This window comes from Xiphophorus hellerii, chromosome 14 (assembly GCF_003331165.1).
Source record: "Xiphophorus hellerii strain 12219 chromosome 14, Xiphophorus_hellerii-4.1, whole genome shotgun sequence".
Classification (NCBI taxonomy): domain Eukaryota; kingdom Metazoa; phylum Chordata; class Actinopteri; order Cyprinodontiformes; family Poeciliidae; genus Xiphophorus; species Xiphophorus hellerii.
The window spans coordinates 6,315,882-6,437,375 of NC_045685.1; the positions used below are offsets into that span (position 1 = coordinate 6,315,882).

Below are 121,494 nucleotides of genomic sequence, written 5' to 3' on the forward strand. Positions count from 1 at the left end.
CGGACCGGTACAGCGCCCGCTTGACAGCAGACGCTGCGCCAATCCACCTGTCGATCTCCCGCTCCCTTCTTCCCTCATTCGTGAACAAGATCCCGAGATACTTGAACTCCTCCACCTGGGGCAGGACACCCCCCTTGGCCCGGAGAAGGCACTCTACCCTTTTCCGGCTCAAGACCATGGCCTCGGATTTGGAGGCACTGATCCCCATCCCGGCCGCTTCACACTCGGCTGCGAACCACTCCAGCGAGAGCTGCAGATCACGATCTGATGAAGCCAAAAGGACCACATCATCTGCAAAAAGCAGAGATGAGATCCTAAGGCCACCAAATTGGATCCCCTCAACACCTTGGCTGCGCCTACAAATTCTGTCCATGAAAGTAATGAACAGAATCGGTGACAAAGGGCAGCCCTGGCGGAGTCCAACTCTCACCGGAAACGAGCCCGACTTACTGCCGGCAATGCGGACCAGACTCTGACACCGGTCATACAGGGACCTGACAGCCCGTATCAAAGGGCCGGGTACCCCATACTCCCGGAGAACCCCCCACAGGGCTCCCCGAGGGACACGGTCGAACGCCTTCTCCAAGTCCACAAAACACATGTAGACTGGTTGGGCGAACTCCCATGCACCCTCCAGGACCCTGCCGAGGGTGTAGAGCTGGTCCAGTGTTCCACGACCAGGACGAAAACCACACTGCTCTTCCTGGATCCGAGGTTCGACTATCCGATGGACCCTCCTCTCCAGGACCCCTGAATAGACCTTGCCAGGGAGGCTTAAGAGTGTGACCCCTCTATAATTGGCGCACACCCTCCGGTCCCCCTTTTTGAACAGGGGGACCACCACCCCGGTCTGCCAGTCCAGGGGAACTGCCCCCGATGTCAATGCGATATTGCAGAGTCGCGTCAGCCGACACAACCCTACAACATCCAGAGCCTTAAGGAACTCCGGGCGGATCTCATCCACCCCCGGAGCCTTGCCACCGAGGAGCTTCTCAACCACCTCGGCGACCTCGTCCCCAGAGATTGGAGAGCCCAACCCAGAGTCCCCAGGCGCAGCTTCTTCAATAGAAGGCATGTTGGTGGGATTGAGGAGGTCTTCGAAGTACTCTGCCCACCGGCCCACAACGTCCCGAGTAGAAGTCAGCAGCACACCATCCCCACTATAAACAGTGTTGGTGCCGTACTGCTTCCCCCCCCTGAGACGCCGGATGGTGGACCAGAATCGCTTCGAAGCCGTACGGAAGTCTTTCTCCATGGCCTCTCCAAACTCCTCCCACGCCCGAGTTTTTGCCTCAGCAACCACCCGAGCCGCATGCCGCTTCACCTGCCGGTACCCATCAGCTGCTTCCGGAGTCCCACAGGCCAGAAAGGCCCGGTAGGACTCTTTCTTCAGCCTGACGGCATCCCTCACCGAAGGTGTCCACCAACGGGTACGAGGGTTGCCGCCGCGACAAGCACCGACAACCTTGCGGCCACAGCTCCGACCGGCCGCCTCGACAATGGAGGCACGGAACACAGTCCACTCAGACTCCATGTCCCCCACCTCCCCCGGGACGTGTTCAAAGTTTTGCCGGAGATGGGAGTTAAAGCTCCGTCTCACAGGGGATTCCGCCAGACGTTCCCAGCAGACCCTCACAACACGTTTGGGCCTGCCAGGTCTGACCGGCTTTCTCCCCCACCACCGGAGCCAACTCACCACCAGGTAGTGGTCAGTGGACAGCTCCGCACCTCTCTTCACCCGAGTGTCCAAGACATACGGCCGCAGATCCGATGAAACGATGACAAAGTCGATCATCGAACTGCGGCCTAGGGTGTCCTGGTGCCAAGTGCACATATGAACACCCTTATGCCTGAACATGGTGTTCGATATGGACAATCCATGACGAGCACAGAAGTCCAACAACAGAACACCATTCGAGTTCAGATCGGGGGGGCCGTTCCTCCCAACCACGCCCCTCCAGGTCTCACTGTCATTGCCCACGTGAGCGTTGAAGTCCCCCAGTAGAACAAGGGAGTCCCCCAGAGGAGCACTCTCCAGTACCCCCTCTAAGGACTCCAAAAAGGGTGGGTAATCTGAACTGTCGTTCGGCCCGTAAGCACAAACTACAGTCAGGACCCGTCCCCCCACCCGTAGGCGGAGGGAGGCTACCCTCTCGTTCACCGGAGTAAACCCCAACGTACAGGCGCTGAGATGGGGAGCAACAAGTATGCCCACTCCTGCCCGACGCCTCTCACCTTGGGCAACTCCAGAGTGGAAGTATGCCCAGCCCCTCTCAAGGAGGCTGGTTCCAGAACCAGAGCCGTGCGTCGAGGTGAGACCGACTATTTCTAGCCGGAACCTCTCCACCTCACACACTAGCTCCGGCTCCTTCCCCACCAGAGAGGTGACATTCCACGTCCCAAGAGCCAGCTTCTGCAACCGAGGATCGGATCGCCAGGGTCCCCTCCCTCTGCCGCCACCCATCCCACACTGCACCCGACCCCTTTGGCCCCTCTCACAGGTGGTGGGCCCATGGGAGGGGGGACCCATGTTTCCTCTTCGGGCTGAGCCCGGCCGGGCTCCATGGGTTAAAGTCCGGCCACCAGACGCTCGCCATCGTGCCCCCCCTCCAGGCCTGGCTCCAGAGTGGGGCCCCGGTGACCCGCGTCCGGGCGAGGGAACACCAAGTCCAATGTTTATATCCATCATTGGGGTCTTCGGGCTGCGCTTTGTCTGGTCCCTCACCTAGGACCTGTCTGCCTTGGGTGACCCTACCAGGGGCATGAAGCCCCAGACAGCATAGCTCCTAGGATCATTGGAGCACTCAAACCCCTCCACCACGATAAGGTGGCAGCCCAAGGAGAGGCCGCCGCGCTACTGAGACGTAATATTTCACAGATGTAGCGACATTTGCGCTCGACCAGATAATGTTCTTTCACATCGGACGTCTCATTAAGGCTGCAGCATGTAAGTATAAAAGAAAAAAGTTTTTACATATGTAGTAAAACATTCGCTATGTCCTATCATGAGATAGATAATCTGTGAAAGACAAATCAAGCTCCTTTGCCTCCTTGGTCCTTTTTTACTTGACATTATTTGATAAAGGCATCGTTGTGATATTTATTTGACTTTGTATAATTTACATTGTTGAGAGTTTTACTGCTTAATATTGTATTACTCATGGCAGGTTTTCCAGTTCTCTCTCTGATGTAATACTTGCTACGTTGTCCCTGCAAGGATCTTGCATGTTTTTTGTTTGTTTTGTCTAAATTAGGTGATTTTATTACCAGATCATTTTTCCATTTTGCCAGATCACATAGTAACGTTTATACCTGAAGTATAAAAACAAAATCTGATCGGAGCTTTGCTAGAAAATTCAATAGAAGTGAAAATGTCTAAAGAAAGTGCTGGGTTAAAAGTAGAATAAAAAGGCTGGACCAAGTGATTCTTTCAGGAAGATGTATTTATTTCAATTTGAATAATTAAGATGACAAAGTATTTTATTAAAAATATATATTAAAATATTCAATTTGTGCACATTTTTTAATCACCTCCAACATGTATTAACACATTTAACATCTTAATTGTTTTAACATGTCCATTCACATCAGCCATTAAAGACTTCATAATCAAGGAACTGCTAAAATAATTAACACCATTATTACAACAAAGATCAATGCAGTGTCAAAAGAAATAAGAACTGAAGATTTCAACATGCACCAGTAAAATAGACTTCTAAAGTATAACCAGACCTTGAAACACAAATGCTGTCAAGCATGATGACATATTTTTGACTCTTGAAAAAAATCAGTTTTTCCTTCATTTGTAGAAAAGTTTTACATCACAGAGCAGAATTCCAGAAGTCTTGTGGGTAAATAGTTTTATAGAACTAAAGAGGAAGCATTTGACATAATTTCTCTTTTGATTCAGAATCACAAAGGCTTGTAAACTTGTCACCAAGCAGTGGAGCAGAGGCTTGAAGAGTTGTTCTTAAAATAAAAAAAACTGAGTCAGCACAAAATGGATCCTCCCAAAGTAGGAAAATCTGTCCAAGACCTGCTCCATTTTTGATCTTAGTCGTCTGTGCTCATTGATAGAGACGTTACAGCCTTTTTCTAACATGGTGGAGATAAGTTGCTTCATACTGCTGTGAAAGCCAGCAGAGACACGGTGACCAGCAGAACTGTAGGGGAGAAGACAGAAAAGAAGTGAGAAATTTGGTGCTTTGGTAATTTTTAATATGAAGAACCATCAGATTTAGAGAACATCTGAAAAATGCTTGATTCATAAAAGCCTTGAGAACGGTCTTCATGTGAGACTTTGGCAAAAAGTAAAAGTAAAGATAAAAAGAGGAACAATGTTTTACTGACTAAACACAAATTTAATCACAATCAGTTAAGTTAGGTCACTGTATCCCCTGTTTTATAGTAGAAATAATTTCAGTGAAATGCTTCTTGGAGCCAGTCAATGATGCTGGTTTGAGAGAAGCTTGCCCCATTCTTCTCTATCAGCTCAGTGGTGAGTTTTCTTTTACCCGTTTTAAGTCCCCACCCTGAAACTCAGCCAGATTATGTTGGAGTTTAAGGTTCTATTTTAACAACGAATTAAATGGAAAATTTAAATTGTTAACTACTTGTATTCAGTCGAATAGTTTGTTTCTACCAGGAATGAGGTAGGCAGCTTTAAGAAACTAAAATAGGTGCAAAGGCTGTCCATTAAAAAAAGAGTAACTACTTTTTTTTTTTTTAAATGGCATTTAAACAGAATATGAATACGTTTCTTTATCTATATTGGCTCTACAACAATCAAGTCTCTCTTATGACAAAACATAAATTGTTGTCATATTTCCACTAGTCTTATGACTAACCCTAAACCCAAATCTTAGCAGCTGGAAGGCCTGTTTCACGTCACACTAATGTTTAGCTCCCATATTGTCTCCTCGGCTTTGGCGTCATTAGCTTACCTGGCAAAAATGACTGTGTGTGTGTGACCGGATAAGCAGAGGAGGTGCTGTTAGTGCTGTTGCTCAGCAAATTGGTGATGTTGGTGGTAGTGTCAGAGAGGTTCACAAGAGGTGTTAGGATTCTGAAGTTTGCGTTTCCCAGTTCCCCGGAAGCTGAGAAAAGATGCAAAAACATTTCAAACACTGATACCAATGACTTTGGTGAATACCATAAGTGACATTGAAATTGTGTGAATGGTTAAAGTGATTCCTTACTGGCATTGTAAGGTCCAGTTGTAACAGACACAGCATAATCTGCTGCTCGTGTCGTTGTGTCAGGTAGGTCAGCTGAAAATGTGCACTGGATTTTTCCTGAGTTGACTGATCCCTTCACATTGCTTGTTGTTACTGTCTGAAGAGAGAAAGAGTTTAATTAACTGAAAGTAAAACAATGATGTCCATGCAAACATTGTGTTGCATAAATTGAGAAATATATTCCTACTACTAATGCTGTATAATCTTTGCTTACCTGTGTGAGATTTAGAACCAGATTATTGATGAAGCCAGTGAAGAAACGGACAGCACCTTTGTGGTTAGCGCAGAAATAGGCTCTGTGACTGGCAGTCTGTTGAAAAACATGACATTATTTTATCTTTCATCGTTTCAAACTAGAATATTGCTCTGGTTTAGATTTCATGGTATTTTAATCTAGGTTCATAAAATATGGATTACCTGAAATGCAGCATTAGACACCCCAGCAGCAATGTAGCCGTCTGTCTGTCCTGAGAGCTCAAAGTTGTACGTTTGGCCACTTTGTTGCTTGGCAGAAACGAAATAGCAGGTTGTGGAAGAGGGATCGCACTTTGAGGGTTCAGCTGCACAGAGCTTTGAGGAGCCACATTCTTGTCGAGAAATACTGGCCTACAAAGGTGAAGGCATGAATTTTAAATATTGCACTGTAATAATCTTACAATAAACCTCATATATGATCAATTTCTTTTTTTCAAGGAGGTTATTTCTATTTCTTACCACTGCCGGGAGTGTGTTTGATGCTACTGTGGTTGCATTATTAGCTGGTGCCACGGTGGTTGCGTTGTTAGCTGGTGCTACTGTAGTTGCGTTGCTAGCTGGTGCTACTGTAGTTGCGTTGCTAGCTGGTGCTACTGTAGTTGCATTGCTAGCTGGTGCTACTGTAGTTGCATTGCTGGATGGTGCTCCTGTAGTTGCGTTGTTAGCTGGTGATACTGTAGTTGCGTTGCTAGCTGGTGCTACTGTAGTTGCGTTGCTAGCTGTTGCTATTGTAGTTGCATTGCTAGCTGGTGCTACTGTAGTTGCGTTGCTAGCGTGTGCTACTGTAGTTGCGTTGCTAGCTGGTGCTACTGCGGTTGCGTTGCTGGCTGGTGCTACTGCGGTTGCGTTGCTGGCTGGTGCTACTGCGGTTGTATTGCTCTGAGCATAGGTGGCCATAAATTCCAAGGACAGTGTCACCAACAAAAAACTGAGGAGCAGTCGTTTATCCATGCCTTCAGGAAAGGGAAAATAATTTAATTAAGCAATACAAATACAAAATTAGCTTCAGTTAGATGTGAAATTAGATTTTCTTTCAAGGTAATAGTGTTTTAAATGTTTAAAAAAAAAAAAATAAAGTATCTTACTGACAATGTTAATTAAAAAAAGTCTAATTACTTTGAATGTCATTCTTAAAATGCGTTTCTAAAGGTAATACAACACTAGTTTTAATCTAATGAACTTTAGTATCTTATAATCTCATACAATACATTCAATATGTATGTATATATTATATCACACAAGGATTTTCATTTTACTTATGGTTGATGTTGAATGAAACCATATAGTGTCTAACTGTGGGTACTATTTGTAAATCATGGTGACAACAGAAACGACCCAAATGAACATGATCATCATCAAACTCTGATCTAGCGTTCATGATATGCTAGACAGCAACGGTCAGGAAAAGGTTTCAGAATTTAAAGAAAAACCCAGAAAAACTTTAGTTGAAATTCAGGCCTCTTTTAAAAAAACAGAGTAACTTTTTTCTTTTTTTAAAGTTACTCTTTTTAATTAGTAACTATGTAGTGGTAATGGTACCTCATTACCACTGCATAGTAACTGGGTTCTTGACGAAGAACAAGCTGCATTGTTGAAGGTTGGCATTAATAAGCAAAAGCCACCAAGCACCAATACGCCAAACAGGAATTTTTGGCCACATTCATCAACATTACCTTTAGAGAGGCATCAACAAGGCCTGTGACGAAAGGCACATCATTGCTACTGCGAATCACAGAGGAGCATCTCTGATATTTTGAGGGTGTGTGAGCTCCAGAGACACAGCAAACTTGGTCAAAATGAATTTCAGGATGAATGCAGCATGTTATCAGAAAATACTGGAGGAAGTTTTTCACTCATCAGCCTGGAAGCTGAACATGAGTTGTACCTGAACAATCCAACACGACAACGATCCAAAGCACAAGGCCAAGTGGAGCTGTCATTGGCTGCAGCAGAACAAAATGAAGGTTCTGGAGTGGCCATCTCTGTTTAATGACTTCACTGTCACTGAGCCACTCTGGGGAAAGCTCAAACATTCAGCTCATGCCAGACAGTCCAGGAATTTACTGGAGCTGGAGGCTTTTTGCAAAGAAGAACGAGCAATTTTAACATCAGAGTAATGGTTTTGTAGAATTTACCACAACAGATTCCAAGCAGTCATTGATGTTAAAGGAGGGAAAGCATGGTGTTAGGAATTGAGTTAGGTTAACTTTTCATCAAGGTCAATTGGGTTGTTTCTGTTGAGTTTAGGATTTAATATAGTAAACACAGCTATTTGACAGTAAACCTCACACCCATCCACTAACAACGAGTGAAAAGAAAGTTTTTGTGCCATATGTGAAAAATCTATTCCATAAAATCTACCTGTCTGATAGCATTTATATATATATATATATCTATATATATACAAGATTAGTGCAACTCAGAAAACAATGTATGAAAAAAGAAAATATGTTAATAAATAATGAATTCTTACTCTTTCATATGCCTGAAGAATTTCAAGTGACCGGTTGAGTAAACTTCTTTATACATTTAAAAGTGTTTAACAGTTCTACCTCTTTATATGGTTGAAACAGTCTTTTTGTAAAATAATAATTGAGTAATATGAAAACTCTTTCAAAACAGACAGTGGTTGCTCTTCTACCTACCTGTAGACTTTATTCTCCTTAATTCAAAAGATAAGTCCTTGAACAGATGTAGTTTTATTCCCAGGTATGATTGGCAGGTGGCCTGTGTCCAATATCCTCTGATTTCCAGGTGAGTATGTGATTCCTCTTTACTCTGGACCACTATTTAAGTCTTGCATAGAGGGAGGAGACACTACAATAAACCTTGAGGGGAGTGAAAGTAACAGTTATAGGTGTGGTAAGTTGCATGGTGAGTTTACTTGTTTAAAGGTCTTAAAGATGGGTTTATGTCAGACCTTTGACTAAGAAAACATGTAGTCTTTCTTTGTTTGTATATGATTACGCAGGCATGAGGATGTCTCATACTTCTAAAGCACACCCTGTCTTTGTAGAATTCTAACCTCCTTAAAAAATCTATATTTCTTTCTTATATTGTCTAAGCGTCATTTAAAGTATGCAGAGTGACACACCGGATTAGATCATGGAAATATTTGTTCAGCATAGATAAAGTGAACATTTGGGGACTCCCTCAAAACCATAGAGCTGCACAAAAGTATGTAACATCTTGGAATGTAAAGAGGACGTCACCCAAAATATATGTGTATATGAAGCCCATTCACATCAGAAATAATGGTGGAAACATCGCCAGAGAAACTAGATTATATTAGTTTGTTTCACCAAAGCAAGATTACAGCTGGAACAGCCTTTATTTTCCCACTTTCTCCACATGTAATGTCATTTATATTTAGCTTGAATGAAATCTGTTCCACCTCAGCCTAGTAACTCTTTAATTCTTGAGAACACAGTATTTTCTCTTTACTCTGCTCATAATTCATCTCCTTCACGAAGTCTGACAACAAAAGCCGTTCCGAAGATGTATCTGTTGTCCACCTTGCACTTGTGACTCATGTGCTGCAGATTTTCTTTTTTTTTTGTTGCCTGTAAACTTGAACCAGTGGTTTAGGTGCTGAAGAACTAAACCACTGCCGTGGTGTTAGCCCAACGCTCAGGAGGAGCGCAGCAAATATCCAGTGGTGGGAAGTAACGAAGTACAAGTACTTCGTTACTGTACTTAAGTACAATTTTCATGTATCTGTACTTTACTTAAGTAGATTTAATAATGGGTACTTTCTACTTTTACTCCACTACATTTTACAGTAAGTATCTGTACTTTCTACTTCTCTACATTTCTACAAAAGTGTCGCGTTACTCGTTACATCCAAGTCGCACTGCTCTCTTTTTGTCCGTTAAAATATGAAGTTCAGGGACTTTAAGGTGGCGCCGTAAAATCCAAGCAATAACGTGACTTAGTGTCTGTTGTCACCCATCGCCTCCCCCTTTACTAGCACGCGGAGCTCCAGACATGCGCAGTGGTTTCCTCTGAGCTGGAGAAGATGTCTAACTAATCGATAATAGCTGCATAAATCATAAGATATGACGACATGTAAAACCAGCAGCGCTTCGCTTTCACAGACGGTGGGACTTTGTCCAACTTTTAGCGTCACTTGTGTTAAAAAAGAGGATAATTTAATGTTAACTTTGGACAAAACGTTTGGCTCTTTCCTCCTTAAACTTCCCGGATCCTCAGCGAGTGGCGGCGGCGTGCACTAAAGTGAAACAACAACAAAGCGTGTTGACGTCACAGATCACAGAGTTTAATCTCATACAAAGCAATCAACAACAAAACTGCAGAGGAACAGAGATATGCATTTTTCTCATGAAAATAAAGACAGACAAGGGGAAAACAGACAAACACAAAACAAAGACGAACAAAAAGGCAAAGACGCGTCTTTGGAGAGAGCCGATGCAAAAAGGCAAAATGTTGGCCGCTCTCTGTATTTTTTCTCCTGACACATAATCTTATACTAAAGAGGCGTTTCTCTATTTAATTTATGCACTCAAGGCGTTCCTCCTGTTGACCAACTGGAAACTCCCTTAAGCACTCAGAGAAACTTGTAACTCCCCCTGATCTACGCAAAGATCAAAAGGCCATCTGCCTTCTAGCGAGACAAAGAAGCAAATCGCTGCGCTCTGACCCCCCGTGGCTCCCACGGTCATTCTGAGTACAGAACAACCTGAGATACAATCTCACAGATACCTGTGAAATCTAAAGTCTCTGTCTCCCAAGGAAAATGCTAATTTTATGGCTGCGTGGTTTGGCCTCACAGCAGGGAGACCCCATTGAGTGATCTGCATTTTGGCCCCTGTTTGTCTGAATGCCTGCTCATCTGCTCAATCCCAAATGCTCGACACAAAACTGTTCCAAATAAGAGTGCTGAATATACCTTTTACACATGTCGTAAGATTAACTGTGTTAAGCACTAAAAATAATCATTTTTCCTTAACACTTGGAAGGAAAGCTTAAAGAAAGGTAAGATCTGTGGACGTGATGCTAGCAAAGCTAGCTGTACTGAGACACATGTTGCATCTGCGATGAAAAAAAGTTGTCACTCATGCGCTGAATTATTGTGTGGATTCAGGAACGATCCGATTCTTCTGGACGGATCTTTACTAAGGTTGATGGGACTGAAGCCTCACTGAGAGCCGTTCTTTGTTCTTGTATACACTGCAATAGCTATATATAGCTATATATATATATATATATATATATATATATATATATATATATATATATATATATATATATATATATATGTATGTATATATATATATATATATATATACACACACACACACATTTATTTAATTGCCGAATAAGTAAAAGTTGAACGTATGAACACAGAGCATGCTCATTGATTGATTTTGTCTCCTGTCATGGTGGCAAACATGCAGTGGGAGGGAGGATGAGAACAGTCATGGTGCTCCTTCTGCTTGTTGCGCCGTTGGACAGTGTTCATAGTGTTGTTGTAATGTTACAATTACAACTGTAATTGTAACATAGCAATTACAGTTAATTGCTATGTTTCATGGTTTAATGGTGCAGACAGTTGTGGTTTCTGACATGGGCAATATGGGCAACCGCCCAGGGCGTTATTTTTATAGGGATAGCAGGCGACCTCTGCGGATTGTAGCACAGCGATGAAAGCAAAACAGAATGAAATGAGTTGTAATTGATACTGGTTAAATATATTTCAGCTCTAAGTATTTATATCTAGGTGTTTTTATGGAAATGTGGATCTTTCAGATCAATCTGAGAACCAATTTTGATAGGTGCACTTCATTTTATTGTGTCATGTAGCGCAGGGCGCTGGTCTTGGTCTCGTGTTCAGTGGTCTTGACTACAACTCTGCTACGTGGCTCCTCGATTGCATGTCTTCCCCCCCCACACCTTCGTTCCATCCCCTTTCAGTTGGATTTCTTTCTAAATAAATGTCACTAATGAAGTTCATGCTACGTTAGGACAGGAAATAAGATGTTTCCATCCCTGAAATTATGATGCATAGAATCACATATCTAAGTCTAAACTCTTACAGAGAATAAACACAATAAGAACATGTTTAATCTGTGACATTGTTTATTAAAATGGCACATTTATGATGTATTCAAATTAAATACTATCGGCACACTTAATGATATTAGCGATTAGGTTATGTATTCAGCAAGTACTTTTACTTTTAATACTTAAGTATTTTTAAAAGCCAGTACTTTTTTACTTTTACTTAAGTAAAATGTTAATGTGGTACTTTGACTTTTACTTGAGTACATTTTTGCCTGTGTATTTGTACTTTTACTTAAGTACATTTTTTGAGTACTTTCTCCACCACTGCAAATATCACAGTTGGAAAAGTGAGGCGGGGTTGTCCCGTCAGACTGTTGGTTTCTGAAACCACACACAAAAAGCCATGTAAAAGCGCACACGGGGTATGTGCAACTCGGCCGGGCCGCGCAGAGTTAAAGGTCGTGTCTGAAGAGAGATAGAGTTTAATTAACTGAGAGTAAAACAATGATGTCCGGGCAAACATTGTGTCGCATAAATTGAGAAATATATCTCTACTACTAATGCTGTATAATCTTTACTCACCTGTGTGAGATTTAGAACCAGATTATTGATGAAGCCAGTGAAGAAACGGACAGCACCTTTGTGGTTAGCGCAGAAATAGGCTCTGTGACTGGCAGTCTGTACATACAACATTAACATTATTCAATTTCCATCTTTTCTGGCTAGAGTAATGCTCTGGTTTAGATTTCATGGTATTTTAATCTAGGTTCATAAAATATGCATTACCTCAGATGCAGCATTAGACACCCCAGCAGCAATGTAGCCGTCTGTCTGTCCTGAGAGCTCAAAGTTGTACGTTTGGCCACTTTGTTGCTTGGCAGAAACGAAATAGCAGGTTGTGGAAGAGGGATCGCACTTTGAGGGTTCAGCTGCACAGAGCTTTGAGGAGCCACATTCTTGTCGAGAAATACTGGCCTACAAAGGTGAAGGCATGAATTTTAAATATCCCACTGTAGAAACCTATTAATAAACCTCATAGGTGATAATTTTCTTGTTTTCTTTCCAGCAATCTATTATTATTTTTTATTTTGTATGACTTACCACTGCAGGTATGATGGTTGTTGCTGCTGCAGTCACATTGGTAACTGGTGCCACGGTGGTCGTAGTATCTGTTGCTGCACTGATCATAGTAGCTGCAAGGATCTTGCATGTTTTTTTTTTTTGTTGTTGTCTAAATTAGGTGATTTTATTACCAGATCATTTTTCCATTTTGCCAGATCACATAGTAACGTTTATACCTGAAGTGAAAAATTAATCCAGGAGATCGGTTTAGGAATCGGTAACAAAAAAACAAAATCTGATCGGAGCTTTGCTAGAAAATTCAATAGAAGTGGAAAATGTCTAAAGAAAGTGCTGGGTTAAAAGTAGAATAAAAAGGCTGGACCAAGTGATTCCTTCAGGAAGATGTATTTATTTAAGTTTGAATAAATAAGTTGACAAAGTATTTTATTAAAAATATATATTAAAATATTCAATTTGTGCACATTTTTTAATCACCTTCAACATGTATTAACACATTTAACATCTTAATTGTTTTAACATGTCCATTCACATCAGCCATTAAAGACTTCATAATCAAGGAACTGCTAAAATAATTAACACCATTATTACAACAAAGATCAATGCAGTGTCAAAAGAAATAAGAACTGAAGATTTCAACATGCACCAGTAAAATAGACTTCTAAAGTATAACCAGACCTTGAAACACAAATGCTGTCAAGCATGATGACATATTTTTGACAATTGAAAAAAATCAGTTTTTCCTTCATTTGTAGAAAAGTTTTACATCACAGAGCAGAATTCCAGAAGTCTTGTGGGTAAATAGTTTTATAGAACTAAAGAGGAAGCATTTGACATAATTTCTCTTTTGATTCAGAATCACAAAGGCTTGTAAACTTGACAAGAAGCAGCGGAGCAGAGGCTTGAAGAGTTGTTCTTAAAATAACAAAACTGAGTCAGCACAAAATGGATCCTCCCAAAGTAGGAAAATCTGTCCAAGACCTGCTCCATTTTTGATCTTAGTCGTCTGTGCTCATTGATAGAGACGTTACAGCCTTTTTCTAACATGGTGGAGATAAGTTGCTTCATACTGCTGTGAAAGCCAGCAGAGACACGGTGACCAGCAGAACTGTAGGGGAGAAGACAGAAAAGAAGTGAGAAATTTGGTGCTTTGGTAATTTTTAATATGAAGAACCATCAGATTTAGAGAACATCTAAAAAATGCTTGATGCATAAAAGCCTTGAGAACGGTCTTCATGTGAGACTTTGGCAAAAAGTGAAAGTAAAGATAAAAAGAGGAACAATGTTTTACTGACTAAACACAAATTTAATCACAATCAGTTAAGTTAGGTCACTGTATCCCCTGTTTTATAGTAGAAATAATTTCAGTGAAATGCTTCTTGGAGCCAGTCAATGATGCTGGTTTGAGAGAAGCTTGCCCCATTCTTCTCTATCAGCTCAGTGATGAGTTTTCTTTTACCCGTTTTAAGTCACCACCCTGAATCTCAGCCAGATTATGTTGGAGTTTAAGGTTCTATTTTAACAACGAATTAAATGGAAAATTTAAATGGTTAAGATAAGATAAGATTTATTTCATTGTCATCAACAGATTACAACGAGATTGAGATTTGCTCGACTCGAGTTAAAATGCAGGTTATGTGTATATACATAATATACAATACACATATACATACATACATAAAAAGATAAAGAAATAAATAGTTCAAATTGAGAACTACTTGTATCCAGTCAAATAGTTTGTTTCTACCAGGAATGAGGTAGGCAGCTTTTAGAAACTAAAATAGGTGCAAAGGCTGTCCATTAAAAAAAGAATAACTACTTTTTTTTTTTTTTAAATGGCATTTAAACAGAATATGAATACGTTTCTTTATCTATATTGGCTCTACAAGAATCAAGTCTCTCTTATGACAAATCATAAATTGTTGTCATATTTCCACTAGTCTTATGACTAACCCTAAACCCAAATCTTAGCAGCTGGAAGGCCTGTTTCACGTCACACTAATGTTTAGCTCCCATATTGTCTCCCCAGCTTTGGCGTCATTAGCTTACCTGGCAAAAATGACTGTGTGTGTGTGACCGGATAAGCAGAGGAGGTGCTGTTAGTGCTGTTGCTCAGCAAATTGGTGACGTTGGTGGTAGTGTCAGTGAGGTTCACAAGAGGTGTTAGGATTCTGAAGTTTGCGTTTCCCAGTTCCCCGGAAGCTGAGAAAAGATGCAAAAACACAAAAACATTTGAAACAGTGATACCAATGAGTTTGGTGAATACCATAAGTGACATTGAAATTGTGTGAATGGTTAAAGTGATTCCTCACTGGCATTGTAAGGTCCAGTTGTAACAGACAAAGCATAATCTGCTGCTCGTGTCGTCGTGTCAGGTAGGTCAGCTGAAAATGTGCACTGGATTTTTCCTGAGTTGACTGATCCCTTCACATTGGTTGTTGTTAGTGTCTGAAGAGAGAAAGAGTTTAATTAACTGAAAGTAAAACAATGATGTCCATGCAAACATTGTGTTGCATAAATTGAAAAATATATTCCTACTACTAATGCTGTATCAGCTTTGCTTACCTGTGTGAGATTTAGAACCAGATTATTGATGAAGCCAGTGAAGAAACGGACAGCACCTTTGTGGTTAGCGCAGAAATAGGCTCTGTGACTGGCAGTCTGTTGAAAAACATGATATTATTTTATTTTCAATCGTTTCAAACTAGAATATTGCTCTGGTTTAGATTTCATGGTATTTTATTCTAGGTTCATAAAATATGGATTACCTGAGATGCAGCATTAGACACCCCAGCAGCAATGTAGCCGTCTGTCTGTCCTGAGAGCTCAAAGTTGTACGTTTGGCCACTTTGTTGCTTGGCAGAAACGAAATAGCAGGTTGTGGAAGAGGGATCGCACTTTGAGGGTTCAGCTGCACAGAGCTTTGAGGAGCCACATTCTTGTCGAGAAATACTGGCCTACAAAGGTGAAGGCATGAATTTTAAATATTGCACTGTAATAATCTTACAATAAATCTCATATATAATCACTTTCTTTTTTTCAAGGTTATTTCTATTTCTTACCACTGCCGGGAGTGTGTTTGATGCTACTGTGGTTGCATTATTAGCTGGTGCCACGGTGGTTGCATTGCTGGCTGGTGCTACTGTGGTTGCGTTGCTAGCTGGTGCTACTGTGGTTGCGTTGCTAGCTGGTGCTACTGTGGTTGCGTTGCTAGCTGGTGTTACTGTGGTTGCGTTGCTAGCTGGTGCTACTGTGGTTGCGTTGTTAGCTGGTGCTACTGTAGTTGCGTTGCTAGCTGGCGCTACTTTAGTTGCGTTGCTAGCTGGCGCTACTGTGGTTGCGTTGCTAGCTGGCGCTACTGTAGGTGCGTTGCTAGCTGGGGCTACTGTAGGTGCGTTGCTAGCTGGTGCTACTGTAGTTGCGTTGCTAGCTGGCGCTACTGTAGGTGCGTTGCTAGCTGGTGCTACTGTAGGTGCGTTGCTAGCTGGTGCTACTGTAGGTGCGTTGCTAGCTGGTGCTACTGTAGGTGCGTTGCTGGCTGGTGCTACTGTAGGTGCGTTGCTAGCTGGTGCTACTGTAGGTGCGTTGCTAGCTGGTGCTACTGTAGGTGCGTTGCTAGCTGGTGCTACTGTAGGTGCGTTGCTGGCTGGTGCTACTGTAGGTGCGTTGCTAGCTGGTGCTACTGTAGGTGCGTTGCTAGCTGGTGCTACTGTAGGTGCGTTGCTGGCTGGTGCTACTGTAGGTGCGTTGCTAGCTGGTGCTACTGTAGGTGCGTTGCTAGCTGGTGCTACTGTAGGTGCGTTGCTAGCTGGTGCTACTGTAGGTGCGTTGCTGGCTGGCGCTACTGTAGGTGCGTTGCTAGCTGGCGCTACTGTAGGTGCGTTGCTGGCTGGTGCTACTGTAGGTGCGATGCTAGCTGGCGCTACTGTAGGTGCGTTGCTAGCTGGTGCTACTGTAGGTGCGTTGCTGGCTGGTGCTACTGTAGGTGCGTTGCTGGCTGGTGCTACTGTAGGTGCGTTGCTGGCTGGTGCTATTGTAGGTGCGTTGCTAGCTGGTGCTACTGTAGGTGCGTTGCTAGCTGGTGCTACTGTAGGTGCGTTGCTCGCTGGTGCTATTGTAGGTGCGTTGCTAGCTGGTGCTACTGTAGGTGCGTTGCTGGCTGGTGCTATTGTAGTTGCGTTGCTGGCTGGTGCTATTGTGGTTGTATTGCTCTGAGCATAGGTGGCCATAAATTCCAAGGACAGTGTCACCAACAAAATACTGAGGAGCAGTTGTTTTTCCATGCCTTCAGGAAAGGGAAAATAATTTAATTAAGCAATACAAATACAAAATTAGCTTCAGTTAGATGTGAAATGAGATTTTCTTTCAAGGTAAAAGTGTTTTAAATGTTTTTTTTTAATGAAGTATCTTAGTGACAATGTTAATTAAAAAATGTCTGTAATTACTTTGAATGTCTTTCTTAAAATGCATTTCTAAAGGTAATACAACACTAGTTTTAATCTAATGAACTTTAGTATCTTATAATCTCATACAATACATTCAATATGTATGTATATATTATATCACACAAGGATTTTCTTTTTACTCATTGTTGATGTTGAATGAAACCATATAGTGTCTAACTGTGCGTACTATTTGTAAATCATGGTGACAACAGAAACGACCCAAATGAACATGATCATCATCAAACTCTGATCTAGCGTTCATGATATGCTAGACAGCAACGGTCAGGAAAATGTTTCAGAATTTAAAGAAAAACCCAGAAAAACTTTAGTTGAAATTCAGGCCTCTTAAAAAAAAAAAAGAGAAACTTTTTTCTTTTTTTTAAAGTTACTCTTTTTAATTAGTAGGTATGCAGTGGTAATGGTACCTCATTACCACTGCATAGTAACTGGGTTATTGACGAAGAACGAGCTGCATTGTTCAATGTTGGCATTAATAAGCAAAAGCCACCAACCACCAATACGCCAAACAGGAAGTTTTTGCCACATTCATAAACATTACCTTTAGAGAGGCATCAACAAGGCCTGTGACGAAAGGCACATCATTCCTACTGCGAATCACAGAGGAGCATCTCTGATATTTTGAGGGTGTGTTAGCTCCAGAGGCACAGCAAACTTGGTCAAAATGAATTTCAGGATGAATGCAGCATGTTATCAGAAAATACTGGAGGAAATTTTTCACTCATCAGCCTGGAAGCTGAACATGAGTTGTACCTGAACAATCCAACACGACAACAATCCAAAGCACAAGGCCAAGTGGAGCTGTCATTGGCTGCAGCAGAACAAAATGAAGGTTCTGGAGTGGCCATCTCTGTTTAATGACTTCACTGTCATTGAGCCACTCTGGGGAAAGCTCAAACATTCAGCTCATGCCAGACAGTCCAGGAATTTACTGGAGCTGGAGGCTATTTGCAAAGAAGAACAAGCAATTTTAACATCAGAGTAATGGTTTTGTAGAATCTACCACAACAGATTCCAAGCAGTCATTGATGTTAAAGGAGGGAAAGCATGGTGTTAGGAATTGAGTTATGTTAACTTTTCATCAAGGTCATTTGGGTTGTTTCTGTTGAGTTTAGGATTTAATATAGTAAACACAGCTATTTGACAGTAAACCTCACACCCATCCACTAACAACGAGTGAAAAGAAAGTTTTTGTGCCATGTATGAAAAATCTATTCCACACAATCTACCTGTCTTTATATACTATATATACAGTGAACCCTCGTTTTTTGCGGGGGTTGCGTTCTGAAAAGAACCTGTGATAAGCGAAATCCGTGAAGTAGTTACCTTTATTTTTTACAATTATTATACAGCATAATTAAATACTCTACATCGAAACCAAAGAACAAAACCTGTATTCAGGCCCAAGCAGGTTTTTTTTTAACAAATATACCACTTTCTTCCTAATAACTACAGTGAAATAATCATTTAATGATCAATATGAAGTACAGTAGGACAAATTGTTACTTGCGTATTTCACTGTTCCTCTGACTGAGACGCTGCGGCCTGACTCCCTTTTCTAGTGGCTTTCTCTTCTGAAGCCGGTGGTGCAGGTGTGTTTTTTCGAGAGAAGAACATAGTTATCGGTAGTTGGTGTCGCTCTTTATTTCTTCTGGGCAAAAACATTTACCAAAATTTGTCAAGCTGTTTTACGTATATTTTAATACCATAACGTTATTGGCACACAGGTAGTGAAGAAGCGCGGAGACGGTTTAGAAAATAAGGACGCAGAACACAATGCACTGTGATAAACAACTGCACAAAAAAATCCGCGAAGCACCGAGGCCGTGAAAGGCCTTGATATAGCGATGGTTCACTGTATTTATATGTATAGACACACAAGATTAGTGCAACTCAGAAAACTGAGTTTCTGAGTTAATTTAAGTTAGTTTAAAGAAAATAAATAAGTTAATAAATAATGAATTCTTACTCTTTCATATGCCTTAAGAATTTCAAGTGACCGGTTGAGTAAACTTCTTTATACATTTAAAAGTGTTTAACAGTTCTACCTCTTTATATGGTTGAAAAAGTCTTTTTGTAAAATAATAATTGAGTAATATGAAAACTCTTTCAAAACAGACATTGGTTGCTCTTCTACCTACCTGTAGACTTTATTCTCCTTAATTCAAAAGATAAGTCCTTGAACAGATGTAGTTTTATTCCCAGGTATGATTGGCAGGTGGCCTGTGTCCAATATCCTCTGATTTCCAGGTGAGTATGTGATTCCTCTTTACTCTGGACCACTATTTAAGTCTTGCATAGAGGGAGGAGACACTACAATAAACCTTGAGGGGAGTGAAAGGAACTGTTACAGGTGCGGTATGTTGCATGGTGAGTTTACTTGTTTAAAGGTCTTAAAGATGGATTTATGTCAGAGATTTGACTAAGAAAACATGTAGTCTTTCTTTGTTCGTATATGATTACGCAGGCATGAGGATGTCTCATACTTCTAAAGCACACCCTGTCTTTGTAGAATTCTAACCTCCTTAAAAAATCTATATTTCTTTCTTATATTGTCTAAGCGTCATTCAAAGTATGCAGAGCAACACACCAGATTAGATCATGGAAATGACAGTAAAGTCATTTGTTCAGCATAGATTAAGTGAACATTTAGGAACTCCCTCAAAACCATAGAGCTGCACAAAAGTATGTAACATCTTGGAATGTAAAGAGGACGTCACCTAAAAGATATGTGTGTATCAAATTAGGACTTGACGGAATATGGCTATATCAAGACTAGGGCTGAAACGATTCCTCAAATGATTTGAGTACCTCGATTATTAAAATTCCACGAGGGAAATTTACCTGCCTCGAAGCTTCGTTAATTTATGTTTGATTATTTAGCGCACCGTGTTCCGGCCTGAACATTATTTGTGTTGCGCGTACCTCTGACTTCCGCCTCTGAGTTGTTGACGAATGTTAAGTGTTAGCGGCATAACGTCCAATTTTCAAGTTTGGCCCGTGGGGATTTTATTGTTTGATGATAATGCCCGGGTTTTCGTCATTTTGGGGGGACCCATGGACATCCTTAAAATGACTGGCGCGATGCCTGAAGTACGGCAGCCTTTCTCCTCCGGAAGCTGCTGGTTCAACGCGAATGGCGGGAAGAGCGAGTGCTGCGGGAGGATTAATACAGGTGAGCGGATAGACTGAACACGGCGGGTAGCTGAGTAGCTGATGCTTATAGTGTAAGTGTAGCTTTACGGACGAACCGCACAATAAACTTCATATCATCTCAACAAACGGGAGGCGGAAATTATCGTAGTGGTACATGGCTGGTAGATGAGTTTCTGAGTGTGACAAACAAAGGTTCCGTAAATATCCCGTGTTGCTCCCCCCGTTCTTACGTTTGTCCCCTGGTCTACCAGTCGTCTTTCCCCCACTGACTTACGTTCGTCTGTTCCCTGGTCTATCTCCTCCCCTCCACCCCCATCTTACGTACATTCGCTCGCCTGCCCCCCACAACCACAAGCCACCCCACTCCAGTCGACATTTCTCTTATTCTCAAAGCGTGACAGGTATGGGGCAAGGTGAGAGTTCATCTACTAAACTCACTGAAGATGAATACATAAACCAAAAGTTGGAGTACAGACACTTTTTATAAGCATATTTGTGAGCCTGTCTCTTTATTATTAAATTGAATAGAATTTCAGATCTTTGTATAACTTTTCTTTAGGTTAACTTAGAAAGTGAGCAATTATTGTTACAGGTTAGTTTTCTAAACTACAACAAAGAAACTGTTAGGGAAGCTCAAAAACAAAAAATTGGACTGATATTGATATCCGATAGTAACACTGGTGTTATGCCAGATTAGTTGGTGTTATCACAATTAGTTGTGATGAGTTCCTGGATTTCTTTATTGATAAGGTCAAAGTAATAAAGGACAGCTTGCCTCCTTGCCATGGTTCCCAGCATTTGGAACCTCCCACTCAGAGCTGGGCCTCATTTGAGCCTGTCACTGTGGAAGACATCTCAACCATCATGAGAAAAATGAAACCGTCCTCTGGTACTTTAGATGTTCTTCCTTTTAAACTGTTTGTGAGGGTTTTTGACTCCATTGGGCCCTATATTGCTAAAATGTTTAAAATGTCTTTGCTTAGTGGTGTGTTTCCTTGTCTTTTCAAACATGCCAATGTGGAGCCACAGTTAAAGAAAACGGGACTGGACTCTTCCGAACTCAAGAATTTCCGGCCAATATCCAAGACCCCTTTCTTGGCCAAAGTCCTGGAAAAGGTAGTCTGCACCCAACTTAGATCATTTTTGCAGGTAAATGACATTTATGACACTTTTCAATCTGGGTATCGTGAGTTTCACTCCACTGAAACAGTCCTGTTGAAGGTGTTTAGTGATATTATGATGGCAGCTGACACCGGTAAATGTTCTGTGCTGGTTTTGTTGGATCTGTCATCGGCATTTGATACAGTGGACCATGGCATCCTGATAAACAGGCTCCAACATTTGGTTGGAATGTCGGGTTGCGTTTTGAAATGGTTCACCTCTTACCTGGTTGGCAGAACTTTTAGTGTGTCAGTGGGAAATGCAGTGTCTGATTCTGCAGAGCTTTTGTGGGGTGTGCCGCAGGGATCGGTCTTGGGACCTGTTCTGTTCCTGCTGTACCTACTTCCTCTGAGCAGGGTCATCCAGAAGTTCAGTGATGTGTCCTATCATCTGTACGCCGATGATCTGCAACTGTACTGCTCTTTCAAGCCAAGTGAGCCACATAAACTTTGCACTCTCACTAGTTGCTTGGCCGAAGTGACAAAATGGCTCACTGAAAACAGCCTATTATTGAACTCCAACAAGACCGAGACCTTGATTGTTGCTCCTGACAGTGCTGTGCCTGGAATTAAGCAGCACCTCGGAAACTTGAGCTGCACAGTTAAAAGCAACCTGCGCAACCTGGGTGTTTTCATGGATCTAGCGATGTCTATGGAGCGGCACATAAATCAGCTTGTTAGGAACTGCTTTTTCCAAATTCGGAACATTTCTAAACTTTGTAAGATGGTGACTTATGGTGAGCTTGAGATGATTGTTCATGCTTTTGTCTCATCGAGATTGGATTATTGTAACAGTCTGTTCACATGTCTTAACAAGAGGGAGTTTGTACCCTTTGTACAAAACTCTGCTGCACGCCTGCTCACTCGCACCCACAGGAGGGAACATATTACACCCATCCTCAAAAGTTTGCACTGGCTGCCTGTATCTTACAGGATGCACTACAAAATCCTGGTACTGACTTTTAGAGCTCTTCATGGACAGGCGCCAGACTATATTAAGAACCTCATCCAGCCTTATGTTTCGACTAGGAGCCTCAGGTCGTCCAATCTGAACTTGCTGATGGTTCCTCGGACCCTTTTTAAGACTCGAGGAGACAGATCTTTTAAAGCTGTGGCGCCTCGCCTCTGGAATGAGCTACCTTGTACCATTCGATCTCTGGATTGTATAGACACTTTTAGGAAACAACTTAAGACCCACTTTTTTAAACTTGCTTTTTAGCTTAATACTGTGTTTTATTGTTTTGTATGTTGCTTTTAATTTATTTTATTTTTTACACTTTGTGCAGCACTTTGTGACCCTGGTCTGTGAAAAGCGCTATAGAAATAAAGTTTACTTACTTACTTACTTACCAATATTTTATTTAAAAATTTTTTTTTTTCTGATTACTCGATTAATGGTAAGAATAATTGATAGATTACTCGATTACTAAAATATTCGTTTACAACAGCCCTAATCAAGGCTCACTGCAGGAAAAAGACATCCAGAGCAGTCAGACAGCAGGTGAAGCAACGCACAATTCCTAACACTCATCTGGATGAGCATCACTGTCAGAAAGCTAAGCAAAATAACCCGAAAAATAATTCAATTCATCGGGCTAGACGACCAGCGGTGTAAGACGCTGGGTTCTACCGGTGGACCGCCACGCTACTGAGACGTAATATTTCACAGATGTAGCGACATTTGCGCTCGACCAGATAATGTTCTTTCACATCGGACGTCTCATTAAGGCTGCAGCATGTAAGTTTAAAAGAAAAAAGTTTTTACATATGTAGTAAAACATTCGCTATGTCCTATCATGAGATAGATAATCTGTGAAAGACAAATCAAGCTCCTTTGCCTCCTCGGTCCTTTTTTACTTGACATTATTTGATAAAGGCATCGTTGTGAGATTTATTTGACTTTGTATAATTTACATTGTTGAGAGTCTTACTGCTTAATATTGTTTTACTCATGGCAGGTTTTCCAGTTGTCTCTCTGACGTAATACTTGCTATGTTGTCCCTGCAAGGATCTTGCATGTTTTTTGTTTTTTTTTGTCTAAATTAGGTGATTTTATTACCAGATCATTTTTCCATTTTGCCAGATCACATAGTAACGTTTATACCTGAAGTGAAAAATTAATCCAGGAGATCGGTTTCGGAATCGGTAGCAAAAAAAAAAAAAAATCTGATCGGAGTTTTGCTAGAAAATTCAATAGAAGTGGAAAATGTCTAAAGAAAGTGCTGGGTTAAAAGTAGAATAAAAAGGCTGGACCAAGTTATTCCTTCAGGAAGATGAATTTATTTCAGTTTGAATAAATAAGTTGACAAAGTATTTTATTAAAAATATATATTAAAATATTCAATTTGTGCACATTTTTTAATCACCTTCGACATGTATTACCACATTTAACATCTTAATTGTTTTAACATCCATTCACATCAGCCATTAAAGACTTCATAATCAAGGAACTGCTAAAATAATTAACACCACTATTACAACAAAGAACAATGCAGTGTCAAAAGAAATAAGAATTGAAGATTTCAACATGCACCAGTAAAATAGACTTCTAAAGTATAACCAGACCTTGAAACACAAATGCTGTCAAGCATGATGACATATTTTTGACTCTTGAAAAAAATCAGTTTTTCCTTCATTTGTAGAAAAGTTTTACATCACAGAGCAGAATTCCAGAAGTCTTGTGGGTAAATAGTTTTATAGAACTAAAGAGGAAGCATTTGACATAATTTCTCTTTTGATTCAGAATCACAAAGGCTTGTAAACTTGACAACAAGCAGTGGAGCAGAGGCTTGAAGAGTTGTTCTTAAAATAAAAAAACTGAGTCAGCACAAAATGGATCCTCTCAAAGTAGGAAAATCTGTCCAAGACCTGCTCCATTTTTGATCTTAGTCGTCTGTGTTCATTGATAGAGACGTTGCGGCCTTTTTCTAACATGGTGGAGATAAGTTGCTTCATACTGCTGTGAAAGCCAGCAGAGACACGGTGACCAGCAGAACTGTAGGGGAGAAGACAGAAAAGAAGTGAGAAATTTGGTGCTTTGGTAATTTTTAATATGAAGAACCATCAGATTTAGAGAACATCTAAAAAATGCTTGATGCATAAAAGCCTTGAGAACGGTCTTCATGTGAGACTTTGGCAAAAAATAAAAGTAAAGATAAAAAGAAGAACAATGTTTTACTGACTAAACACAAATTTAATCACAATCAGTTAAGTTAGGTCACTGTATCCCCTGTTTTAAAGTAGAAATAATTTCAGTGAAATGCTTCTTGGAGCCAGTCAATGATGCTGGTTTGAGAGAAGCTTGCCCCACCACCCTGAAACTCAGCCAGATTATGTTGGAGTTTAAGGTTCTATTTTAACAACGAATTAAATGGAAAATTTAAATTGTTAACTACTTGTATTCAGTCAAATAGTTTGTTTCTACCAGGAATGAGGTAGGCAGCTTTTAGAAACTAAAATAGGTGCAAAGGCTGTCCATTAAAAAAAGAGTAACTACTTTTTTAAAAAATGGCATTTAATCAGAATATGAATACGTTTCTTTATCTATATTGGCTCTACAAGAATCAAGTCTCTCTTATGACAAATCATAAATTGTTGGCATATTTCCACTTATGACTAACCCTAAACCCAAATCTTAGCGACTGGAAGGCCTGTTTCACGTCACACTAAGGTTTAGCTCCCATATTGTCTCCCCGGCTTTGGCGTCATTAGCTTACCTGGCAAAAATGACTGTGTGTGTGTGACCGGATAAGCAGAGGAGGTGCTGTTAGTGCTGTTGCTCAGCAAATTGGTGACATTGGTGGTAGTGTCAGTGAGGTTCACAAGGGGTGTTAGGATTCTGAAGTTTGCGTTTCCCAGTTCCCCGGAAGCTGAGAAAAGATGCAAAAACACAAAAACATTTCAAACAGTGATACCAATGACTTTGGTGAATACCATAAGTGACATTGAAATTGTGTGAATGATTAAAGTGATTCCTTACTGGCATTGTAAGGTCCAGTTGTAACAGACAAAGCATAATCTGCTGCTCGTGTCGTTGTGTCAGGTAGGTCAGCTGAAAATGTGCACTGGATTTTTCCTGAGTTGACTGATCCCTTCACATTGCTTGTTGTTAGTGTCTGAAGAGAGAAAGAGTTTAATTAACTGAAAGTAAAACAATGATGTCCATGCAAACATTGTGTTGCACAAATTGAGAAATATATCCCTACTACTAATGCTGTATAAGCTTTGCTCACCTGTGTGAGATTTAGAACCAGATTATTGATGAAGCCAGTGAAGAAACGGACAGCACCTTTGTGGTTAGCGCAGAAATAGGCTCTGTGACTGGCAGTCTGTTGAAAAACATGACATTATTTTATCTTCCATCTTTTCAAACTAGAATATTGCTCTGGTTTAGATTTCATGGTATTTTAATCTAGGTTCATAAAATATGCATTACCTGAGATGCAGCATTTGACACACCAGCAGCAATGTAGCCGTCTGTCTGTCCTGAGAGCTCAAAGTTGTACGTTTGGCCACTTTGTTGCTTGGCAGAAAGGAAATAGCAGGTTGCGGAAGAGGGATCGCACTTTGAGGGTTCAGCTGCACAGAGCTTTGAGGAGCCACATTCTTGTCGAGAAATACTGGCCTACAAAAGAGAAGGCATGAATTTTAAATATTGCACTGTAATAATCTTACAATAAATCTCATATGTGATGAATTTCTTTTTTTCAAGGAGGTAATTTCTATTTCTTACCACTGCCGGGAGTGTGTTTGATGCTACTGTGGTTGCATTATTAGCTGGTGCCACGGTGGTTGCATTGTTAGCTGGTGCTACTGTAGTTGCGTTGCTAGCTGGCGCTACTGTAGGTGCATTGCTAGCTGGTGCTACTGTAGGTGCGTTGCTAGCTGGTGCTACTGTAGTTGCGTTGCTAGCTGGTGCTACTGTAGGTGCGTTGCTAGCTGGTGCTACTGTAGTTGCGTTGCTAGCTGGCGCTACTGTAGGTGCGTTGCTAGCTGGTGCTACTGTAGGTGCGTTGCTAGCTGGCGCTACTGTAGTTGCGTTGCTAGCTGGCGCTACTGTAGGTGCGTTGCTAGCTGGTGCTACTGTAGTTGCGTTGCTAGCTGGTGCTACTGTAGGTGCGTTGCTAGCTGGCGCTACTGTAGGTGCGTTGCTAGCTGGTGCTACTGTAGGTGCGTTGCTAGCTGGCGCTACTGTAGGTGCGTTGCTAGCTGGCGCTACTGTAGGTGCGTTGCTAGCTGGCGCTACTGTAGTTGCGTTGCTAGCTGGCGCTACTGTAGGTGCGTTGCTAGCTGGTGCTACTGTAGGTGCGTTGCTAGCTGGCGCTACTGTAGGTGCGTTGCTAGCTGGCGCTACTGTAGGTGCGTTGCTAGCTGGCGCTACTGTAGGTGCGTTGCTAGAGGGTGCTACTGTAGGTGCGTTGCTGGCTGCTGCCACGGTGGTTGCGTTGTTGGTTGGTGCTATTGTGGTTGTATTGCTCTGAGCATAGGTGGCCATAAATTCCAAGGACAGTGTCACCAACAAAATACTGAGGAGCAGTCGTTTATCCATGCCTTCAGGAAAGGGAAAATAATTTAATTAAGCAATGCAAATACAAAATTAGCTTCAGTTAGATGTGAAATGAGATTTTCTTTCAAGGTGAAAGTGTTTTAAATGTTTTTTTTTAAATGAAATATCTTACTGACAATGTTAATTAAAAAAAGTCTGTAATTACTGTGAATGTCTTTCTTAAAATGCATTTCTAAAGGTAATACAACACTAGTTTTAATCTAATGAACTTTAGTATCTTATAATCTCATACAATACATTCAATATGTATGTATATATTATATCACACAAGGATTTTCTTTTTACTTATGGTTGATGTTGAATGAAACCATATAGTGTCTAACTGTGGGTACTATTTGTAAATCATGGTGACAACAGAAACGACCCAAATGAACATGATCATCATCAAACTCTGATCTAGCGTTCATGATATGCTAGACAGCAACGGTCAGGAAAATGTTTCAGAATTTAAAGAAAAACCCAGAAAAACTTTAGTTGAAATTCAGGCCTCTTTAAAAAAAAAAGAGAAACGTTTTTCTTTTTTTTAAAGTTACTCTTTTTAATGAGTAACTATGCAGTGGTACCTCATTACCACTGCATAGTAACTGGGTTCTTGACGAAGAACGAGCTGCATTGTTGAAGGTTGGCATTAATAAGCAAAAGCCACCAAGCACCAATACGCCAAGCAGGAATTTTTGGCCACATTCATAAACATTACCTTTAGAGAGGCATCAACAAGGCCTGTGACGAAAGGCACATCATTCCTACTGCGAATCACAGAGGAGCATCTCTGATATTTTGAGGGTGTGTGAGCTCCAGAGGCACAGCAAACTTGGTCAAAATGAATTTCAGGATGAATGCAGCATGTTATCAGAAAATACTGGAGGAAGTTTTTCACTCATCAGCCTGGAAGCTGAACATGAGTTGTACCTGAACAATCCAACACGACAACAATCCAAAGCACAAGGCCAAGTGGAGCTGTCATTGGCTGCAGCAGAACAAAATGAAGGTTCTGGAGTGGCCATCTCTGTTTAATGACTTCACTGTCATTGAGCCACTCTGGGGAAAGCTCAAACATTCAGCTCATGCCAGACAGTCCAGGAATTTACTGGAGCTGGAGGCTTTTTGCAAAGAAGAACGAGCAATTTTAACATCAGTGTAATGGTTTTGTAGAATTTACCACAACAGATTCCAAGCAGTCATTGATGTTAAAGGAGGGAAAGCATGGTGTTAGGAATTGAGTTATGTTAACTTTTCATCAAGGTCATTTGGGTTGTTTCTGTTGAGTTTAGGATTTAATATAGTAAACACAGCTATTTGACAGTAAACCTCACACCCATCCACTAACAACGAGTGAAAAGAAAGTTTTTGTGCCATATATGAAAAATCTATTCCATAAAATCTACCTGTCTGATAGCATTTATATATATATATATCTATATATATATACAAGATTAGTGCCACTCAGAAAATAATGTATGAAAAAGAAAATAAATAAGTTAATAAATAATGAATTCTTACTCTTTCATATGCCTTAAGAATTTCAAGTGACCGGTTGAGTAAACTTCTTTATACATTTAAAAGTGTTTAACAGTTCTACCTCTTTATATGGTTGAAAAAGTCTTTTTGTAAAATAATAATTGAGTAATATGAAAACTCTTTCAAAACAGACAGTGGTTGCTCTTCTACCTACCTGTAGACTTTATTCTCCTTAATTCAAAAGGTAAGTCCTTGAACAGATGTAGTTTTATTCCCAGGTATGATTGGCAGGTGGCCTGTGTCCAATATCCTCTGATTTCCAGGTGAGTATGTGATTCCTCTTTACTCTGGACCACTATTTAAGTCTTGCATAGAGGGAGGAGACACTACAATAAACCTTGAGGGGAGTGAAAGGAACTGTTACAGGTGTGGTAAGTTGCATGGTGAGTTTACTTGTTTAAAGGTCTTAAAGATGAGATTGTGTCAGACATTTGACTAAGAAAACATGTAGTCTTTCTTTGTTCATGTATGATTACGCAGGCATGAGGATGTCTCATACTTCTAAAGCACACCCTGTCTTCGTAGAATTTCAACCTACGTAAAAATAATCCAGATTTATTTTCTTATATTGTCTAAGCGTCATTTAAAGTATGCAGAGTGACACACCAGATTAGATCATGGAAATATTTGTTCAGCATAGATAAAGTGAACATTTGGGGACTCCCTCAAAACCATAGAGCTGCACAAAAGTATGTAACATCTTGGAATGTAAAGAGGACATCACCTAAAAGATATGTGTATATGAAGCCTATTCACATCAGAAATAATGGTGGAAACATCACCTGAAAAACTAGATTATATTAGTTTGTTTCACCAAAGCAAGATTACAGCTGGAACAGCCTTTATTTTCCCACTTTCTCCACATGTAATGTCATTTATATTTAGCTTGAATGAAATCTGTTCCACCCCAGCCTAGTAACTCTTTAATTCCTGAGAACACAGTATTTTCTCTATTTTCTCTTTACTCTGCTTATAATTCATCTCCTTCACGAAGTCTGACAACAAAAGCCGTTCCGAAGATGTATCTGTTGTCCACCTTGCACTTGCGACTCATGTGCTGTAGATTTTTTTTTTTTTGTTGCCTGTAAACTTGAACCAGTGGTTTAGGTGCTGAAGAACTAAACCACTGCCGTGGTGTTAGCCCAACGCTCAGGAGGAGCGCAGCAAATATCGCAGTTGGAAAAGTGAGGCGGGGTTGTCCCGTCAGACTGTTGGTTTCTGAAACCACACACAAAAAGCCATGTAAAAGCGCACACGGGGTATGTGCAACTCGGCCGGGTCGCGCAGAGTTAAAGGTGGTGTCTGAAGTGTCTCTTAGTGTCTGAAGAGAGATAGAGTTTAATTAACTGAGAGTAAAACAATGATGTCCAGGCAAACATTGTGTCGCACAAATTGAGAAATATATCCCTACTACTAATGCTGTATAATCTTTGCTCACCTGTGTGAGATTTAGAGCCAGATTATTGATGAAGCCAGTGAAGAAACGGACAGCACCTTTGTGGTTAGCGCAGAAATAGGCTCTGTGACTGGCAGTCTGTACATACAACATTAACATTATTCAATTTCCATCTTTTCTGGCTAGAGTAATGCTCTGGTTTATACACTGCCTGGCCAAAAAAAAAGTCGCCACCTGGATTTAACTAAGCAAATAGGTACAAGCCTCCTATTGGATAAGTACTGCATAGGCGATTATCTTTCAGCTGGCAACAAGTTATTTAACCCCAGCTGATGCAATGAGTAACTTATTTCTTAAACAACCATGGCAAAAGACACATCCTGTGGTCGTGGAAAAGACGTTAGTCTGTTTAAGAAGGGTCAAATCATTGGCATGCATCAAGCAGAGAAAACATCTAAGGAGATTGCAGAAACTACTAGAATTGGGTTAAGAACTGTCCAACGCATCATTAAAAACTGGAAGGATGGTGGGGAACCATCGTCTTCCAGGAAGAAATGTGGTCGGAAAAAAATCCTGAATGATCGTGATCGGCGATTACTTAAACGTTTGGTCAAATCAAATCGAAGAAAAACAACAGCAGAACTCAGGAGTATGTTTAATTGTGAACGCAAAAGCATTTCCACAAGCACAATGCGAAGGGAACTCAAGGGGTTGGGATTGAACAGCTGTGTAGCCGTAAGAAAACCTCTAATCAGTAAGGCTAACCAGAAAAAAAGGCTTCAGTTTGCTAGGGAGCATAAAGATTGGACTCTGGAGGAATGGAAGAGGGTCATGTGGTCTGATGAGTCCAGATTTACCCTGTTCCAGAGTGATGGGCGCATCAGGGTAAGAAGAGAGGCAGGTGAAGTGATGCACCCATCATGCCTAGTGCCTACTGTACAAGCCTGTGGGGGCAGTGCTATGATCTGGGGTTGCTGTAGTTGGTCAGGTCTAGGTTCAGCAACATTGTGTGCCCAAAGAATGAGGTCAGCTGACTACCTGAATATACTGAATGACCAGGTTATTCCATCAATGGATTTTGTCTTCCCAAATGGAACAGGCATATTCCAAGATGACAATGCCAGGATTCATCGGGCTCACATTGTGAAAGAGTGGTTCAGGGAGCATGAGACATCTTCTTCACACATGGATTGGCCACCACAGAGTCCAGACCTTAACCCCATTGAGAATCTTTGGGATGTGCTGGAGAAGGCTTTGCGCAGTGGTCAAACTCTCCCATCATCAATACAAGATCTTGGTGAAAGATTAATGCAACACTGGATGGAAATAAATCTTGTGACACTGCAGAAGCTTATTGAAACAATGCCACAGCGAATGCGGGCTGTAATCAAAGCTAAAGGCGGTCCAAGAAAATATTAGAGAGTGTGACCATTTTTTGGTGGCGACTTTTTTTTTGGCCAGGCAGTGTATTTCATGGTATTTTAATCTAGGTTCATAAAATATGCATTACCTTAGATGCAGCATTTGACAGACCAGCAGCAATGTAGCCGTCTGTCTGTCCTGAGAGCTCAAAGTTGTACGTTTGGCCACTTTGTTGCTTGGCAGAAACGACATAGTAGCTGCTGCTGCAGTGGACGTAGTAGCTGCAAGGATCTTGCATGTTTGTTTGTTTTTTGTTTTGTCTAAATTAGGTGATTTTATTACCAGATCATTTTTCCATTTTGCCAGATCACATAGTAGCGTTTATACCTGAAGTGAAAAATTAATCCAGGAGATCGGTTTCGGAATCGGTAGCAAAAAAAAAAAAAAATCTGATCGGAGCTTCGCTAGAAAATTTAATAGAAGTGGAAAATGTCTAAAGAAAGTGCTGGGTTAAAAGTAGAATAAAAAGGCTGGACCAAGTGATTCCTTCAGGAAGATGTATTTATTTCAATTTGAATAAATAAGTTGACAAAGTATTTTATTAAAAATATATATTAAAATATTGAATTTGTGCACATTTTAAAATTACCTTCAACATGTATTACCACATTTAACATTCATTCACATCAGCCATTAAAGACTTCATAATCAAGGAACTGCTAAAATAATTAACACCACTATTAAAACAAAGAACAATGCAGTGTCAAAAGAAATAAGAATTGAAGATTTCAACATGCACCAGTAAAATAGACTTCTAAAGTATAACCAGACCTTGAAACACAAATGCTGTCAAGCATGATGACATATTTTTGACTCTTGAAAAAAATCTGTTTTTCCTTCATTTGTAGAAAAGTTTTACATCACAGAGCAGAATTCCAGAAGTCTTGTGGGTAAATAGTTTTATAGAACTAAAGAGGAAGCATTTGACATAATTTCTCTTTTGATTCAGAATCACAAAGGCTTGTAAACTTGTCACCAAGCAGTGGAGCAGAGGCTTGAAGAGTTGTTCTTAAAATAAAAAAACTGAGTCAGCACAAAATGGATCCTACCAAAGTAGGAAAATCTGTCCAAGACCTGCTCCATTTTTGATCTTAGTCGTCTGTGTTCATTGATAGAGACGTTGCGGCCTTTTTCTAACATGGTGGAGATAAGTTGCTTCATACTGCTGTGAAAGCCAGCAGAGACACGGTGACCAGCAGAACTGTAGGGGAGAAGACAGAAAAGAAGTGAGAAATTTGGTGCTTTGGTAATTTTTAATATGAAGAACCATCAGATTTAGAGAACATCTAAAAAATGCTTGATGCATAAAAGCTTTGAGAACGGTCTTCATGTAAGACTTTGGCAAAAAGTAAAAGTAAAGATAAAAAGAGGAACAATGTTTTACTGACTAAACACAAATTTAATCACAATCAGTTAAGTTAGGTCACTGTATCCCCTGTTTTATAGTAGAAATAATTTCAGTGAAATGCTTCTTGGAGCCAGTCAATGATGCTGGTTTGAGAGAAGCTTGCCCCATTCTTCTCTATCAGCTCAGTGATGAGTTTTCTTTTACCCGTTTTAAACCACCACCCTGAAACTCAGCCAGATTATGTTGGAGTTTAAGGTTCTATTTTAACAACGAATTAAATGGAAAATTTAAATGGTTAACTACTTGTATTCAGTCAAATAGTTTGTTTCTACCAGGAATGAGGTAGGCAGCTTTAAGAAACTAAAATAGGTGCAAAGGCTGTCCATTAAAAAAAGAATAACTACTTTTTTTTTTAAATGGCATTTAAACAGAATATGAATACGTTTCTTTATCTATATTGGCTCTACAACAATCAAGTCTCTCTTATGACAAATCATAAATTGTTGGCATATTTCCACTAGTCTTATGACTAACCCTAAACCCAAATCTTAGCGGCTGGAAGGCCTGTTTCACGTCACACTAAGGTTTAGCTCCCATATTGTCTCCCCGGCTTTGGCGTCATTAGCTTACCTGGCAAAAATGACTGTGTGTGTGTGACCGGATAAGCAGAGGAAGTGCTGTTGTTTCCTAGCAAATTGGTGACGTTGGTGGTAGTGTCAGTGAGGTTCACAAGAGGTGTTAGGATTCTGAAGTTTGCGTTTCCCAGTTCCCCAGAAGCTGAGAAAAGATGCAAAAACATTTCAAACAGTGATACCAATGACTTTGGTGAATACCATAAGTGACATTGAAATTGTGTGAATGGTTAAAGTGATTCCTTACTGGCATCGTAAGTTCCAGTTGTAACAGACACAGCATAATCTGCTGCTCGTGTCGTTGTGTCAGGTAGGTCAGCTGAAAATGTGCACTGGATTTTTCCTGAGTTGACTGATCCCTTCACATTGCTTGTTGTTAGTGTCTGAAGAGAGAAAGAGTTTAATTAACTGAAAGTAAAACAATGATGTCCATGCAAACATTGTGTTGCACAAATTGAGAAATTTATCCCTACTACTAATGCTGTATAATCTTTGCTCACCTGTGTGAGATTTAGAACCAGATTATTGATGAAGCCAGTGAAGAAACGGACAGCACCTCTGTGGTTAGCGCAGAAATAGGCTCTGTGACTGGCAGTCTGTTGAAAAACATGACATTATTTTATTTTCCATCTTTTCAAACTAGAATATTGCTCTGGTTTAGAATTCATGGTATTTTAATCTAGGTTCATAAAATATGCATTACCTGAGATGCAGCATTTGACACACCAGCAGCAATGTAGCCGTCTGTCTGTCCTGAGAGCTCAAAGTTGTACGTTTGGCCACTTTGTTGCTTGGCAGAAACGAAATAGCAGGTTGTGGAAGAGGGATCGCACTTTGAGGGTTCAGCTGCACAGAGCTTTGAGGAGCCACAATCTTGTCGAGAAATACTGGCCTACAAAGGTGAAAGCATGAATTTTAAATATTGCACTGTAGAAACCTATTAATAAACCTCATAGGTGATAATTTTCTTGTTTTCTTTCCAGCAATCTATTATTATTTTTTATTTTGTATGACTTACCACTGCAGGTATGCTGGTTGTTGCTGCTGCAGTCACATTGGTAACTGGTGCCACGGTGGTCATAGTATCTGTTGCTGCAGTGTTTGTAGTATCTGTTGCTGCAGTGTTTGTAGTATCTGTTGCTGCAGTGTTTGTAGAAGCTGTTGCTGCAGTGTTTGTAGAAGCTGTTGCTGCAGTGTTTGTAGAAGCTGTTGCTGCAGTGTTTGTAGTAGCTGTTGCTGAAGTGTTTGTAGAAGCTGTTGCTGCAGTGTTTGTTGTAGCTGTTGCTGCAGTGTTTGCAGAAGCTGTTGCTGCAGTGTTTGTAGAAGCTGTTGCTGCAGTGTTTGTTGTAGCTGTTGCTGCAGTGTTTGCAGAAGCTGTTGCTGCAGTGTTTGTAGAAGCTGTTGCTGCAGTGTTTGTAGTAGCTGTTGCTGCAGTGTTTGTAGAAGCTGTTGCTGAAGTGTTTGCAGAAGCTGTTGCTGCAGTGTGTGTAGAAGCTGTTGCTGAAGTGTTTGTAGAAGCTGTTGCTGCAGTGTGTGCAGAAGCTGTTGCTGCAGTGTTTGTAGAAGCTGTTGCTGAAGTGTTTGTAGAAGCTGTTGCTGCAGTGTGTGTAGAAGCTGTTGCTGAAGTGTTTGTAGAAGCTGTTGCTGCAGTGTTTGTAGAAGCTGTTGCTGCAGTGTTAGTAGACGCTGTTGCTGCAGTTGTCATAGAAGCTGTTGCTGCAGTGTTTGTAGAAGCTGTTGCTGCAGTGTTAGTAGACGCTGTTGCTGCAGTTGTCATAGAAGCTGTTGCTGCAGTGTTTGTAGAAGCTGTTGCTGCAGTGTTTGTAGAAGCTGTTGCTGCAGTGGTTGTAGAAGCTGTTGCTGCAGTGGTTGTAGTAGCTGTTGCTGCAGTTGTCATAGAAGCTGTTGCTGCAGTGTTTGTAGAAGCTGTTGCTGCAGTGTTTGCAGAAGCTGTTGCTGCAGTGTTTGCAGAAACTGTTGCTGCAGTGTTTGTAGAAGCTGTTGCTGCAGTGTTTGTAGAAGCTGTTGCTGCAGTGGTTGTGGTAGTTGGTGCTGCTGTGGTCGTAGTAGTTGGTGCTGCAGTGGTTGTAGTAGTTGGTGCTTCCGTGGTCGTAGTAGTTGTTGCTGCAGTGGTTGTAGTAGTTGGTGCTGCAGTGGTTGTGGTAGTTGGTGCTTCCGTGGCCGTAGTAGTTGGTGCTGCAGTGGTTGTAGTAGTTGGTGCTGCAGTGGTTGTAGTAGTTGGTGCTTCCGTGGTCGTGGTAGTCGGTGCTGCAGTGGTTGTAGTAGTTGTTGCTGTCGTGGTCGAAGTAGTTGTTGCTGCAGTGGTTGTAGTAGTTGGTGCTTCCGTGCCCGTAGTAGTTGTTGCTGCAGTGGTTGTAGTAGTTGGTGCTTCCGTGGTCGTAGTAGTTGGTCCTGCAGTGGTTGTGGTAGTTGGTGCTGCAGTGGTCGTAGTAGTTGGTCCTGCAGTGGTTGTGGTAGTTGGTGCTGCAGTGGTTGTAGTAGTTGGTGCTGCAGTGGTTGTAGTAGTTGGTGCTTCCGTGGTCATGGTAGTTGGTGCTGCAGTGGTTGTAGTAGTTTGTGCTGTCGTGGTTGTAGTAGTTGGTGCTGCAGTGGTTGTAGTAGTTGTTGCTTCCGTAGTTGTAGTAGTTGGTGCTGCAGTGGTTGTAGTAGTTGTTGCTTCCGTAGTTGTAGTAGTTGGTGCTGTCGTGGTTGTAGTAGTTGGTGCTGCAGTGGTTGTGGTAGTTGGTGCTTCCGTGGTCGTAGTAGTTGGTGCTGCAGTGGTTGTAGTAGTTGGTGCTGTCGTGGTCGTGGTAGTTGGTGCTGTCGTGGTCATAGTAGTTGTTGCTGCAGTGGTTGTGGTAGTTGGTGCTTCCGTAGTTGTAGTAGTTGGTGCTGCAGTGGTTGTAGTAGTTGGTGCTGTCATGGTTGTAGTAGTTGGTGCTGCAGTGGTTGTAGTAGTTGTTGCTTCCGTGGTCGTTGTAGTTGGTGCTGTCGTGGTTGTAGTAGTTGGTGCTTCCGTAGTTGTAGTAGTAGGTGCTGCAGTGGTTGTAGTAGTTGTTGCTGCCGTGGTCGTAGTAGTTGTTGCTGCCGTGGTTGTGGTAGTTGGTGCTTCCGTAGTTGTAGTAGTTGGTGCTGCAGTGGTTGTAGTAGTTGGTGCTGCAGTGGTTGTAGTAGTTGGTGCTGTCGTGGTTGTAGTAGTTGGTGCTGCAGTGGTTGTAGTAGTTGGTGCTGCAGTGGTTGTAGTAGTTGGTGCTGTCGTGGTTGTAGTAGTTGGTGCTGCCGTGGTTGTAGTACTTGGTGCTGCAGTGGTTGTAGTAGTTGTTGCTGCAGTGGTTGTAGTAGTTGTTGCTGCAGTGGTTGTGGTAGTTGGTGCTTCCGTAGTTGTAGTAGTTGGTGCTGCAGTGGTTGTAGTAGTTGGTGCTGTCGTGGTTGTAGTAGTTGGTGCTGCAGTGGTTGTAGTAGTTGGTGCTGCAGTGGTTGTAGTAGTTGTTGCTGCCGTGGTCATAGTAGTTGGTGCTGCAGTGGTTGTGGTAGTTGGTGCTGTCGTGGTTGTAGTAGTTGGTGCTGTCGTGGTTGTAGTAGTTGGTGCTGCAGTGGTTGTAGTAGTTGTTGCTTCCGTGGTCGTTGTAGTTGGTGCTGTCGTGGTTGTAGTAGTTGGTGCTGCCGTGGTTGTAGTAGTTGGTGCTGCAGTGGTTGTAGTAGTTGGTGCTGCAGTGGTTGTAGTAGTTGGTGCTTCCGTGGTCGTGGTAGTTGGTGCTGTCGTGGTTGTAGTAGTTGGTGCTGTTGTGGTTGTAGTACTTGGTGCTGCAGTGGTTGTAGTAGTTGTTGCTGCAGTGGTTGTAGTAGTTGTTGCTGCAGTGGTTGTGGTAGTTGGTGCTTCCGTAGTTGTAGTAGTTGGTGCTGCAGTGGTTGTAGTAGTTGGTGCTGTCATGGTTGTAGTAGTTGGTGCTGCAGTGGTTGTAGTAGTTGTTGCTGCAGTGGTTGTAGTAGTTGTTGCTGCCGTGGTCGTAGTAGTTGTTGCTGCAGTGGTTGTGGTAGTTGGTGCTGCAGTGGTTGTAGTAGTTGGTGCTGCCGTGGTTGTAGTAGTTGGTGCTGCAGTGGTTGTAGTAGTTGTTGCTTCCGTGGTCGTTGTAGTTGGTGCTGTCGTGGTTGTAGTAGTTGGTGCTGTTGTGGTTGTAGTAGTTGGTGCTGCAGTGGTTGTGGTAGTTGGTGCTTCCGTAGTTGTAGTAGTTGGTGCTGCAGTGGTTGTAGTAGTTGGTGCTGCAGTGGTTGTAGTAGTTGGTGCTTCCGTGGTCGTTGTAGTTGGTGCTGTCGTGGTTGTAGTAGTTGGTGCTGCAGTGGTTGTAGTAGTTGGTGCTGTCGTGGTTGTAGTAGTTGGTGCTGTCGTGGTTGTAGTAGTTGGTGCTGCCGTGGTTGTAGTAGTTGGTGCTGTCATGGTTGTAGTAGTTGTTGCTGCCGTGGTTGTAGTAGTTGGTGCTGTCGTGGTTGTAGTAGTTGGTGCTGTCGTGGTTGTAGTAGTTGTTGCTGCAGTGGTTGTGGTAGTTGGTGCTTCCGTAGTTGTAGTAGTTGGTGCTGCAGTGGTTGTAGTAGTTGGTGCTGTCGTGGTTGTAGTAGTTGGTGCTGCAGTGGTTGTAGTAGTTGTTGCTGCAGTGGTTGTAGTAGTTGTTGCTGCCGTGGTCGTAGTAGTTGTTGCTGCAGTGGTTGTGGTAGTTGGTGCTGCAGTGGTTGTAGTAGTTGGTGCTGCCGTGGTTGTAGTAGTTGGTGCTGCAGTGGTTGTAGTAGTTGTTGCTTCCGTGGTCGTTGTAGTTGGTGCTGTCGTGGTTGTAGTAGTTGGTGCTGTTGTGGTTGTAGTAGTTGGTGCTGCAGTGGTTGTGGTAGTTGGTGCTTCCGTAGTTGTAGTAGTTGGTGCTGCAGTGGTTGTAGTAGTTGGTGCTGCAGTGGTTGTAGTAGTTGGTGCTTCCGTGGTCGTTGTAGTTGGTGCTGTCGTGGTTGTAGTAGTTGGTGCTGCAGTGGTTGTAGTAGTTGGTGCTGCCGTGGTTGTAGTAGTTGGTGCTGCAGTGGTTGTAGTAGTTGTTGCTTCCGTGGTCGTTGTAGTTGGTGCTGTCGTGGTTGTAGTAGTTGGTGCTGTTGTGGTTGTAGTAGTTGGTGCTGCAGTGGTTGTGGTAGTTGGTGCTTCCGTAGTTGTAGTAGTTGGTGCTGTCGTGGTTGTAGTAGTTGGTGCTGTCGTGGTTGTAGTAGTTGTTGCTGCAGTGGTTGTGGTAGTTGGTGCTTCCGTAGTTGTAGTAGTTGGTGCTGCAGTGGTTGTAGTAGTTGGTGCTGTCGTGGTTGTAGTAGTTGGTGCTGCAGTGGTTGTAGTAGTTGTTGCTGCAGTGGTTGTAGTAGTTGTTGCTGCCGTGGTCGTAGTAGTTGTTGCTGCAGTGGTTGTGGTAGTTGGTGCTGCAGTGGTTGTAGTAGTTGGTGCTGCCGTGGTTGTAGTAGTTGGTGCTGCAGTGGTTGTAGTAGTTGTTGCTTCCGTGGTCGTTGTAGTTGGTGCTGTCGTGGTTGTAGTAGTTGGTGCTGTTGTGGTTGTAGTAGTTGGTGCTGCAGTGGTTGTGGTAGTTGGTGCTTCCGTAGTTGTAGTAGTTGGTGCTGCAGTGGTTGTAGTAGTTGGTGCTGCAGTGGTTGTAGTAGTTGGTGCTTCCGTGGTCGTTGTAGTTGGTGCTGTCGTGGTTGTAGTAGTTGGTGCTGCAGTGGTTGTAGTAGTTGGTGCTGTCGTGGTTGTAGTAGTTGGTGCTGTCGTGGTTGTAGTAGTTGGTGCTGCCGTGGTTGTAGTAGTTGGTGCTGTCATGGTTGTAGTAGTTGTTGCTGCCGTGGTTGTAGTAGTTGGTGCTGTCGTGGTTGTAGTAGTTGGTGCTGTCGTGGTTGTAGTAGTTGTTGCTTCCGTTGTTGTCTGAGCATTTGTGGCCATAAATGCCCAGGATAGCATCACCAACATAACGCTGAGGATCAGTAGTTTATCCATGCTGTCTGAAAAATGTACGATAGCATAAGGGCTTAGCTTCAGTTATACGAGTTCTTCAAAAAGAAAATCAACTTGCCAAATTTTCTAAAATTAAAAAATTCAAATAAATAAGTTTTGCTTTATATTCCTAATAAAACATTTTATACATATAATGAAATATTTTCATAAGCGTAACAAAATATTTTAAGAAATGTCTAAATAGGGAGTTATTTCATATCGCTAAAGAACTTCTAATTAGCAGTTATCTAATCTTATTTATATAATTACTACTTAACACTCCTCAGATGGTTAAAACAGTCATTTTTTGTATAATACAGTAGCAGCTGCCGCCGTAAAAGAATATAAAAAGAAAAAAAGAAAATTTTAATTGGTTGTTGTACCTACCCGTAAATTGTTTTTGTCCTTAGGGCAAAAGATAATTCCTTAGAATGTCTTGTATAGGTGATGTTCCCAGGTATGATTTGCAGGTGGATTGTTTCTGATGTCTTCTGACGCCCAGGTGAATCTGTGACACCTGTTTACTCCGTCTTGCTATTTATCTCCTAGAGGGAGGGAGGATACAGATCAATCAAACCTGAGGGAGATGAAAAAGAACGGTGATGGGTGTGGTATGTTCCTTTGAGGGCCACCCAAAACACAGATTTGATCGTGACAGAGATTAGATCAAAGAAGCAAGTAGTTTTTTCCTAATTTTATCTACTTACACAGGCATGAGGTAAGAACATTCTTTTGAAGTGACTTTGAAAATGTCTCAATGTACCTCATACATTTAACTTGGACATGTCAAAAGTCTAAGAACAGCATAAGAGCAGATCTTGGAAAATGGCAAAATTAAAGTGAACAGAGTTACAGTTGAATAGGTGGAAACGCATTTAAAACTTTTTTCAGGGCGTGCCGTGGTGGCGTAGGGGTTAGCGCGACCCACATTTGGAGGCCTCAAGTCCTCGACGCGGCTGTCGCGGGTTCGACTCCCGGACCCGGCGACATTTACCGCATGTCTTCCCCCCTCTCCCTCCCCCTTTCCTGTCAGCCTACTTCATGAAAAGGGACTCTAGAGCCCACAAAAAGACCCCCTGGAGGGGTTATAAAAAAAAAACAAAAAAAAAAACTTTTTTCATATATAAGGCGCACCGCATTATAAGGCGCATAGAATAGACGCTACAGTAAAGGCTGGGGTTACGTTATGAATCCATTAGATGGAACTGCGATAAAGGGAGTGTCAACAAAATAGTCAGATGGGTCAGTCAAACTTTATTAATAGATTACAAACCAGCGTTCTGAAAACTCAGTTCATTCCCAGGAACTTTTCCTCGATTCAATAAACACGTAAAAAACAGTGTGATACTGTTACGGTAAATCAAACATTAGTGCAATCACAATATATATCCACTTCCACACCATTGATTCGTTCATGTTGAATTCTTTCTCTGCTGCTCTATTCCCGTGTTCTACTGCGTGACTGATCGCCTTGAGCTCAAACTCTGTGTCATAAGCGTGTCTCTTAATAGGAGCCATTTTGGGGTCTTTACACAAAACCCAGCGTGCACCGCGGGCTTCTTCTTCTACGGGGGAAAATGAAGTCGGCGGCAGCTTACCATAGTTGCGAGACCTGCTGTGGCTCAATATTGGTCCATATATAAGGCGCACTGGATTATAAGGCACACTGTTGGCTTTTGAGAAAATTGAAGGTTTTTAGGAGCGCCTTAAACAGCAAATACAATAGCATTTTGTGTGGAGACAATGTTTGAGCTCTGGCATTTTTTTTCTACATTTTTACCTGTAGCTGAAATGACATTAAAACTTTATGAGATCAAACTATTTTTGGAATAAAATAAAAAGCAATTTGAAATTAATGGACTAGTTCAGATGTTTTTGAGACTTTCTTGCAGCAGCTGGCCATCCTTGACAACCTTCACTTTCCAATGAATCTAGCTGCTATGGACTCCACATTTCTGGTTCCCAAGCTCTATCGTCACTTCTATTCTGACCAAGTGAAAATTGAGACGGGTCTTACGCTCTTAGTCTTAGACTACTCTTGTTGTGATGCAAGAGGTTTTAAACTGAACTCTGGTATTATGCTACACCTTTTGGATGCCACTCTTTCAACCAAATAGAGAAGGTTTTTTCTGACAGGTCAAAACACTCTAAATGTCTTTTTTTGCCCCATGATGTGATAACAAAATAAAGCAATGTACAAGTGTATTAGTTGACATTCAAAACGAAACACAACAATGCAGAAAACTGGTTTGTCAGTGGCAGTGCAAGATACGTTTGTGTTCCTTGGTTTCTAATTAACACCTCCCTAAAACAGACAAGCCTAGACGTCTTTGGACCACACCTTATTGCAAAGGTGGAGTTTAATTGGTCATCGCAACGTTTGCATTGTTCTTCTTAGATTTTAGAACAGTTTGTATGTCTTCTTGCTGGGTTTAGTATTTCTGGTATTTCTGGTCGGCTTATTTTCGGCATGCTCTGTTTGGTTGTTTGGCTTATTTCTGTTTAGATCTTGTCACCATCACCTTCTCCATGTATTTGTCTGTACTTAGTCATTACTCCTAATCACCCTTCCTCAGTTGGCTCCGGACTCTGATTCCTGACAGGTGTTCAGCATCGGCTCAGTTCGACCCTAGTTTATATACTAGCCAACTTTGCTGAATTTTTTGTCATACCTTTCTGACCAGTTCCTGTTAGCTTCCAGTAATCCCTAATGACCATATTTTAATTCGATTAAGACATGATGATCTGCTGATCATCTTGTATTTGTATTCAGCAGTAGCCAGTAGACTGGTGACGTAGATGCTGAGACTTGAACTCAGAGACTTGAGAACAAGAGTCCCCAGTCTGCCATTCTCCACCTCTGCACCTGCTGCTATCGCAATCATTTTCACATAGCTGAATCATTAGACTTTCTAATACTTGGGTTACACCTTCACATCAAACCTGAATACCAGCATGTACAGCCTAGCCCACATTCCTATGCCCTGTCATCCGACCAACAGTCATGAGAATAACAATTCAGATGCTGCTAATCAGGCCGATAATATTCCCAGAGTTCCCAGAAAGGATTAAGGAAAATTAGGTTTCCATGTTCCTCTGTTTCCCAGGGTCTCTGAGAATTACAAGCCTCTCATAGATTCTCTGTCTTCAGAGTCCGATGATGTGCCTCTCCAACCTAAGACTGTAGGCTGAGGTTTTCTCAAACTGGTTCTAGACAATATTTGGGCACTTCTCCATTGTTCAGCCTCACTCTAACTGGTTAATATCTGGTTTGGTTCTACCCCAGTTTGGAGCATCTCCATTATGGCCTATTCCTTAATCTTGTGGCCGTGAATATAGCCAGGAACCTGGGTGAGGCGTGACTGTGCAAAAATACTCTCTAATAAGGTTTTCAGCAAGACTGAGCAATGCAGAACCTTGAGGTTGTGGTTTTGATGGACTCAAGTACATTTGCATCGTTCGGACTGGCACTTCTCTCTTTGCTAGTGTGGTAACACTGGTAGGCTTGCAGTAACTTTAGAAAGGGCTTAGAGTAGCGAAGGAAGATTTGACAGGTTTACTTTCTTCTTTTCTTGCTGTTGTTGTTCTTATGTTACAACAAAAGGAAAAAACTTTTCATTCCACAATGAGAAAAATAATCACATGTGGCTAAGCCATGAGAGGAAACTAGTCAAAAGGATCAGGTTTAACTGATCCACACACAGCATGCATGTTCATGACTAGAGCTTTCCGCTCGGCAGTATTGTTCTGCCAGCTTACGGTGCCGAAATGCACAAGGAAAACTTTTCTACTTAAGCCTTCATACATGGGTGCCTCAGGGCTTTAAAACTTAAGTCACATGCGGTTTTCCACAAAATACTATTTTATGATATTTCTTAGATTTTTTTTTTCCTCAAAAGCTGATTTTTTGCTGCGACTGTGTGATTGCTTTAAACATTCCTCCTTCTGCCAATGTTGCTTTATCTCTCAATCGTGATTAAAAGAATATTAAATAAAATGACAATTCCTTCTTGGCATTCACTTGCAGCCAAGCACTTAAACAACGAAACACATGTAAATATTTCCATTGACACTTATTCAGGCGGAAACAGAGCGGACTGACAGGATGTCTGACTCCACCACACCACACATACTTCAGCGATAAAAAGAAACAGCCTACAAATGCTCTGTATTTACCGTCTGCTCACCGGCAATGCCAGGGTGTCGTCGCTTCAGCTGCCCATCAAGGCTGGTGTGGCAGTAAAACCTGCCTTACTTTGTACCACTTTAGGCTTCGGAAATAAACAACTTTTATAACCCCGCTCAAAAGCAGGGGCTTGTTGCACATGTCAGTTGGAGAGGACAGTTGCAACTTTTGCAAAAGAGTTTAAGGAAATAACTTTATTTTCTAAAAAATATTTATGTTTGTTAATACAAATATTGGTGCTGACTGGTTATCATAGTCGACAGAACATCTGTGTTTCTCAGCCTTTCCACTCTTGCATAGACCAGACTCATACTCTGCCCTTTAAGTCTTTTCAGTTTTCCACAAACTGGTATCCAGTTATTTCAAATGATGCTATTTTTAGCTTTATACTTTTATTTCTTCATTTGATTTCTTCTTCTGTTTTCTCGTGATGAAAGTTTGCGAAAAACTTTGATCACGCTAACGCCAACATTTTCTACTCCAAATAAGCATTCTTTCTGCTAAGCTTTATTACCAGAAATGTTGTACATTTTTGGTAAAATTTGAGGCATTTAAGAGTATTGTCAATTAGTACAGTTTTGTCAATTCTGTAAGATTTCAGTTTATCCTATTTCCCACAGCTGATTTGAACTCATCCCCATGAGACCACACTCATGCTCGCACTGAAGAACGAGTTATGAGAAGTTCCATGTACACCTGTTTTTTTTTTTCAGCTGGATTGCTCGCACTCACTCTTAAACTCGATCTAGAATCATCAATTAACCTAACCTAACCTGCGTCCTGTGGAGGGAAACTGGAGTACGACACACATATGGTTTTCCCTGTCACCACATCATGAGCTGCATTAAAGTTCATATGCAGCCGATACTTGAGCGTAACAGTGGTGTGTTACAAATTTGCGAAGAGGAATCAGGCCTGTTAAAACTTTTACGAGAAACATTTAGAAAAAAAGGCAGACAGTCTGTTCTGGGGAAACTTTCTTTTCTTACGAGTGGCATGTTTTCTAATAGCAGTGTGAAACTGGTGTTTTCCGATGGTCCTTGAGGAAGACAGCGCTGCTTGTTTTACATGTTTTTCTGCTTCAAAATGCTTTGTGTATGTTGACAGATAGTTTCAATGCTTTTCCATAATCAGGTGGCATGCTTGTGAGTTCATTCATTAGGCATGTTAACCACAGAGGCACAACCCTGTGCCCTGAAGGCACGGGGTTGAGAAATGCTTGACCAGACAACTGCTTGTAAACGCTCTGTCCCCACCAACACTAAAAATAAGTTCAGATTTCACTGTTTCTAATGGAATTTAATGATTTAAAAAAACAATAAATCATTTTAAAAAATATAAATAAAGAACATTCAGAAGAAACATAACAAAGACTTAGGAGCAGCTTGCCAGGCAATAACCACATTTCGCTACTTCTTGCCAACTTCCAGCAATTTTACTCTGATTTTAAAAAAGCCTATATACTGTATGTATTTAAAACATGCCAGTATATCTTTCATCAGATAAATAATTATTAAAATTATTTATATTATTTTTTTAATGAAGTTTATAAAATTGCATAATATTTTCTCCGATTGTGGTTTTGATGTTCTGGATGTTCAATCAATCAATCAATCAATCAATCAATCAATCAATCAATCAATCAATCAATCAATCAATCAATCAATCAATCAATCAAATTTTATTTGCATAGCACATTTCAGCAGAAAGGCATTTCAAAGTGCTTTACATCATTACAAACACAGAATCACAAAGCAACATAGAATCAATCATTAAGTCAAGTTCCATCAATAAATTTGTAATTGATTACATTTCAAATACAATCCTAAACAGGTGGGTTTTTAGTCGAGATTTAAAAGAAGTCAGTGTTTCAGCTGTTTTACAGTTTTCTGGAAGTTTGTTCCAAATTTGTGGTGCATAGAAGCTGAAAGCTGCTTCTGAATGCTTAGAACAGATAAATGTGTGGATGTGCCAAAACTTTCTCCAGCTGAACAGAAACAAAACTGAAGTTATTATTTTGGACCTAAAGAGGAACAATCTAGAGTTATAGATCTAGAGTTATAAATCTAGAGTCAATGCACAGCTTCAGTTATTACAACTGAAAACCAGCGATCAGGCCCGAAACCTGGGAGTAGTGATGGACTCTGACCTGAACCTCCAGAGCCACATAAAGACAGTTACAAAGTCGGCCTTCTATCACCTGAAGAACATTTCCAGGATTAAAGGACTAATGTCTCAGCCAGATCTAGAGAAACTCATCCATGCGTTCGTCTTCAGTCGTATTGATTATTGCAACAGCGTCTTCACAGGTCTGTCCAACAAATCAATTCAACAGCTGATCCAGAATGCTGCTGCTGGCGTTCTCACTAAAACCAGGAAGATAGAGCACATAACACCAGTTTTAAAGTCCCTCCACTGGCTCCCTGTAGCTCAAAGAATAGACTTTAAAATACTGTTGTTAGTTTACAAATCACTGAACGGCTTAGCACCACAATACATTAAAGATCTGATGTTGTTGTATCAACCTTCCAGAACCTCTCAGGTCTTCTGGTTCTGGTTCTGCTCTGCATCCCCAGAACCAGAACCAAACGAGGAGAAGCAGCTTTCAGCATCTATGCACCACAAATTTGGAACAAACTTCCAGAAAACTGTAAAACAGCTGAAACACTGACTTCTTTTAAATCTCGACTAAAAACCCACCTGTTTAGAATTGTATTTGAAATGTAATCAATTACAAATTTATTGATGGAACTTGACTTAATGATTGATTCTATGTTGCTTTGTGTTTCTGTGTTTGTAATGATGTAAAGCACTTTGAAATGCCTTGCTGCTGAAATGTGCTATACAAATAAAATTTGATTGATTTGATTGATTAAATCAATGTTAGACAACATGGTAGTGATAGCACATGTGTTTTTTAGGTGCTGAAAACACGTGCATTTTAGCTAACTTTGTGGTTAGCTAAAATTTTAGCTAACCTTATGGTTAGCTAAAATGCAATAGTGGTTAGCTATTGGTTTATAATTTTATCTTATAAACCAATATTTACATACTAAAGGGAGAAAGTCACTGTTAATAAACATCTTGTAGTAACAGCTCCTTATTTTCACTCAGAAAGTCAGATACGAAAAGACAAAGAAATGAAAAATGTATAAAATGGCAAAAGTTCGAAAGGAGCAGCACCCAAGAACAATAAACAACAATACGACTCAAGACAGCAACAATAATGATAGTAATATTAATCATAAAATAAGTAGCCTACATCTTCTTTGATGGGAGACCTGAATGATGGACAGGACGGCGCTGGCCCAAAATAGATTGAGAAACACGGCTCTAGCCTCTATAAGGACAAAAATATTTTACTTTAAACATGACAGTTGTGTGCTTAAGTATTATTTTATCATTTAACTGAAAGCACTTTTTATCTGTATGCTGCCACATTACATCAATGGGAAAATGTGTTCAGCATTATTTAGTTTAAAGGAGAAAACTCATTGAACGCACAGACAGCTACCTATTAAAATCTGAACAGTTTGTTAATGTGTAGCTTCATCAATACATTCTGCCCTGACTGGCCTTTTGAGGATGTTTGTGATCTTGATGTGGCCCAAAACGAAAATGAGTTTGACACCCCTGCCTTAAAGCATTGCTAAGCTTCTTTTTTTTTTTTTTTTGCCCCAACCAAACATTGTAGTTCCACCTTTATCACTAACATGAAACATGAGATTATTTGCCCAAGGCTGGTCTGACTATCATCTTAAACAAATATGAAGTAGCAAACCTAAAACAACTTCTAGTTTCTCATAGTCAGTCTCCAACTTATTTATGTAATTTTGCTTCTTGCGGGTCATTCCATCAGACTGTTTGCAGATAAAGACTGTTTTGATTTCTCCACCCCATCCGTGCACACCACGTTGTCAAAGCAATAACAAAATACTGAGCGCATGAAACTAAGCAACATTATTGAAACTGGGCAGACCTGCCGAATAGCAACCAAGTGTCTCACCGACAGGTTGCCTTTATTTCAACATCGGTTTGTGGCATTCCTGAAATTCTTCAATGTGTTCACTTTGCATATGTCTCGGTCATGTGCTGTGAGAATGTTGACACCCTTGTCATACAGCACAGTTTGACTAAGATAGAAAAAGTACATGGATGACTTCGTGAGATCCGGGTTGTCTGTTTGGCTGCGTCATAACAGCAGAGGGGGGAAAAAAGGGATGTGGCAAATCAGTCAGCAGAAAACCTGCACACTTTTCCCTCGACTGGCAGGCAGTCGATAGGTCAGACACTTAAAAACTGGATTTTGTGTATTAATTAAACATGTATAACTGAAAACTCCCTCTTCAGTAAACTGAACCTAACAGTATGTTCTCTATCGTATCCTCTTGCTTTACATGAAATTGATGAGTTGATGTTTTTTGTTTTACCAGTTTCTTTTCAGCATTTTCTTTTTGTAAACATTTCAATAAAGAAATGTGTTGATTTCCTTTTGTTATCAGAAGATGCGCTAGTTTCTTTCGAAGGGTTATGTTCAGTTGGAAGCAGATATTTACGCACACCGAATAAAAAGACACATCCACCTCTGTTTCTCACTCTGCAGTTGAATCACAACAAACGTCTTTTGTTTTTGCTCAGTTATACTTACCAAAATTATTTCTATTTGATAAATGCCCGAAAAGTTAGAGAGAACTTTTTTTTTTTTTTACCTTTCCTTATATTCAGACATTTACATACGTAGGGTTAGTGTGAGGGGTAATTATCTTTAAAACAGTACGACTTCAGTCAAACCCAGCGGTGTATCAAGCTTTTCAAAAGTGTGACGGATGTCGTTTGTCTTTGAGGTTCTGATGATGATGCAGGTATGACTAGAAGGACTCGGGCAACTCTTTGAACAGCAACAATGTTCGCGCTAGTCTGAAAGCTGTGCTTTGCTCTAAATGCAAGCTGAACTCTGAGGATGTCTGGGCTGAATTCTGGGTACTGATCACTTGTTCCAGATGTCTTAACATTTCCATTCCTTTTTGCTTGAATCTCCCGAAACTACATGTAATGAGCATCCAAGACTTTGAAGAATTTAGTCCTGTCGTAGTGAGGAGAGGACACTTATATGTGTAAGGCGCAGTACCTGCGAGGTACAGACGGGATACAGATACAAGGAGAGGCAATAGGAGTGGTACTCAGCTTTGTTGCCTTTGAGTAAGGATCCTGAAAAGTCCCTGCGCTTCTTGTTTTGCAGCTGACAGGCAGCAGCTGAAAGCGCTCCATCGAAGGCATGGATGCTTCTCTGGAGGGACATTTTGAGAATCTCCAACTCCCCTTTTTTTTTCCAAAGCGCACAGAAGACTCAGGGCAACATTTCTGTGCTTTCCACCTCTTGATTGACAGAGATCATCGTCTGTAATTCAGATCTGGCTCAATAATTCCCTCACCACTTCTATGGTCCCTGAAAGGCAAACCCTGCCTGGAAAACATCTGCGTATGATTCAAAAGACATCTCCTTGCTGATTCCTACGCGCATTTCTGAACCCGTACTGACCGATCTTCATAAATGTGTTGTCATGACAGTCTTATGACTAGCAGGCCTCTCGCACACGGGAAATTGTTTGTGTACTTTATTCCAAAGAATGCTGCATCTGCATTCGTGGCTAGAGGTGATGTCTGATAATTAAAGGCTTTGGAGAAAAAAAAAACACACCACGCCCTCAACACCAAGACCGTCATGGAGCCATGGGAATTTCTGGTACCACAACCTTTGAAAGGCCAGAGCGTACTTGGTTCAAACACTGTTTGACAATGAATTTTGGATCTGGTTGACAGCTTACTGGTCCAGCTTGTGTCTGTTACCAATGACACATAACAGACGCATGCAACAGTAGCATTGTCTGCTTGTCTCTCATCTTTATCTTTATCTTCATTGTCTTTACCTTCCTCCTTCCTCTCTGTCCTCTTGTCTGTCCCTTCCTCAGTTCCTCCGTCATCCTCACTCCTGGTTGCCCCTTCATATCTTAAGGGTAATTTAAACTTCTGGATTCAACTGTAGCTTTTGTGGTTTTAACAAACCTTTGTTTAGGTTACCCCTGTTTAAGGGATGTAATTTTTCCCTATTTATTACATTGAAATAAGAATACTGCAATGTTATTTTTGCTAACTTTTTGTCACTCTCTGAGTTTATTCTTTTATTTCTAAAAAAAAACAGTTAAAACAAAGAAGCCTGACTTTGCACTTTCAAAACTTTAAAAAAAAAAGCCATTCTGGTATTAAAAACTGAAACGCAAAAGAAACCAGTTAAGATTTTTTTCCGGAACTTTTACATACGCATCAGATTTGACTCTATGCTTCCTTTTTTAAAAAGCAGTGTTTATTTCTTTAAATGGCCTATTGTGTAATACAGGCTAGTAATTATAAAGAACAACGTGTTGCCTTCATTTGATTACTTGCGATTGTACTCATCAGAATCACTCCACGGTTTTGTCGTCACAAAAGCCGGAGCAAACAATCCCGCTCAGTTTAGAGCTGAGGCACTGCTTTGTCGGTCGTACTCTGACGGAGCTGTGGACAAGAAACACAACCCTGTTTCTTTACCCAGGGTATTTGCCATTTGGCGAATGGAAAGTAACTATTCAATTCAGCACCCACAAAGAAAAAATCAGTCAAACTATGCGCATCAGTTAGTGGTCCAACCTGCTTTAGCAGACGTACCTCGTTCTTCGTCACGTCTCCTGTCTCACACGTCAACATGGAGCATTTCTTGGCCCGGTGCCTCTTCATGTTTACTTTCATCAGTTCTCATCTGTCTTAAGGGCGTCTGAGTGATGTTTATATTGTTTGGGTAATTCCGAAACTTTGACTTCATTCTTCACACATTTTTTTTAAAAAAAAGTATCTGTTGCAGTGACTGGGGTCGCTGTCCTGTTGTTGAGGCCCAGTTGTTGAGCTGTTGAGACAAATCAGCTCACATTAGTTCCCCCCCCCCCGAGATATTTTCGTAAACATGTTGACAAGGTGACTGAGGTATAGAGAAATCTTGCCCCTGTGCTTGTAACTGTGTAAAAAAGAGCCAAATGTTTCCGTTTGTTTGAAGCCATTTTAGAAATCTACAGTAAGCCGTTGCTGTTTTCATTTCAAATAGAAGAACTTTTAAAGATTTTAGGGCTTAATTGTTCAGAAACGTTTATGTTTTAGACTCCCAAGATCTTCTAGTGTTTATATTTTAAATTTCTTTCTGATCGGCCACAATTTACTCTCATCAGCTTACTGCAATCTGAGCAATTTTATTTTATTTCTTTAAAAAAAAAGCATATTTAGTTTTCACCGAGCACTGCTTAAATTGTACAATTTGACCAAGTGTTTTTGGTCTAGTTTATAGTGAAAATATCTTAGTACAGTTGTAATAAGACCAGACTTAACTTGCAATTAACTTTTCAGCAAGATAGAGGAGCTTGTTATTAGTCAATAATTAATTGATACTGATGAAAAAGAAGTAGTTTCACAGGCAGATTATTTTCACTTATAACATGGAAACAGAGAAATAATCTGCCAGTGGAACTAGTACTTCTTTAAAGACATATTAAGGACTTATTTAGTTTAAAAAAACAACTTACAAGTAACCTTTTAGCCAGTTATACAAGTTTGTTGCGTCTTATTTCAAGTGTACCAAGATATTTGTACTAGAAAGTAGACCAAAAATACGTTTTGTATTTTTGCCGTGATGACACTGCAGTTAAAATAAATGCTTTACTCTTTAGCGGCTGTATTCAGCTCATTTTAACACGTTTTCTTATGATGTTTCTAATAAAAAATATGAAATTAAAAGAGGACTTTTCAGTATTTTATGCAGCTCCTGCTGTAGTTACGACTGCCGGTGATGACACACGTTTAATGTAATTTAAATTGCAGGGCACTCGCCTTTGAAAGACAATGAAATTTGCAAAGGAGGTAAAATGCGCCTAAACACACAAGGTAGATTTGAATGAATTAAAACCAATTTAAAACTATATAAACAAGTTTGTTTAGAGGTTCATATTGCTTAGTTAAGACATCAAAGGCCATTTGTATAGAGAACTGTCCACTTTTCCATGTGAACACCTTGAACAGGTCAGTGCAGATTATTTCATTACTCACACCCACATGACCTTCAAAGTAGCAAATGAGTTTTTCTGGAACTGGAACTTCCTTTTTACTATAAATTAATTTATATATATAATTTATATAAATATATATAAATGTATCTTCTGTTAAACTGAAAGGCAGATTTTCAGTCCAGTCATTGCAAATTAGATCTTGATCTCTACGGGGTTTTAATCTGGTTAAATAAAGGAATATGGAAAAAACTATTTCCATAATACAGGACTAGATTTAGTTGTGATTTATTACATTTGGTTTAACCGCAACACCAACCACAAGGTTTCAGTCAGCCACCACTGAAGATTAGATTTTGTTTTTTTAAGGTCAATAGCAGGTATTACCAGTAAGCACCGAGATCGGAAAGGATGATTTGAGGTGTGAATACTTGAATGACATAAACACAGAGTTTTACTGTCCGACTCAGCCTGCTCCACCTACAGACAGGAATGAGAAAATGAATTCCCCAAAGTGGCTTTTAGAGGAAATACATGAATCCTGTTTGGTGAGAAGGAAGCTATCCAAAAAAACAACAAAAAAAACTTCCTGTATTTTGTTTATCGAGGCCGTGTTTTGTTTTTTTTTGTAGGTCAGCGTGCAATTATTTTTCATAAGTTTGAATTCTCACAGTGCAGAATCACCTCCATAGCTCAACAAAAGTACCAAACTCTTTCCCTCTTTCTGCCAGACTCAGTGGGACAAGATGTGTTGCCAAATTTTAAACTTTTCCATTTGAACTTGACAAAATTTAGCCTCCTTTTCCACCAACCAGAAAAGTCAGCTCTGTTACAGTGAAACGTTATTCAACCAGGTCAGTCAGCCACTCGGTGGAGTTGTTGGGTGTACAATTCCTCTTCCATCTGGACTTAAGTTAGGGTGAAGGTTTCCCTTTAAAAATATCAGTTTTATGACGTTTTGAGTGATAAGTGTCACCTGGATATTGGCGTGAGGGCATCAACTCTGTTTTGCAACATTTTTGCAGCTAAAAACATTCCTTTTCTTTGGCTGTGATACAAAACAACACCTCAGTGACTGTAATTATAGGCTACATTTTAACTTCCTTTGTTCCATTGTTTCCAGTTTACCGTTCATGTTGACATCTGTTAAGGTTTGGTTCCTGACAGAATTATTTTTTTCCCCCCGCAGCCATAAGGACGGCCCTTCCACATTTTTTCAGGCCTTCATGCCGGCATTGTGGCGCGAGCACGCGGCGTTCATGCAGCGTTTACCGGAATATTCTCTGATCCAAACCGGTCTCCGCGTGTCTCTGCTGCCTGGTTACGGCCTTCCACAAGTTATGTCATTAACCAAACATATAAAATACAAATAAACCACTTTTATTAAAAGAGGAAAAGGCACACATTTAGAGTAATTACAATAAAACATTTTAGTCAAGTATACTTAAAAGAATCTAGTGAAATATTTTAGAAAAAGTAACATTACTCTGTTCAGTAACGATTGGAAAAAAAACAACTACCAAAGCTATTGCCCCATTTGAGTTTGTTTGTCTTGTTAAAGCCGGGATGCTTCATTTTAAACACGCAGCCACCATCCCTCAATCTTCAAGTTCAATAAGCTTCTTCAGGTCAGACTTCAACATGTCCTCCTCCTCTTCAACCTCCACCTCTATCCCATCCATAGTTTTTTGCAGCTCCTCTTTGATTCGGTTCAGCTCCAGCAACCCGTGCTGCAGGTGCTTACACACCTCTCGGATCTTGGCGGCAAACTCCGTCTTGGCGCCCTTTCTCAGCTCCATGGAATCCTTCGCCAGGAAGAACACGTCCAGGGCCAGGAAGAGGCCCGACATGACCCCCGTGGTGACGCTCATCACCTGCGCAGCTTTAGCAGCGCCGCCGGCGACGCTCAGAACCTGGACGGTGCTGATCAGGTTCTCCGTGTTGATGACTAAAGCCTTCCCAGCCCGACCGCCTTCCTTCATTACGTGTTTGACGTTCTGGTTCAGGTGCTTCTTTGAGATGCTCTCGGCGTACTTCTCGAAGTTCCACTCCTCGAGCGTCGCCATGCCTTCCTGAAAAGATTTGCTTTTAGGACTCGGCGTCCGACACATTTTTAAACAGCTGACACTCAGAAATCATCACACAAAAAGGAAAAAGCAACGTACGCCGGCGTACTTGGGCAACTGTGAATCAAAATAAAGTACATTTCTGGCACAAAAAAAAAAAAACTTAAAACGTCGAGATCTCAAATTTTCTAGAAAAAAAAACAAAAACTCAGAACACAAGTTGAAAGTGATCAACTTTTTAAATTAAGAACATTTTTCAAAAGTTGAAAATTTTCAACTTTTAAAACTAAGAGGAAAAAATTTGTAAATTTCTGTCCAAAAAAAAAAAGAAATTCTAGAAAAGGCTTGGAAATGTCTGAGTTTCAAAAGTTGAAAATTTTTGACTTTTAAAAATTTTCTTAATTGAAAAAGTCAAACATTTTCAACTTTTAGAAATGTTCTGAGTTTTTTTCTAGAAAATTTGAGTTTTTTTTTTTTTTTGTGGAAATGTACTTTTTTTTTTAATCCACGATGGCCCCAATACGCCGTCAAACTAATGCACTTCAGCGTCTGGAATGTGTGCACGTTCTGACCTGTAAGAACTCCAAGCAGTCCTTGATGTCCTTAATTTCATCCTGGTAATCTTGGATCATCTTCTCCACCTTCTTGCGGTCGGTCTTTGAATGCAACGTGTCCGTGATGTTGGCCGAGGCGGACGTGACGCCGCCCGCCGTGGCGATGCCGATGCCCACCGCTGTGACGATGAGCGACGTACCCGCCGTGAAGGGCGCCAGAATGAGCCCGGTGATGGTGGTGATCGACCCGGCGACGCTGGCCACCCCGCCGCCCACGCTGGCCGTCACCGTCTTCTTGTGGAAGTCGTCCGCCAAGTCGGCCAAGGAGAGGAGCTCCAGGATGCGCTGCTGGAGGGAGGCGCCGCGCTGGTTGAAGAGGCGAACGAAAAGACGCGCGGCCATGAAGACTCGATCGGCGGCTTGTTCCACCACTCTAATTAACGGAACGAGAAATGGCAATTACAAATATGCATATTGTGACTACTGGTTAAGTTTTGTAAGGTTGAAATTAGGGATGTGCTCATTGAATGCCAACAATCAGCTTCGCCACAGCGTTCTGTGTAGAGAACCGTACACAAATAGTGTTTCGGTTGACAGGGAAAAAGTGGATTTGTTTAATCTAAATAATGTAATACTTCAAAGTTTTTAGTGGTTTTCCTTTTTTATAGTGACAATCAATCACTATAAAGTGTTTCTCACTGGTCAACATGATGTTTTTGTATCGTGTTTTCTTCTTGCCTTTGTAGAGGGTTAGGTTTTTTTCTTTTAAGTCTAATCTCATCTAGTATCAGCGTCTTACTCATTCTTGTATTTTCTTTCTTTTTTTTTTTTTTTACTTCCTGGTCATGGGACTATAAATAGCCTTTTTGGCTAACTGGCATTTCATAGCTCATGAATTGTTATGTGTTGGATTAAACTGTCCGCTTTCAAATAAATCAAATGAAATTAAGTTTCATTACGTTCCAAGCAAGGTTCTAAGTCCAGGTCTGACACACACACCCCCACACACCCAAACACACACACACACTTTGGATTGGGACTCTCCATATAACCAGATGCCTGTTTTGAAATGTATGATCATCAATGGAGATAATTAGAAAAATAAAGCAATAGAGACAGCTATAGAAGAAACCATAAAATGAGAGAATTTAAATCGCAGTTCAAACAACAAGTACCATCTAAAATGAGCAATTTCTCGCTCTTCATCTTAAACCCTAAACTCAAAACAACAAAACCCAACAAGCTTTGTTTTACATACTCTTCAGCGTCATCATTCTGGTTCGCTTCATTCCACTCATCCCATCCTTGGAGTCAGAGAAGGTTGGAGGGAGAGACAAAAAAAAAAAGTTATCTTTATGAAGTTTCAGCTGCACTGAACAAAAACGACTGAGAGCGAAGCTACCTTCAGCAGCTTTCCACCATGAAAGAAGGCCTTCCTCATCCTGCAAATGAATTTTTTTTATTAAATTGCTTTTCAGGATGCGACTGGCTACTCAAATATAATTCATGATTCGGAGCTCAAAAGAAACAGGCGTACGTCCAGAGGGTCCAGTTGTGTTCCTTCACCAGGTACTGGTACTTCGGCCAGCTGTAGTGTTTGAACTTCAACGTCCTCCTACAGCGAAGATAACGTATTTTAGAGTTAACTTTTAAAAAAAAAAAAAAAAAAGACCAAATGACAGACGGCATCGAAAAGATTCAAATGTTCAAATCAGAAGTTATACGTCCTGGTAAAATTGTCTCTTCAATGAACTCATGTTGTGTTTTCCATGTCGGCTCTCATCAGATGATTGCAGGGTTCACCCTGTTATTAATAGCAACCTAAATGTGAATGTATTGATCTGCCTTCCTGTCCTGATCTGATCTTGGTGAGTCTTTATTCAAGAACGATTTCTCCGTATTTATGCATTTAGAATGCAATTCAGTTCACTTCTGTTTGTTCATATAGCGCCAATTCACAACAATTGTCGTCTTGAAGCAATTTACAACAAAAAAAAAAATCATTTGAATTCAATTGCATATATTCCAATTGATCGTAGTTATCAAACGGTACAGTAAGCATTACAACTCAAAGTAGTTTAAAAAGTTTATATTTAAAGGGATCCCAGAATATTGCGCACTGCAAAAATAAAATCTTACCAAGTGTTTTTGGTCTAGTTTCTAGTGCAAATATCTTGGTTTTGTCTTTTTTTCCAACTCTACTAACTTCCAATGTAACTTTTCAGTAAGATATACTGTAACTGCTTGTTTTAAATAAATAATTTCTTAAAGAAAAACTACTAGTCCCACTGGATGATTTGTTTCCCCACTTTTAACATGGGAAATATGAAATAATTTGCCAGTGGAACTAGTACTTCTGTTTCAATACTAAGGAATGATTTACTTAAAAAAAAAAAAAAAAAAAACTCCCATCTGGATGAAAAGTTACTTGTATGTTAGTTTTGTCTCATTTCAAGTGTGCAAATTTAAAAACAAACAAAAAAAAAAACCCCAAAAAGGTTTAAGCTCAGCTCTCCTTGAGTGGAAAACAAAAACAACCTTTCACGTGACGACCATCATGCGTCAAAGTATGTGAGTGACATCCACTTGCCAACAGGAAATGCAGCGACACACCGGGAACACAATGATCTTAAAATCACCCTGACTTCAACAGTTTTTCTATTTTCCTATTCGGAATCATAAAATATTCTGAAACTGTGCTGCAATTGCCGCAGCTTATACAAAATAACTAACAATTTTAGTGAAGACAATAGTTTGTTGTTTTTCCACCGTGTTTAGGTAACTTGGCAAGTGGCAGGGCGAGTTATGTAATTGCAGCCAGTTGCCAGGAAGTAGCCCTTTAAGCTGGGTGTGAGTTGACAAGAAACTTATTAAAAAAATAAAATAAAACTCCCCAACTAATTCCCAAATCTACTCGAGAAAAGGCAATAATCTTACAAAGTGAAAGTAATGGCAAGTGCTGCTAAAATATTTGCTTTGGATTTGTTTGACATGGTGTTTGATTTTAGTCTATTGGATGAAATCGCTTTTAAAAAAGTAATTTAAAAAAAAATAAACTTGCGAAAACTATGCGACTAGTTCAAGGTGGTATGGTAGATCAACATCGGCAACATTTTTTACAACTTTCACATTCTAAACTACAAACCTGAGGCTGCGCCTGAGCAGCTGATGATGGATTTGCAGATTCCTGTAGAGAATGAAAACATGAATGTGTTGCAGGATAAAGATACTGGATAATCAGAAAAAAAAAGAAAAAAGAATAAACAGTCAAATTGACTGGTGCCTGGAAGTGGCTTATTTTATGTCTTAATTAGTTAATTAGTCCTAATTAGTGATTTAACTTTTTTCCATACCTATATATTAAGAGGTTACCATAACAACAGCACCACTGACAGAAGAAGACTCAAAAGCTTCTTTCCAAAAATAACTTAAAGGCAGGATTTAGATGCCTTTTTCACTTGGTCTATATTTTGTGGAGGGATCAAGGAGAGAAAAGGTTGCAGTCAGCCTGCTGTTACACTCAGTGTGTGATTGTTACAGGCCATTTGTGACGTGACGCACATCCTTTCTCGTCATTAAAGCGCATTGGCGGCGTCACGGTGAACATTTGTTTTGGAGTTTCTTCAGGAGAAGCTGTGCTTGAAAACAGAAATGTTTACTTGTGTAAGGTGAAGAATGTAATGACTGGGAGGAAAAGGTGAACAGCCGCTTCATTCATTTGGAGAAAAATCTTTCGCCTAGCCTAGCAATGCTTTAGCCATGCACAGGTTCTTCTGAATTTCAGCACAAGATCCACCTCTAATACATTGTGTTATGTCAACCCTAGCAAAAAAAATATTTTCAGTGTTGATTTTTGTTTGTTTTAAAGTTTCTGAAATGTTGCCAGGCGGCTAGATGTCTATTTTGACCCATCAGCAAAGTAATGCCAGAAATTTATGCACGTCAACTTTACCTTGGATCCTGACCCAAAAAATGATTTCGGAAGAATTCTTTTGATAATGAAAGTCTGAAAGACAAAGACACATTCAAATGTTACTTCACAACTATGTCCTGTTATGCTGTGGTGCATTCAGTGTGTAACAATGGCAGTGATGATTCAACTTGACAAAATCCAAAACAGTCCCCACTGTTGTTATTCTTGTAATAGCATGAAAAATATCCTATTCTTATTATTATTATTATTTTTCCCAGTGTTAAGATGTTTTTCCAGATAATCTAAAGAGAACCACATGGTAGGAAAAAACAAACACCACCACTACAAAAACTGGGGTTTTCATAAAGATTGGGTAATGTTTATGGTGACCAACCTTAGTCCTCTCTGTTGGCTGGTTTCCCACCTCAGGCGTGGCGTCTGTGTACCAAATGGTCTGCAGAGGGCAATGGATTAGTTTGTAACTAGGATGAATTTGTATGTTAGGATCATTTTGGCTGAGCCTGGCCGGGCTCCATGGGTAAAAGCCCGGCCACCAGGCGCTCGCCATCGTGTCCCCCCTCCAGGCCTGGCTCCAGAGTGGGGCCCCGGTGACCTGCGTCCAGGCGAGGGAACACAAAGTCCAAAGTTCTTGTCCATCATAAGGGGTCTTTGGGCTGCGCTTTGTCTGGTCCCTCACCTAGGACCTGTCTGCCTTGGGTGACCCTACCAGGGGCATAAAGCCCCAGACAGCATAGCTCCTGGGATCATTGGGACACTCAAACCCCTCCACCACGATAAGGTGGCAGCACAAGGAGAGGTAAAAACCCGCCCACCGGCGGGATAGTGGTGTAAAAAACAAACACCACTATCAAATAACATTGCTTCCAGTAAGTTAACAACAACACCATGTGATTTTTACCTAGTCACATGCTTGGCATTGTTGTAGTGAGACATCAGCCTTCTATTTTTACATCTGAATCTACAACGGATGACAAGTCACCCACCACAAGTGGCTCCTGTACATCATAACTTACATGTCTCTCTATAGCGCTGTCGTCCAGACTTTCAGAGCTGCTGGAGTTCTCACTGTGCGTAGCTCGCTCGACCTGATGGGTCACAGTGAAATACTGAGTCAACATCAGCTCTGTTAGTTAAACAGAACAAACTACACACAACATTGATGGACGGGATACTAATGTAGTAAATGCAAGGCATTTTTTGGTATACAGGTACAGCTCAAAAAGGACAGCTCTCTCCTTTCAGAAAGCAAAACTCATTACATCTGGATTCAATATATATTGAGTGAAATATTTAAAGCCTTTATTATGGCTTACAGGATGATGGAAATCCAAAATTTGGTGTCTCATAATAGCCAATTTCAAAGACAATTTTAAAACCACCAAAAAGTAAAGTCTTACCAAGAATTAATGATCTAGTTTCTAGTGCAAATATCTTAGTATACTCAAAATGAGACAAAATTAACTAGCAAATGACTTTTCAGTAGAATATAGTAGCTTTTTTTAAGTGAGCAATTCTTCGTGTTGATGAAAGAGTACTAGTTCCACTGGCAGATTATTTCAAATATAGTTAGTACTTTTACTATCAATACTAAGCAATCGCTGACATAAAACAAGTTCCTATATCTTGCTGAAAAGTTACTTGCAAGTTAATTTTGTCTTATTTCAAGTGTACTAAGATATTTGCACTAGAAACTAGACCAAAAACACCGTAAGATTTTGTGTTTGTGCAGTGAATGTGTCAATGTTATGGTCATATTATAGCGTACACAATAAACGGAAAGACTGCTCACTGGACAGATGTCCTGCAGACAGACATAGACACCTTCCACAAGGAAGGTAAGCCACAAAAAGACATTGCAAAAGAGGGGGGTATTCAATCTGCCAGATCCAAACATATTCACTGAGCGTTGAATGGAAGTGAGACATATGGTCAGAAATGTGAATGAGCATTAGTAATCCAGAATCTGGGGCAACTTCAGAAGGAGTGGGCTGAGGGCGGAGTCACCGCATCAGGTGTCTTACCTGGGCTGAGGAGAAAAGAACGGGATGTTGCTCAATCGTCCAAAGTTATCTATTCAGATGAACTTAAAGTTTCTATTTTGTTTGGTAACCATCATCACAAAGCTGTGAGGAAGAGTGGAGAGCTATGGACAATCCACTTTGCCTGAGGTCCAATGGGAAGTTTCCACAGTCAGTGATGGTTTGGGGTACCGTGGTATCTGCAGGTCTTGGTACACTGGGTTTTCCGAAGTTCACTGTTTACACAGCCGTCTACCAGGAAGTTTTAAAGCCCTTAGTGTTTCCTTGCGCTGAAAAACCTTAGCTGTCCAGCAGGAATTGGCACCCGTCCAGACTGCCAAAGGGGTCAAAAGCAGAACCAATAGCTGTTCTGAATTGGCCCTCAGAGAATTTACAAACTGTTATCAAGAGGAAGATGAGAAACACCAGACCGAAAATGCAGATGACCTGTCAAAGCCACTTTGGCCACTATTCCATCTCAGCATCGCCACAGGCTGATTGCCTTAATGCAACGCCACATTGATGACGTAATTTATGCAAACGGAGCCCTAACCACATATTAAGTGCACAAAAATCACCTTTTTAGAGGCTTGATATTTCTGTTTAAAACAAACTGAAATTTGATTATTAATTCCGGATTTTCATTAATTTCACACCACAGTCATCAAAATTATGTAAAAAAATAAAAGGCTTGAAATTGTCCACCATGTTTAATAATTCTATACACCAGTTTCACTTTCTAGCTAGTAAGCGACAGTAAAAATACTGAACTTTGACGACAGACAAATTCTTTGAGGTGTACCCGTACGTGGACTTGGAATACCTTTCCAACAGACAAATGAAACTTAAAGAGCTTTATGAGGTCATAACAAAACAGCTCACATACTAAGCTAAATGTCATTTGGTGCGTTCTCTACTTTATTTACCTCAGTCATATTAGAAGGAACAGATGAGTCAGTCTCACAAGCGTCATCTGTCACCTGGATCAACAGGTCAGTGAAAAGTTAAATAAGGTTAGAAACGTCACAGGTTTACAGCTAGTGAAAACGGGTTCTTTAGACGTGACGTTCTTTGCGTCTTTACCTGTGTGTGTGACTTGAAGGGGTTTACTTTCTGCATCATCCCTTTAAACATCCCAGGATTCTACAATTAAAAACATAAAAAGACACTGAATAAAAGAAATAGTACTCCTCCCAAGTTTTAAAATCACGCCCTTTGGCACCACCTAGTGGTTATGCCAAGAATGACACTGATAATGCAAAGTCAAAACCCATTTTATTAGTTTAGTCGCATAATGTTATGATGGAATATTCTGGATAACAAAATTCAAATAAATTAAACTTATATAGTGTCATTACACTTTAGGTTTTTATTCCTATATTTTTATGATTATGGCTTAAATCTAATCAAACAACAATTACAATATCTTAGGAAATTTGAATATTATATAAAAACAATTAAAAAATCCTTTCACTTGAAACACTGCAGCAAGGACACAAACTTTTGGTTTTAGGGCACCAATCAGGTTCAACCAATAATTAAATCATAATGATAACATATTTAACTAAAAAAAAGCGGGTTAATAGATATGAGAAATGCATAGCAAATTTCCAGGAGTGCAACAGTAGTAGCCAATGTTCTGGATACCTACGTGCAGTTAAACACTTTTTACTTCCACTCAACTTTTCATTAAAGAACCTTAATTATTTTTATTTTTTTTAAACAATCTTTTGTGGATTACCCCTGTAAGCCACAGTCTTATACACGACTGTGTAGGTTAAACAGAACATCTTCCTTTTATTATTTTAGCTTTCTTTTTTTTTATTAGTCTTCTGTAATATTGACATTTCCTGAAAATCTGAATTTTGGGTTTTCATTAACCGTAAGCCGTAATAATCAAGAATAACAGAAACAAACACTTAATGTCTAAATTATGAGGTCCACATTCAAAGTTGAATGACTGAAATTTTCAATTATATTACCTGTAAATACATCCAGCCACTTTCAAGAAACTGTACTTTGAAATCACTACATTGGGCGCCATCTTGTGGTAATGATAAGTATTACACTATTAGTGTAACGCTTTATGAAAATCCAGCCAGAGCAGAAGTTTTCTCCCAATGAGTTTTCCTCTTAGATAACAGTTGTGTGTCGGCCATTTTAGAGTTTTGTCCGAGCCTCTAGTTGAGCCACTTTGCGTCACTTTTATGTCAGTAAATTTGTGTATTCAAGGCAGGAATTTTGTGTTCAGGGACCAGGTTTTGTGTTTGAAAGAGTAAACTGTGTTCAGAGTGTCTCCCATTTAAAAACAACTGCAGTACTTAAAGGTGTTTCCCTGAGTTAGCAGATATTTGTCATTAGGAGCATGTGCAGATCTAAATAAATCGTAGTTCTTTGCACCAACCTGCTTCTCTGGTACATTGCTGTTGTCCGTTAGGCCTCCAGAGCCTAACGAGGAGGAGTCACTGTATAGAGACCGAGCATCCTGAAGATGAAAGCCAGAGAAAAGCAAAGAGAGCATGAGGAGAAGTTGTGTGTAAACAAGTCTCCAAATGTCCCTCAAGATCTCCTAAACAGCCAGACATTGCATATCAGGACTTTTTTTAAAAATACCTTTGGCTGGGAGGATTTGAATGGGTTGACTTTCTGAATCATGCTCGACATCACCCCCGGATTCTAATTGATGAAGCATTAGAACCAGATTAGAATCGAACCTCGGCACAAACAGGTTGTCTGGAAAAGGCGGGAGAGAATGCAGCTCACCCGTTTGTCTTGAAGGTCTTCGCCAGGCTGCTGTGTGTTTGCAGGGTCACCTTGAGCATCGGTTTTGGGCTGCTTTAAACACAAATGAGAGAAGAAATTAGGTACTTCAGTGCAAATGCCCCACAGAAATCCTGGTTTCAATCAACATGGGACATTTCTAGCTGTTATGCTTGCAAAAGTGTTTACACCATTAAACTTTGTCCACATTTGTGATGTGGAAAAGACGCCGTTCAACGGATTTTACTGGGTTTAGGCGATAGGTCAGCACAAAGCACTGCGTAGAAGTGAAATTGTAGGAATGGGATACATGGTTTCACAAAAAAATGACAAACATTAGTGTTCAGCCCCCTTTACTGTGCTTCCACTAAATACAATCCACTCTAACCAACTAGAGAGGTCTACAGCTCAGGTAGGAGTTGCGGACGCCATAAATCACAAAATAAGTGGCTAAAAATTCCTACTTTCAGTTCACCTCAAGAGAGATATCCCTAAATATATGATTTATATTCCATGGCTAAATCAATCATATGAGCCAGTTTAGATTTCACTTCATCTAAGAGGTTGCCAATGCACCTCACAGATTCAAACCAACATCCCCTACCTTAGTAGACTCTAGAGAACAGCCTGGTAGAATGAAACCGTTCTAATACAAGTCAAAACGTTAAGGCTAAAACCTAGAAACTTGGTTGTAAACAGGAGCACAGGACGTCAACAGGAACATTTCAAAATAAGACAAAGTGAACACAAAGGTACTATGCGTTTGCTACAAACATCCTGATTCTCAAGAGTTACCCATAAAGAAAATGAAGTAAATGGAACAGGGTCTTACAACACAGCCCTGAGGAGCACCTATATTAATGGGCTGTTGGTTTGTGAAAGAGGGGAAAACAAAACAGTTAGTGACAAAATGATAGGCGACTTAAATTTAGAAGTTAGCAGACGAGGTAAAAGTGTATCTAGAAAGAGTAGAAACATGAACATCTTTCCAGGATGTAAAGCTGAACTAGTCAATACCTGTGCTGAAGACTTCAAGGGATTTACTTTCTGTATGGCTCCTTTGAACACACCAGAACTCTGCAACACAAACACAGAGCAGCCAAAGTTAAACTAGTCAACATCTTCAAGTAATCTCATAATGAAGAAAGCAGCGTCTGTTGTAGATCTTTTATTAGCTCGACACAATCAGCACTTTGTGTAGGCAACATCGAAATCTCTCAGTCAGCTGCTTTGATTTTCCAATAATTAAGGCGGAGGCATGCAACCTTTGACAGAATTAGTCACCCAACAGCCTTTACATCTAATTTTATTTATCAGTTACCTCAAATGAATTCCAAGAAATTGAATAACTGGAAGTTGCAAATTTCAGTGAAACCACCAGTCAGGCAGCGTGATCATGGTAAGACTTATTCGCCAACTCCGAAGGCAATCACTTTCTATTTTGGCCTTTAACGATGACTTGTGGAACTGTTTATATCTCTTGAATCTTTCTACATTTTGCAACTTTACAAGCACAAAACACAAATTATCTATGGTTTTCTCAGTCACAGAGTGGAGGGATGGAAGATATCTGCTGTGGCTGTTTATGGTCGTCCTAGAAAGTGGACCTCGTCCCTAGTCGAGTTTTTTTTTTTAGATCTCTAAAAGGTTTTAATCCGACACTGAACAGCCTGCCTGTGTGTTTAACAAATGCATCTCCACAGCCGGATGCTTCCACTTCGTTTACAGGGTAAACAAGGTGAACACCGATTACCCTGCAAAACGGGGCGATGTGCATTACTAGTTTGGTTTTTCAACACAAACACACACACACACACACACACACCGTTTTGCATGTAGCCCAAGAAGATTAATGTTGACCTCCTTCGACAGCACCACCTTTGCGGTGCCAAACATGTAGGAGACACACAGTAAAAACTGTGTCTAAACGATCCCTTTTCTCAGAACAGCTTGAGGCTAGAGACTCTGTTCCTACACGACTGGAAGCCAGCGCACAGCGCCATGTTCACGAAGACATGGATGAGTGAGTCTGATGTGGAAGAACCTGACTGGCGCCTATACAGCCCAGACCTCAATCCTATAGAACATCTTTCCAGGTGAATAAGAGCTGATAATGCAAGGCAGTCTTTCTCATCCAGCAGCAGTGGATGACATATCTGATTCTGAAAGAAAGAGTCAGGACACTAATGAAACTCAACCGTAAACCTTCCCGGAAGAGTTGAAGCAGAGGGTGGACAGGCATTGTATTAGACCTCAGTGATTGAAAACTTGCTATAAAACAAAAGGCGTTTTTGTTTGGGCCATTTCAACTGTGACACTATGCAGATCATACAGAGGATTTCATGAGTTTTCCATGAGCATAATCCCCATATTAGACCCTGCTCCTCTTTATAACTCTGATCCATGCACAATTCCAATGACAAATTATCAGGAAATGTGTGAATTGTTCTCATTTCGGTTCAGAAGGTTTCTCATTGCCCCACATAAAATACCACCCATGAAGAAATCTACCTTAAAAACACTGATTAAAATCACAAATAATTGTACTTTGCACGGTGAACTCCACTCTGTAGACTCACATCTCCCAGTCAAATACAAAGAAGGTGGAAGTTGTTTGGTTCCAACAGTGAATGCTTTTATTTTTTCAAATAAAAGCACTACTTTTAACAAAACATTATTAAAAACTAACATTGACATTTGGTTTTATAAGAAGGGTGAACTATATGTTTTTTGAGTTGGACCTTCAGGCTTAGTTGGACCGGACTGTTTAAGGAAAAGTACGCTCCCAAACATCTCGCTGCTGAATATGCAGGAGGAACAAATGGGGCACAACATCTCATTTGAAAGAAAAAAAAAAGCTGTTCAAAAGGAACAAAAGAAGAGCTGCAGCTCCCAGCCAGAGTTAGAAATGGGTGCGGTTCTAAATAGGATATGGGAAAAGGAACGAAGACCTGAAACAAAGGACTCTGGGTTACGTTTCAGCAACTTCCCTACCTGAGACGAGTCTGGGCTCCTTTCTTGTCCCAGTGAGTCTGAGGACGGAGCTTTAGGCACCTGTGTGAGAGAGCAAGCTCAGTGGAAACTTTACTGACTGACACAGATCAGAACGACAGGACTGTCGTTACCTGGGAGGTGGAGGTGGACTTGAACGGGTTCACTTTCTGCACGACTCCTTTTAACATCCCAGGGTTCTGAAACAGAAGTGACACGGGCATTTCCCCATCCACCATGAAACTTCACACACAAAGCTGTTCTGATTGGCCCAACCAGGTCTGCTGTATAACACTTAACCTCTGGAGCACACATTTTTGTTCTCCACTAGAAAACTGAGGACAGGCGGAGCCTATTTAGAAAGGTCAAATACATTTTAAACTAGGAAACCTTAAAGTCTTAAAATTACGAAGCAAATCGCAATCTGACTTGCCATTGTTTTTTGATAAACATGTAATTTAAATACACATTTTTCAAAAACCAAGACCTTGCAGGATAGACTGTGTGTATCATTGTGTTTTACATGAAAATGGATTGTTTTGAAAAAAAAAACTGAAAGAGGTGAATGGGTCATCCACCAGGACTGTGCAACCAATCAAATCTTGGCATCAAGGAATAACCAAAGGCTGAGAGACGGGGATGATAGTTCATTTGCATTGCAAAGCAGTTATTGTTTGCAATGTTGTACATTATTATTACAATAAATCCCTCAAAATGTTGTTTATTATAGTTTAAGTTCATGTTGTCCATTCAGTTTCTTTAAGAAAATATGTAAAATGACACCCCAACTAGTCAAATGATATATCCATTTTGTTAAATGAAAATAAATGAATAACATAAATAAAGAGCCGACAGTTTGTTAAAGTACAAGTTCAATGTTTTCCAGAATCCACCCATCTACCAGGCTTTCCTATTTGTAAATTAAAAATGGCATCCATGCCATTTCACTAAATCACAAGTCAGTATTTTATTTTACAGGTTAGCATTTTGTCATCTATTTTGTGCTGCATCTTTATACCAGTCTTATGACAGTGTTATTCCTTCCCAAGGAACACTAAGTCGGAGTCAAGAGACATTCTTCCAAAAGTTACCTAGACATTTTAGCGCAATACTTATTTAATTTCTTATGTCACCGAGCTCTAAAAAGGTTCAGTCAGAAGAGTCTTACTGGTGACACAACGATAAGAACTCCAGTTTTCCGATACTGATTTGAGTTAAAAGCAACCTGATTGAGTTAGCAGCCCGCCTTCTGAACATAGATCCTCGTGCCTGTTCAGCGACACAAACAGAACCATCACCACTTACCTGTGTGGAGTCTGTTGCCTGTTCTAACGATTCAGAGGAAGACGTTTGGCTGACATTCGAAGACGAAGAGGTCGCCTAAGTAGAAGAAACACGTCAAAGTTATGCAAGCCAAGGAGCTATTGGTTACTCATTAAATGAAACCTTTGTTTTTCTACCTTTGACGGTGACTTGAAGGGATTGACCTTCTGCACAACCCCCATCACTCCCGTCTTCTGCTGCTCCCAACGCAAACACAACAAAACCTCCATGAATTAAAGCCAACAGAGCTGACCGACTCTCAGTCAGAGGCCAAGTGATATCTGACCTTTGCCTTTGGGTCAAGATCATTTGTGTTCAGAAGAAATAAGGACTGTAAGTTCACTGACATTGTCTTTACATTCAAGTTTGAACATTTACCTCTGGGGCTGCATTTGATTCAGGATCCTGCGTTTGGTGGCTGTGTCTGACGGGGTTGTCCAGCTCCTAGTAATGAATAAAAAGCCTGTTAAGCCTGGTCTGGAAGTTATTGTTACAAGTCATGTGGTGAGAAGTTAACCCTGGGTTTAATAGAAAGGTGTCAGAATACACAATGCTTTACAGTTTGTTGCAGAGACAAGTCAGGCTAAACCTTCGTCTCCTCTCTAACGGTGCCAACAATGGGCAGATGAAAGTAGCCTGATCTGATGACCCACGTTTTGCTTTAGGACACGTGGGTGGTGGGGTTCATGTGTGTTGCTAGGGAACGCAAAGTGCCAGGTTGCACTATGGGATGTAAGCAAGCCAATAGAAACAGTACGACGAGTTAAGGAAAGTTTGGCTAAGAAACCCAGATGCTGCCAAACAGTTACACCGTTTACGGAAAATAATCACAAATCTGAGAATAAATGTAGAATGGCACATGAATGATTTTAAAGAACACAACATAAAATTTAAAGTAAACAAAAAAAAAAATAGAAGGGATTTGTTGATCACGCAACATCAGCTTACAAAGCTTAAAGGGATCTGCTAGTTGAGGTCAGATACCACACCTTTCATGATCCTTCCTGGCAGCATTACGTAGTAGTCATAATGTTACGCCTGATTGATTCATGCACATAAGTTATCGTCCTGCATCTCCTCACCTCTTTAGTGGGTCTTGGCGGAACCACAGGAGTCTGGACAGGTGACCCCTTGTCTCTTCTGAACATGTTCATGGTGCTGGAAGCAGAGGTGAGTAGCAACCAGTTACATTTACTTGAACATTTTAGGGGGAATATTTTTGCTTTTAGGGGTAAATTTACTGCACTGAACATTTTACTCTTACTTGAGTATCGTTAGTAGCAATTGTTGCTCGTCTTATTTGAAGAAAGTAAACTTTCTGGCTAATTTCACCTGCTGCAAGTTACTTCACTGAATCAAGAGCAAGCAGGTTATGGAAAAACACAGCAGGTACAGACACCTAAAATGAAGATATGGGTATTGTATTTAAAAGAAATTGATTTAGAAGAGTGCTTCTTGTGCTTAAAATTAGTTATTTTTGCCATTCACTGACTGTTTTTTTCCCCATTATAGGGTTTAAAATATCAGAATTTGCATATTAAGCTTTACCTTTTGTCTGATAACATTTTTAAAATATTAAAGCAGAGGTTACTCAATACTTCAGTCGCATGTTTGCTAAAATTTTTCTGCCAACCTAAAGCTGTGAGCAAAGCACGATGAGCTCACAACCAATCAGCAAACCCAGGGTTTGTTCTTCCGCCGTCGTGCTCATGTGTTTAAATGCACTCAGACATGTTGCAGTTGAAACCAGAAACAGAAATCGCCCGTGAAAGTTTCGTGACGGGCGTGACGTGGAGGCGAACAGCCTCGCGGACTGATAATGTCACGTTGGAACTTTCTGCTCACGAAAACAAAAAGGAAACAGCTTTTTAAACTGTACACAACTTCAGCTTTTTTTAAATAAAACAATCCGCAACCTGCTTTCGTAGCGACCTTTACATCATATCCAACGGAATGCGGGGCCACACGGACACAAAACTGAGCGAAAAGAGCCAATCACAGCGGTGCAGTCAGACGAAAAGCCAATAAAAGTCGGTTTACAGCAAAACAACACGAACCAGTTGTTGAACTTGGCCTCTCAGCCCTTCACTTCCTTTTCCCTTGTCGTCGAGCAAATGAAGGAGACAAACCGGTTTGGCCCAAAAATAAAAAGATAAAAAAATGAGGTGAACCCAAACAGGAGTCACATTACAGACTGAAGAAAGTGCAACGTCAAGTTTTAGCTGCATGACGGTAAACAATGGGCTGACTGTGAGCGGGTCGCCACGCCCACTCAGCTGTGGAGAGCTGGCGGAATCAGCTGGAGGGGGCGTGGCTTATCGTCCACCGCGTGGGTTTCTCTTTTTTTTTTGTCGTTTGTCAGGATGTTGCACAACCGCGCGGCACATCGTCACGCGCTGTGTAGTTGTGAAGTGCAAAGGGTTTGGATTAAAAAGTCGAAAATATGAAAGGTGGTGTTTGTTTGGTTCCGTATCCGGCCAGTATTGCTGCAATACCTTTTACTCCAATCACAGCTGCAGCCTTTGCACGTCTAGAGACCGGAGGTTTTTGCTTATTGTTCTTTGTAAATAAGTTAAAAAATGTTCTAAAACCATCCCTCTTTTTTTTTTTTTTTACCCCTGGTGTTATGTTTAGGGTAATTTCCCGCTCGGCTCTAAATCTTTTGTAGCTTCAAACATGTTTTCTTGCAGGATTGTCCTGTTTTTTTTGTTTGTTTGTTTGTTTGTTTTTTCAGCCATCTTTCCATCAACTGTGACCAACTTTAATTTGCTGCTGGAAGAAATAGAGACAGCCCCCAGAGCATGATGCTGCCACTACCAACTCTCAACATGGGGACGATGTATCCATATGCCGTTATGCTTCCTTCACACCTGTCCACCAATCAGCTGAGAGATGAAGAAGAGTCAGTGAGTCGAATTCATGAATTCCATTTATTAATACCGAAATACAGCCGGTCTATTTCTCATGCTACCTTTAGGAGGTAACAAGCAACACTTGGTAACATCCTTTGTTAGCCTCTGTCTAAGCTACGCCCTAAAGAGGGCCTTTAACTCTAGCTTTGAGGGCGTTTCCTGTCATTTCCTTTAGTTTTAGCTTTGCAGCTAGCTAAAAGAGACAGAAGGAAAAACATAGAATTATTCTCAACATTGCATACAGATTGGAAGTAATTTCTACATGTTGCTCTGGGTTTTAAAGGAGTCTGAAGGCATGCACACATCTCAGGATTTCAAGTTTCAGAGTTTTGACCCTTTAATTGTTCGTTCATTTCAGAATTACACACCTGAATTTAATCCCAACCAACTAGAATGAAGTTTGTGGTTTTATCGTGAAACGTAAAAATGTTCAAGAAGACTACACATAGGCGTGACACTACAAGATTACTTACTTTTTTTTTTAGATAATCCACTCGAATCTTTTAAAAACATTTTTTCACACAAGCAATCATTCCACCAATTGAATTTCGAAGACGGTGTTAAAAACGGTGTTGAAACATTAAAACTGGAAGATGTACTGGCAGTAATCAGTCACACTATAAAGCCACAATGTTAGTGTGAGTTTTTGGAAATTATATCAAGTTTACACTTTTGTACCTGATGTTATACTGATACTTTGAACAAACTATAAGCTACATCTAATATTCAGTTGGAGATTAATATTTCTCAACTGAATACAAAATAAACACAACATAATTTGCCTCCAGGTGAAAATGTGTCAAATGGTCATTTTTACATTTTATTCTTGGGTTAACCAGGACATATTGAATATAGTAAAATAGAACAATGTAAAACCTATACAGTTACATTCATTTCATGTTAAAATGCAAATAAATGAACAAATGCCCCAGCATTGCTAAGTCAGTGACCTATCAAAGCTGGATAAGTCATAATGTTAAGAATGACTATAATTAAATGTGGCCAGAGGTAAAATAGCCGCTATATGATTCAATATGGTCGATAAAAATGACAATGCACCTTTAATCAAGCAGAAAAACTTCAGTTTGTCATACAACATGCTTTGCATTCATTCAAGACGGCTCTTTTAGGGAAAATAAAAAGCATTAAAATGTGTTCAAGCTTCTGCATAAACCAAACTAACTCCCTCGTTTAAAAACATAAGATATATTTCGAACAAACGAATATAAGTTATAAGAATAAATGTGTCTATAGACACCAGATTATGAAAGCAAGATTCTTTTTTTACAACGTAAAAGATTAAAAGTCTCATTTACAGTAGAAGGGTCTTTAACCTGCAGAACATTCTGCCAAAATCTGACAATCATCACTTCGGTTCACTAGATTAACTGTTAAACATATTTGAACCTTATTGCTTCATATTATGTCAATATAATGAAGAGGGTTATAGACTTTGTCAAAGTCTTTGATAAACTATTTCAAGGTATAGTAAATCAACTATTTCCAAACTGACTCCATTCTAACAAAGTAAACCTCCTGTCACATTTATATAGGAAGAAACTTTGATGCTGCTCAAGCTGAACAAAAGGGTGAATGGATAAAGAAACTGATCTGTGTTTTACTTTTCAAGTACAAAATTCATCTGGAGTTAAAAAAGCTGGAAAAAAGTCATTTCTCAGCCACAATGCCAAAAATATCTCCAGGAGTTTCACAGAGGTGGAATATTTTCCACGAATGATGCAATGTGGAAGAGCAGTTCTTGGTTTCAGCCAGGAGATGTCAGTGGTGAGCCGTGCTCAGCGTGATCATGAAGGTTGTTCACATCTGTCCAGTAGCATCCTGCAGATTCTCTCTGATGGCGTTCAGCTCCACGATGCAGTCATTCAGCACGTTTGCCACTTGTCTTATTACGGCCACAATCTCCTTCTTGCAGCCTTTCTTCAGCTCTCTGGTTTCGTTTACGAAGTACTTGTCCATTCCTTTGAAGAGTCCTCGCAGGGAGCCCACAACGTCGTCGGTTATCTCTGTCGCTCGCATCACAGGCGAATCCACAATGCTGATCATCTGGACCGCCCTGCGGACTTCCCAGTCCTGGGAATAGTGCTGCGTGCCGGACCTGAGGAAGGGGTGGCCGCGCAGCCTGCGCAAGCCCTGATTGACGAAGTGGAGGATGTTCGAGATCTCCAGCATTCGCTCTTCGTACTCCTGCAGCAGACCCTCGATCTATTTACGGACAGAGAACGTTAAATTAGTGATTTCACACAGAAGAGAAAGGAGCAGAGTGATCAAGACTCTGCGGCTGCCATCATGTCTCACTGCATCAAAAACCCGCATTACCTTTTTGCGGTCGTTCTTGTTGTTGACGTTATCGGAGATGGCCGCAGAGGCGGAGGTGATCCCCCCGGCCGTTGCCACCCCCACGCCCACGGCCGTGATTACGAGGGACGCTCCGAAGGTCACGGGAGCCAAGGCCAGGCCAGTGATGGCCGCCACAGTGCCCACCGCGGTGGTGGTGCCCCCGCTGATCCCAGCGATCTTGGCTTTGTGATGGAACTCGTTGATGTCGTCGGCGAGAGCGTGGAGCGAGATGATGGACTCCCACAGGACCTCGGCTTGCTCGGTGAACACCTTGTTGAAGAGACGCAGGCCGCGTTCGACCTTCTCTGCCAAGATGGTGAATGACCTGCAATCAAAGCAAGATTTTAGAAGAGCTAGTTCTTAGTAGTTTCTTCTTTCTTTGCTTCTGTGGTACTCAAACTTATAACCTCCTTGTAAATTGATCCTTTTACCCAATTACTCATCATCGAATTCGAATAATAAACTGAACTTGACTGCATTGATAACTAGAATCGTTTGAAGTGCATGTGACTTTTGTACTGGTGCTACACAAGTATAAAATCAAAACATATTGCATAGTATCCCATAGTAACCAGTGAGTTGACCAAGAATTACTGCTGGTAAAAACAAATGATCGCACTTTGACTCATCCTCTTTGACGGCTACATCCTCTTCATCCGATGGCACTTCGTCCCATTCTGAAATGCACAAACGGGGGAATACAAATCCAGCACCATCCATCATTGTTCACTTGATTTTAAAATCGGTTTGGATGTTGACTTACTTTCTACCGTGTACCACCACTCCAATAAACTGTCCGTGTCCTAAAGATGAAGATACAAAACGTAGTCAAATATACAGTATGTCTGACCTTTCTTCAGAGGAGCGTATACATTTCTTCTGTCTTGCATAATTAATCTAATATGGGAAATTTACAGGAAAATACTTAGAGGGGAGTATGCCGGGACACAGGGGTAAAATATGGTTGTTTCCCAGCCAAAACGGGAGACTTGACAGGTATGATCTGTTTCTGAATTATTTTATATAGAATATTGCATGTTGCTTTTGAAATTTAGGAACATTTCACAAAAAATGTGGCTACTACAGTTAATTTAGAATTTACCTTAGGGAGTGACTGGCTTATCACACAGATACAGGTCAGCTTGGATATAAGCATGAAATCAAATGCATGAAATCAAATGCTTATTATATTTACACAAGTTATCTTCATCTTCTAAAAACAGGAGAAACCTGTAGTGGGAAAATAGTTTGTCACACAACTAGGCCTGTCGCAATAAATCAATCACAAATTAAAATGAACTCATTTTCAATGATTTATCATTTTTCTCTTTTCTCTCCGTTTCTACCAAAAACTTTGTGATGAAGGTTTTCTGTCTGGTGTCAGATAACTCTGTTTCGGAAGGACAATTCGGTTTACCAAGACGTCATCCTTTATCTTATTTGTCGTTTCTGTGGTTTGGTTTCTATATTTTGGAGATTTAAAATGCGTTAGGGATCCAGCGTTAAATGTTCATTAGGATTTAAAGTTTATTGATCTATGAGAATGTGTTCTTGCATTATTGTGCCATTACTGACATCTCGAAAATTGCCTCAAAAACAACAATATCATTGTTTATCGTAACAAACCTCTGGGGCAATTTATCGTCCAGCAAAGTTTGTTATCAAGCCTACATATAACCTTACATTAAATAATTCTGTTCCTATAAAAACAGAGAGTCCGTAAATAAAAGCATCCAGAATTTTTGTAAGAACCAAAGAAACTGACCCCGTCTTCCTCCTCTTCCTCCTCTTCGCCGGCTGCAGCCTGTTCGTCCATCCGAGCAGCCTGCCATGCCGCCTGAGTGGGGGAAGAAGATGAGTTAATCAGCAAGTGTTTGCAGCATGCGTCACCATTTTAAGTAACTTAAGGCGGCGCTGTAGGCCTTTATACACAGCAGTAGGCGTGTCACAGTGAAGATAGTATGCTGCTGAACCAGTCCGCTAACATGCTACCAGGATGTGTCAAGGTCCAATTGAGAAAAGAAATCAAACAGACCAAAACAACAGCATGAGAGGATTTGAGACTATAGTTTGCTAACATGAGGGCTTAATCAATCAGATCTGCATTGTGGCTAAAAGCTTGCTCATGTGACCACTGTACTGCATTCATTCCCCCCCCCAGTTTCTGGTAACTTTCACTTTAAATGCATTTCAAATGAAATATAAAGGAAGTCTTCATATTGTTCTTCTGCCTGACTGACAAAAGTCAAGATTCCCACTCAAAGCAAATCGTTTATAGAGTTGGTAGAACGTTTTAAAATCTGATAGTTAGCAGGTGAAGATTATCCGAACTGTTGATGCACAACCATCACATGACGGTGAATGTTAAAGGAGTTCGTAGGTAAAGATAAGAGTACAGTGTTGCAAAAGCACTGGGATTTTTCCCCCCACAGGCATTTTTCACAATAAATGTCAATGTACTTCATGCTGTATAACATGAAGTACAGCATGTTATACATACAGTATACTCCTGTATAACAGGAGACTGAGCTGGAGCTTCAACAATAGCTTTTGAATTGGCTGAAGATAATGCAGAAGCAGCAACTTTTTAAAAAATGTTGATTTTCGACATGTTAATTTCTTGTTTTTAAGTGTAGATATTAAAAAAAATAGAGATTTTAGCCATTTTTTATTTACCTTGTTTAAATGTAGATATTAAAAATAGAGATTTTAGCTATATTTTTGCATGGAATAAATCCTGCATTAAATTTCAGACTTTAAAAACCCCAGAATGACAAGTATCAATGATATATACTTCTCATTATTTCACTGGAAACCAAGTTCTTTTTTTTCTGTTTACATAATTCTTTAGAAACATCAACATCCCATATAGAAGAAAATGTCCTGATCCTCTTTTAGTAAAGGATTTTATATTTGTCTTTGATTTAAACCCTAAAAAACAGAAATAAAATTGTGTTTAAAATAAATAAATAGACCACAAAATTCCTATAGTAGATATTAAACATTTTGTTTGTAGCTGTAAATGTCTTTAGTTGGAGTAATGGCAAAAAGATGCAAAGTGGTTGCAGACCCCCTTCTGTAGACCAACCCAAAGCAAAGCTCAATTGTGATGTGGAGGGGAAATGGTTCATGCTTTACTACATTTTATTTCAAATAAAATAAGATCTGAAAAGCATAGCATTTGCTTGAAACTGAACGCAACCAACTGGCTTTTAAAAACCAACCAATAAATAGAAAATAGAGGGAATATGGAACCATTTCAGACACAGAGACACGGCCGTATCTAACGGGATATGAGAAGCAGACAAAAAGTCCAACTGTGACTTTTGGAGGAACTGCAGAAAACCACAACTCAATCTGTTGACAGGAAACGGCTTGCTGTGCTCGCCACAAATCTGCTCTCTTTCTGGAGGAGCCAATGAAGATAGAAAGACAAGAACTAGAACTGTAACGATCCAAGTACAGGCCACAGCGAACGTAGGAAGCAGGTGTTTATTCCGAATGAAAGAAAAAATGGAGCTTCGTCAGAGGCTACAAAACATTTGAAATCCGTTGAAGTTGAGACATTGCATCCGACTGAGAATCTTAAACATACCCTACTAATAACTTGGCCCTCCAAGCCATTTCAAACTCCGTTCTGGCTCCAATGAGACAATTTGAATCGCTGTCACTGAGGAATCAGTATCAGATAGTTTTTCCCCATCAGCACTTTAACAGTTGAAAAGTTGCAGACTTACCTGGGCAGCCTCAGACAGGTGCTCATCAGATGGGGCTTCTGATTGGTTCTTGGCCTTTTTGCTCTGATGAGAGAAGGTTCAGTCTGAGAATGTTGCACACGTCCATCAACGATTCCTCTGCTGTGGTCAGAGCGGACCAAACAGACTCACCTTGTGCTTTTGTTTTTTGGGAACTTTAGGCTTAACTGGCTTTTTCTATTGGGAAGAAAATATGTGTGTCAAAGGTGTTTTCTCATGCAAAAAAACAAAAACAAAACAAAACACTGGAGTCTAAATAAAGAACAAAGAATACCAGTTTGAGCATTTCAATCTCATCTGGATCTTCATCATACTCCTCTTGGTGAGACTTCATGTCTTTTTCTGTCATTTCATCATCAGTGGAGCCCTTCTGACAATAAACACCAGTAATAAATTCAATATAAGAAGCATGTTAACCATTAAACACTTACAGGGATTTGACTCCGCCTACCTCATTCAGTCCATGTGAGGCCTTAGATTTGTGTGGCAGATGCATCTTATGTTTGGACTTTTTCTGCCAGAAACAAGAAGACGATTTTGTTTTTGTACTTTATAGTGAAGAAATACTAATAACGACTAAGGAGATAAGCGTTTCAGTTAAAGCAATAATAATAATCAATGCGCATTAAGTTGTATTTCCCAAAGACTTAAAAAAACAAAAACAAAGAACAGCTGCTGATATAAGCTTATTGTGATCAGTTTTATGCAGTTTGTAGTTTCATTTTTTTTTTTAAAAGGCAGAAAGTTACATGTTTGCGTTCTTTGCTCAAGTCAACGTCGTCGTCCCCCTGCAGACTCGGTGAGTAACGATGAGACTTTTGCTGTTCGTCGTCCATGAAGGCAGCCTGATTTTCACATTAAAAGTTTGATTATGCAGTTTATCAGTGAAAACACTGGATGTTATTTAGTTGGTAAAGATTTATTACCTTAGCTGAGCGACGGCTGAGGGCTTCCGCCTCCTCGAGGCCTTCAAAATCATCATCCTGAACAAAAATAAAACGGACAGCGTAGAGAAATTAGAATAATATACTACGCAGAATAATAAGGCTGGAAAATGATCTGCAAAGCTACTATAAGCGGCAATAACTGATAACGTGGTTGTTGGTGATTCTGACATTCGAAATCGTAATCTCACACACAAAAAGGTGTTTGAGACATCTTCGCCACAAGTCACATGTTCCAGCGCTTTTGCCAGGACTATTGTAAAGGTTTGCCCACAATTGTTGGGATTGGTGGCTTACACTGGGGGTCTACATGCTGTTTTTCTTCATCGCTCAACGTCATCAGGAACCCGCGATGGTGACAGATATATTTTCCCACCACACAGAACGTAGGTGGAAAATATTAATTTTAGTCTCTTCTGCCCAGAGTTCATGTCGTTCCCTACACGGCTTCAGGTAAACCGTAGATGGAACTTCTTATGGCGCTCCCTTGACCCTCTTCCATGAGCTCAGATAAGATGATATTTGTTTTAACTCCTCTTTAAAACAAGAGGTGTTGCTTTGTCTGCAATTATGCTGTTTGCTAATGTTCCCCAACAAACCTGAAAGCTGCTGCAGAACAGCTTCAAACAGTTGAACTCTATTGACCAATCAGCTAACTTCTGAAGGCAGTCAGGGGGCCTGAATATAATTATTCACTACACTAAAGTTAGCTAAAGTCTTAAGAAGGGGTGTGAAGTAACGCACGGTGCATGAATACTTTTGCAAAGCATCGCAAGAACCGTAAGCTGTGGAAAACTGACAAAAAATATCAAACTATGCTATCTCAGGTCAGCATCCTATCTACAGTCGCATCAGACACAGGTTGTTGTTGTTGAAACTGAAATAGATCGCTACCTGGAGCTTGTCACGAGGTGTGTAGCCATGTGCTCCAGAGTCTTCAACAGATTTGTCCTGCGAGGGTGAAAACATCCCAAACATGTTCAGACATCCTCATTCCACAAACATGGCAATCACAAACAGTTGACCAGCCACAAGTCCCTGTCATACCTTTGAGCCCTTGCGAGACGTGTAGCCATGAGCTCCTTTTGGTTCATTGTGTGACTGTAGAAAACAAAGAAGTTGAAATGAGGTGGGATTTTTGCATTTTGTTTTTAATGTTTTAATTTGAGAAGTGATGCAATCAGAGTATCAGGGTGTAGCAGACGTTTTCTACCTTCTCTAATGATATGGCAAATCCTCTTTGTGGCACAAACTTGACTTTCACCTTGCTATTCCTCCTCTGGAGGAAAACAACTTAGGTTTAGAAGAAAAAAGGCAGAGCAGGTTCTGTTTTCACGTGAGCAGAAATGTGTTTCTGAGTAACGAGGGAAAAAAATCTAACAACCTGCCGAGGGCCACCTTTCTCCCCATCCTCATAATCTTCTCCGTCCAACACCGAGTCCTGAGAAATAGTTCAAGTTTAAGCAGCAACAGACTTAAATATGACTCCATGTTGAGCTGAAAACCTGACCTGCTGTTTTACCACATTTAACTTGAAGAATGGAGGTTGCTTACCGCCGACTGTCGACGTACAGTGGTGTTTTTCCTCTTGCTGCTTTTCTTCTGGTCACCGTCCTGTTGGAGAGGATTTAAGAACTCCCTGATACATTCAAGCATCACTTTGCTTTCACAGAAGAATTGTACGGAAAGCTGGAGTGAAATCTCTTAGAAAATCTCCTACAAGCTCCTTTAAGCTACCTTTGAATGTTGCAGTGAAAGCTCGTCGTCGTACGCAGAGGAACCAATGGAGGCTCTCCGAAACAGGCGATTGACTTTGGTCTTTGTAGATTTTTTCTAGAGGCATTAAGTATATCATAAAATAAATTTGTCAACCAGATTTATGGGCAGATTTTATACTGTTGGAAAACAGAACATACTTTATAGTCCAAACTATAAGGATCTTCATCATCTCCTGTGGAAATATGGTCACTGGAACCAAAGTCCTGCAAAACAGAAGCCAAATAACCTGCATAAAGACCAGCTAGCATAAAACAACAACTGCTGGTGTTACAACATGCGATGATCTCTACCTTGGGGGTTTTTCGTCGACTGGGCAGCGTGTTGCTCTTTCCCCCCATGGCATCATCTGAGTACTTGTCCTACATTGTCAAAGTTGTTACCATTTTAATAAAACAAGGCAAAACAAGAAAATATTCCTTTAGCAGATCAGATTTACCTTTGAGCTTCTTCTGGACAGCAGCGACATTCGCAGTTTCCTGTCCCTTTTCTGGAAAACGTTCAGAGTTTAGATGAAGCTGCAGCTGGAGCAGGAGAACAAGGAGGAAGGAGGAAAGGTTCTACCTTAACGTTGCCAAAGGTACCGTCGGGGTCTTCGCTGCTTCCTCCGTCTGACTCCATCTTGGCCTAAAAACAGGCAGCAGTCTTCAGCTGATTTTCTATGGTTTTAAAAATCGGCAAAGTTTAACAGACGAAACTGAACTGACTGACCTTCAACGACTCTCTTCGTAGCTTAAATGTTCCAGACTTTGAGAAGTCAGACAGAAAAACACATTCAAATTCAAAGTTTCAAGGACTTAAATTGGAATCTGTTGTAAAAGATAAATAAAGAAGAACATTTAGATTTGTTTTCTTACTGGCTTAAAGTCTGGATCCAGCTCAGGACTGTCCTCAGGCCAATCCTCCACACAGAGTTCCTGATTCATAGAGGGAAAAAATGTTTACATTTTGCTTCAACTTCATAAAACAGATCAGCACATATTTCTGGATAAGTGATTTATTTCTTCATTGGCATCAGATTATTTTTTTTCCTGGTAGGACACTTGTGAAAAAGCTCTATGGTCTCGTTCATACAGCCTGTGTATGAATGTACAGTAGTGGTGTATTCTGCGACCGACATGGTAGAGATGTCAAACCACCCGAAACTGATAAGGCCACAAAAGTTATGATGCTTTTTTTAAACGTCAAAAGAGGCTTTCATTGCATTACAATACAGGAGAGCGATTAAAAAACACATTTGAGTGTGCCTGTAAAACATTCAAGTTTTAAGGGCATACTCTCATTTATCATGCACATAGTTCAGACTTTAGCCCTTAGCACAAAAAAACTGGCTACCAGTAGCAACAACGATGGAAATAAAAATGTTCTTGTATGAATCAGAGCAATGTATACAGAAACCAGGTATTAATTAACATTGACTAACACTGTTGTGCATGTGGATTAATCTCAAAAGACAGGTTAACTTTTTAAATATTCAGCATTTTCAACTTCAGGTACCATTTAGTTATGTACCCGTTTCTAGTTTTTGCAGTGTTCTGCTTTAGACTTGATCAAACTTTTAGTTTGCTCTTTGGTATTTTGGTATTTCTTGCCAATTTTGAATGTTATTATACACTTCTAGTGCACTTAAAATAAATCTGGCATGTAACATTTGTCGCTTTTTCTGTTGTACCGTCACCCTACTGACCTCTGACTCCAAAACCCAGGCGTCACGCGTTTCTTAAACATGACATTACAGTTTTCCAATCTAGAAGAAGCATCATATCTTTCATTCTGACCAAAATCTGTACAACATTTAACAAAGTGAAACTTTCAGCTTTACAGTGGGGAACATTTTTCTAGGTGAAACTCACCTGTCCGATAAGGAGGACGTCCTCAAACACGACAAAGTTCTCAGGTTCCAATGGTTTGCTCTCCTGCAAAACAAATATATAAAACATCCATGTTGAGCAATTTTCTATCTGGTGTAAAAAAAAAAATGAGATGAGCACTCAAATTAAATATCAATAAGAAGCAGAAAATAACTTTGCATGGCAACATTCCTGTTGCCCAGACATGATTCACAAATCTGCCATTGGTTTATGATAGAAGTTACAATATACAGTAAAAACTGCATTCACTATGAGAAAAAAACAGTCTGAGAGTTAGGCAGACATTAGTCATAAGTTATATGCAGAGATGTAGATTGCTGGTTTTCTCTTGAATTTTGGTTTTGCATTTCTTTCTCTATATAAAAACAGAAAATACAGATTCTATGTCTGTGTAAGAATAGAGATAACCCATTTGAACACCACATTACAAATCAGACTTCATACCATTCTCTTTGGTTTGTGAGGAAGGACTGGTTTAGGAAGAGGTTTGAGGACTGGTTTGAGGACTGGTTTAGGCGGCGGTTTTGGCGGTTCTGGCTCAGCAGTGTGTGCTTCAGGTACTTCTGGTTCCAGTTTAGTCTAAGAGTTTAGAGGAGAGAAGGAGTTTATACAGTCACAAGTCTCCTCATTGATGGAGTTCAACACAAAACATCAGAAAATCATCTGTGTTTTTGAGGCTTACAGAGTATACTGGGGATGGAGGCCTCTCTGGTTTTGGTGGCTTCTCTGCTTTGGGGCGTCGAGTTCGAGGAAGGGGTCTTGGTGGCCGTTTGAAAGTTTGCACCTGCATGACATATGAAATGACTTTATAGTAGCCTTAAAGTGTTTAGTCTTGCTGTTTGAAATAAGAGTAACATACGTGAGTCAAATCAGCTGGAGAAAAGCTGGGCGAGGAGGACAGACTGCTGGCCTGGCTGAAGGAGGTCGGCTCAAGAAATTCCTCTTTGCTTCCCTGAGGCGTCGTCAAAAAATCTTTTGGTTTGGTTGCAGGCTTTCGTGGAACAACTGGAGGAACTTTTGGTGGAGTTTTCTTTGCTAAACCTGTTGAGACCGGCGTGTCTAACTTCAACTCAGATGGGCGATTGGTTAAAGGTATAGAGGACATTGTCTTGGAGGGAGTTGGACCGAAAGGATCATTTAAACTGGGGACATTGAATAAATTCCTTGGGAGCGGACGTGGGAATGGATCCACAGGATTTGTAGGCGGTGAAAATACGTCAAATCCTTCCTTAAAAGAATTGTTATTGTCGGTGCTGGGGGTATTGTCTGGATGGAAGAGTTCCTCACTGTTCCTGGAAAACAAATCTGCTTCTGAGGCCGAAGTTTTACAAAATGGGTTTGGTGCCTCAGCTTTGTTAGGTGAGCCAAACAAAGCATCCACATCATCCGTGACAACGTCTGAGCCATTTCTCTGTCTGGCGGTGGCGTTGAGCCTCAGAGAGGACGGACTGAAGAGCTCGTCTTTAGGGTCGTACCGCTGAGGCACGTTAAGATCTTTGTTTTCCGTGGCCTTAATTTCATAACCAAGTTCCTGAGGTGAGCTTATGAATTTCATAGTAGGTACAGAGATGAAATTGTCTGGTTGTATTGAAGCCTCTGTTCCATTAGTGCTGCTGGTCGATTCCTAGCAGCAGAACACAACTACGTTTGGGATGGGTTCAGTAAAAGTCAATGTTGTCAATAGGCAGAGATCTGTAACATACATACCTTGTAATATGCATAAAAAGGGTTCGCTCTGATCAAATCTGCAGAGTCTCCGTTCTATATGACGTAACAAGAATTCAATATTAAATAAATAAATAAAATATAGTTAAAGCTACACAGCTACGAGAAACAGTCATTCCAAAACAAACCTGAAGCCTTGACGGAAAGTCTTCTTGGACTCCATTCTGAAAAAATTACAAAAACTATGAGTCCTGCTTTTGCATCATGGATCATCAATTTAAACCATTACAGGAACCAATGCCATGCTGGTTTTAAAAGAATCATCAGCTCTCCCACCACCACACTCCAGTTTCTGTGCATTATAGCCAAACATCAACACTTCAGCCTGGTTTGTCCAAAGAAAATTGTTCAAAAAATGCATTCAGGTGTCGCTTTTCAAAACCCAAGACAAGCAGGTCAAACTCCTCGGGTCATTTTAAACTTCCCTCCTTGTAAAGGTTTTGTAATTCATGATAACATTTAACCTTTGACCTAAAAATGTTAAAATGCAGCTCTCAGGTTTTCACGCCTTCTGAGCACAAACCTACCATGCAAGACTAACATGTCTACCATTTCCAAAATAATGGAGACTGATTCTGGTCTCCCTGGAGACATTTATCCTCTTGGTTTATAATTAAAGAAAGCGAGAACGTTGCTGCTAATGGTTGTTTAAATCTAAAGAAGCTCAAATATTTTTCAGTTTTTAAGTTTCTACTCTAAGGGGGAAAAAAGTCAACAAAGTAATCTGGAAGTAATTCCAATTTTGATTGTATATTTGTGCAACCACTTACATTGTAGTGACGATGAGGGGGATCATGAGAAGCCATTTTCAGCATATTTTGTAGAGTCGCAACACTCTGCAGAGACAAACCATTGCTTCACTGATGATGCATACATTTAGCTTCCTTCATGATTTAATCAGACATTTTAAACTATGGTAAAGGTGCAAAAATTGGTTCCTTTTAGGATTCAACTTGCAAACATAAATCTCGACAAAGAGGAGACAATAAGTATTTGATACACTGCCAGTTTTTCCAAGTTCCCGCACCTACAAACAATGAAGAGGAGAACAGAATATATATATATATATATATATATATATATATATATATATATATATATATATATACTGTATATATATATATATAAACAATAGTAAATCTGATTGTAGGATTTTTAAGTTACTAATTTAAACTTTTGCTGATGATATTTCACAAGAGTCACCAGGTATATAAATGTTCGTTTCCAAACGTAGTTCGACCGGCTTGTGATTTGGCACGCTCTAAAACAGAACAGAAACAATGCTAAAAACAAAACGATCAACAAGAACCTGAAAAACTAGACTGCAGAACTGAAACTGTCATATGCAAATACCCATCCATCCATCCATTCACCCATTCACCCATCCATCCATCCATCCATTCACCCATTTTCTAACACCCTTGTCCCTAGTTGGGTCGGGAGGGATGCTGGTGTCTATCTCCAGCTAACGTTCCGGGCGAGACGCGGGGTCACCCTGGACAGGTCGCCAGTCTGTTGCAATACCCAAACTTTTGTAAACAGAAGACTGCACTGAAGCATCTTACACTGAATTGCTGTTGTTGTCTTTAGCATATTTACAGGTATAAATCAACTAAATTTCACAGTGAATTGACTGGTGATATTTCTGCAATGCAGAGTCTGTAAATTCAGTCTGTCATGAAGGAAAGGGAGGAAGGAAAGAATGGATGGCTAGGCGGAAGGACGGACAACTGGAAGAATGAACTAATGGAAGAATGAAGGGGTAATCAACGGATGGACGAAGAATTTATAGAAGGAACAATCATTTGGATGGCACCACCCTGATGGATGGATGAAAATTTAGACAATGGGATAGAGAAAGTTTGGAAATGCAAATATCGTTTTACAACCTACTTATTCAAATCTGGAAAAGACTTGAATTCCAAACTGCAAAGAAACATGTAATTATCCAGCCACGAACCAAAAATATAATACTCTACAACATCTGTTTAGGGCTAAAATGATTCCTCGAGTGATTCGAGTACCTCGATTATTAAAATTCCTCGAGGAAAATTGATCTGCCTCGAAGCTTCGTTCCGTTATATTTTATTATTTAATACACCGTGTTCCGGCCGGGTTATAACTTGCGTTGCACGGAGCTCTCACTTCCGCCTGAGTTGTTGACGAAAGCTAAGTGTTAGCAACATAACGTCCAGTTTTCAAGTTCCGGCCCGGGAGGATTTTATTGATTCATGATAATGTCCGGGTCTTTGTCGTTTTTTTTCGGGGACCCAATAAGCGTCCTTAAAATGACTGGCGCAATGCCTGGAGTACGGCAGCCTTTTCTCCTCCCGGAGCTGCTGCCTGGTGGCCGGTTCAGAGCGAACAGCGGGGAAGAGCGCTATACAGGTGAGCGGATATGAACACGATTAACATAAGGGTGGCTTTACGGACAAACGGGAAAATGTATTTAATATCATCCTGGTCTCAACAAATGTGTGGCAGAGAGCGACGTGGCGGCACGTAGCTGGTAGATGAGTTTCTGTGTGACAAACAAAGGTGTCAAATCCTGTGACTGACATGAACACAAAAGGTATAAATGTCTGAGCAAGGTGAGAGTTCATCTATTAAATTGACTGAAGATGAATACACAAACCAAAAGCTGGAGTGTAGACATTTTTTATGAGCATCTTTGTGAGCCTGACTCTTTATTATTAAATTGAACATAATTTAAGATTTTTGTACAACTTTTCTTCAGGTTAACTAAGAAAGTGAGCTATTATTGTTACAGGTTAATTTCCTAAACTACAGAAAATTTATTGTTAGGGAAGCTCAAATGTGGAAAATTGGACTGATGTTGATATGTGATATTAATATTGCTGTTATGTTAGATTTACCAATGTTTTACTTTATTTTTTTTTATCCGATTACTCGATTAATCATAAGAATAATCGATAGATTACTCGATTAATAAAATATTCGTTTACAACAGCCCTACATCTGTTCACATGTACAGTCATAACGTTGCAAATTCAGAAACTTTAATATTCAATACACCTTCTATTTTTACACACGAACTTGCTTTCATTGCTGATGTCAGAGATTAGAAGAGGAAACAATGCAGCAGGAATTCAGTTGCCATGACAGCCTGGGTTTGGCAGTACAGTTTGTTTGTTAGGAGAGATGATACAGACAATAATACTTAGAATGCTACCAGTGGGAAAAAAAATCAGCACTGCCCGTCTGAAAATTAATGTTTTCCCTGTATCATGTTTTCCAAAGTATGATACAGGTAAAATACAATATTTTAGAAAACGGTGGAATTACTTGATGTCATACTTTGGAACCAACAAACATTTTACACACACACACACACCCACCCCCACACACACACACACACACACACACGCACCCACACAAAAAAACCATATTTGTAGCAGAAAACCAATTTAAAAGACTCACAGGTCGCCTCCCGAGTGAAGTTAGTGCTGCTGCTCCTCCAGGTTCAACCACTTAAACGCCATTTTCCTTTTTTGATTTTTTTTTGTGTGTAAAAAATAAAGCAAAAAAGCGCAACAATTACAAATTAAAGGTAAGTGACAATGCCTGTTTTGATAAAAAAAAAAAAAAAACAACTAAACTTTTCACAAATATGAATCAGCTTACTAGTAACGCAGCCTATTTTTTCTGTTTTTCCAAAAGGTATTTTATTAAAAATAATAATAATAATAAACTTACCACCGCCGTTTCTCCCCTTATGTCCTTCCTGAACTTATTTTTAACACAGTATGTTTTATCCCAGAACAGAATATTTTCCCACAGTTGATCGTTATTCCAGGAAAAAACAGAATTCTCTCGTAATAAAACTCATCACTGCCTTCCAGAGGTCCGCACCGCTTTGGTTTGTAATTACCTCTCTGCTGGAAACACCTGCTGGAAGGTGGATGTACGAAGCAATTAAACTTCCGGTTGTTAGATTTTTCAAAATAAGATTCTTCTCGAATTTCCTCTGCCTAAAAAAAATGCCGTTTCGTTTCAACAGGAAGGAGCGAGGAGCTGGCAATATATTCACTAACTGTAAACTATGTTTGTTTTGCTGAAAAGCACGACGGAATAAAACGTGAACTTTTACCGCAAATCACAATTTATTACATTCATAAATTATGAAACAAGAGGCAATGTTGAGAAGATATTTGGCTTACACAAATTAGCTTTGTTGACGTACTGTCCAGGTTCAGTGTGAAGTCCCAAATATTTTGTGGTTGAATTTGACTCCAAACTATGTGTATGGTTTCTCATAACTGAAACACATTAAAATGATAATAGATACTTTTTTAGGTGCCTTTTCTGGATGGAGTCGGTTTATGTGCCCTATCCATAGAAGAAAAACAATTAATATTGCTGCTTACAGAATGTTAATATTCAGGTCTATATATGGACAGGTATTAATACATGGGAGGTTGTACAACCCCTAGCTGGATACATGTTGTAAGAAAAAAAAAAGTACTATAACTTTATAATTATTAGATACTTCAGTATTGTTGAGTTCATAAAAATCCAAAAATATTATTACAACTAACCTGTTATAGGCTGATGAGATTTAGATAAATGCAGTGTCTACAAAACATGCACTTATATAAAATATTATTATTATTATTATTATTATTATTATTATTATTATTATATATTTGGGTCCCTCCTGTTGTCTGGCTCAGCAAAAATCATAAATGCAAAAGCATTTGTTAAGTTAAAGGTAATTACAAATAAGTTAAAGGCAGCTCTTTCACTTACAGGTGAGGCCACAAATCTGTTAATGAAGCCACATGCACTACATGAAAAGTATTTAGTGAAATTAAATATATTACTTTTTATGTTAAGACCCAAATAACTAATTTTTTTTTTACCCCCCAACACCACAACATTTGCATCACTACAGGTAATAAAAAAAAATAAAAAATGCATCCAAAAGTATTCGCACAGATAGTACATTATTTTGAAATACAGATCCGGGTTGTTTCCGGTTTCAACGCCGCTGCCGGCTGACGGAAGTCCGCTGCGGTTTCATCCGAAGCGCAGTCGCCTCGAAGCGGACAGACCGGTCGTCCTCTCCCCGCCGAACCGGGTGGAGTGGTCCGGGTGTGTTATCCTGACAGACGATGTCATTCCTTGAATTGTTTTAGTTCCCATGAAATTGCGCTAAATAACAATGATGCAGGAGATTTTTTTTTATATAACAAGCACCGCCTCAGTGAGCGTCACGTTTTCCAAACACCACCTTCTTGACTTTTTTTTTTTTATCAAACAATGATACAGCAGGAACGATGGGAAACAACATTCCAGCAAAGTTCACAGGAGTTCGGAGTGTAAAACAAAAAAACGATTTTCACCAACTTTGACCTGAATATCCAGTATGTCTGCCTTCGCATAGAAAACTTTGTAATGGCCATAGTAAAATTTAATATTTATTTTCACTGTTACACCATATGAGCAAACATAATTCGTCTGCTTGATCAATTAAAATCAATAACATAGTCTGACCTTTATTGCAAAAAGAAATATTTTATGTAATATACAGACTACACATCTAGTTGTCCTGTTTTTTAAGATGTCATATAGATGAATGTTATGATGGTTTCCTGCTGTTGACTGATTGTTATTAATAATGTCGTCATTATACATACACACGCAGTGGTTTTAATTGTTGGAAAAACAAAACGTGGTGTTTTAAGATTATGGAAGTTGTTGAAATTTTCTCAACTTCTTTTTTCCCCCAGCAGTTCCTACTTACAGCAAAGATTAATTTGTTTGAACAAAAGGACCGTTTTAGCTATTGGTGTTAATCACCACAGTTATTAATTTGTCTTGCTAACAATTAAGAGAAATATTGACTGGAAGTACCACTACTGGCAGCCCAAGTGCCTCATATGGTACTTGGACAAACAAACCGCTGAGTCAGCGACTGCTGCTCCAGGACAAACTAATTGATATTATCAATTGTGCAAAAATAGAGATACTGATAATGTCCACATGGTGGCACTGTGTTCATTTTCAGTGCTTTACTGCTGTAGATGGAGACGTTTTTTGTAACCATCACCTGTTTTGTTTCTTCACAAAGTCAAAGAATTGAGTCACTATTTGCTGACGCCTTGGGCCGACTCTGACTGTTCACAGTGACACAGAGGTGATTATGTATTCTGCAATCCTAATTTTGAAGTAAGGGGCTCTTGAGAAAAGCAACAAGCAATTTTCTGCTTTGGGCTCATCAAGTAAGCGAACCGTCAAGAAAGCAGAACTAAACCCTATGTTAAAACCACTTATTCCTGTCTGGGGAGAAACTGATTTGCCAGGATATGCCGAGATGTTTGCCGAGCTTCATCTGGTGATTTTATGTCATGTGAAAAAAAAACAACAAAAAAACAGAAGAAGAACAATGTAAATTCCAGGAAGTCTACGTTCGGAGTCGCACAGGCATAGCATGGTGCTGCAATTGTCGAGTCATTGTTTGTTTCACATGTTTGATGATTCGTCTATCCTGGTTGCCACCAATGAAAGTCGAAAGACTGGATCCTGGCTACAGGCTGACGCTGTGCCCTGTTGATCGTGGTGGCTCTGGTTTCAGTCTCTTGTTTTGAAAATGTATGAAATCATCTTAAAAATGCTTAACGTCATTAACAACTCATTACATTTTGTGTTTCACGTGTTTAAAATTAAGTTGTAAATGGCTTAAAATTTAAAATGAAATATAAAGAGGTCATTTTCACAAGATATAGAAATATGGGTGAGAGTTGGCACTAATGTGTTTATGTAAATTGAGGCCAACGCACATGAGTGTATATTTAGACATATGTAAACCCAGATAAAATGGAAAATTAATTATCCTGTTTATTTTTATTTTTGATTGGATTTATTAATGAGGGTCCATCTGAAAATATTGTATGAGTTTATGGGGTAGGAGTTCATAAGTTTCTCACTTCTTCCTAATCCCTTTCGAGCATGTTAAGATGACTGTGGTACAAAACTGTATCTTTTGCTTTCCTTGTTCGTGTGCATAATTTTATACTTCTATCATGTTCGAAATAAAGTTTCATTTCATTTCATTTCATTCACTTTAAACAATTAAGAACATAATTTGACCTTTGCTTACACAAGCTAGGTTTAAAGTTAGTGCTCTGAAGATTCACTGATCAGGCATAACGAAGTTTGGTGTTCAGGCAGGCAGCACCGGGTGACCCAAAGCGTCCCAGTAGAACTTTGGCTAAATCATACGACTGCTTCCGTCTGTTTGCCTTCTTCACGTCTTGCTGTAAAGTGTTTTCTTGTGGTAAGAAACACAGATTCACCTCCATCCAGATGATGTTGAAGAGAATTAAAATTTCTACACCACGTCACCCTATTGCATTGCGCCACGGCCCGGTTCTGATGTTCACCTGCCCTTTGTTGATTTTTTTTAGGTAGTGGCCGACGTTAGGACCCAAACTGGTCTGAAACTGTGCGGACTCATAAATAAGAAACTACAAAAACCGTAAAACAGCATGTAACCTAACACCTTTCTGTCAGAACCAACATTCAATTCTTCTGTAATTTTAGGGAGTTTTGGATCTGAGCACACGGTCGTCGACCCAGCTGCCGGTTCACCGCGATTCCTTCCATCGGACGACTTTCACAGAAGAGAAAGAGAACTACTGTATATCCTCTTTGTGTGCTTTGGCAAAATCCAAAGTGAAATAAACATTAGGTGAAATTGAACATTTAGATTTTAGTTCCACTTCCCTCGGTGATTGTTACATTTGGTCGCTCATATGACTGGGGCAGTTTTGATCCCGGCTGAGGACGTCGTTTCTTTCGTCAAGCAGCTTCTGCTCTGGCTGTTCCTGTTCCAGTCAGGCTGGTGGTCAGTTGTCAAAGACAAAACTGTATTCCCGGCTTGTGGTTTGTCTAATTTGACCCCGTTGTGGGTCATTTTAAGATTGCAGATGCTCTGATTGAGTTAGAGGAAAGCCTGTAGTTTTAGCTCAACGGTAAACAAAAAGTCCCAACAACAGTGAAACAGAATAAATCAAGCACGATTGTTTGGCAGCGTATTTCATTTTAGCTATCTCCAAAATAACAAGCTTGCTAGAACGTGTCGAAGACACTTGGCCAAACAAAACGCACCTGGGTTTTTCTGTGTGTGGCTGGAGAACCGGTCTTAACAAGCAAAACTGAAAGCATGCTTTAGGGTTAGGTGAGGCCAATAGTCAGCTCAGCTGGAGTTATGAATATGTTTTAACTTGTCAGCACAGCCTGACTTTAACCAAAACAAGAAAAGACATCTGAGGTCACTTTTTTAACCGTCTCTCCAAACACTCGGCTTCAAATATACACGTTCAAGGTATTCCAATTGTTTAAATTTTGACTAATTTTATTCGTAACATTTAGAAAATAAAAATAGAAACTTTTGGATTAAAAAAAAAAACAAACAAAACTTTTATTAAAGTTGAGCTGACTTGAAATTGTCCAAACTAAATTCTGCTGCACTGAGGAGTGAAAATCTTAGATGAAATTAAAGTGACTGGTCAACATTTAAAAACTACTTAAAGGAGTGTGTGTACAGGTGTGTGTGTACACAGGCCTATGAAAACGACTGGGTTTTGTGAAGTAAAAATAGGACCATAATAAACAATTTCATTACTTTTTTCCACATGGCGTGACATTAAACCTGTGTAATTCAGCTGTAAAAGAAAAGAAAAAACAAAACAGGTCCGTCCATCCATGGACTGAAAGTTTATGTGTTGCCATCTGCCACTCAAGGTGTTGCATCCATTTGCTGTTACTTGAGTATGAGGTAAGCTCTCTGTTGGTGTGTGATCGACTCATTCGGACCTCCAACCTTCTGACAGAAACTTGGAAACTGTGCTGGAAATCACGCTTTACCACCATTACAAAACGATTGACCATTTGAAGCCAGCAGGTTCTAAAAATTGAAAGTCGGACCTCCGGTCCTTGAACTGGGAAATCACAATAACGTGCAGCAGTCTAATTGCAAAGCCACCCCTTGATGTATAAATGTGTAAGTATACGTTTTTATGAAATGACTCAATTCTCTACAGTGCTGTGGAAAACAGCACACAGGTAGCAATCATCACCAGATAATGTCACAACGACTGATCACAGAATTTGTGCCGTCAGCATGTACAATAAGTCACTTTGTTTAGAGTAAGTGAAGCTAAAACCTGGAAATTCCCTCTGGGCGGCGCAGGGTCTACAAAGCAAAAGTGAAACCAACACAAAAGTTTTAAAAGGATAAGAATGACTTCTCGCAGCAGGAGGAAGCGTCGGCAACTCAGTTGGAAATAAACGTACGACTCTGGTAATCAGGTGAGTCAGAATGTTAATAAGGTCTTGATTCTACTAGTTTCTGAGTGTCAGTAAAAGGGAAAAGAAAAAATATGTTTATGCTTTAATTATATTTTTCCAAACTTCAAGTCATCGTCACTGAAGTAGAAATAGTGTCTCAGTTACAGCAGAGAGCCGTAAGACATGTTTTACTAACATGAGCTATAATCATTTCTACATGCAGGGTTTGCAGCATGTGGACGTCAGAGCAGTTCTGTCATTACATGCAAATGCTTAGTTAGATGAAGTAAACAGCCGGAGGCCCCCTGGGGGGTGGTGCCAATGTAAAGACAGCAACGTTGAAGCAGCGACCAAGTTAAAAAGACAAATATGATCACAGGGTGACACATCAGCCGCTTGATTTGTCGTTTTTGTACCAGGTGAGTCCACTGCTCTTAAAATTAACTTTGTAATCCAGCACTGCTGAAAACTGCTTTGTGTAAATATGATCCACAGCTTTTACTTACCTAAATATTATGAATGTTTGGCATGGTGTTTTGTTGCAGCCATAGCAAATTGTTAGATGTTGTCAAATGCTGTTATATGTTTCTCTGTTAAAAATGTTTCTATAAAACACTCTAAGCTATTTACTCTCTTCTGTTTTAGCCAGACTTGAGCAAAGAAATGGATCCCAGAGTGATTCACCGAGTTGTAACTTCCTTCCTTGCTCCTCGTCTATTTTCTCCAAATGAAAATGAAAAGAGTCTCGTCAAGCTGCTGCAAGGACTGGTCAGGAGTATTAAATGGAGACCTGAAGACGTCAGTGAACTGTTTGAAGCCCTTCTGCAGAGATTTGAGTCGGTGTGTAGAAATGACAGATCGCATCTCCTCAAATGGCTGATAGAAATGTTGCACTGGATTCAAGTTAATTACATCACACCCACCTGGAGATCCAGAACAGGAAGAAGCCTACTGGAGTTGGTCAGAGACACGGCAGTGACCAATGAAGCGCTCAAGGCATGTTTGGGAGATGATGAAGACAAAACCTTGGATGAGATTATTGAAGAAATCCGAGATGGAGAGTTGAACCAAGTTAATAATGAGCTGTTGGCCGAGATCAGAGATATTGTCTCATCAGTTCAAGCTGCCCTGAGGTCCCGCAGTTCAGGATCGCAGCTGACTGGCCTGAGAAAAGTCTTGCTGACTCTTTGCCAGGCAGCAGAAAAAACTCACTTCAGACCACGGCTGACCCAAATGGTGAGCTGGTGTCTCATGGCTCCAGCCAAAACGGGGCGCCTCATTCAGGTCGGCACTGGAGAGGGGAAGTCCTGCATTGTGGCCATGTTTGCAGCCTTTCGAGCTCTGAGAGGAGAGAAAGTCGACATCATGTCGAGTTCATCTGTTCTAGCAGAGAGAGACATGAGAGAATGGAAGAAATTCTATGATGTTTTAAAGATCAGCGTGGACTGCAACATCAACAAGCAAGACGAAGACTCAAAAAAGTGCTATGAGAGCCAGATTGTTTATGGTACCGCAGAGCAGTTCACTAGAGACTGGCTGAAACATCATGTTCTTAGGAAGGACATATTTGGCCAGAGGACATTCCAGTGTGCAATTGTGGATGAGGTGGATTCCTTGATGTTGGACAAAGGTCATGATGTTCTCTACTTAAGCAGTGACATGCCTGCTCTTCAGCATCTCAACCCTCTCCTGGCATTAATATGGGCCACTGCTAACCAGTACAGCAAGGTAGGGTCAGGTCACATTGTTGGGCGAAAATATCCCTTTCATCAAGTTGTATTAGACCAGATCAAGCAGGAAGGATTGGATGAGTTGACTGTTCTTCAAATAGCCGAGGAGACAGGTGTCCTGGCCAATGGCATAGTTACGGAAATACAGAGGAAACCAAGTCTTTTAGATGAGAAAATTGCAACAACTGCAAATGTTGCAGCCAATAAGCTGGTTGAGTTCTTTAGGGCAGTGGAGACCAGATTCCCATCATGTCAGTTTGTTCTACACAACCTCAATACAGATGGATCCGTAAAAGAACTGAACAGGTCGTCAGGAGGAAGAGGTCAGAGACGAGTGTCTCTGCTTTTGAATGGTGGCTTCTGTCAATACATGTATCCTGATACAGACAGTGTAGTGAGAGCTACAGAAAAGGAAGTAAGGCGTTTTCTGCATTTCACACCACGTGAACTGAACAAGTCTGAAGGAAGCTGCTACATCCCAGGTTTCCTTTCAGATCTTGTAGAATCTAAACTAAAGATCTGGATTGAAAATGCATTCCATGCACAAAGCATGGAAAAAGATCATGAATATATATTTGAAGGTGATGTAATTGTACCTGAGGACTACAGCTGCACAGATGTGATTGGAAACAGCTTGAAATGGTGTGATGGTCTACAGCAGTTCCTTGAGATGAAACATCAGACGAAGTTGAGTGATATGACCATCATCACCAACTACATGTCCAATGTTGGTTTGCTTCAAAAGTACAAAAGTCAGATTTATGGACTGTCTGGGACTCTTGGAGAACAAGCAGCGATTGAGAGCATGAGGAAAACATTTCAGGGCATCAAGACTTGCCAAATCCCTTCATACAAGCGCAGGAAGCTGTTTGAGGTTCAGGGAGTTATCATGAAGGATGAAAGAAGATGGATCGAGAAAATCTGTGAAGTTGTGCTTGATCAAATCAAGCCTACACCATACAGGTCTCCAAGAGCTGTGCTAGTGACTTGTGAGTCCATCAAGCTAGCAAAGTTACTGTACCAAATTTTTAGTGGTAGAGTCTCAAGCACAATGCTTTACATCAAAAATGACAAGGACAACAGTGTTGTCTTTAAAAAGAAGTTGGGTGCAGGAGACGTCATCATAGCAACAAATCTGGCTGCTCGTGGAACAGACCTTCAGGTTTCTGACTCTGTAAAGTCAGCTGGGGGTTTGTTCGTTGTGCAAACTTTTCTGCCTGATAATTCCCGTGTGGAGGCTCAGGGCATTGGACATACAGCTAGACAAGGATCACCAGGGTCTGCTCAGATGGTTGTCTGCTTCACTCATCTGTCAGAGCCTCTGCAATTGCTAATTCTAACACGTAACCTTTTGTCCTTCATGGAAAATATTGCAGATGCGTCTGCAACTTTTCTGCAGTTGTTTCTTATGCACTTGCGGCAATATCAGAGGAGCAACACCAGGGGAGAAAGTCAAGAAATGTCCTCGCTGCTGCATCGTATTTTGAATGAAAATACCAACTCTGATTTGATGATGGTTAAAGAGATCAGAGATGCATTAATGGCTGAACAACTGTCTAGCTATGTGGAGTCTGATCTACCAAACATAAAGAAGAAAGAAGAGCTCTTCAACCAGTACCTGGAAACACTGGATCTGCTCCACAAGAGCAACAACAACAAACCGACTGAATCAGATGTTTCCGCACTCAATGAGTTTTGGGGAATGTGGCTCCTTACAAAGTTTTCTGAGGAAGACTCTGCTGTTAGATTGAAAACCATCCTGAGTGCAGACCTGAGCACAGCCTTACAAAAACTAAGGCAGAGAGAGTCTCCCTCATCCAACGTCCACTACTACACTGCCAAAGGTAGTGAGCTTGAAAAAATGGGAAGGCTTTCAGAGAGTATTGACATGTATACTAAAGTCATAAACCAGGACCCCTGTTGGGCAGCAGTTGCATTTTACAATCGTGCTTCTGCGTCTTTAACCCAACACAACAGGAGCCAGGACCCTGAGTGTCTCAGTCAGGCTCTGGAAGATTTGCAAAAAGCTCTCATGTCTGTGAAGCTCCACACTGACCAGCTGGATGTCACTTACAGATACGTCACACAGCAAACCACAAACCCCGCTGGCAACTTGACAACCAGATTCGACAAACACATCATGGCCAGACACACAGTTCTGGTGTCCTTCAAAACAAATATTTACGAAGCAATGCAGAAGATAGACCGGGCCAGCAACACGAGCGGGTCTGTTAGAGTGAAGAAGACCCCTGTCTACTTCCTGGTTTCTCTGGAGCATCTTCTTCCCATGCCAGTAATCTTGTTGGAATCAGCCAGGGCGATTTATTCCAGAAACCCTCTGTTGAGGCACCAACTCGCCAATCACCCCTCCTTAGATATTTTCAATGAAGTCATGAGTCTTGAATCTATGGGCCTTACTCACGTCTACGTCTTAGAGATACCGTCTTCTTTGGCTACCTTCTTTTCAAAGATAGCTCGGGCCTTTCACTGATTAGGTTGACTTTGTGAGAGTGAAGAAACTGAACACAGTATATTTGTGACAAGATACAATATCCACATATTAGTTTAAATTATGCACAAAAAAAGGTTTAGGGTTGTTGACAAGTGATTAAAAAGGGGGCCTAAGGAGATGGAGATGCATTTGTTTCATGCCTTTGCGTTGTTTCCATGAGCAGGGTCAATGACCTTTGGTAAGGGGTGGAAATATTCTGCCCATAACAACAATTGTCCAGCATTGAAAAAGATAGATTTTTTTCTGACTGCTTGTTTGGATTCTATGAAAACGGATGGAAACTGATTAACTTTGCATATTATGACTGTTTTTTTTTCATAATGAATTGCTGTAAAGGAGTTTACATAGTTACAGAGGAATCCTTCTCTAACTTTTGTTTTAGAAAAAAATGATAAATTTTTCTTCTACATCTCACTGCCTACAGATACACGGTTATGTTTGCAGTTTTACATTTCTGAAAAAAGTTTAACATTTTCCATTTTTATAATTTTTTTTTAGCCCAGTTTCGACATAAAACGTAACAATCACACTGACTTGATATTTTAATGTGAAACTTTATTATATGTGACAAAGACTCATGACAAAGTGTCTTGTATGTGTTTCGTCGTAACTGTGGATAAAATCTTGGATTTCCTGCCAAGAATATTGGCATATATCTATCTATCTATCTATATACGTAGATCTCTCTCTCTCTCTCTCTCTCTCTCTCTCTCTCTCTCTCTCTCTCTCTCTCTCTCTCTCTCTCTCTCTCTCTCTCTCTCTCTCTCTCTCTCTCTCTCTCTCTCTCTCTAATGTGCACTTGATGCTTAGAGTAATTTTTTTCAGATATTCTAAAGTGAAATGTCTAAATTATATTTTCAGCATGAATTGACTTTTTATTAAAGAGCATAAAGAGAAACTAATGGTAATGGCCTCTTTATTTGATACACCCATTTTGTATTTGTAATTATATATACAGTATATATGTATATATATATATATATATATACTGTATATATACAGTATATATGTATATATATATATATATATAGTATATATATATATATATATATATATATATATACAGTATATACATATATACTGTATATATATATATACATACAGTATATATATATACATATATATAATTGTAAAACCTAACTGTGAATGAACTAAAATAATGTTTTTATTAGTCAGGTTTTCCATAATAATAATAGTTGTTTTTTTGTTTGTTTATTAAAGACCAGCCAATACTGTACCACTGTGAAATCTGAATGCTCTGCATGTTGAGCTCACTCTGTAACCCACAGATTCATGCAAACCCTACCTGGACCCCCAGTTAAACTACCTTGTGCTGATAAAACTGTCTAATGCATGTAAATGATATCCTATATATCTGCATCTCTGAACCTTCTTTCACTATTAATCATTAACCTACATATTTTTAGTTGACTGTGTACCAAATAGCACTAGGCAAGTTTTTCATTTGTCCAGTAGATGGCAGTGTTTTATTCACATATACAATAAAACACTGAGATTCAAATTTCAAATATTAGATAAGATTACAGGCAGAGTCTAAATTAAGATAAGCGGAATGAGAGAAAATACTAAATTGATACAGTACTATAAAGAGTTTTACATAAATTAGAGAATATAAAACAGAATATCCCATCCACAGTAAAACAGAATGAATTCAATAAATTCAGATGATGCAGACATTCGTTTTTTTGTTGTTGTTTTGTTCTTCTAGTCTACTGACCAGAAAGCTATATAAAACGACACAAGAGAATTTTAGGAATAAAAAATATGATTAAGCCATTGATGCGTCATGATGACCTATTAATCTGGGGTCAAAAGTCATCGGTGAGCTCAAATAAAACAGTTTCCATTGACGTTATTAACTGGTTTCACATGATTCCACTTCTTTGGATACCTGCAAAAATAACAAGCCTGCCAGAGCATGTTGAAGACATTTGCCAAACAAGCCGCACCAGGGATTTTCTCTATTTAACTGTCTTGTAAATCAGACTTACCAAAGCAAAACCAAAAGCATATCTGAAGGTTATGTGAGGACAATAATCAGCTGATTTGGAGTTATGAACATGTGTTATCTTGTCACTACGGCTCTGCCCTCAGTTTTCTGACTGTCTAAACACTTGGCTTCAAATATATTGTACATGTTCAAGGTATTAAATAAATATTAAATATTAGAGCTGACTTGAAAATGTACTTTATCAACAGACTAAACTTCAGCAGCACTGTGAATGTAAAAACATAAAGGATAGACAGTAGACCGTTGTAATATGTTTTTGTTTTTTTTACTTTTTCTGTGTGGCTTAATCTGTTATCTGAAAATGAAAAGGGTTTAGTACAGGGTAATCCACCTACACTGACAGAGTGGAAAAGGAGAATTTTTGATGAAACATGAGGAGATAGTAATGAGAAGGAGCTGTAGAGACCCCAACTGAAACTGGAAACATTTTCTAACTGGTCAAAGTGTGGCTGTGCTGTAATAGAATTAAAGCTAAACTATCCTCCCATTTCAGCGCATTAAAGAGACACCGGTGAAGTCTCTGTTGCCCCTGTCCACAGCCCAGTGAGCTGAGGAATTAATGAGGCACGTCAGACTGGCATCCTCATCACTGGGGCCTTTATGCATAATATTAAATCAGGTAAGCAACACATCCACCTCCCTCAAAACCTGCCTGCCTTCTCCATATTATATCCAGGTCACTGTATCTGTGTGGCAAGAAGTGGGGGAGGTGCTAAGAAAAAACACTGCAATCAGTTTCTAAGGTGCAAAGAAAAAATAATTGGGTGTATTTGAATGTTATGTTACACTCCAGTTGTATCCTAATCCTGGGTTACGTTTTCATCCATAATAGCAAAAATATCTTGTTTTGAGGCTGCAATGCTTTAGAATAAGCTCCACAGTATCACAACTTTTCTTAAATGTTTTATGGCAGTAGGTGTCTCAGAAAATCAACATCTTAAAAAAAACAAAAAAAAAAACGGCATAAAAGTTTTATTACTTTTTTTGCAGACTTAGGCATTGGGAATAATAAATAAAACAAAATCAGAAAATAGTTGAAAGGTGAGTTGAGAGTGTGGATGTCGGTCCTTTTTTACATTTTTTTATCTACATATGATGACATTCTGTTGTTTGCGGATGAAGGGCTGACAAATCCACTTGCAGATAGCACTGTTGGTTGGTGAATACATTAACAACATGTCCAAAATATCCACAGTTCTGACACGTTGCAGCTATTTGGTTAAAATGAGACTGGCTTTACTTTGATGTTATCAAAAACGCAGCTAGACAAGATGAGTGCACACATGCTGGTAGGAGAGCTAAAGGAAAAAAAGACAGAAATAATGTTAATAAGATTGGTCAGAATCTGAGAGAAAAAAAGGTGCCACTCCCAGCCTATTATACATTTTATCCATTGTAGACCCAAGTTGGACAAAAACTATCAGACAAATCTTTCGCATAAAACGTAGTTACCATTGAGATGCACACAATATAAACAAATCTAATGTTTAGAGCCTGACATGAAATGCAACACAGCACAGCTTCATTTTATGCAAAATCCAACAGTCTGAACTGAATCCCGTGAAACTATTCAGACGCAACAGTTTACAAAACACAAACTGCAGCAGGAATCTACATGCAGGAGCGCTGCAAACAGATTTTGTTCTATGAGCTGGAAAAAAACAACAACAAAAAAAACGGTTGGACCAGCTAATCAGTTGGAGGGCCATCAGTTCTTTCCCCAACTCCGTCTCACCCTCCTCCACCTTCAGCAGTAGCTTTCTTATCTCGCAGCGGCGGCTATGTTCTCCAGGTCCCTCAGCCCGATAACAAGAGCTAAAGGTGTCGAAAAAGCCACTTTCCCGTGCAGACAGGACCCAAACTCTGCATCTTTCCCATGCAAATAAAGACCAGAGTTGTCTGTCTGGGTGAAAGACAGACAGAAACCTCACACACCCACCTCAAAACTGTATGGAGATTAGATGCTTTACATAAGAACAGAATTTTGAGGGACAATCACGTCTCGGTAGTTTGCGTTGAGCCATAATTATCAGTGTGAAATTTCAATGCCTCTAATTTTACACTTGTAAAATTCCTGACCTGTGAGTCGCTTTGGATAAATGGGCCGCGTGTCGACATACAGGGACAAACGCACGTAAATTTCAAATTTCAAACAATAAAAATGTTTGAAGCTATAAAAATAACCTACACTTAACAACTCTGGAGGCCTGTATTACATAAAGTAACACCCCCAGGCTTCCAACATCACCCCAGGAACAACACTCTGGGCACAACAAGCATTCCTCCAATTAGCATACAAGGCGGCAGAACGTAGAACTTACAGATAAGAGTCGTAGTTTAAAGCAAACCTGCAGCTCTTATCACAGAACAAAAAGGAATGTGTTCATTGCTTTGTTCCTCGGTGGCTAATCTGTAATAGTGAGATAGACGGTGTTATCAAGCAGGAGCTTTTCTCTTTACTCGTCCTATATCATCTCATCTGAACCAGTTAAGATCAACAAATGATGAGATTAGATGAAAAACATGTTTAAAAAATAAGTTTGCGTCAATAATTATTGCTACAATTCAGCACCCTCTAAAATTAATGGTACCTTTGCTGCAAAGCTGCCAATAATCAAATTCATTTTTGATTGCGGTTACATAATCTGACAGCGGAGCAAATCCAACTTTTAATTTGAGCGTTGTGTTCACTTCAGGAAAGATAATGACACAACAGGAAATAAGTGTGATAAGTAAATGATAAATGAATGGCATGAAACCCAGTTACAGTTTCATGCTACGCAGATGACATTGTTATTTATACAGCACTTTGTCCAACATAAAATGGGCAAATTTCCAGAGATGAAACAATTATGTTCTTAAAAAATCTAACAAAAGCTATATTTAATTACTTTGATTACAATTGAAAATACCAGCTACCACTCTAAACCACAGAGGAATAATTAAATAAAAGAATATATATATATATATATATATATATATATATATATAACAACCAAAATTGTATAAGAAAAATAGGGCTGGATCAGGACCCAGGTCATCTTGATAATTTAAATAAAAATCCTGGTGTCCTCTGCAAGAAAATGAAAATCACTGGTGCCGTATGTTTTATATCAATGTAACGACACAATATATTATGGCCACTTCGACACATTTATCTGTGGAAGAAATCTCCAAATTTTCTTGTGTTTCGTAAAATTTGCATTTTTCTTTGAACGTTGTTATTAATGATGCCTACTGCTGTCTGTTGCACAGAAACATACATAGGTTTGTCCCACATGGCTGTCAGCTATAAAAGCCTCAGCTAACCTAAAAAAAAAAAAAAGGTGTGGATCGGGTCCAAAATAACTTGCTCTTTAGTCTGAATCCAGACTGGACTCCTGCCATTACAAATTGATGGTCTATCGGCTTTTTCATTGCAGTGATGCTGTAGAATTATTGGCAACGTTTGGTACGATAGCAACAGTCTAAGGCAGCTTCTGTAATGAGTTGTATTTATGAATAACTGGTTAAGTTTATTCTTTTTGTCCTTTTCAATAATCAAACACCTGCTTGTCCCTGCGAAGCTAGAACATATCTGGCCATGTCCACCTGTTGCACTGCTGAACCTTTACTCAGACGAAGTTGGTGGATTAAACATGCACCCAAAGTGCAACAGGATTAATCCTGCAATCACGGGATCATTTATCGTCAGCTAGCAAACAAGCAAGGCTAAAATCAAATCTAAAAAGTATATCTGCACTTTCCACTTAGTCAATAAAAAAGCCCATGAAGCACAAAACCTCTCGGTCCATGTTGTGGTTCAGCAGGATTAACTGGCCTGCTGAGAGCAGGGTTGAGATCCTGCTCCTTCAGTCCCAACAGAAACCTGCTTCTCCGAAATAATAAAACACACAATCAATGAGTTCTCAGTGATTTGCAAAAATAAAAGCTGACAAATCAATACCAAAATAAATAATATTTTACCTCAACTTTCCATCCACAGCAATGCAATTGATGAAGCAGCTACACTGCCCTGCATGGATATTCAGGGTGCATTTCTTTAGGTCCTTCTCCTGGACTTGTTTACATCTATCTACCTACGAGTTTATTATTCCAGCTAAACTGAAAGAGTTATCAGAATGACACGGTCTGGATTTGATCAGATTTGTTTGAATTTGATTGTCGTCTAAAAATGTCTGTTTTTTTTTCTCATAAGTGAGTTACAGAAGCAAGATTAATATTTTAACAGCATTTAGAGATTTGGGAGTCTCTAAGCAAGGGATGAGAAATTAACTTTCCCCAAAGGCCACATGGCTAACTATGACTGTTATTGAAAGACGGATCGCTGGTTCTAAATGAATCTAAAAAAATAACTAAAAACTAGAAAGTGTGCATTTCCTATGAAAATGCAAGTGGGAATGCTGAACGCTCAATGCTTTTGGTGAAAATGGCAAAAGCGTTTGAAGCCGACCTGAGACATGACGTGTGAAACACAACGGGCATTTTATATTGTAATTCTCAATTCTGCCACAGGATGAAGCCGTTTCCCCATGGGGTGAAAAATTCATAAAAAGCTGAATATTATCAAAAGTATGAAGGTTATGAATACCAAGAGACACAGCCTGCATTAGGAGAGCAAGCCGAGTAGCATAAAAGTTGAATGGTGAAAATAGCACAAAGTACGCAGGAGGAAAAGCTCGGCGAAATTTACCAGAGAAGTGGAACTCAATAGTGTGAATGCAAAAATGTATAGGGCAGTAAAATGGAGGGTCCAATGGTTCCCTGGCCCCCCTGTTCTGGCGGACTTGCACTTCCAGTTCAGACTTGTGGGAAAAATGTATTTAATGCCCACAGATTTTTTTTTTTTTTCCCATAGAGCATGCTCGCCGTGAGCTATTAGAACCCTAGCAACAGTTGCCATGCTGATGTCAGTGTCGTGAGGCCCTTCTAAGGACGCCTCTGTGATGTCATAACGTCCATGACCAACTGATCAGTTAATTCTCTGGTCAGTCAACACAAAATTCATTTGGACATTTTGAACTGCGCAATGAAGATGACGGACGAGAGCTCCCACAGTGACGTTTTTGTGAGACCTAAGGTCTCATTTTGGAAAATGATCAGGAAGACCTGCTCAAACAAAGTGCATCCAGGTCAAACAACTCCTGACTATCGAAAGAGAAATTTTCTCAGTCAACTTCTGTGGCAAATTATTGAAAAGGTGGCAGATGGCCCAACTCTGCATCTGGTCAAAGAAACCTTCTGCGAGCAACACCAGAAAGTTTTGCGTTTACTGTTGAGCAAAACAGGAGAATTAAACGTGGATGTGCTGTCAGACATATCAGAGGAACTCAGCGAAAGGATTTTCCAAAGTCTCGCTAAAGATGAGTTCAGCTTCGCTTCCTCAATGAACATAATTGCCCTTCTTGATTACCCAGATGGACACTCAGTTATTGTAAAAAAAATCAAACATCACCTGGAGAATCCTGTTCCTACAAAGAAAATGTTTACATCTGCAAAAACAAAGATTAGAAAGATTTTTTTTCCTAATGAGGACATATATTCAGAAGAAAATTGCCTGAGTGAGGCTTATACTCAGGCAGACATGGAGCCTGAACAATTTTTGAGGGATGCCAACAAAATGGGATTCAAACGAGGAACTGAAGAGGACAGGAGAGATATGGTGGAAAATATTCTTTGGCGATTGATTTCCAAGTCCAGTCGTAGATCTAGATACAAAATGAAGCACATCAACCCTGTCCACCAAAAACTTGCTCCAAAACTCTGGAAAGAACTTAAGGATATAGATTTTGTATTTTTTGACGATATGGACAGAAAACTCTGCAAAGACATCGTTCAGCTTCTCTGTGGCAATGATAATATAGTGAGAGAATTGCTGTTTCAGATTGTCAAAAGTGACAATCCGATAGTTTTTCACAAGCTTATAGAGAGTTTCAGAAGAACCCTGACCCGACCCAGGAAAATTCACCTTCGGAAGGACAATCTTAGAAAGGCTTGGAGGTGGATCCGACATGCTGCCTGCTGTGGAGACGACTCGGACATTGTTCGGACTCAAGGACCCTTTAACTGTGGACCAGACGTTGAGCCAGCCTCCGGGTCGGTACCGATCTCCGAGTCAGGTCCGACCTCCGACTCGGGACCGACCTCCGAATCAGTACCGGGATCCGAGTCAGAATGGACCTCTGAGTCAGGACTGGATTCTGAGTCAGAATGGACCTCTGATTCAGGCCCGGGATCTGAGTCAGGATGGACCTCTGAGTCAGGACCCGGGTCTGAGTCAGGACTCGGTCCTGATCTGAGTTGGTATCGGCCTCTGAGTCGGTACCGGCCTCTGAGACGGGACCGGCCTCAGAGACGGGACCGGCCTCAGAGACGGGACCGGCCTCAGAGACGGGACCGGCCTCTGAGACGGGAACGGCCTCAGAGTCGGGACCGGCCCCTGAGACGGGACCGGCCTCAGAGTCGGGACCGGCCCCTGAGACGGGAACGGCCTCAGAGTCGGGACCGGCCCCTGAGACGGTACCGTCCTCTGAGTCCGGACAGCCCTCTGAGTCCGGACCAGCCTCAGATCCCGGACCGGCCTCTGAGACGGTACCGGCCTCTGAGTCCGGACCGACCTCTGAGTCCGGACCGACCTCTGAGTCCGGACCGACCTCTGAGTCCGGACCGACCTCTGAGTCCGGACCGACCTCTGAGTCTGGACCGGCCTCAGATCCCGGACCGGCCTCTGAGACGGTACCGGTCTCTGAGACGGTACCGGCCTCTGAGACGGGACAGGCCTCTGAGACGGGACCGGCCTCTGAGTCGGGACCTGCCCCTGAGACCGGACGGGCCTCTGAGTCATGACCAGGATTTGAGTCAGGACCAGGATCTGAGTCAGGACCAGGATCTGAGTCTGGACCGGGATCTGAGTCGGGGGGACCTGCCTCTGAGTCTGGACCGACTTCCGAGTCTGGACCAGGATGTGAGTCAGGACTCATCCCGATCTGAGTCGGGACAGGCCTCTGAGTCGGGAAGGGGCCTCTGAGACGGTGATGCCCTGTACATGACTTAACTATATTATCCTTAGAGAGAGCCATGTTTTTGTTTGCCTGCCGCATATTGATTATAGAAATGTGGATTAGAATGTGATTGTTCTTGACCCTGTATCCTTTAGCATCTATTAATTCTTAGAGTCGGAAATATTGCAATGTTATTAATGCTCCAATTGATGCTGCAATGATGAGTTATGATGTAGCCCTGCCTTAGAAGAAGTTATTGTTAGAAATTATAACTATTATCATAATTAAAAATGTCTACATTCTGACCACTAGGGGCGCCTTATGGAGTAGACGTGCGAACCACGAGGTCCCAACATTTTTGGTTAAAATAGTTTTAAAAATTGCCCAAAGCAGCCCAACTGTTGGATATTCTGAATTGCAACTGGAAAGTCGACGGACAAGCGCTTGGAAGTTGCGGAAACCTGCTATGCGGACCTAAACGACCAATATAATAAGTTATTGGCGAAAACAGACGACTTGGAAAATAGGGGAAGGCGTTGTAACCGACATACTGGGAATACCTGAAGGAATGGAGCAGGGGAACCCCACCAGATTCATTGCAGACCTGTTATTCGACATACTGGGTGGTCCGGACGGTCTGGACAGGGCCCATCGAGCGGCAGCGCCGGTGCCTCCGAAAGGAAAACGCCAGCGGGCCTTTATCGTGCGGATCCATTACTACCAGGAGAAGGAGCGGATACAACAGCTGGCTAGACGGAAAGGCAAGTTGGAGTTTCGAGGGGAGCAGATTTTTTATCTTTCCCGACTACAGCATCGACCTGTCCAGACGCCGGGCCGCCTTCAATGGGATAAAGAAGCTACTGCAGAAAAAAAGACGGAGTTCTCTGCGGTCTTATCGATCCTGCTCGTTTTCGGATCTCCATGAATGGCGAAACAAAAAAATGTTTGATTCCCCTGAGTCAGCGAAAACCTTTATTGGATCCAAGTTCGGTCCCCTCTCCTCTCTGAGTGAGCAGGATACAGGATTCGTCTGAAAGACTTTGAGCGACTCTCCTGCAGACTGATGCATACGGATGGTACGTTTGTTTGTGTTTCTGGTGGTAGATTGGGTACCAATACACACCTTATGTTATGTTATCTTAGTTGTTATAGGAGTTCGCTCTTGTTTTAAAAGAAAAACTACATACAATGTTTGATGTGACTTTCTTCAACAGGCTTTGGGGTAAATGGGTGATTTATTACGGAGCCCTGTAGGAGATATGGGGATTTTTTTCCTTTTGCGTACCCTCGCAAAACTTTTGCGTTCCCTCGCAAAACTGTACTGGTCAGTTATGCAACATAATTGAACACTGCAAGCCTTTCTTACGGTGGGCGCCGTATTTTCTGCTTTCATATAAGGTTATGTGAGGTTTTTCCATGAATGTTAGTATCTTTTTGTGAAATATCTGAAGTTTTATATCTTTCTTTAGGATAGAAATTGGCACCACAAACCTACGATATAAACAGAAACCTTCCGTAAGTAGGAAAGAAATAAAAATACATCCTAATTTGGACTATTTCTGAGTTATTATCGCGGGTAATAAATCATCTGACAGTTTTGATTGTGTCTCTGTTGTGTTCGTAGTCTGAATGGTTTAAAGAGCTGCTTTCAGTGCCGCTCCATCTTAGCCTTAACAGACATAAACATGCAGCAAAAAATAAATCGATTTTCAATGTTTTGCACCAAACAGTTAATAATAATAAACAAGTTTTCACTGAGGCTCTGTAAGAGCCATATGAATGAAATAAGTGATTATTTAAAAGCAGGCGGCTTTTACACTTAGGTGTGTCGACGTGGGAGTGACGTCACCAGGTATGAATGGGAAGGATACTGGCTTTGTGTGTATGAGGAAGCGGTGAGCGGGGCGGTCAGTCCTTGCAAAGTTTGGAGCCTGATCATCAAAATGGAATAAATCGATAATTGTGACAGAATAAAGAAAAGGTTTGGAGTTGATTGATACACGGACAGATGAGATTCCCCGAGTTAACCCAGTGCGGCCCTTTACCATCATTAGTTTGTCGTGTTTTTAATAATAAAAACTTGTTAATAGTAAAAACTGTTTGGTGCAAAAAACTGATTGAAAATCGATTTATTTTTTACTGCATGTTTATGTCTGTTAAGGCTAAGATGGAGCGGCACTGAAAGCAGCTCTTTAAACCATTCAGACTAGAACACAACAGAGACACAATCAAAACTGTCAGATGATTTATTACCCGCGATAATAACTCAGAAATAGTCCAAATTAGGATGTATTTTTATTTATTTCCTACTTACGGAAAGTTTCTGTTTATATCGTAGGTTTGTGGTGCCTTTCTATCCTAAAGAAAGATATAAAACTTCAGATATTTCAAAAAAAGATATTAACATTCATGGAAAAACCTCACATAACCTTATATTAAAGCATAAAATACAGCGCCCACCATAAGAAAGGCTTGCAGTGTTCAATTATGCTGCATAACTGACCAGTACAGTTTTGCGAGGGAACGCAAAAGTTTTGCGAGGGAACGCAAAAGAAAAAAAATTCCCCATGTCCCCTAGGGGGCTCCGTAACTACAGATCCACAAAAAATAAATGAGAGTTTTAAAATGTTTTACTCTAACCTTTATGAATCAGAATCTTTAAAAATGCCTGGATTGTTTGGTACATTTTTTGAAAAGATGACAATCCCAACTTTAGACTCTGCACTTAGGGATCAACTGGAGGAACAGATTACTGTAGAAGAAATTAAATTTGCAATTTGCTCAATGCAGAATGCAAAATCTCCGGGACCAGGTGGCTACCCAGTTGAATTTTTCAAGACCTTTAAAGATAGTTTCTCCATTATTACGAAATATGTTTGTTGAATCATTTAACTGGCAATGTCTTCCCCCAACGCTTCGTCAAGCCACTTTTTCTTTGTTATTAAAGCCAAATAAGGATCCACTTAAATGTTCATCATATCGTCCAATATTGCTGTTAAATGTGGATTTAAAAACATTGTCTAAGATCTTGGCTCACAGACTAGAACGATGTTTACTTCATATTATTTCTTCTGATCAAACAGGATTTGTAAAGGGAAGGCATGGCTTTTTCAACTTGCGTAGATTTGTTAACATATTATACACCGAGTCAACTGCAACCCCTGAAGTCGCCCTGTCACTTGACGCTGAAAAGGCCTTTGATCGGGTGGAGTGGGACTATTTGTTTTACATATTAAATAAATTTGGATTTGACCCTAAATTCATTTCTTGGGTTCGGGTACTTTACTCCTCACCTATGGCGTGTGTTCGAACAAATTCATTATATTCCTGTTACTTCCCACTTCATCGCAGGACAAGACAGTGGTGTCCTTTGTCCCCTCTTTTATTTGCGTTAGCAATTGAACCGATTAAGCTGCGAGCAGAAGATAAAGTTAAGGGTATCTACAGAGCGGATCAGGGGCACAAATTATCTTTATACACTGATGACCTCCTGCTGTATATCTCAGACCCTTTGGGCTCTCTTCCCCGTGCTCTTACCATATTTGAACAATTCGGCACTATTTCAGGTTACAAATTAAATTTGCATAAAAGTGAATTATTTAGTATAAACTCTAAAGCCAGGAAGATTTCATTTATAAAGTTTCCTTTTAAAGTCAAATCAGATTACATGACTTACTTGGGGGTCAAAGTTACTTGCAAATATAAAGATCTCTTTAAAAAGAATTTTGTACCACTTCTTGAAAATACTAAATTAGATTTTCAGAGGTGGAATGACCTGCCACTATCATTAATGGGCCGTGTCAATTCTATAAAAATGAACATATTGCCTAAATTCCTTTATTTATTTCAATGCATTCCATGTTACATCCCAAAGGAATTCTTTGTGACCAAGAAGTCAACAAGTTTCTGCTTTTATTTGGAATAGTAAATCCCCCAGAATTCGTAAAGATTTTATGCAGAGACCTAGACCTACGGGCGGATTGGCTTTGCCAAATTTCCAGTCTTTTTACTGGGCAGCAAATATACGAAACATGCTATATTGGACTAGTGATTTTTCTACAGAAACTCCATCTTGGCTTCAGATTGAGTCGTCTAATTGTGGCCAGACTAGTCTACCTGCTTTGTTGACCTCTGCTCTCCCTTTAGAGATATGTACATATAAATGCAACCCTCTGCTCTATAATTCCCTGAGAATCTGGGTGCAGTGCAGGAAAAAATTGGGACAACATTTTATGTCGATTAAAACTCCTATCTGTTCAAATCATAAGTTCCCACCTTCTATGTCTGATTCTGCCTTTCAAATTTGGAAAAGAAATGGACTAAGTAAAGTTAAACACCTTTTCATTGATGGGATTTTTGCTTCGTTTACACAACTCATGGAACAGTTTAATATTCCACATACACACTTTTTCCGCTATTTACAACTGCGGCATTTTGTGAAAAATAGATATCCCACATTTCCTGAACTGCCTGAAGAAACAGCTCTGGATAAAATCGTAGGTATAAACATCCATCAAAGGGGGGCGATTAAAAAGATCTATACCATACTGCTAGATCTACAATTTCCTTCTCTCTCCATTATTAAGTCGCATTGGGAGAAAGATCTTGCAGTTACATTAACAGATGAGCTCTGGCAATCCATTCTTCACAGGGTACACTCCTCTTCTATATGCGCTAGACACGGGCTCCTTCAGTTCAAAGTCCTGCACCGGTTGCATATCTCTAATGAAAAGCTAGCTAAGTTTTATCCAGGGGCTGATCTCTTATGTAACCGATGCGGGTCAGAAGTCGGCTCCCTCGTTCACGCTTTCTGGGCGTGTTCAAAACTTCACACCTATTGGACATTCAATACATTCTCAGAAATATACAATGTTAAATTTGGACCTTCTGCTCTAACTGCAATTTTTGGAGTCACACCCCCGAATATTTTACTTTCCAAGTATAATTCAAACGCAGTAGCTTTTGCTACGTTGATTGCGAGGCGTTTGATACTTTTGAGGTGGAAACAGGAGGCCCCGCCTACACATGAACAGTGGCTTTCAGAGCTCATGAGGTTTTTGCATTTAGAGAAGATGAGGCGTACACTGGCAGGTTCAACCACTAAATTTATCGAGGCAGGGCAGCCGTTTTTACAATACATGGAAACATTCAAGATGAGTACCTCATCGTAACCAAACTACTGCTATTTTCTTTTAGTTAGCTGTGAACAAATTTTTGCATTTTCATTTGTCTTTATTTTTTTGTGTATGTGTGTGTTTTTTTAACTTTTACTTTATTTTTAACTTGGTTTTTTTTTTTATTTGTTTTGTGTTTCGTGTAAGGGTTATGCATGATGAGAAGGACAGCGTTGTATAAAACCTGAATGCTGTAAAGAATATGCTGTGAAAATTGATAAAGTATAAAAACAAAAAAAAAAGATTGGTCAGAATCTATAAGAGATACAGCCTCTCATTCCTGAGTAGAGATTTTGGCTTTTATTTTTTTTTTTTACTATGCTTTTACACTGTTTAGTTACAATTTGCAAGTGTATAATTGTCAGATAAGCTTAATCCTGAAAAAGGCATTGCACAGTTTTGATTATGAAATCATGATGAATACGAAAATGAAGTCAGAATTATAAGAGGGTTTAACAAAATGATGAGATGGCCTCAGTTCAATCATATTCTCGATTCTTTATTAAGACCCAACGAAGTACAGAGATGATGTGAAAGAGAATTTACCACCTTGCAGATTTAATCTGTTTGTGTTTTTGTCCGTCTTAAACGTTTCAGATGAGCAAAGACAACCAGGGTGAAACCAAAAATGTGGCTTTTAAATGTTGATTTAATTTATAACAAAACAAAACAAAAAAGACGCATTCACCTCACCTTCTGCACATCGGTCGAATTAACTGAATAAAACGTTTGTTGCTGAGATTTGTGAATCATTTCTCCTCGTCTGAATCCGCCTAATTCGGATCCCAATAGTTAAAAGTGGAGCAGTAAAGGCAGCAGAGATGGAGAAAACAAGCCCACCGTCTTTATTCTAACGATGCCTTTGAAGTTTAGCAGGGGAACCAGAACAAAGTCGGGCGTTCTGTTGAGACGAAAGCTTAGACGTTGTGATGAGAACCAGGTGACGCGTTGTGTAAGACTGCGGGTCCCTGAAGGTGATCATATGGTGTTTAAATGTGGAGGTAGTCGACTGAAGCTGCAGTATAATGAAAAAAGGACATCAAAATGTGCCATATCTGTTTGATTGTTCAACGCAGCGAAGTCAAAGACCAAAGACGATGAAAACAGGACAGAAAAGAGGGACAGAGATAAATGTGTCAGGTCCTGGGTTGTTTCGGGGTTCTGTTTTTATTGATTTTAGTTTTATTTTATTTTTGTGTCTATTCTTTGATTAGATCTGCTTCGTCTCTGTTTTGCCTTGGTTCAGTCCTTTGGTTACTTTGGTTTTATTGGGTTCCGTCTGTCTGGTTCCCAACTAAATGTACCACTCATTCTCAGTCACTCCTTGCTGGTTCCTTTTGTTGTATCCTGTTATTTCCCTACTGTCTCTTTTCTCTGAATTCCTGGTTTTGTTTTTGCTCTGGCTCCTGGTGATTTTTGTAAGTTTTCTTCATCATTGTTTATGAAACATTCTTCATCTACTTGCTGCGTCTGCCTTTACGCATTCGGGTCCAACTCAGCCACTACACACCACGACAAAATGGTTTTTTACTTTTATGTTTTCCTTCTTTATCTTGTTAAAATATCAAATAGTATTTTAAAGGAATGAGAAATATACCTTCAAACACAAACTGTCTTCTTTAAATCAGTCATACAACAGTAAAGAAACTTCCATAATATTAAGTACAGTCAAGTTAGGCATGTCTGACATAACAGATATGCTAAGTTCTAATTTGCTTAGCTTTTGTTATCTGTCCACAAAGTAAACCAATGTGTATTTTATTTTTATTCTAGTTTTGTAAAAGTGAAAAGCTATGCAGATTTCTACCCTGTAGTTCCACTGAATCCTGAAAAAAAACTGAGTGAGAAGAAATAGCAAACATTTCTTCTTTTTCTCCGAGAAAAAGAAGAAATGGTTCTTCTTTTGATGGTTTGATAACAGTCATGACTGGTCAAAAACAGGTAAATGCATAATGCTACTATTAATTTTAACAAATGCAAATGATTTAAATTAGCATTATGGTCTTACTGGGAGAGATGAAGGGGATTCGCCAGGGAGGCAAGTCGTAGAGAGGCTGGAGTCCGGGTTCTTGCACAGGAGAGGGGTTCCGATGACGGGGAGTAGCCGAAGGGAGGCAAGTCGGAGGGCAGGCAGGTAGTCGGACCGTAGTCGACCGAGGGACGTTTCCACGGGAGGAACCTTGGTCAGGAAGGTCAGAGGAAAAAGGCTCAGATTAGCAGAGTACATGAATTAATTCTCAGAGAACAAAGCTCAGAGGGGCTCAGGGTACCAAAACAGGTAAAACACTCCGGCGCCAGCGAACTGGCCACCCGCTCCTCTTATGCTGGTGTTGATGAGGCTGATAACGCACAGGTGCGCGGTGACCATCCTCCTCCAGAAGCCTCCTTGTGGCTCCCCCTGGTGGACAAAACAGCTCTCTACAAAATCTCCAGCCTCTAACAGTCTGCTTCACAGACTAAAACTGAGAACTGGTTCCACGGGAGAGGAACCTGATAACTAAAATATCTGCCTTCCATTAAACTTTTGGAAATTCTACAAGCCAAGAGAATACTTGCAGTCTGAGAGCGGAGTGCCCTGTTAGGAACATATGGACCAACCAGATCTCTGGAGCTGATTATTAATGGCTTTATATAAACAAAGTAGAATTTAAAATCAATTCTAGAAACAATAACTCATTACAAAAGTTACCCTTTAACAAAATACTTTTTACTTACTGGAAAACCTGTTTTGGATGGCTTCTTTTTTATTCTACTTTTTAGGTATATCAATCAATCATTGCATATATGCCCTGCAGGCTGAAATATTCTGATATCTTGACACGGCACTGTTCAGCAGTTGCCAACTGTAATTAAAATGAAAGAAAAAAAAGTCATGACATATTTGGTTATTGCTGCTTAGGAATCTTATTTTCAGATTAACAGGTTTGATTAACAGGTTTCACACACATATGCGCACCCCCGCTATTTTTCCACTATTATAATAGCAATATATCTTGTATTCTTATATTCAATAAATTTATATAATAATAATAATTCTGTTTCAAATAAAATGTTCCAAACTTCAGGTCATCATGATTAAATCAGAAATAGTATCTCAGTTACTGCATAGATGCATAAAAATGTTTTGCTAAGCTGATGAGCTATAACCATTTCTGCATACAAGGTATAGAAGGTGTGGACTTCATAGAAGTATTGTCATTACATACAAATGCCAATGTAAATTTGAGAAGAAAGTGATTTGCTTACAGTAAATGAAGTAAAAGGCTGGAAAGTCCCTCGGGGTGGTGCCCAGGTAAAGAAAGCAAAAGTGAAACTATGACAAAGTTGATAAAAAGACAGGTATGAATACAGAGAGCATAGCGTCGTACCTCTGTATCAGGTAAGTGCCTCTAATCTTAAACTGAATTTTGTAATCTAGCACTATTGACAACTGGTCTGTATAAAAAAGCCCCGGGTCTTCTTATTTTCATACACTGTGGTCAATTTTTCATTTTTTTTTTGTTACAGCTATAACAAATTTTTAGATGTTTTTATACTCTGTTACAAACGTATCTGTTAAAAAAGTTTCTGTTAGACACTGCAAACTATTTATCTTTTTCTGCTTCAGGCAGACTTGTGAAGAATGGATGAACTGAACCCAGACAGTAAAGTAATTGGCGAGGCTGGAACTTCTTTCATTGATCATCAATTATTCTCTCCAAATGAAAATGAAAAGACTCTCATCAAGCTACTGCAAGGACTGGTCAGGAATATTAAATGGAGACCTGAAGACGTCAGTCAATTGTTCAATGCCCTTCTGCAGAGATTTGAGTCGGTGTGTAGAAATGACAGATCACATCTCCTAACAGGGTTAACACAAATGTTGCACTGGATTCAAGTTAATTACATCACACCCGCCTGGAGATCCAGAACAGGAAGAAGCCTTCTGGAGTTGGTCAGAGATACAGCAATGACCAATGAAGCGCTCAAGGCGTGTTTGGGAGATGATGAAGACAAAACCTTGGATGAGATCATTAAAGAAATCCGAGACGGAGAGTTGAACCAAGTTAATAATGAGTTGTTGGCCGAGATCAGAGATATTGTCTCATCAGTTCAAGCTGCCCTGAGGTCCCGCAGTTCAGGATCACAGCTGACTGGCCTAAGAAAAGTCTTGCTGACTCTTTGCCAGGCAGCAGAAAAAACTCACTTCAGACCACGGCTGACCCAGATGGTGAGCTGGTGTCTCATGGTTCTTTCCAAGACGGGGCGCCTCATTCAGGTCGGCACTGGAGAGGGGAAGTCCTGCATTGTGGCCATGTTTGCAGCCTATCGAGCTCTGAGAGGAGAGAAAGTCGACATCATGTCGAGTTCATCTGTTCTAGCAGAGAGAGACATGAGAGACTGGAAGGATTTTTATGACCTTTTAAAGATCAGAGTGGACTGTAACATCAACAAGCAAGACGAAGACTCAAAAAAGTGCTATGAGAGCCAGATTGTTTATGGTACTGTTGAAGAGTTTGCTGGAGACTGGCTGAAACATCATTTTCATAGGAAGGACATATTTGGCCAGAGGACATTCCAGTGTGCAATTGTGGATGAGGTGGATTCCTTGATGTTGGACAAAGGTAATCATGTTGTCTACTTAAGCAGTGACATGCCTGCTCTTCAGCATCTCAACCCTCTCCTGGCATTAATATGGGCCACTGCTAACCAGTACAGCAAGGTAGGGTCAAGTCACATTGTTGGGCGAAAATATCCCTTTCATCAAGTTGTATTAGAACAGATCAAGCAGGAAGGATTGTTTGAGTTGACTGTTCTTCAAATAGCCGAGGACACAGGTGTACTGGCCAAAGGCACAGTAGAGGAAATATGGAGGAAACCAAGTCTTTTAGATGAGAAAACTGCAAATGTTCCAACCGACAAGCTGGTTGAGTTCTTTAGGACAGTGGAGACCAGATTCCCATCATGCCAGTTTGCTTTGCACAGCATCAACACAGACGGATCTGTAGAAGATCTGAACAGCAGTCCGCCAGGAGAAAGTGGTCAGAGACGAGTGTCTCTGCTTTTGAATGGTGGCTTCTGTCAATACATGTATCCTGATACAGACAGTGTAGTGAGAGCTACAGAAGAGGAAGTAAGGCGTTTTCTGCATTTCACACCATGTGAGCTGAACAAGTCTGAAGGAAGCTGCTACATCCCAGGTTTCCTTTCAGATCTTGTAGAATCTAAACTAAAGGACTGGATAGAAAATGCATTCCGTGCACACATTATGAATGATGACCAGGAATATATTCTGGAAAAACATGGAATTGTTCCTGTGGACTACAGCTGTACTGGGGTTGTGGAAAACTTCATGAAATGGTGTGATGGTCTACAGCAGTTTCTGGAGATGAAACATCAGTCAAAGTTGAGTGATATGACCATCATCACCAACTACATGTCCAATGTTGGTTTGCTCCATAAGTACAAAAGTCAGATTTATGGACTGTCTGGGACTCTTGGAAAACAAGCAGAGATTGAGAGCATGAGGAAAATATATGAGGGTATCAAGACTTGCCAAATCCCTTCATTCAAACGTAGGAAGTTGTTTGAGGTTCAGGGAGTTATCATGAAGGATGAAGAAGAATGGATCGAGAAAATCTGTGAAGTTGTTGCTGAACAAATCAAGCCTACACCATACAGGTCTTCAAGAGCTGTGCTAGTGATTTGTGAAACCATCAAACTAGCAAAAACTCTCTTCCAAGCTTTTGGAGATAAGATACCAAACAAAAATCTTTACATCAGTAACAATATGGACAACAGTGCAATCTTTGACAAGAAACTAGGTGCTGGAGACGTTATCATAGCAACGAACCTGGCTGGTCGTGGAACAGATCTTCAGATTTCTGACTCCGTAAAGGACGCCTGGGGTTTGTTCGTTGTACAAACTTTTCTGCCAAAGAATGCTCGTGTTGAGGCTCAGGCCTTTGGTAGGGCAGGGAGACAAGGAGCACCAGGGTCTGCTCAGCTGATTGCCTGTTCCACCCATATGCCAAAGAATCTGCAGTTGCTTATTTTAACACGAAACCTTCTGTCCTTCTTTGAAAATATTGTAGACATCTCTGCATCTTTTCTCGAGATGTTTCTTATGGAGTTGAGGCAATATCAGAGTAGCAACACCAGGAAAGAAAGTCTAGAAATGTCCTTGTTGCTGTCTCATATTTTGGCTGAAAACTCCAGCTCAGATATGTCAGTGGTTAAGGAGTTCAGAGATTCTTCAGTGGCTAAACAACTGTCTAGCTATGTGGAGCGCGATCTTCCCAAGATAAAAAAGAAAGAAGAGCTCTTCAATCAGTACCTGGACACACTGGATCTGCTCTACAAGAGCAACAGCAACAAACCGACTGAATCAGATGTTTCCTCACTCAATGAGTTTTGGGGAATGTGGCTCCTTACAAAGTTTTCTGGGGAAGACTCTGCTGTTGGATTGAAAACCATCCTGAGTGCAGCCCTGAGTACAGCCTTACAAAAACTAAGGCAGAGAGAGTCTCCCTCATCCAACATCCACTACTACACTGCCAAAGGTAGTGAGCTTGAAAAAATGGGAAGGCTTTCAGAGAGTATTGACATGTATACTAAAGTCATAAACCAGGACCCCTGTTGGGCAGCAGTTGCATTTTACAATCGTGCTTCTGCGTCTTTAATCCAGAAAAACAGAAGTCAGGATCCAGCGTGTCTCCGTCAGGCTCTGGAAGATTTGCAAAAAGCTCTCATGTCTGTGAAGCTCTACTGTGATCAGCTGGATGTCACTTATCATTATGCTGGTGAAAAAACCACAGACACTGCCAGGGAATTAAATAGCAGATTTGACAAACAAAAAGAGGCCAAACACGCAGTTTTGGTGTCTCTCATGTCAAATATTTCTAAAGCAATAACAGTAGTAAACGGGGCCAGGGAAGCAGGAAGATATGTTCAAGTGGAGGGAAATCCAGTTTACTTTCTTGCCTCACCAGAGTACATTATGACCTTGGCAGTCATCTCAATATTAATAAAGAGGGTTCATTCCTCTGACCCTTTAAACACCTACCAACTCATCAGCCATCCCTCCTTTGATACTTTCCTTGAACTAAGGGGCTTTGAAAATATGGGCCTAACTCAAATATATGACTTGGAGACCGTTTCATCAGGTGGATTATTTTCAAAGTTAAGTTCTCTCTTTGGCTTCAAATAAAAGAGATGTAGTAAAAAAAAATCAAGTTAACCACAGATTTTAGCAGTTTGTTTTTTTCAAATTGTTAAAACTTGGGAATTTAAAAAAAAAAGTTTACATATTTAGTTGTCAAAATGACAACTAAAAATATTTCTGTGTGATTCTCTTGGCTGCCCAAAATTCAAAATTTACATCTGCAAAAACAAACAGGGAAAACGAGCCAGTTAGAGGTTTGTTAAAACTGTTTTATGTGAAAAATCAGAATTTCATCCATTTATTTTATGCTCCGATTAGATCAATTAAAAAGACACAGAGACCCTCTGCGTACAGAGGGCTTTGTGAAACATTTTGAAACTGTAGTTTTAGCACTAAAAAAACAAAACCACCTACTTGAGCCACAGACTACTGATGTCATGACAGGATATGTTTTTTAACCTACGAAATGTTCAATCATTTAGTATTTATCGTTTAATGTTTAGTAGCATCTGATTTTATTTTATTTATATTATATAGTATATAAGTAATACACATTTGTGTTGTAAAATAAATATTGTAATGCATATTTGAATACGTTGGGTGTAATGTGTATTTTTAAAACTCTGTTCTTGATTTTCATGTGAAATTGAAGTTTTTGGCCCATTGTAAAATAAACGTGTTTTTTCAAAACTTGCATATGTTGTATTGCTAACAAACACAGACGACGCCTGTAAGTTTCTTTATTTTAAATGCTTTATGATTTTCACATAAAGAACTAGTTTTGAGTTCATGCTAACGGACTGATTTCTGCACATATTTGCAGAAACATTTAAAAGACTGAGGATTACTCACTTCACACCTAAATCTGCTCAGGTATCAGAGACTAGAACATTTCTCAGAACTAAATCCAAGATAATGGATCAAACTCTCGTGGACACATAGTTTGAAAAGTAAACAAACATACCAAAATATACTGTGTTCAAGTGTACTACAAGTAAGCCTGTTTTATACTGTAAATGAGACAGTGTACTTGATGTTCAAGCTCACATGTGCTGAATTACATTATCTTAATGCACCTTAACAACAAACACAGGAACAGGGAAACATTTGACTTGACTGGTCAAGTTTGGCAATGATGTTATGTACACAGAACGATCCGTTTCATAAAGAACACATTTTGCTTTAATCATGTCAGGCCAAATAGCATCAACAGTCTCAGTATTTTAACCCCGTATATGCACGTTCTCTGTACATTGATTTGTGAATCTTTACATGTAGGCCTGTCTGATGTAGCATGAACCTCAACTAAAATCCAAAATAATTTTCTGTATAAATCTTAACAGATGGCTGTTTCCATCTTTTCAAAAATAGAATAAGGAATGCCTGTAAACAGAAATATTCTACCATACTGGGTTTTTTTTTCTTTATTCTAGAAAAAAAATCTTAATTCTTATTCTTATTGAATATATGCAGGCCTGCAAGTTTATAAGAGCAGACTTTAAACTTTTCCAAACTGTTGTAGACTACAGGAATTCAGCCTGGAATGGACACATATTAACTTTTCCTGAGAGAAATCCAACAAATCAGTCCAAAGATGGAGCTAAAAAACATGAACAATATTTAATTTAATATAATATTAATGTGAAGTAATATAGTGATTCACTTTCAATTATTTTAGAATCTTAATCGATGTCTGGTCATCGCTATAAAGGCAACAACAACAGACAACAGGAAAGTTTATTAATTCATGTTAAATGACTGCAACGTGAAGGATTAAATTACATTTAGTTAACCCTCCTGTTATGTTCCGGGTCAAATTGACCCACGAACATTTTTGCTGTACCCTAGAAACGAACATAACAGGAGGGTTAAGATGTTCCCAGAAATCTTGTGGGGCAATTTATATATTGTCCCATAATAATATGAATTGTGGGGCTTATTTCACAGGGGTTTCCATATTTTTCTTATTCATTGGTGGAAATAAAATTCCTAGGAAAAAGTTGAAGGTTCCCAGTAATGAAAGACGCCTGTGCTAGTTCCTCACCGGTCTTTAACCTCAACTCACATCACCAACAACCAAACAGGATGTACTGCTTTAAATACACTGCAGAAATCAGCTAACATCATCCTCACTGTGCTGTCTGCTGTATCCAAATGAAGAGTGAATTTAGTCAAGCGGGTATATGATGACATCTTCAATTTCATGTGAATATACAACAATTTTTAATCCCTTCATGTCAAGAAAGCCTTTACTGTTTGAATTACCTAATTACTTATTTCTTTAACTTTGGAATTGGCACCGTTTCTATAGACTGAGCTGGATGGATGATTCTACTATTCTTTGTTGGTTATCGTTAGTTGACTTATATTTATTAGTGTACTCAACTGTCTTCATGTGTGCTAAACTAATACCTGCAAAGTAATATTGTTGGGGTTCTGGAGCAGGCCAAAGGCAGTTCCACATTTGACCGCTTGATGGCAGTAAAACATTAATGTTAAGAGTAAACAAAGTTGCATCCAAATCCCGTTCTGTGCGTTCAAAGAAAATAAATATCATTTTGACTTGAGAGAGCCGTTTCAATGGCACCATATTATTTTGTGAGTAGAAAAGCAAGATCATTTTCAGAAGGTATCACTCCATGATGTGGCTGTCCTTGGTTGAATGCCTGGTCTGGGCCATTTGCAGTATTGTCTTTCCCTTCTCTTTTGTTCAATACCTTTCAAATAAAAGTTATTATAGTGCAATAAAAATGAGAAAAAAAAGTTACTCAAACAAAGGATTTTTGTATTTGGAATTATTCCATAAGTGGCTTCAGTTTTATTACATTATTCCTGAATACAGATAAATACAGCGAATGAAGAATTCTTGCAAAAGAGAAATCAAAAGCAACAATCTCCTGTATATTCCACTTCATCCACATAAAATGTCTGATAAACATAAAAAAAATCTTTTCCACTTTTTAAAACATTTGAATTTTTGATTGATAACATTTCAGTGAACAACACATTTTTAATTTATACAAAACATTTCCTTTCAAAATACATTAAATGAAAAGATAAACAGTGTTATTTTTGTCAGAGATGTGCTTACATCTTTAAGAACAAGGATAAAATGAAGAGTTAAAAGAAAACAGCATCAAAGCGTGATTCTTTTAGATAGAACACCTGTACTTTATATTCTTATAAAACATTTTTAATAACACACATAAGCATATGTGTCTGTATATTGTTGTTCTCCTGTAAAATGTCTTTGAGTAAATAGGTTCTACAAAAATAAAGAAGTATTATTATCTTTTATTTGCTGTTTTTTTTGTTTGTTTGTTTTATTATTTCACACCTCAGTAAGTGAAAAAATCTTTGAAATAAATCCTCCCAGGGAGAACAGTGTATCTAACTCATAAATATGAGTCAGGCCAATTTGATTAAGACTCTCGAGTTCATTGACTATATCAAAGGAGGGCTGGCTGAGGAGTTGGTAGATCTTTAAAATGTCTTTGGAATTCCAGGTTGCTCTCAACAAGACGGCTGATGAAGGAAGAAAATCGTTTAGAGAAACAAGGAAGCAGACTAGCTTCTCCTCTACTTTAACAGAGCCACCGCTGTCCATCGCTCGGTCAACCTTCTGTAGTGCTTCAATAATGTTTGCTTTGAAAGAAGCAAGAACTCGGATTCTGGCCATTACCTGCTTGTTAAATCTGTCGTCTTTTCTTCCAGAGTCTGGGGTCTGTTGAGTGACGTAACTATACGTGACTTGAAGTTGTTCACAGTAAAGCTCAACAGACTGAAGTGCATTTTGTAAATCTACCACAGCCTGCCTGAGGCAGCCAGGTTTCTGTTTCCTGTTCTGCTGAGTTAAAGATGCAAAAGCCCGATTATAATATGCAACAGCTGCCCAACAGTGATCCTGTTTGATAGCTCTAGTGTACATCTCAATGCTTGCTGAAAGGTTTCCCATCTTTTGTAGGTACTTACCATGCAGAGTATAGTGGTGCAGGTTTGATGAGGGGCTCTGATTTTGCCTCAGTCTTTCTAAGGCTTTGTCCAGATCTCCTTTCAGAAGCTCTGTCAACTTTTCAA

At 40.1% G+C, this 121,494-nt stretch overlaps 6 protein-coding genes and 1 long non-coding RNA gene across 15 annotated transcripts; 1 reads left to right on the top strand and 6 right to left on the bottom strand.

Moving 5' to 3' along the window:
- Nucleotides 1-3,504: 3,504 nt before the first annotated feature.
- Nucleotides 3,505-8,281, bottom strand: LOC116732097 (cell wall protein TIR4-like). The gene is made up of 7 exons (XM_032582049.1): nucleotides 8,138-8,281; nucleotides 5,952-6,445; nucleotides 5,655-5,843; nucleotides 5,452-5,547; nucleotides 5,199-5,334; nucleotides 4,944-5,096; nucleotides 3,505-4,163 (listed from the first exon to the last, which is right to left on the bottom strand). Exons 2-7 carry the CDS (start codon nucleotides 6,441-6,443, stop codon nucleotides 4,120-4,122), a joined length of 1,110 nt encoding a protein of 369 aa, XP_032437940.1. The 5' UTR covers nucleotides 6,444-6,445; nucleotides 8,138-8,281; the 3' UTR covers nucleotides 3,505-4,119.
- A 4,067-nt stretch (nucleotides 8,282-12,348) lies between these two features.
- On the bottom strand, nucleotides 12,349-12,719 carry LOC116732098 (uncharacterized). The gene is made up of 2 exons (XR_004341708.1): nucleotides 12,618-12,719; nucleotides 12,349-12,491 (listed from the first exon to the last, which is right to left on the bottom strand). It is a non-coding gene; the product is annotated as an uncharacterized LOC116732098 (long non-coding RNA).
- A 625-nt stretch (nucleotides 12,720-13,344) lies between these two features.
- LOC116732096 (skin secretory protein xP2-like) lies at nucleotides 13,345-19,344 on the bottom strand. Its single transcript, XM_032582048.1, has 7 exons — nucleotides 19,201-19,344; nucleotides 15,659-16,881; nucleotides 15,365-15,553; nucleotides 15,162-15,257; nucleotides 14,909-15,044; nucleotides 14,646-14,798; nucleotides 13,345-13,704 (listed from the first exon to the last, which is right to left on the bottom strand). The coding sequence occupies exons 2-7, from the start codon at nucleotides 16,877-16,879 to the stop codon at nucleotides 13,661-13,663; spliced, it is 1,839 nt and encodes a 612-aa protein (XP_032437939.1). The 5' UTR covers nucleotides 16,880-16,881; nucleotides 19,201-19,344; the 3' UTR covers nucleotides 13,345-13,660.
- Nucleotides 19,345-24,010: 4,666 nt separating this feature from the next.
- On the bottom strand, nucleotides 24,011-50,212 carry LOC116733083 (probable serine/threonine-protein kinase clkA). The gene is made up of 9 exons (XM_032583780.1): nucleotides 50,144-50,212; nucleotides 48,592-48,728; nucleotides 36,254-36,821; nucleotides 34,276-35,869; nucleotides 25,811-25,999; nucleotides 25,608-25,703; nucleotides 25,355-25,490; nucleotides 25,092-25,244; nucleotides 24,011-24,370 (listed from the first exon to the last, which is right to left on the bottom strand). The coding sequence occupies exons 1-4, from the start codon at nucleotides 50,210-50,212 to the stop codon at nucleotides 35,006-35,008; spliced, it is 1,638 nt and encodes a 545-aa protein (XP_032439671.1). The 3' UTR covers nucleotides 24,011-24,370; nucleotides 25,092-25,244; nucleotides 25,355-25,490; nucleotides 25,608-25,703; nucleotides 25,811-25,999; nucleotides 34,276-35,005.
- A 2,674-nt stretch (nucleotides 50,213-52,886) lies between these two features.
- On the bottom strand, nucleotides 52,887-69,439 carry LOC116732440 (uncharacterized). 7 transcript variants are annotated; one of them, XM_032582597.1, is made up of 22 exons: nucleotides 69,209-69,439; nucleotides 68,251-68,326; nucleotides 67,547-67,612; nucleotides 67,306-67,365; nucleotides 67,151-67,225; nucleotides 65,980-66,045; nucleotides 65,849-65,908; nucleotides 63,872-63,931; nucleotides 62,858-62,926; nucleotides 62,708-62,770; nucleotides 62,499-62,579; nucleotides 61,178-61,237; nucleotides 61,021-61,074; nucleotides 59,090-59,161; nucleotides 58,450-58,509; nucleotides 58,095-58,148; nucleotides 57,288-57,329; nucleotides 55,680-55,757; nucleotides 55,545-55,584; nucleotides 55,401-55,446; nucleotides 54,161-54,575; nucleotides 52,887-53,594 (listed from the first exon to the last, which is right to left on the bottom strand). In XM_032582597.1, exons 1-22 carry the CDS (start codon nucleotides 69,394-69,396, stop codon nucleotides 53,121-53,123), a joined length of 2,259 nt encoding a protein of 752 aa, XP_032438488.1. In that variant the 5' UTR covers nucleotides 69,397-69,439; the 3' UTR covers nucleotides 52,887-53,120. The 7 variants fall into 7 exon arrangements, with proteins under 7 accessions (XP_032438488.1, XP_032438487.1, XP_032438490.1 ...); XM_032582596.1 differs by having other exon boundaries at nucleotides 62,858-62,929; XM_032582599.1 differs by having other exon boundaries at nucleotides 62,858-62,929; nucleotides 69,226-69,438.
- A 1,114-nt stretch (nucleotides 69,440-70,553) lies between these two features.
- LOC116732439 (nucleolar protein dao-5) lies at nucleotides 70,554-86,964 on the bottom strand. Of its 2 annotated transcripts, none has more exons than XM_032582594.1 (32): nucleotides 86,227-86,964; nucleotides 85,951-86,016; nucleotides 83,280-83,345; nucleotides 82,638-82,673; nucleotides 82,492-82,545; nucleotides 81,644-82,408; nucleotides 81,467-81,568; nucleotides 81,229-81,363; nucleotides 80,767-80,829; nucleotides 79,771-79,830; nucleotides 79,625-79,660; nucleotides 79,478-79,540; nucleotides 79,353-79,403; nucleotides 79,207-79,275; nucleotides 79,054-79,119; nucleotides 78,875-78,970; nucleotides 78,692-78,751; nucleotides 78,522-78,578; nucleotides 78,351-78,416; nucleotides 78,185-78,238; nucleotides 78,032-78,088; nucleotides 77,120-77,176; nucleotides 76,943-77,038; nucleotides 76,645-76,707; nucleotides 76,468-76,560; nucleotides 76,326-76,370; nucleotides 76,176-76,238; nucleotides 74,204-74,275; nucleotides 73,202-73,241; nucleotides 73,058-73,115; nucleotides 72,418-72,763; nucleotides 70,554-72,303 (listed from the first exon to the last, which is right to left on the bottom strand). In XM_032582594.1, the coding sequence occupies exons 3-32, from the start codon at nucleotides 83,322-83,324 to the stop codon at nucleotides 71,899-71,901; spliced, it is 3,273 nt and encodes a 1,090-aa protein (XP_032438485.1). In that variant the 5' UTR covers nucleotides 83,325-83,345; nucleotides 85,951-86,016; nucleotides 86,227-86,964; the 3' UTR covers nucleotides 70,554-71,898. The 2 variants fall into 2 exon arrangements, with proteins under 2 accessions (XP_032438485.1, XP_032438484.1); XM_032582593.1 differs by having other exon boundaries at nucleotides 76,468-76,563; nucleotides 86,227-86,960.
- Nucleotides 86,965-91,248: 4,284 nt separating this feature from the next.
- On the top strand, nucleotides 91,249-96,796 carry LOC116732438 (protein translocase subunit SecA-like). 2 transcript variants are annotated; one of them, XM_032582591.1, is made up of 3 exons: nucleotides 91,249-91,845; nucleotides 92,048-92,243; nucleotides 92,470-96,796. In XM_032582591.1, exon 3 carries the CDS (start codon nucleotides 92,488-92,490, stop codon nucleotides 96,043-96,045), a length of 3,558 nt encoding a protein of 1,185 aa, XP_032438482.1. In that variant the 5' UTR covers nucleotides 91,249-91,845; nucleotides 92,048-92,243; nucleotides 92,470-92,487; the 3' UTR covers nucleotides 96,046-96,796. The 2 variants fall into 2 exon arrangements, with proteins under 2 accessions (XP_032438482.1, XP_032438483.1); XM_032582592.1 differs by having other exon boundaries at nucleotides 92,474-96,796.
- Nucleotides 96,797-121,494: the final 24,698 nt, after the last annotated feature.

What these genes read in the sequence shown, in the direction of transcription:
- LOC116732440 (XM_032582596.1), bottom strand. Translation starts at nt 69,396, where the DNA reads ATGCAGCTAAAACTTGACGTTGCACTTTCTTCAGTCTGTAATGTGACT. An exon ending in CGCCAAGACCCACTAAAGAG is followed by an intron (nt 67,613 to 68,250) that starts GTGAGGAGATGC and finishes ATTCATTACTAG; the next exon opens with GAGCTGGACAACCCCGTCAG. An exon ending in TTTTTGGGTCAGGATCCAAG is followed by an intron (nt 57,330 to 58,094) that starts GTAAAGTTGACG and finishes CATTCTCTACAG; the next exon opens with GAATCTGCAAATCCATCATC.
- LOC116732097 (XM_032582049.1), bottom strand. Translation starts at nt 6,443, where the DNA reads ATGGATAAACGACTGCTCCTCAGTTTTTTGTTGGTGACACTGTCCTTG. An exon ending in TGTCTAATGCTGCATTTCAG is followed by an intron (nt 5,548 to 5,654) that starts GTAATCCATATT and finishes GTTTTTCAACAG; the next exon opens with ACTGCCAGTCACAGAGCCTA. An exon ending in TGGTTCTAAATCTCACACAG is followed by an intron (nt 5,335 to 5,451) that starts GTAAGCAAAGAT and finishes TTCTCTCTTCAG; the next exon opens with ACAGTAACAACAAGCAATGT.
- LOC116733083 (XM_032583780.1), bottom strand. Translation starts at nt 50,212, where the DNA reads ATGAAGAGGCACCGGGCCAAGAAATGCTCCATGTTGACGTGTGAGACA. An exon ending in GAGACGTGACGAAGAACGAG is followed by an intron (nt 48,729 to 50,143) that starts GTACGTCTGCTA and finishes ATGTCCCTCCAG; the next exon opens with AGAAGCATCCATGCCTTCGA. An exon ending in TATTGCCTCTCCTTGTATCT is followed by an intron (nt 36,822 to 48,591) that starts GTATCCCGTCTG and finishes CAACCACGACAG; the next exon opens with CACCAACTACTACAACCACG.
- LOC116732439 (XM_032582593.1), bottom strand. Translation starts at nt 83,324, where the DNA reads ATGCTGAAAATGGCTTCTCATGATCCCCCTCATCGTCACTACAAT. An exon ending in AGAAAGGTGGCCCTCGGCAG is followed by an intron (nt 78,417 to 78,521) that starts GTTGTTAGATTT and finishes GTTTTCCTCCAG; the next exon opens with AGGAGGAATAGCAAGGTGAA. An exon ending in GTGGTGGTACACGGTAGAAA is followed by an intron (nt 73,116 to 73,201) that starts GTAAGTCAACAT and finishes TGTGCATTTCAG; the next exon opens with AATGGGACGAAGTGCCATCG.
- LOC116732438 (XM_032582591.1), top strand. Translation starts at nt 92,488, where the DNA reads ATGGATCCCAGAGTGATTCACCGAGTTGTAACTTCCTTCCTTGCTCCT.
- LOC116732096 (XM_032582048.1), bottom strand. Translation starts at nt 16,879, where the DNA reads ATGGAAAAACAACTGCTCCTCAGTATTTTGTTGGTGACACTGTCCTTG. An exon ending in TGTCTAATGCTGCATCTCAG is followed by an intron (nt 15,258 to 15,364) that starts GTAATCCATATT and finishes GTTTTTCAACAG; the next exon opens with ACTGCCAGTCACAGAGCCTA. An exon ending in AACTGGACCTTACAATGCCA is followed by an intron (nt 14,799 to 14,908) that starts GTGAGGAATCAC and finishes ATCTTTTCTCAG; the next exon opens with CTTCCGGGGAACTGGGAAAC.